General features: G+C 47.8%; 8 protein-coding genes across 12 annotated transcripts in view; 4 read left to right on the forward strand and 4 right to left on the reverse strand.

Annotated features, from left to right (window-relative positions):
* The first annotated feature begins 789 nt into the window (after positions 1-789).
* Positions 790-14,246, forward strand: plekho1b (pleckstrin homology domain containing, family O member 1b). The gene is made up of 6 exons (XM_063485226.1): positions 790-1,133; positions 1,842-1,988; positions 7,474-7,614; positions 10,102-10,206; positions 11,331-11,429; positions 11,952-14,246. Exons 1-6 carry the CDS (start codon positions 1,107-1,109, stop codon positions 12,609-12,611), a joined length of 1,179 nt encoding a protein of 392 aa, XP_063341296.1. The 5' UTR covers positions 790-1,106; the 3' UTR covers positions 12,612-14,246.
* Positions 14,247-16,916: 2,670 nt separating this feature from the next.
* anp32e (acidic (leucine-rich) nuclear phosphoprotein 32 family, member E) lies at positions 16,917-22,606 on the reverse strand. Its single transcript, XM_063487586.1, has 7 exons — positions 22,398-22,606; positions 20,483-20,632; positions 19,900-20,022; positions 19,595-19,754; positions 19,249-19,373; positions 19,077-19,143; positions 16,917-18,646 (listed from the first exon to the last, which is right to left on the reverse strand). The coding sequence occupies exons 1-7, from the start codon at positions 22,449-22,451 to the stop codon at positions 18,567-18,569; spliced, it is 759 nt and encodes a 252-aa protein (XP_063343656.1). The 5' UTR covers positions 22,452-22,606; the 3' UTR covers positions 16,917-18,566.
* Positions 22,607-25,781: 3,175 nt separating this feature from the next.
* Positions 25,782-64,754, reverse strand: LOC134637217 (mothers against decapentaplegic homolog 4-like). 3 transcript variants are annotated; one of them, XM_063487583.1, is made up of 12 exons: positions 64,631-64,754; positions 46,959-47,154; positions 46,002-46,250; positions 42,291-42,465; positions 29,765-29,893; positions 29,475-29,690; positions 29,256-29,393; positions 29,114-29,167; positions 28,616-28,799; positions 28,366-28,534; positions 27,501-27,639; positions 25,782-26,502 (listed from the first exon to the last, which is right to left on the reverse strand). In XM_063487583.1, the coding sequence occupies exons 2-12, from the start codon at positions 47,052-47,054 to the stop codon at positions 26,297-26,299; spliced, it is 1,755 nt and encodes a 584-aa protein (XP_063343653.1). In that variant the 5' UTR covers positions 47,055-47,154; positions 64,631-64,754; the 3' UTR covers positions 25,782-26,296. The 3 variants fall into 3 exon arrangements, with proteins under 3 accessions (XP_063343653.1, XP_063343655.1, XP_063343654.1); XM_063487584.1 differs by lacking the exons at positions 27,501-27,639; positions 64,631-64,754 and having other exon boundaries at positions 26,338-26,502; positions 46,959-47,327; XM_063487585.1 differs by lacking the exons at positions 29,475-29,690; positions 29,765-29,893; positions 64,631-64,754 and having other exon boundaries at positions 46,959-47,321.
* On the forward strand, positions 51,640-56,515 carry LOC134637219 (chromatin target of PRMT1 protein-like). Its single transcript, XM_063487587.1, has 3 exons — positions 51,640-51,723; positions 51,844-51,903; positions 55,097-56,515. Exons 1-3 carry the CDS (start codon positions 51,678-51,680, stop codon positions 55,342-55,344), a joined length of 354 nt encoding a protein of 117 aa, XP_063343657.1. The 5' UTR covers positions 51,640-51,677; the 3' UTR covers positions 55,345-56,515.
* Positions 64,755-68,650: 3,896 nt separating the features above from the next.
* Positions 68,651-69,782, forward strand: gbp (glycogen synthase kinase binding protein). The gene has a single exon (XM_063485638.1). The coding sequence runs from the start codon at positions 68,858-68,860 to the stop codon at positions 69,308-69,310; it is 453 nt and encodes a 150-aa protein (XP_063341708.1). The 5' UTR covers positions 68,651-68,857; the 3' UTR covers positions 69,311-69,782.
* A 14,070-nt stretch (positions 69,783-83,852) lies between these two features.
* kcnv1 (potassium voltage-gated channel modifier subfamily V member 1) lies at positions 83,853-96,264 on the reverse strand. Its single transcript, XM_063485634.1, has 4 exons — positions 96,134-96,264; positions 92,277-92,603; positions 90,279-90,946; positions 83,853-85,297 (listed from the first exon to the last, which is right to left on the reverse strand). Exons 2-4 carry the CDS (start codon positions 92,588-92,590, stop codon positions 84,786-84,788), a joined length of 1,494 nt encoding a protein of 497 aa, XP_063341704.1. The 5' UTR covers positions 92,591-92,603; positions 96,134-96,264; the 3' UTR covers positions 83,853-84,785.
* A 6,538-nt stretch (positions 96,265-102,802) lies between these two features.
* dek (DEK proto-oncogene) lies at positions 102,803-110,147 on the forward strand. 2 transcript variants are annotated; one of them, XM_063485636.1, is made up of 12 exons: positions 102,803-102,900; positions 103,748-103,901; positions 103,988-104,086; positions 104,176-104,285; positions 104,744-104,838; positions 105,571-105,700; positions 105,786-106,076; positions 106,196-106,324; positions 107,107-107,197; positions 107,631-107,773; positions 108,134-108,202; positions 109,805-110,147. In XM_063485636.1, exons 2-12 carry the CDS (start codon positions 103,778-103,780, stop codon positions 109,814-109,816), a joined length of 1,293 nt encoding a protein of 430 aa, XP_063341706.1. In that variant the 5' UTR covers positions 102,803-102,900; positions 103,748-103,777; the 3' UTR covers positions 109,817-110,147. The 2 variants fall into 2 exon arrangements, with proteins under 2 accessions (XP_063341706.1, XP_063341707.1); XM_063485637.1 differs by having other exon boundaries at positions 105,786-106,073.
* A 7,517-nt stretch (positions 110,148-117,664) lies between these two features.
* The window catches only part of LOC134636037 (atrial natriuretic peptide receptor 1-like), a 63,749-nt gene continuing 61,095 nt past the window's right edge, over positions 117,665-120,318 (reverse strand). The window contains exons 21-22 of one of the 2 annotated variants that reach the window (XM_063485788.1): positions 119,450-119,548; positions 117,665-118,979 (exon numbers count right to left, since the gene is read on the reverse strand). In XM_063485788.1, the coding sequence (XP_063341858.1) occupies positions 118,834-118,979; positions 119,450-119,548 (245 nt within the window). In that variant the 3' untranslated portion in view covers positions 117,665-118,833. The remainder of the gene's footprint in view (positions 118,980-119,449; positions 119,549-120,318) is intronic. The other variant, XM_063485789.1, reaches the window with a different exon arrangement.

The following is a 120,318-nucleotide window of genomic DNA, read 5'->3' on the forward strand; positions in this document are numbered from 1 at the left end:
CTGCAGTTCGTGGCATGATTTCAGAATTGATGAGGATGTTGGGGCAGTCTGATGCACGTTTCATCACAGTTTTGGTCGATACTAACAGTGCAAGCACGAGCTGCAGTTCATGCGACGGCCACAGGAGGGCACCAATTAAAGATCCTGTAATGGAGCACAGTAAAGACGGTCGGTCGTGTTGGTTCGGTGAGAAGGGTCGGAGAAAGAGTCTGCGTTTCATCGTCATTCTGATTAAAGTTTGTTTCTCTGCATTTGAGTCGTTTGGTTTCTCGGTCGATGACATGCTCGCTGTGAGCTGATGGTGCTCACCTCCATCCATAAATCACCAGCAGTTATTTCATTTTTTGGAGTTTGAGGCTTTCAGATATTTGTCAGTACTTTAGAGATCACCTTCCTCCTCCTCTCTCCCCCGCTTGTGTCCACAGGCTGAGGTCAGTTTCCTTCGCCAGGCAGCGTCTGTGTGACACGTTTCACCCTCGTGGATTATCTCTGTGAACACGCCGTAATCTACATCATGCTGTGGATTAGCACAGATGTCTGTGGGATTACAGAGAGCGCCGTGTGTTTCCTGAAGCTGAGCCTGGTTCCAGGAACCAGGCTCAGCTTCAGGTCTCGGGTCTGTTCAGCCCAAAAGGAGGAGACTGTCCTCCCGGGTCGGAGGCAGCGGAGCCTCTGCTGGACACCAGAGGAACTGCAGGTTCGAGCGTCACTGCCTACCCTGTGACGTCAGCACTTTCAGCAGCTCTCATTCGCGGCCACTCCCGCTGTCCGCCGGAGGGGGGCGCTTCAGGGCTGCCGATGAGCCGCTGAGCCAGCGGGGAGACCGAGGGGGGGGCTAAAGAGGAGGAGTAACCGGACACCCAAGCACGGAGCGGCTGCTGGCCGGTCAGAGTACAGCGGAGCCCGGCGGCAGCCACAGCAGCGGGTCGCTCAGCGCACTGAGACCGAGCAGCAGAGCCGAGGAGCGGCGGAGCTGAGGCGGAGGCTCCGGTCCCCCCTGCCGGAGTTTGGCTGCTTTAACGGCGCTCCGAGTCTCCATCGAGCGGATAACGGAGTTCCCGTGAAAGTGGGAGAAGTGTCGCGATCAGCCGCCGGACACCGGCAGCATGAAGAGGAGCAGCTCCGGGAAACGGGTGAGTGATACCGGGACAGAGGGCGACCCCCGGGGCTCTCTCCGTTAAAGCGGAGCTCGAAGAACAAAAGCCCGAGGATTAGTTTTATTCTGAAGGCTGAGAGCCGCAGGCTTCCCAAGAACCCACGTCCGATTTTCACAATAAAGGCCTCACTCTGCTGATGCTTAAAAAGTGCCAAAAGGCCAACAAACAGACGGAGAAGTGATGTTTTTAACAGTGACCCGGTCTGTGAGGGTCTGCGAGGGTCTGCGAGGTCCAGGCCGGTCCTGGAGGCTTTCAAGTGACCTGAATGTGGTGTGATGGTTAATCTGCTCAGCAGCTCCAGTTTCAGTTACAGCCTTTAATGGACTTGCATAACAACCATCTGACCCCAAACCGGCTGAACTCAGAATGAAAGCAGTTAGAGGCGGGCTCTGTCGGTGCTACACACACCTGTCTGTTCACACAGGTGAGGATGAAGAAACAGAGAAACAGACGACATAAAGGACAAAAAGTAATATAAATCAGCGTCTCCCAGTCTGTACACAACAGAAAACAGAGTAGAGACAGTAATAGAAGCATGAATAGAAACACAAGTAGAGTATTATAAATAAAGACTAAAAATACAAACTGAGGAGATGAGGTTGATTTAGGCTGAGCTTCTGAAGCCGTACTGACAGGTTTCCCTGCTCCTCACCTGCTCTGACAGCTTCCTGTTTCTTGTCTCAGGGCGCGTCCGAGTCGGCGCCGCAGAACGCGCCGCCTGATAAAGTGGGCTGGATCAGGAAGTTCTGTGGCAAAGGGATCTTCAGAGAGATCTGGAAGAACCGCTTTGTGGTTCTGAGAGGAGACCAGCTGTTCATCTGTGAGAAGGAGGTGAGTCAGAGAGGGCGGGGCCTACAGGTGACCGACACCTGACACTCACTCAATCAGTCAATCAATCAATCGATCAGTGGACATGATCAGAGGTAGAAGGTCTCTGATCCTCACAGCGTGATCACCTGTAACCGGCAGCCAGGTGACACCTTACCTGTGATGTCATTAAGAAGGTTAACGAGGAACAGATTTAAAGGGACTGTGCAGCTTTTTCATGAAACTGTTACAGAACCTTATAGGAGAACTCTTGCAGAGAACATCTGACATGTTAAACCTGGTAACCACTGAAGTACCTCAGAGTACTCCAAAGTACCTCTATGTACATGCATTGAGAATATATTGTGTGTAGTATTTTTAGCCTTCCTCCAAATTCTGCAGTTCAGTTTGCAAACAGAAAGATTCTCCTCGAGTTTCATCAGCCGACGTTCTGCAGGAGTCGAGTTTCAGTCCGAGCTACAGATACGCAGAGCGCTCCGGTTTCACTGCTGCAGCACAGGAAAAGCGTCCTTACAGAACCCTTATCACACAGGGAACGCCGTCGTAGAACCCTTATCACACAGGGAACGCCGTCATAGAACCCTTATCACACAGGGAACGCCGTCATAGAACCCTTATCACACAGGGAACGTCGTCATAGAACCCTTATCACACAGGGAACGTCGTCATAGAACCCTTTTTACACAGGGAACGTCGTCATAGAACCCTTACCACACACAGAGCGCCGTCATAGAACCCTTATCACACAGGGAACGCCGTCATAGAACCCTTATCACACAGGGAACGTCGTCATAGAACCCTTATCACACAGGGAACGTCGTCATAGAACCCTTTTTACACAGGGAACGTCGTCATAGAACCCTTATCACACACAGAACGTCGTCATAGAACCCTTACCACACACAGAACGCCGTCATAGAACCCTTATCACACACAGAACGTCGTCATAGAACCCTTATCACACAGGGAACGTCGTCATAGAACCCTTTTTACACAGGGAACGTCGTCATAGAACCCTTATCACACACAGAACATGGTCATAGAACCCTTATCACACACAGAACGTCGTCATAGAACCCTTATCACACAGGGAACGTCGTCATAGAACCCTTTTTACACAGGGAACGTCGTCATAGAACCCTTATCACACAGGGAACGCCGTCATAGAACCCTTATCACACAGGGAACGCCGTCATAGAACCCTTATCACACAGGGAACGTCGTCATAGAACCCTTATCACACAGGGAACGTCGTCATAGAACCCTTTTTACACAGGGAACGTCGTCATAGAACCCTTACCACACACAGAACGCCGTCATAGAACCCTTATCACACACAGAACGTCGTCATAGAACCCTTATCACACAGGGAACGTCGTCATAGAACCCTTTTTACACAGGGAACGTCGTCATAGAACCCTTAACACACACAGAACGTCGTCATAGAACCCTTATCACACAGGGAACGTCGTCATAGAACCCTTATCACACAGGGAACGTCGTCATAGAACCCTTATCACACAGGGAACGTCGTCATAGAACCCTTTTTACACAGGGAACGTCGTCATAGAACCCTTACCACACACAGAACGCCGTCATAGAACCCTTATCACACACAGAACGTCGTCATAGAACCCTTATCACACAGGGAACGTCGTCATAGAACCCTTTTTACACAGGGAACGCCGTCATAGAACCCTTATCACACAGGGAACGTCGTCATAGAACCCTTATTACACACAGAACGTCGTCATAGAACCCTTATCACACAGGGAACATCTTCATAGAACCCTTATCGCACACAGAACATGGTCATAGAACCCTTATCACACAGGGAACGTCATCATAGAACCCTTATCACACACGGAACATGGTCATAGAACCCTTATCACACACAGAACATGGTCATAGAACCCTTATCACACACAGAACATGGTCATAGAACCCTTATCACACACAGAACATCTTCATAGAACCCTTATCACACAGGGAACGTCATCATAGAACCCTTATCACACACAGAACATGGTCATAGAACCCTTATCACACACAGAACGTCGTCATAGAACCCTTATCACACACAGAACATGGTCATAGAACCCTTATCACACACAGAACGTCGTCATAGAACCCTTATCACACACGGAACATGGTCATAGAACCCTTATCACACACAGAACGTCGTCATAGAACCCTTATCACACACAGAGCCTAGTTTCCCTCCTAACACAACCTCTGTGTGAAAAAGTTTCTAACATGTTCTCTCGGGTTCTGGGGGTGGTACCTGTGTGCAGCGGTGCAGTAATGGACTCTGTGGTTAGCTCGTTAGGTGGCCACTGAGTTAATAGCTTTGTTCCAACACATGAAGCGACGCTGTTTTGCAGCATGTTCACAGAATTACACTTCCTGACCCCGTCAGCTCATCTTTCCCTTTTTCAGATTCAAAGATTTGAAATGGTTGTAAAATCTGTTTTGTGTTGCTCAGTGTTCCACCTCTCTGTGTGAGACGGGGCTGGAAATATGTTTTTGCTCCGTTTGCTAATGTGTGCGTGTGTGTGTGTGTGTGTGTGTGTGTGTGTGTGTGTGTGTGTGTGAGGGACATTGTGAAATGAGGCGGCCTCTGGTTTGTGTTTGTGCATTCACATCAGTCTCCGTGGTGCATTCAGGTTCCTCTTTTCACCCGTCGTTTGGCAGCGTCAGTGTGAAGTAACACATCGAAGCTTCCTGAAAACTGTCTCACCACCAAATTAGGATGTGTCTGTGTGCGTGGCGTCTTTGCTGTTGGTCGACAGACTCTCTTCTGCTTCTGTGGCTCTAAGTTCAGCATGTGTGAAGCTTCAACATGTCAGCAGCTTGACTTCCTGTCCTACCAGGAATAGAAACCCAGTGTGACACCAGGGAAACCACACACACTGAAATACACTCTGAAACCACACACACACACACACACCGGTTTGTAGTCCTGTCTCTGTGGGGACTGAACCACGTGTGGGCACATCGCTCTGCTGCTCGTCGGTTTCGTCTCTCAGCGTAGTTTAGGACAATAAAGTTTTAGTGAAAGCGTCTTTCCCGCTCTTTTATGGGTTTATTTGTTTTCTAATTGGTTATTTGTTGTCAGTTTATTGGTATTTTTGACCCTCAGCAGAAATAAACAGAGTTGTGTAATCAATCATCAATATTCAGAGTTCAGTGCCAGAGGGGGAGGAGTTACATAACAAGTGTCACATCCATCATAATCAATCACTTCCTGTCTGCTGTTACAGCATAAAACCATCAAACGCACAAGAATCACCTGCAGCCTCTGCCTCAACGTTCCTTTGAAAACTGACTGAAATATAACTGGCAGGTGCAGCAGCCAATCAGAATGAAGTAGGCTTTCTATTGTCTGTAAACAGAATCACACTTTAATTTCCATCTGTGTGTGTGTGTGTGTGTGTGTGTGTGTGTGTGTGTGTGTGTGTGTGTGTGTGTGTGTGTGTGTGTGTTAAGCTGCTGTAATCCTCAGGCAGCATCTGTGTTACACACATCTGTCTGCATGTGTGCGATCAGGTAAACAGCTGATCAGCCGTCCTGAGTCTCAAGTTTCTGGTCTCGTGGTCAGACAGACTCCTCCTCCTCATCCTCCATGTTGGACTGCAGCTGGCGGTCTTGTCTCGGTTCTGGAGGTTCGCTCAGACTGGACCCTCCTGCAGGTGTAGGACAGCGGTCATGTGCTCTGACAGAGCGTGCCTGGTTTTGGAAACATCAGACCTGATTCACGAGCGCAATCCCGATGACCCCGTGACCTCAGAGCACCGCCAGGGGTGGGGCTACAAAGTGAATGATAAGTCAGTTCTGTATAACTGACTAGTTTGGTTTCAAAGCCAAGTGAGCTCAGAACCATGGCGCCTGAGCTGGTGGCCTCGTGCTTCACGGTCAAATGCAGCGTTCCAGGTTCGATTTCCACCCGAGACCCTCTGCTGCTCCCTCGCCCTGCTTCCTGTCTTCTCCTCACTCTACTACATCTCCCATAATCCCTCAGTGCACCACCCCCATCCCCCGATCTAGCAGACACCCTCCACCCTCATCACCATGAGAAGAGGTCGGAGGAGCAGACCTCTTCTCATGGTGATGAGGAAGGGCTGCTTAGGAGGATTTCTGTTGGGTTCTACCCCCCCCCCCCCCCCCCGAACTCCCCCGAACTCCCCCACTCTGCAGTCCCCCCACCCCCACCACTACCCCCGCAATAACATTGCAAAGAGGAAGAGGAAGTTTGATGTGAGTTATAAATAAGTGTGTGTGTGTGTGTGTGTGTGTGTGTGTCTGTGTGTGCGTGTGTGTGTGTGTGTGTGTGTGTGTGGGGGGGGGGGGGTCCTGCCTCCCAGGAAGTCTCACTTTAATGCTGGTTAATAATGGATGCTGTTTCCATGGAGATTGATGAGCTGATGTGACAAGAGAAGCACGTGTGTGTAAACCTAAACACAGAGCAGATCAGCTGATAGCGGAGGGTCAGTGCTGCTCACATCCAAACACCTGCTGGAAAACACGAGGCAACGACCAATCAGCTTTCACGCTTCAGAGCACCTCACAGTGGCGTTAGCATCAACATCTGTCCCTCAGACTGAAAGATGAGGTCCAGATGTTCAGCTGATGTCAGACTACAACTCCCATCAGGCTCAGTGAGTGTGAGTGTGCAGGTGATGCAGCAGATACAGGAGAAGGCTTTCACTGAGTACCATTAAGGGTATCCACCTGGATGTGGGTGTGGCCTAACAGCCTCTCACTGGAGAATAAAGACCTGTTGTTTTGGTCATGTGACAGAAACACATTGGCCCTCGTCTACTGTGTGTGTGGAATGTGCATACAGCCACACCCCCTTTCTCTGTGTAAGGAAACACCTTCACCTGGCGAAGGTGACAGAGTGGTGATGATGTAAGAGAGAAGCCGCCAAGGCCAGAGAGACGCAGGACGTCCGTCTGGAGTGTCTGAGGTCAGACAAACCACGAGACCGTGTTTAACATTAGTACATCAGTAAAAAGTGACGCTCGGGCTGAGGTCATGTGAGCGATGACGTCCACCAATCACAGAAGTAATTATGATGACGGATAAGGTTACCTCAGGTGAAACAGACAGCAGTTTCATTAAAAGGTTAAAGGTTAAAGGTCAAAGCATGTCCGTTCAGAGTTTAGTAGTAATAATGACAGTAGTGACCTTCGTCAGGAGTTCGTACACATAATAAATAAAAAAAATAATGAGGTGATGCTGATTAATCAGGAAGATGAAGGTTCGCTCTCATGCACAGATTTACACTGTTAGCAGGTGAGGCCAGGTGAGGTCAGGACACCTGACTCACCTGTCCAATGACCTTTGTTACCTGCTGTAATGACCTGTGCCTTAGCTGTTCCTTAGGCAACAGCCTCAACCAATCAGCAACCCTGAAAAAGGATTCCAGATGTCTGTCTGTATGACCTGCCTATGTTAGTTACCTGTAATACCTGTGTGTCTGCAGGTGAAGGAGCTGGGTCGAGCTGACGAGGTGTTGGACCTGTCGGACTACGAGCGCTGCGAGGAACTCAGGAAGAACAAGAGCCGCAGCAAGAAGAACCACAGCAAGTTCAGACTGCAGCGCTGCAGCTCGCCAGGAAACACGGTACACCTGACACACCTGCACACACCTGCGCACACCATGCTGTTGCCAGCTCACTGTCAGGTCGGCCTCACCTGTCTGCTCTCAGCCTGCTGTCCCAAACTATCAAAAGCCACCACACCTGATCCCTCGTTATTATCATCCACCCTTTTTCCTCCTCCAGCTTATCCGAGGGAACACCGAGGCGTTCCCAGGCCAGCTGAGAGATGTCACGTCTCCAGCATCCCGCTCTGCCCCGGGGCCTCCATCTGTATTATTATGATGATGATGATGATTAGCATTATTCACAAACAGCCAATGGGATGAGGAGGACTCTTTCTAAAACTTGGAATTAGGTCACAGAAACATATTTTCAGAACATCAAGGCTCTCCTTTTTCCTGGTGATAAGTGTCAGTAAGCTCCTCCCACATGTTGGTGGTGTCACGAGAATCCCGCCTGAGGGCGGCCTGAGATTCATCTGTATTTGAGTCAGCTGTCGTGTCCACGTCCACAGACACTTCCCGTGGTGTTTGGAGCGACCGCCATAAAAAGTTGCAGCAGGCGAGTGTGAAACTAATGAAAGCTGCGTCCATGTTGGACGTGCTGGTCCCATCAGAGTCCAGAAGGAGCGCCAGCAGGGGAGGACTCGCTGTGATTAACACCATCCACGCCTCACTTGTCCCATAAAGAGCAGCAGCAGCGGTGCTCAGCACAGAGGCAGAGCTCTGATTCATCAAACCTCCTGTAACCTGAGGTCATTGATTATTCATGTTCCCAGGCAGCTCGCGTGTTGCCCGGTCTGCACATGTGCAGAAGCTCAGAGTGAATCTGAATGAAACCTCCGTCTGAACTGTGCAGGAAAGCAGGTGGAGCTGTTATTGACCCGACTCAGCAGCGGCTGTCAGCGAGCACAGGTGGAGCTCCAAGAGGCTTTCCTCAACAGCAGCACACACACACACACCAGATGTTCACAGATACCCAGAATGCCCTTGGGGAAAGGGGGAGGGGCGGATCAAGTGTCCTGCAGACTGGGTGGCAGATTCTATTACACACACATACTTGTCTTTGGGTACTTGTGAGGACCATCACTGACGTGTGTTACCTGAACGGGACCACGTCTTGAACCCTGAAAACCCTCCGAAGTTGAAATATGCCAGAATCTGTGCTGCAGGTTTCCTGGTGATGTCATATACAGGACAAATTCTCGGAAGGGTGGAGACCTGATATCAAGGTCCGCCTCCTGCACCGCCTAAGTCTCTGTGTGGTCAAACCACGGCCTCTTATTCCTCTTATGGAGGGTTATTTTATTTATACATTTTATTACTAACTAAACTTTTTCTTAAACTTCACACAGATATTTTATTTTTAGGCATTTTAAGTTTACTTTTCTATTGATACAATTATAGGAAATCTCTTTCTTTTTCATTTATATGGATTTTTCCATCTATATGTATGTATTTTATGTGTTTTTTGTAATTTTTGTTAAGATATGCAGGCAATCTTTATCTTCAAGCTCGGGTCCTCTACCAGAGGTCTGGGAGCTTGAGGGTCCTGCGCTCTTCTCTGAGGTCTTACAATAAAGTTTAAACTCCAGGCGTGGGTGAAAAAAAAGTTTTATGAGCGCTAGCAGAGTTAAACGTTAGCAGGAAATTAGCTAACTGGTTTCCAACTAAAGAGGGTGTTTCATGTTCTGAGTGAAAGATCTCTAAATATACCGCTCTGCCATGACTGTGGGTGTTATCAAAATTAATTTCAGAGATGTTTGGAGGGTCGTGAAGTTGGCCTAGATGACATATGATGATGTGCTAGCTGGTGGCTAGCTACAGAGCTATAATTAGGCTAAAATGAACACATTAGCACAGGAAGATGGAGTCAAGACTTTTATTGTGAAAGGAAGAATCTGTCCGTGTGCCATAACAAAGAGCTTCTGTGTGTAGTTTGGGTAATGACAGGATAAACAAAAAGGGTTTTTTTTGACAGAACAGTTGAAACGATAGCTCCATTTTACTTATTTTACTGCTTTCTAGTGCAGTAGAATCCCTTTCTGTGGTTACTGGTGACATCGCAGCACCGCTTCACATGATATCCTCCACGTTGGTTTGAAGTGTGACAGTGAGGACCCTACAGGTCTTTGCACTGATAGTGGTCCCCACATCAACAGACAAACATGTATACACACACCCACCGAGGCTTCGTAAACCAGCTGGAGGGGGACGGGGGCGGGGTCCTTATGTGTGATGTCTGCAGTTCTATCCAATTGGTGTTCACAGTAAAGCAGCTGGCTCTTCTGTTATAACGTACAGACGTCTGTGTGAGACCTGCTCTGAATAATAAACACAGATACTTTCAGCTCGTGGTAAAATCATTTCTGCGTCTGTGCCGTCTCCATTAAAAGCTCTAAAAGCCTGAAAAACTGTCCTGAACCAAATATTAAAACATTAAAAATACAAACCGGCGTGTCCGATGGCAAGAGCGTGGACTAACTCTGTTGTGTCTTTGCTCTGTTGCAGGTTCCCAACCTCGTCTTCCTCGCTGTCAGTCCAGAGGAGAAAGAATCCTGGATCAACGTCCTGAATGCCGCCATCACCAGAGCCAAGAACAGCGTTCTGGACGAGGTGTGATCTTTGATTATGTAAACAGGAAGTAAACAGGAAGCCCCGCTGTGTTTAGTCAGTAAGATTGGGCCCGCCTTTGTTTGTCACCAGCCTGAAAGGCGCAGACTTGGTCGTTAGCAGTTTGTCGCCTGGACAGATTCTGTAGTTTTTCTCAGGTTTAAAGATGGAAGCTGTTCGGATCAGGTGAGGACGTCTGGGACAGTCGACGACCTTTCACCCTTGAGCTGTAAATTAAACTGAATCGAGGTTTTTGTTTCCGAGTGTGTCTTTGGCACAAACTGGGTCATTTTTCACAGGAGGTTTGATGGACGTGCAGAACTGTCCGTGGCCATCGTACGTCGAACACGTCAGTGACGCTAAAATCAGACAGATTCTCAGGCAGCTTCTGAATGTGTTTCTGTGGTTTGATTCTTTTATAAAGGAAGTAGACATGATGAAAGCAGAAGTTACTGAACCTGAACATGCGTGTTTCATGTGACTGGGCTGCTTCCCCCACTCACTTCCTGTTACACGCCTGAGCGGCGTCTGATTTTAATGCAGGTCTGACTCTCGATGTTGGCGTTTCCTGCGACTTTTCTATTTTAATGTGTTTATTCTGTAGCAGCGCATGTGCCAGAGCAGCTGTCTGCCTTTTCCACCGCTCGATACTCACATCGATACCCCGATCAATAGTCTTTCACAGCGTGTTCCAGGCTGAACTAGTGGCACATGCATGTCCTATTGATGATGTGCTGTTTGCCATCCAAACTCTTGAGATCACGATATGCGGTGGCCGCGCCTTAGATTGGGTGTCAAAGTAGTAAAAATAAGTGAGGAATCCATCCAATCACCAGGTAGAAACAAGCCTCAGAAGCATAAACAGTCTGACTGTCAACAGGAAGTACGGCCAGCGTCAGCAGGACGTCCAATCCTGAGCTCGTGTTGGCTAATGCTAAGTTACCTACATGGAAGCGTTCGCGGCTCTGTCCATCGGTCTGTCTGTGAGAGCACCATGATGACGATGATGATGACTGCAGGTCGTTTAACTGCTTAAGGTGTCTTTATGTGATTGTGTCAGTTTGTCCTGGAGGAGCTCCCACAGTGATTGGTGGCCACGTGCCTTCTTCTTCCTCGTTTGTTTTTAGGTGACGGTCGAAGACTCGCAGCTGTCTCATCTGACTCGAGATCGAGTGAAGATCCCTCACAACCGCCGACTGCCAACCAGAGGTCACCTGCTGGCTGTGGTCAGTATCCTCCTCTTCCTCTGGGACTTTATTCTTCATCAAACCTCGAAATTCTGATGTGAATGATGAGGCAGGTTACAGGTTAGCAGCTGGCACGTCCTATCTGGACACTTTTTACGGTGGGCTGTTTGCCTTATTTTGGGATGTGTTGGTGGGATTTTCAGTTTTATTCAGATTTGGGGCAGTTATGAGCCGTTTTGAATAGTTGGTAAGTTTTTCCACAGTTTTTCATGTTTTTTCAGGAGATTGTTTTCTGGATATTTCCAACAGTTTATAGATGCCGTTCGGTGCCACAGTTTTTCTTTGTTTTAATAGAAGCATTGAACAGTTTTTATTTTGGGGTTTTCTTTGGCGCAAATCGTTTTGCCTCTGCTTTGCACCTAAATGTTTGTTCCGACCTGTCAGGTATGTGCAGGCTGACTGTGGGACTCTTCGTTCTGGTGGTCAGAGCGGCCTCAAAAAGCTTTTTTCCGTCAGACTCTTTGTGTCTTTGTTGATTGTCCTCCTCTCTCTGTCTGTTAGGCCTCCACCTCCTCCTCGGATGGGATGCTGACTCTGGACCTGATCCAGGAAGAGGATGCTGCAAACGCTCAAGGAGCCGGCTTGGAAAATTCTGCATCCCACCTCAGTCCGGACTGCGCCAGGTCCAACACAGATGGCGCGCTCTCAGCTCGGACTGCCGAGGCTGCTGGGAAATCTCACAGCCTTCCCCGTGAGGTGACGGTGGTGTCAGAGCAGACCCCCCAGCCAGAAAAACGCCTCACGACGGCAGAGAAAAACCGCTGCGCCTCCATGGATGAGATCCTGAGCCACTCTGAGACTAGAGGCGATAAGAGTAAAACGGCGGCGGGAAGTCGTTCGTCTGCCTCCACACCGACCGCCGCGATGGCGCCCGTCAGTCAGCTGCAGGAGCTCATCAGCCAGAAGTTGGAGAAGACGGAGCGGCTGCTGAAGGAAGTGCGGGGCGACACCGAGGGTGAGCGGGGAATGGTGAGGTGGGGGAAGGAGTCGACCGAGGCAGAAAGACTCCTGAAGGAGGCGAAGGCGGCCTGGAGTCAGGCGCAGGAGGTGCTGGAGGAGGTGAAGGAGCTCAGGGCGTTGTACCAACAACTGGACTCCACCTCCCCTATCACCTCTTCTAAAAGTTCCAGACTAAACCCGGACCGCAAGAGCCTGATGTGAGCCGGCCGGTACGACTCAGCCCAGCCCGGGTGAACGGTTCTGTCCGATGGACTTCAGATGAAGATGGACGAACCACTTTGAAACTCTTTAAATTCAGGTTTTAGCTGCTTCCAGGACTCGATACCCGAGGCATAGATCCCACAGAGACTAATCTACAGGTCCCCTCAAACCCCCAAAACTTAACAGGAAGTGTTCCTCAGAAGGTTCCTGATTCTGGTTGGTCGGCTCGTCGCTGCCTTTGATTAACCTGAGTAGTTTTTCAGTTTAGGTTCCTTTAAAGGAAACTTACCTGACGTCAGTGTCAGAGAGACCGGAAATGTGCCAAGACAAGAGTTTGGAGACGAGGAAACTGTGGACCCCGATCTCATTCTGGTCCACGGCCTTACCTGTGGATCCTTTATGCTTCCTGGGACAAACCTTCAGTTTGAGGCTTAAAAACTGAAGAGTAATCAGTCGACGGTATGAATGCAGGGTGTTTACTGTGGAGGTCAGAGTTGGAGGAGGACTCTGAAAGTGACGGTACGAACTGGTCTTCCTGCTGATGATTGATTTCCCCCCACAGAAGCCGCTCAGCTTCACGTACCAGCTTTTTCTGGAGCTCTGGACTTCCATAAGAACCAGTTAATGCGACTGGTTTTGTTCTTTGCTGACTGCAGAGGAAGTCGGAGCGATGTGGTGGAAAAAAGCAGTTTGTGCAGTAGTTATTAAGGAATTTAAAGTCGGTACAAGTTTTGTTTTTGGGGTCCGCTTCAGCCGTCAAACAACTGAGACCAGAACCAGAACCAGGTTCATCAGAACAAACAGCTTACTTTCACACGTTGTTAGAAAAGTTCACACAGAATAATCCGACCGGTCATCGTCTCAGCCGCCGTCACAGAAGCCGGCGAGGATGAACCGATCTACGCTGCGACCGGCTTCTGCTTCCCGAGTCGTCCTCCTCGGACTCTTCTTCTCTGAATGTGGCCGCCTTCAGTCTTAGCTGGAAACTCAGGTGTAAAAGTTCATCAGGAACTGGACCAACTGTCCAATCAGAGCTCCTGAGGTCTGCACTATGAAGCAGGTTCAACACTCCAGGGTATCTTTAACAGCCATAGCATGACCTCGAATGACGCGTGTGTCCATGGAAACAACCCGTCACACTCACGGAGAGTTTGTTTGCGGTGCACACCTATGAGCGTGCTCAGACGGTTTACCAGAAACTGTTTTTATTTGGGATTTTCCGATTCCACGATAACAATTAGCGAGTTTCCTCGGAGCAAAAGTTTATTTTTTTATCAGATTTGTATTGAGCTGGAAGATGATCGAGGTTCAGTGGGAGCAATAAATAACAAACAGGTAGTTTCATTTCTTTGTCTCACATTCAGCACATCCGTCAGAGGTGGGTGTGAGAACCGGTTGATTGTGATTGATTTTATTGATCTGTATTTGTCCCTGCACGTGCTGTATTTGTTCCTGTTTCCTCTGATCTTCCTGTGTTTTTTTGATCATTTTATACTCGCGCTTCTCCTCGCCAGCTGCTGTAGCCTTAAACCCAGAGGGGATGATGGGAGATGTAGTCCTGAAGGGATGTGAAGCAGGTGGTGATGCTGTGAGTCCTGATCAGTTCATGTGCTAAAATAAAACCTGCAAACTCAACCTGAATCTGTGCCGTCTGTTTAATCTGCTAATGAGGAGTGAGTGTGTGTGTGTGTGTGTGTTCCTGTTTTGAGTTAATATGGGGCCTCACAAATTGGTTTGTAATAATTTTACCACACTGGGGGGGCTCGGGTTAAGTTTATTCTGTGGAACGTTGGATTCAGATTAGATTTAAGGTTTAGATGAATTACATTGTCAGTTTACCTCCACAGACACATCTAATCAGGAACATCCAATCAAAATCCTCAAATTTCACTCTGCTAAACTGAAGCTCCGCCTTCTTGGATGATCTGTTAGTACAGTGACCTCACAGCACACATATTATTGGACAGGTGATGTCATTAAAAATGGTCCAAAAGGCTCTGACAGCACAAACACGGTCCAGAGGTCCAGTTCAGGTGATGCTAGCAGATGGCTAGCAGCTACAGATACCTGTTGGTCAAAGAGGCCACGCCCCTATTAAGTTCGAGTATCATCCTGTAAACACGTTTATTTCTGCTGTAACGTTTTAACATGGGGGTCTCTGAGACAAACTCACTGCTGCCTCTGCTGGACGTCAGAGGATCTGCAGGAAACGAATGTGAGTTAATGTAAAGTCCTCAGAAGTGATGAAAACTGAACTTGAAGTGTGTGAGCTCTTGTTGCTAAGAGACCTGCTGCCTCCAACTGACTCTCAGCTGAGATGAGAAACACCTTCAGGTCACACCTGCAGACTCACCTGTCTGTACTAATAAACGCTCAGCGTGCCGGTTTTCAGGGCGCTCTCCTCACCTCAGCTAAAAAAACGCCTCACAGGCGCTCGGATCAGCTCAGACTAAAGGCAGGAAGCATCATCGTGACTTCTGCTGGTTAAAGGTTGCTCCTGCGGAGGAGCCGGCTGCTGTGTGCAGAGGCTGAGCTGGGACGCAGGTGTGATACCTGCAGGGGGTTCAGTTACAGTGAGATTCAGCACACAGCATGCACCACATTTATTATTCTAAACCTTTAAGGACGAAAGCGGGACACTGAAGGCGTCGTGACCAGCCTGTGAAAGCAACAGAGTCATGAAAAGGAGAACAAAGCTGAGGAAGAGCAGGCCCACTCATCAGTGACGTCTGAGAGCTTCAAAGTCCCTCGCTGGTCACCGCCCTGCGGTGGACACGCCTACCATCTGGCTACGCCCCTGCTGCAGTGTAAAGCAGGTGTTTTCCAGCATCAGCAAGTGTGCAGGTCGCTCTGAGACGTCTCATTCAAACTGGATGCAAACTGCAGATCATTTGTTTATCAGGTGGAGTCTGATGATCGAAACAAATCAAAGACATTTACATACACACACACACACACCTGCAGGTCAGCGTTAGCCGCCTCCCTGTGGGAACAACACCAAGTCCCATAAACAAAGTCTGTAAGTAAATGTCAGGTGAACATCAGATCGGCGTCCTCGTGCAGCACAAACACAAGCTCAGATTTACTGATCAGAGTGTGTGTGTGTGTTCAGAGTTAAATGGCGTGACCTCATCAGTGTCAGCTGACTGCAGGTTTCATCATAAACACGACTTCTGCTTCATGACTGACCAACGATGGACTGCGAGGTCAGTTTCATGATCACAGACAGAGAGCTGGGGAACACCTGCTATCACAGACGGAGCCCGCGGCCCACTGAGTCCGTGCTTCTGTACGGTGACCTTTGACCTCTGAGACGGATTATAATGATAAAAGATCAAAGAGCAGGTTTAAGATGAGGAACCAGGTCAATGATTTGGTACCTGAAGCTTATCAAATCAGTTTTATGACTTTACGAGTCTCACGATGAACTTTGACCGCCTGATCGTCACAACGACGCTGTAAGACGCCCGAACAATCGTCTGTGAAAAACAGAGACTGCTTCAGATTCTGTTTAATTTCCTCCTTCAAACAGTTTCTATAAAAAGTGAAGTAAAACATTTTTATCACAGAAATCAGAGCTGCGTGTGCTTGGCTCCGCCCCTCACTGTGCTGTACATCCATATAAGGACAAAATAAATCTTCAGAGGACCGTGTGCTCATGACAGGAGTATATCGAGTCAAAACACACACACACACACAGCAGGAAGTGTGACTGAAATGATGTGAAATCATTTGATGGGCTGTCAGCAGAAAGAACCAATCATCGATCAGTAAATGAGTCATGTGCTTATTACAAAATATTCAAAATAAAACATCTGAAAAATGGGCGTGGCTCACCAGGGAACTTATTTTGACTTAGACAAACATCTGGCCTGTTCTCAGGTGTGACACATCATGACCCTCACAGAGGGACAACTCTGCCCTCTGCAGGCAGAGAGCTGCAACTACAGCTGGAAACCAACAGGTTGGAAACCTGCAGCAGATTTCCACAAAAAGAAAGAGATTCATCATCACTGGATACTGATCATGGCAGCACAGGAACACAGTCCAGGAGCCGGGCGCCGCCACAGCAGCCAAACCCGAGACATTCCTGTTGGACTTCCAGATGGATAAACTGGTGATGGTGGACACGCACGCCGCAGTGACAGATGTAGCTACGCCAAGTGACGGCAACATCAGGAAGAAGAACACGAGGAGCCTTTCCATTTCTGATTGTTCTTTATTCTAAAGTGAAAAATAAAATTGTTTTCATAATTTAGGGCGTGAATTATTGTCAGGAGATGTGACGAGAAAGGAGAAGACGTGGAGATTTCAGTCATTTTATTCAAAAACACTCTGGTTACAGCAACACGATCAGAACACAGGAATAAAAAAATAAAATTACGGAGGAGGAGGAGCATCGCTCCAGCTTCACGCTTCCAAACTTAACACGACAGATCAGGCCAAACGGACGACAGCACAAACCTACAGAGACCAGTTCACTTCTATTTACACAGGGACCCGTGATGGTGGGAAGGGAGGCCACAGACCCACAGGTGACAGGGGCGGGGTTAAAACAGTAACAGTCAATTTAAAAGAATGAAGAAAAAAAGCTTAGGGGAGGAGCCAACTACAATTTCCAGAGTGCACTGCTTTGGATTCATCCAATCAGAGAGCAGAGAGGAGGGCAACTCTGGATCCATGTTTGGCGCAATCAGCTGCTGAGAATCATGGGTAGTGTAGTGTCTGGAGTCACAGGCTCAGGAGAACTGGGTTGACTGGGAGGAGCTCCGCCTTCCAGCTGATCAATAATCAATAAAGGAGAGACAGGAACACACCGCGTTCTCTAGGCAGACAGTCTGACAGCGCTGTAGTGTGATTCCAGATACCAGCCCACCAATCAGCTGACAGCCCGCCGCTGCAGGTCACTTCCTGTTTATTTTTCCTTTTTTTTGCAGATAAAAACTGAATGAAAACAAAGGAAACAGCTGACTCGTTTCAGATCAATAAAGCCAAATAAAAACACTCGATTGACCGACCGATAGTTTAAAACAGATCAATGACAGAACATCATGACCACGCCCCCAACGAGGGTTTTAGAGACTTTAAGACCATCAACGGGTCCAAGACGCGAGCGTGTGTTAAGTGACATCAGCGCAGACGCTCCACAGATTACAGACGGAGACGCCGCCACCCATCACACCCCGAGATGTGGTGATTTAAAACCCTCCCCCAAAATCCAAAAACGCGTTAATGGGTGTGGCTTTGTGATGACATCACCAGTAGCGCGTGGGGCTCTTATAGCGAGCTGACGGGAAAATGAAATGTTTTCAGACCCTAATTGATTTCCCGTCACCACCGCTGATGACATCATCACTGTGATGTCTAAGGAGCTTGGAAAGAAAAGCGTCTGGACTTTAAGCGGCTTGAAGATGTTTCACCTCTCATCTGAGAAGCTTCTTCAGTTCTGCCCTCTGCAGTCCAGACGCTTTTCTTTCCAAGCTCCTTAGACTACGATGACATCATTTAGATAAACACCAATCACGTAGGGCGTTCCTGGGATTGTTAAATATTCGTATCACAGGGGTGAGGAATGGCGTGTGGCCGCCCTCTGCTGTCTGTGTGATGAGCAGTCGGCGGGTGCTGAGGATGAGGAGGTGATGAATCTGGAGCAGACTGAGGAGCTGCTGAGGTGTTCCTATTTTTTTTGTCCTTCATGATTTTCCTGAATTCCATATCTGTGCGTGACATGTCTGAGGGAACGCGGTGCATTTCTGAGCTCTGTTATCGACTTCCTGCTGACCAGCTGACCGGCGGAGGAGTGACATCACCGCAGTGAAGGACAGCGATGAGCCTGATCTCAGCTTCCCGTTTGTCTGGAGCTCCAAAACCACGTCCTGCCAGGGTCAGGTGGAGGTGGGGAGGGGCGGGGGGAGGCGGGGGTGTCAGACGATATAGCGTACGAAGGTGGTTGGACTACTCGTCGTCGTCATCTTCACCTTCATCATCGGCGTCTCTCTTCCTCTTCTCGCCCTGAACAGCGGCGCCGTCCTCATCTGAGGAAATCAGAGCAGCCATCAATCACCTGATCAATAATCATTGATCAATAACACGGTGACACTGAGGAGGAAGCAATCCTGACAGAAGGAACTATGATTCCTTCACTTCTCAGCCGAGAGAAGAGCAGAAAGCATTTTTACCACCAGGTGGCGCTGCACTGAACGGGTTTCATTGAACACATCAATCACATGACAGCGAAACTTGCAATGACTCATCATCGGGTAACTAGGCACATGTAAAAGCCGTCACCAGGGAAACATGACCTAAGCGTGCAGTTTAAACGCCATGATGTGATCGTTACTGTAACACAGACATCGACGGTGAAGTCACCGTGACGACCGCCACAGCCACAGGGGCTGTGTGGCTGTAAAAAACCAACACCCCCCCCCCCCAAAAAAAATCCAATCACGTTTCAGCGACACAAACCTCCATCCTCTTCTTCCTCCTCGTCCTCTTCGTCCTCCTCGACGTAGTCTCCATCGTCCTCTTCATCCTTAAAACATGTTAAAAACACATTAAACTAAACTGTGAGCACGCCGTGAGGCAGGCTCCTCCTCCTCTGCTCTCTGTTTACCTTCATTGTAAATGAACCTCTCACCTGGATTCCCTCCTTCATCAGGTACGACAGACCGACCTCGTCCTCGTCTCCCTCAGAGCCTTCCTCATCCTCATCGTCATCTTCATCATCGTCATCTCCCGGCGGGCCAGCTTCATCATCCTCATCTGGAACAAAACATCCTAACATCAGAAACAGGAAACAGGACGTTCGTCCTCCCCGTGGACCACTTCCTGTCCTTAATCCGAATCAGTCGGCTGAAGGCGACCAGCAGATCTGCACGCGCTCACTGGACGGAAACATTTACGGCTTAACGAAGTGTGCACACGAAAAACAAATAGACCCCGCCCCTCGGACGGGTCAGAGAGACTCCGCGTTAGCGGCTCACCGTTCTCGGCCTCGGAGTCGGGCACCTCATTGTCTTCCTCGTCAAACCCGTCCAGGTAAGTGAGCTGAGGGAGCAGCTCGAAGACGCCCTCTCTGTAGTCGTCCAGCGCCGAGACCTCACAGCTGTACAGGTCCAGGCTCTTCAGGTTCTTCAGGTTTTGCTGCAGTACAAGAACAAAGCAGAGGAACCCTCAAAAACATGGACAGCAACGCCAGACTCCCCGACTTTACGTTTCAGGGTGTCTCATCGACAGGCTCAGGTGTTTCGTTAGCGATCGGCCTAACGAGCTTAATGAGTGGACGTACCAGAGGCTCGATGGTGCTCAGATCCTTGATCTTGTTCCCACTCAGGTTCAGGTAGGTCAGGCTGGGACATTTCTCCGCCAGCGCGTCCAGACCCCCCGAGATGGTGTTATCGCTCACCTCCAACTGAAACACAGGAAACGCATCATCAGGCGCGCTGAGAGGAGGAAGCAGCACACAGACAGCAACAACCACTCAGCTCATTCCCGCCAGATCTTTCCTCATCTATCGACTCTGTAGAAGTACTACAGCACTACAGTAGTACAGAGTGCAGCAGTACTTCAAATATTTTCATTCATCTCCAAAAGTATGAAACTTTGTTTCCACCACTGAAAAACAAATAAAGTCAAACATAACTCCAAATTCTGAGTTGAAATTTCAAGTTAGTACTGCTAATCAGGATCTAGCTCCGTGGATGACATCATTTCCTTATTATGCTGGGGTCAAAGGTCATAAGACACATTCAGAAGGTACATCCAATCAGAGGTCACATGTGATGTTCAATACGTGTCCTTTAACACATCACTGCACACATGCCGATCCTGACTGCGCTGTGTTCAGGTGTCACACCTGCGGGTGAACTGACCTTGCGTAGTTTGGGCAGTGAGGGCAGTTTGGAGAGCGAGCTGAGGCCGACGTTCACCATGCTGAGGATCTCCAACCCCGTGTAATCGTCCGTGAGTCCTTCCACCTCACCGTCGCTGGAGCGACAGTTATCCACCACCAGCTCGGCCACCTGAGCGCCACCGCATCACGTGACAAAAAGAGTAAAATTTACACCACATTATACATCACAGGTTTATTCAAACTTTCAGCTTGCATGCCTCACACTCACCTGTTGCCACCTGGTGGCGTACACACAGACTGCAGTCTGTGACCGTAAAATAAGGCGTCAGCATTTAAAAATTACTGTTGCCTGCGGGGGGGGGAGGGGGGGGGGCAGTTTGCTCGGCTATTACACACTCACACATCTCCCTGCCCACAGTTACAGGTGTGTACCCAACTTCATACACACCTGTAACTCTGGGCCTCGCTTGAAAACGAGACCTCACATAGAATAGAATTCAACTTTACTGTCATTGCACATGTCACAGGTACAAGGCAACGAAACGCAGTTTGCAACCATCCAGAAGTGCTTTAGCCATGATATAGATATCTCAATGAGATTTACCTGTACAAAGGTGAAATAAAAATATCAAAGAACACACGTAAAGCTTCACCAGCCCTGGGTTTGAGCATGCGCGGGTCATCATGATTTATATGTTTTGATGACGACGACAACAACACAGATCCAGCAGGGTGCTTGCACTGTCAGTGTTTGGAGGGGGGAAACATGCATGTGTAGAGCAGGTATGGCAGTTCTCAGGTACATGAATAACCACGTGGTTTAACGCTGTATATGCCCAGCAATTCGTGAAGAGGAGGCATCTAGTAAACCCGGGTTTCAGACGTTTCTGAAAACTAAACGAGGGTCACTTTCCTTCCGTTTCGGTCAGAGCTCTTCGCCCGGGCCAGCACTCCCCCTCTCCCGCTGGATCTCATCAATATAGCGGTTAGTACGTGACCGGAAAACCGGCGCTCAGCTTCACCGTTACGATCACCGGCAGGAGAGCACACCTCAGCCACCAAAGCTGTGCGTGCGACAGTGTGAGAAACTTTTTAAAAACCCTCTCCGTCGTTTAAATCCGCCTCCCACCGAACCTCGTGCAATTTTTGTGAGATTTAAGCGCGCGGCACTCGTGCGCCTGAAAACACAGCGAGGAGGGCGGGAACAGCAGACTGAACAACAACTCTTAAAACTCCGATTTAACGTGAACAAAGTACCGATTTTAGACAGCGCCTGGGTTGAGCTGACCCGTGCCGACAAAGAAACTGTGGAGACCCTTTAATGATGTTATGGTAGAAAAAATGACTTGACCTAGAACTATGTGCACTTAAACGCTGAAATGAGAATGGAGTCCGGCTGCAAACGCCATCACAGCACGACCATCGCGGATCAGTAACTCTCTAACGGTGAAGGTTAAAATGGGAGCCGGCTCGGCCGAGCGGTCGCCCCGGGGCGTTCAAACAAATGCAGCGGAGCCCAGCCACACTCCGCGACTGCATTTTCTCGGTACCGCCGAGCACCCGCGGCGGCTCTCGGCGCGCTCACCCGGCCGCGGTTCTGTTATGCGGGCTGGGCACTCGGCAGGTTAGCCTGTTAGCCCGTGTGCTAGCTGTGGGAGGCTCACGCGAGGCTGCCCCGCGAGAAGTGAGCGCGGGAGAGGGAGCGAGCCTGCACGCGGCGGATTCCTCCAGGACCAAGCGGAGTTTCCTCCATGTTGGAGCCACAAACATGTCGCGTCTAATCGTTCAAAAACACCGACAGAAGATCAGTCCGCGGGTTGGGAAAAGTCGACGGCCGCCCACGCCGAATGTTATCAGCATCGTCATGGCTTCACACGGCATCCTTCACCAGTTTCTTCAGGAAATAAATAAATTAAAGTGTTGTAGTTACTTGCCTCGGCTGGATTTCTGTTCCTCAGCTCCAGACTAATCCTCTTCTTCATCTCCATGTCGAAGCCCGAACAGAAGGCGAAAAAACAAAGTATAACAAAGGAAAAGTGAAAATAAAATGCGCGTCAGTGAGACCCTCCTTCTCCAACGGACACAAGGCGACAACTAAACCTCCATGTTCGCTGTTGCCGGTCCTCCACTGTTAGACCACGCCCCAATCTAATGAATATCCATATTTTTAAGAAGCTTAACCTGCTATTGGTCCAAACACGATCAACTCACTAAGCCCCGCCCTAGCATCTTAGTATGCAGAGACCTCGTCTGCGAGTGGCTGTAAATGCAAATACGTCACTTTAGTGTTACCAATGAGAGGGTGAACATGAAACGTTTAAACTTTACAGGCGCCCTCTCTTTGTCCTTGTTGGCGCCATATTTTAATGATCACCGTGATCATTTTTCATTGATTACCGCAAAATAACCACAGTGTTTACGTCAGTAAATCACTTATACACACATTATTACATCCAGCTTCGTGCCTTTGATCTGACCACAGAGGCTGTTTGTTGTTTCAAGTATTTATTGCAACAATAAACATGATCCATATCATGGTTAATCAAAGTATTTTCTATATCTTTTCATATTTATTAAAGGTTCTATTCTCCTTCTTCTTTTTCTTGTTATTAAGAGCCATGGGAGGTGACGTGGTAGAAAAATATGAAACAAATACATCAGATAATTTACTTGAACATTTTTTCTGTAAGGAAGCAAAGTGACCGAAACACAGATTTTAAGTTTAGACTTTGCTTTCATCAGATAATCAGAGTCCATGATTTTCCTGACCTTTAACCTTCCACCTGTCTGATTGCTGAGGTAAACATTAGATACCACCAAAGTCTTTCCAGACACAAATCTAAAGGCAGCCAGAAACCCTCGGAGCACCTGTGTGGGAGTTATTTGGAAGAGTCAAAATTTGAGAGTCTATAGAGTAACAGGTGTGTCTGCAAAGAACAACAGTTGCCTTAAGGTGCTTTATGTTGTAAGGTAAAGACCCTTCAATGATACAGAGAAAACCCCCTATGAGCAAGCACATGGTGACAGGGGGAAGGAAAAACTCCCTTTTAACAGGAAGACTCCTCCAGCAGAACCAGGCTCAGGGAGGGGCGGCCAACAAGCTGCGGTCATTCACGCGTGACTCTCTGTAACAGTTGGAAACTTTTTCTCCATCAGCATTTTCAGCACTGCTGCCATTTGGTTCCACCAACCCTGTGTGCTGGTCAGATTTGACTCTTTCAGCTCCTCCAGTCACATTTAGACTGGGACTCATGCATGCCTGCAGGGGGCAGTGTTCGACCTCTGTGTGCTGCTGTTCTTTACCATCTGACTTCCATTTCCTCACCGGGTGCTGCATGCATATAAGTACAGGCATGTACAGGCGGCCATGTTTTCATTTTGGTTGGTTTTCTTCAACACAGATGCTCTGGATCTCATTGTGCATGTGTGTAGTGACAATAGAAGCTATTCTATTCATTTTGAAGTTTTAGGTCACTGTGAGCAGTATTCTGAGAACAGAGAGCAGATCTCTCTGTTGAATGCTCTGAGATGAGATTATGATGCAAATATGGTTAACTTCACTGCACTGTGTTGACCCGGTGTGCATGAGCAAACACAGATATGCATAAAACAGGACCATGGAGACCTGATGGGCTGAGAACACGCGTGTGAGAGTGGCCGAGTATGACTGAGGGTGTGCTGTGAGCTGAAGTCCTGCTGGCAGCATGAAGCACCTAAAACACTCAAAACCAGACAAAATGTCAGTGCAGTGTCTGAAAGAACCTCAGGGAACTCTGCATCTTTGAGGTACTCAGTTTGGACTTCTTTTAGAAAGCACATTTGGGGGGGGGGGGGGGGGGGGGCTATGACTGAGTATCAGGGCCACATTAAGAAAACAAGTATCACTGATCTGTGCAGATAACAGATGTTGTTTCAGGACAAACTGTGAGGTCGTACCTCACAATCGTTAAAGGAAGGACGTGATTTGTGCTTCAGCTCACAGATGCAGGGTGGTGATCAGCGTGAGGACGCTGCAGAAGCTGCTCAGACGGGAAACTGTGGAAGAGCGGATTTGTACAGCTGTGAGGTCATCGACGGCCTGGAGCAGTAAGAGGACGGGTGTTGTATCACAGGCTGATTGACACGTTTCACTGATTCGTCTACTCGAGCCATTTGTAGAGGGGACAGCAGCCGAGCCGACTACTGTAAGTGTAATCCACTTTATTGTCCAAAGGATCATTAACAGGTTCTTAACGTGGCCCTGATACTCCTTCGAATCTATGGCCTTATTTTTGTGCCTCTATTCTGAGCGCACAGAAATCATTGTTGCAAGTACAAATGTTGCATTTTGAGGAGAAAATTACTTTGAGCGAAGAAAACTCTGTGTTTCAGTGTTTGCTAATATCCATAAACACACAGTAACAGCCGCTCTCGCTCAGATCTCTGCTCTGTGTGCTTACAGACATCTGCAGACCTGCTCTCAACATCTCTGCTCCCTGCACGCTCAACTCTCTGTACAACGTCATAAATTTGCCACAAAACCAACCAATCACAGACTTGGATGCAAAAATTCTGATTGGCTGTTTTGGTCTCCAATCAGCTCGCTAGCTACTAGCTAAATCCAGCGGAGCGGTTTGGTTTAAACTAGATTAAAACCAACAATGGTCTTGAAAAACTAAATATTTAAGAATAAAATAATTAAACATACTAACTGAAAATGGGTTTAGCTACACCCTGGACTGTGTTTCTGGATTGCAGTAGCTAGCGAGCTGAGATGTCTCCACAGCTGCGGAGAAACTCCAGCGTTCTGAACGTGGACTACAGACAGGTTATTACTCAGCAGGTCCATGAAGGTACTACAACACGGCCCGTCTTCCTAAGCTCCTCGGCTCTGATGAAAAACGGTGGGCGTAGAAGAAGCGTGGTGCTCGTGTTTCCTCTTCATAACCTGGCCTTTATTCATAAACTCTAAAAATACTCTATAACTCTAATAAGAATCTGATTATTTGTGTGTGTGTGCGCGTCAGTACATTGAAGGGGGTGTGGCCTTTTTTATGGACCAGGTGTGGCCTGTTTCTGTTTCAGCTCCCTGCTGCACTAAGTGGAGCAGCTCTCGTGCATGAAGTTCCTCGTTTGATCGTTTCCAGCGCAGATCTTTAATCATCCGGTCAGCTGAGACCGCAGAGGTCACCTGGATCAGTGATGAAACGTCCTGACGACTGGATGGACTTCCTGGGAGTGCCCTACCTGATCACTGCGTGTGGACGGAGAGGAGAGTGTTCCTCTGAAGTGTCTGAATGCAGAGTGAAAGACGAACAAAGACGAAGATCTTTATCCACCAGAGACTTTTAATTTGAAGAGACAGCTGATGATTCAGAGCTTTACACCCTTTCAGTATAAAAGCCTTTAAATGAGTTAAACGTGAGAAAAAAAGCAGACGACAGAATAAATAATGTGACCGTCAGAGGGAGCAGAAACGCAACGTAAACAGGATATGATGTCATCAAAGGAACAGGAATGGCTCTTTGGTCGACAATTAGCTAAAGGAACTAAAAACCGACAGAAGGAGGAAGATGACGATGACGAGGATTTTTTGGTAATCAGCTGATTTCTGACATCAGGCTTAAAGGGTCAGTTCACCTGTTGAGGGGGCGGAGCTAATAAACTGCAGGCCAGCGTGGATGCTCGAGCAGACGCCAAGCTCGCGTGAACTGACCCTTTAACGAGTCACGCTGGTTTCCACAGAAACGAACTTAAATGACAGCAGAGACAAGACACTGCGATTGGCTGATTGTCTGAAACCCGTGTGAACCGACCCCTGCTGCGGTGCGTTTGTGGGCAGAGCGTGGAGGTCCTAGAGTGCGTGCTCTCGCGGCGGCAGCATGTGCAGCACCTGGTCGAGCAGCTGCAGCGCTCGGTGCAGGTGCACCTCCAGCCAGCAGGGGGTGTCCTTGATGCTCTGCCGTGGGTAGTCACACCCCCACCCTTTGACGAAGCTCAGCCGCACGATGCACAGCCTGCGGAGGTCGTCCACGCCCAGACCGGCCGCTGAGCACACACCTGCGGGAGGAAGCACAGGTGAGACACACAGAAACTAAAACATGTGAAATTAAAACCATGAGGCTTACACGGAGGGCCGAGGCCGCCCACCATAAAAAGGAAGTGAAATAACATTAAATGCATGAAAAAGCAGGAAGTCGCACTGAGGCCCAAAATGTCCAACATGAATCTGACTCGATTCACTCTGCAGGTTAGTCCTTTAAGCCCTGCGTCTGGTTCATGTTTTAATTTATTGATTCATCGATTCGCTTTTGTCACCCTGTTTATTTTTTGATTTCTCCTTTTCCCGTTTTATGGATTTGAACTTCTTTATTCCGGGAGAGACGCCTGTCAATCACAGTAAGGTGACCAGCTGACTGACCCACAGGCGTCTTATCGTTACCTCCTAATTAATGGCTACAGTTAAGTTTTAATGATCGTTTTGCACTTACAGATATGAATCCATTTACTGAGTTATTGATTTATTTCCTATGGATGTTTGATTGTTGGTCCTCCGTGCTGGAGAATCAGGCAATCAGATTACATCTGTGTCTCAGCTCTGATTGTATTTGGACCTTTTCCTGTGAAACATTCGAGCTGCAGATCTTAAAATCAGAGATCAGTGAGAACTCGTTGAAGGCCTTGCTTCACCTTCCACACACTTCCTGCTTCAGCCTAACCCCGCCCATCAGCTCACAATTTAAATATCAGGCCAATAACTCTCCGTCTGCTCAAACAAGATTTCATTCACGCTTTTAGTCCCTCACAGTCACAGTGTGTCCAGCAGGAGGCGCTCCACACACATGCGCACAAACATGCACGCACACACAGCTGACAGTTTCATTTTTCAGAATTATTAATCTTTTGTTTAAATACTTTATGAAACGACACAATACTTAAATGTTGGTGCACACGGTCTTGTCACTGATTTAAGAGTCACCGTCTGCGCTCCGGACCAAACAGTAAAAATTACACCTGTGCCTGTCTGTCATTGGCTGTGTGGGGCAGGTGATACTCACTGACAGCAGGCGCGATTCCTCCCACACTGTTCGGACCGGGAATTGCACCGACCACCGCGGCTGCCTGAGTCTCCACAGCTGCCTGAGCCGCTGCCGCCTGCTGCTGCATCTGCCGGTGACACTGCCGCAGGTCGAACACCTGAACACAGACGGGTGAGGCAGGCAGACGGGTGAGACACGCAGACGGGTGAGACACCGGGGGTGGCTGTAGCTCAGGTGGTAGAGGTGGTCATTCGATGCCAGTCTGCATGCCAAATATCCTTGGGGAAGAACCTAACCCCACGTTTCTCGGTGATGGATCCATCGGGGTGTAAATGTGCGTGAACGTGGTGGGCAAAAACAGCCACGTACTGAACACACCATAATGAGCTAGGGTTAACAAAGAGCAAAACTGCCAGCAGAGCCAAAACCACCTGATAGAAACAGGAGCTGATTCACACTTTTATGTCCAATCATGCATAAATCTGTCCTATAAAACTGTCCACAAGCTGCTGAAGAAGTTACAACAAAGCTGTCCAAGTATCGAGAAACACGGCCCAAACAAACCTCTCAGAGAAACTCGGATCTCTTCACAAACCAGAAAGATCAAATCTGTAAAAGGAAGATGGACTCGCTGCTTTACTTCCTGTGATCGCCAAACACGTCTTTGTCCGTCTGTTTTACGTCCAGAAAACCGTAAAACAGACGGACCAGAAAACTGAAATGGTGGACAAAGGTAAACGTGTAACAGTAGTGATGTAGCCCGAATCTGATTGGTTACTGGAACCCTCGCAGAGGTTCTGACGATATCTGATGGACCTGAGTGAAAACGAGCCCATCTGGGCTCAGATGGTCATTCGCGGCGTCTACGGCTCCACGCGCTCACCTTGATGTATGCTCCGGGATAGATCTTATGAACGCCATCGCCTGGTGCTCTGCCCGCCTCCCGGTCCAGATAGAAACTCTGGACGAACACAGAGTGGTCGCTAAGGCAACGCATCCAGACGTCACCCTCCCCCCGACACTCCAGCTGAACCCCCCGGCCGATGTGGAGCCTGCAGGGCGACAACAGCAGCAACATTAAATACTAACACCACAATAACTCTCACGGTGCCACCCACTAAGCGACCGCTCACCTGGCGCGGTGGCTGGCGGCCGTACGGTGGACATTGCTCAACTGTCCCAAACAGAATCGATCTCCTCCCGAAGGATCCACGTACCCGTCCACGGTCACCAGGGGACAGCTGGACTGGACCTTAAACATCTCACCAACCTGAACGTCCAGCTCGAAGTAGGAGATGGAGCACCAGAACTCTGGACCTGAGGATCGAGACACAGATTAGGACATGGTGGACCTGCTCCCCAAACATCCTGACAAACTGGAGACAAAAGTGCTTCTCAACCTTTTATTACCTGAGCTTCTACTTCTGTAAGTGAGGACATCTTTGTTTCAGGGAACTCAGACAGATAGGTGTGAGTATCAGGGCACTTCATTTTTACATTAACATTTTTTGGACCTGCTTCACTAAGAAGGGACATTTTGTATTTTGGGGACGTCGGCCACAGTGTTTTGAAACTTTATTAATAAAGTGAGGTCAGAGTGAGAGGGTGGGGTTTGTGGACAGGTGTGGTACCTGGGTGGTTGGATACTGGCTGTGGATATGGAGCGGTGCTGTGATGCTGTGACCCTGCAGAAACAAACACAGACCCAGTACTCAGCAATACTGCAGTACTACGGTACTGAATAGAGCAGTAACATTTAACATGCTGTCTTACAGAAGTGAGTGTTGGGGGCGTGGTGTTGTTGATGATGATGAGGATGATGATGCAATGGCGGATGTGGCTGGTTGCCCCGCCCACTGTGTTGCGGTCCTGCAGAGGTGTAGGGGGCAGGGCTGTTACCTGCCCAGTTGGCTGTGGAGACACACATGACACTCATTATACTACAGAAGTAGTACTAAGTACAGGTAGTACAGAGTACTTAGGGTACAGTACCAGGTTTGTGGGGGCCACTGTACTCTGGGCTCTGCTGATGTGGGGAGGCTGGGGTGGGGGGATGGGGGGGCTGGGGAGTGTGAGGTGGATTTGAGTGAGGCGGTGAAGCCTGCCCCCCGTGGTTAGGAGGCGGAGCGATCTGAAGGAGGCCGGGTCCGTCCAAACCGCTGCCGACCCCCCCGGCGGTCAGAGCTGCGGGCACCATGGAGCTGCTGCCTGCAGGAAACACGACTATGTTACAACAGCGTCACGGCGTCTCGCACGCTGACAGCAAGGAGCAGCACACTGACCTGGGGGAGACAAAGGCATGCTGGGATACATGCCGACAGGCCGTGGGTGGCCATAGGGGTCGGTGTGGGGGGGCAGGTCGATCTGCAGACACTCCTGCATGAACTCCTCCTTTATGAGAGACTGAGGACCTGTCAAAGCAGACATTACAAACATTTAGACTGTACCCCAGGTTTGACGTTTGTACCCCAGTCACTCAACTGTAGCAATCCGAGTCCTGTTGATGACTGTTAGCCCCTGTTGATGACTGTTAGCCCCTGTTGATGACTGTTAGCTCCCGTTGATGACTGTTAGCTCCCGTTAATGACTGTTAGCTCCCGTTGATGACTGTTAGCCCCTGTTGATGACTGTTAGCCCCTGTTGATGACTGTTAGCTCCTGTTGATGACTGTTAGCCCCGTTGATGACTGTTAGCTCCTGTTGATGACTGTTAGCTCCCGTTGATGACTGTTAGCTCCCGTTGATGACTGTTAGCCCCTGTTAATGACTGTTAGCTCCTGTTGATGACTGTTAGCCCCTGTTGATGACTGTTAGCTCCCGTTAATGACTGTTAGCTCCCGTTAATGACTGTTAGCTCCTGTTGATGACTGTTAGCCCCTGTTGATGACTGTTAGCTCCCGTTAATGACTGTTAGCTCCCGTTAATGACTGTTAGCTCCTGTTGATGACTGTTAGCCCCTGTTAATGACTGTTAGCTCCTGTTAATGACTGTTAGCCCCTGTTCAGTAGTAGTTTAGTAATACTTTCTTTGAAGTGGCTGTAAGTCGCAGGACATGGACGCTTGGTGAATAAACTCTCATGCAGTCTGAGAATGTAGTTAAACTGTTTATCAGAGGGAAAGTATGATTTTAGGACACTGGAGCCTGACATTAGTTTGCCATGATGTTAGCTTACAACCAGCTGTTGTTGTTTAGCTATCCGGAGACGGCAGGTCTAAACTGCTAAAAATAATTATCTGTGACAATATCGGGAATAAATAAGCATGTTTATGCACATTTTCAAGAGTTAGAGCCCTGACTTCAGTTCAGGAGATGAAGCTGGAGGTCAGGAGGAAGAAGATGAGCGTTTGTTAAGATGGCGGTGGCATTGTCTCTTTCTTTATCTTTGGTGAAGAGGCCCTGTTTACTGAAGAGAAAACACCAGTATCAGCCTTCATATTTTGAGTCTGAACACATGAGAAGCCCTATGACTTCTTCCCTCGTCTGCTTACATATGCAGCAGTCTGTAGCCACATGTTTAACACACCGTTAGTCGGACGCATGCTCCTCTGTTGTTTTGATACTTTAATTATACGTTTATAAGAATGCTTCGGGTGGTTGGAAGACATAATTACCCACTAATGTACATGTATTTCTGAGTACAGTATCCTTTTCACCTGTTTGCAATATTAGGGGCGTGGCCTCTTTGACTGACAGGTGGATGGTGACACAGGCAGCTGTAGCTTCCAACTGTCTGTTAGCTTCACCTGATCTGGACCCAATGACTGTAGAAAACATGGACAACGTGACAGTGCCTCCTCCCATTCTACAAAAATGAAGCCAAAATATCCCGCCTCTGGGGGCTGCCATCTTGCCAGAGTCTGCGCAGTAGGGACTTAAGGTGGAGCGACTGTGTAACGCTCCCGCCCACACACCCGCTGGACGTGACTGCAAACACGCCCCCCTACACTTTTTACGTAGCCCGGCTGCTCCAGTTTTTTGCTGGTTTACCGCGACTGACGACTCGTTTAATTAAGGTAAATACAACCATGTCACTGTTATAAAAAAAGACACACAGCTTATCATCTTATAGTTCTAAAATCACTCTGCTGTTAATTCGTTTGCTAGATTAGCCGCTAGCATACGCACTGTGTTGGAGGCTTGTTGCTAGCTAGTTAGCGATGCTACACACCTAATAGTCTTAATAGTCTGTGTTATTGAAGGATTCAGCACTCCTTAGGTTTTGTTATCCATTTTTAGACAGCGATGAGATCATCTGCACACTCCACAGAAGCCCAGAGTTACTGTTAATATCAGAAATATAATGCTGTCCTTTGAGATTTTAACATAAGACTGTGAGTGTAATGGATCTAAAACTGTTTAAATCTTCAGAGCCCTCTACAGCCTGGTAACATGGAAACTTTAAAAACAGCAGCAGAAGGTTTCAGTAGTGTAGTCTAATTTGTTCTTTTCATTTAATAATAGAGTCCATATCATATCAACAGCTACATTCACCCTGGAGAGAAACTAGTGAGGGAGACCATCAGGACTAAGCTGGGTTTCTGGGTCCAGAGGTTTGGAGAAACTTCTTCCTTTTCTTTCATCACAGCTGTCCTGTGCCAGAAGTTCTGTTGACCCACTGAGAGAGGCTTCATTTAAGAAACACCAGGAAGACCGAAGCTCATCGCATTGATCAAGCAGGACTCATGATCTTCACCAGCAGCTCCCTCACAGGGAAATCTTCAGAGCTCCTCTGTAGGCCCGATCCAGGAGATGGATAAACCCAGCATTTCATGAACACTGTGATGGAGACCTTTGGTTTGTGTAATGTTATAAATACTCAGATACTCCCCAGAGGCTCCGGACTTTTACATAAAGATATTATATTCAGTCCTGTATAAAGTTATATATTTAAAAATATATTATCCTCTCTGGTTACTTGGGTATGAATAACTATGTTATTTACCATAAAGTGATTCACACTATCTGCAAAAAACTGTGAAAGAACTCCAGATCACCAGTTTGTAGTTTAACATACAAGTGACGACCTTTGACCTTCATCAGGTTTTATTTAATTGTGTTAGAGAAACTCAAACGTGCTCTTCATGCAGCTGAGTACATCAAGTGTTTAAAACGGAAGGGTAGAGGTGGAGAGGTAAGGGGCAGAGGTGGAGAGGTAAGTGACGGAAGTGACGGACAAGGTAAGCGACTCATGTTGTAACTGACGTCAGACGCCGGAGATTTTGGCGGAAAATTAAAGCAAATGGTAGTTTAGATTTGAATAAATTCCTTTAAGCTTCAGTATAACCAAATACACTTATCAATTGTCTTATAACTAACGACATTTGTCTAAATCATCTCCAACACCCTGGAGAACAACGGGGAGAGTTTAGAGGCTCTCCAAGATTACATTGATCAGTACTTCCAGGATCTCGTGATGAAGAAGGCTCAGAGTGCAGCTTCCCCGGCCAAACCTGAGACGCCGTCGTCGAAAAGACTTCGCCCGGCACAACATCGCCAGCCGGCAAAGATATTGTCGACATACTGGAGTCAATCGACCAACGACTGTCCAGTTTCGATGCAAGGCTGTCCTTGGTGGAGATTCTTCACCGGGAATTTAAATCCTTGCGAGAGTCCCTGGAGTTCAGCCAGCAGCAGGTGGAAACGCTCGCTGCTGAAAATGCCACGCTAAGGGAGTCGGTGAAATGTCTCACAGACAATGTTACTCAGCTAAATAGAGAAAATAAAAAAATAAAAGAAACAGTTATAGATCTACAAGCTCGTAGCATGCGTGATAATCTGGTATTTTCTGGTATTCCAGAAGCCGCTGGAGAGGACGCGGAGACCACGGTAAAAAGCTTCATCAAAACCCACCTGAAGCTGCCCGAGGACACGGTGAAGAACATCGTCTTTGATAGGGTGCATCGCCTCGGCCCCATTCGGGCTGCGGCCGGGAGACCACGTCCTATCGTGGCCAAGTTCGGCCACTACAAACAAAAGGAACAGGTGAAAAGCCGCGGCAGGGAATTAAAAGGAACGGACTTCAGCGTGAACGACCAGTTCCCCAAAGAGATCCTGGAACGACGCAGGGTCCTCTTCCCAATCCGACGCAGCTTTATCCAGAAGGGCTCCCGCGCTGTCATCGCTGTGGACCGGCTGTACGTGGACGGACAGCTCCACCGCGACCCCGACATCACTCCGTGGCTGTATTAACTTCACACCAGATAAGAATCCGCTACACCCTTTCCCCACCCACTCACACTAACTTGCATTAACATCTGTTTAACTTACTAGTATCAAATCACATCTTAGGTGTGATTTCATAGCAGAATTAACACCGTCACTCTCCGTCAATGGTTTGATCGGAATGTTTCCAGATTTTTTTTTTCTTCTCGTTTTTTGTTCTCTTTTTTCCCCCTCTTGTTTTTATGCTGCTCACCCTTGTCCTTGGTTTCTTTCTTTCTTTTTTCTTTCTTTCACTGCTTCGATCACCTGCTTCCACACTCATCCACAAACAACATCCTTTATTTGGACACATACGCACAGCACGATCACGCACAGCCATGCGCTCAACGGCAGCACATTTACATCAGACAGCGCACACAGTCGTATAGGATACACACACTTAAACCAAGCGTACTCATATTAGTAAATATGCACACACATAGTCAGACTCAGGGAGCATCTCACCACACATTTTTTCTCTCTCCCCCTCTTTTTATTTACGAACAAGTGATGTATTCTCTCCACCTGCCTAAGCGACACACACAGCGCACACCCCTAGTTATACACAGACATCTATGGGTGCACTAAGATTCCTCACATGGAATGTAAATGGAGCTGGCTCCAGAGAAAAGAGGTTAAAAATATTTAACCAACTCAAAAAACTACAGGCAGATGTTGTCCTTTTACAAGAGACCCACAGACCTCTTAGAGGTTCGAATGAACTTAAAACACCTGAGTTTCCTAATGTGTTCTCAGCTTGTTATAATTCTAGACAAAGGGGAGTAGCAATTTTAATCCATAAAAAAATTAATTTCACAGTACTCGATACAGTTATAGATCCAGAGGGCAGATTCTTAATCATTAAACTATCTATACTTGATAAAAAGCTATGTATTGTAAGTGTATATGGTCCAAATGTTGATGATCCCTCATTCTTTCACGGTTTTTTCAGTGCACTCTCTGAACACTTAGATGGCACACTTGTTCTTGGAGGCGACCTCAACCTTGGACTAAATGAAGAAATGGATAGGCTCAATACAGCAGGAACTCAGCGTAATTGGCAGTCCATAAATATAATCAAACAGTATATGAGCGACTTTGGTCTTTGCGATGCATGGCGCTCCCTTCACCCCACCAGTAAGGAATATACTTTTTTCTCACATGTCCATCACTCCTACTCTCGTCTGGATTATTTTTTGGTCAGCAGCTCACTGCTGAGGGACATTTCAGACACTGAGATTCACCCTATAGCTGTCAGCGATCATGCTCCTGTATCTTTAACACTAATGCACAAGAATAATACTACGCCTAGTAAAAACTGGAGATTTAATACATCACTGCTTAAAGATGAAGACTTTATTAAATATTTTAAAAAAGAGTGGACTTCATATTTAGACTTTAATGACACTCCCGGAACATCAGCTTCTGTTCTATGGGAAGCAGGGAAAGCTGTGATGAGAGGTAAAATAATTTCTTTCTCATCACATAAAAAGAAAAAAGAAAACAAAAATATTCAGGAATTAGAAAAAACCATCAAATCACTAGAAGAAGCCTATGCGTCCGACCAAGATCAGGAAACATTGAACAAAATACGCAAAACAAAACTAGAATTAAATGAGATAATTGATAAAAAAACAAAATTCTTAGTACAAAGACTACGCTTACAAAATTATGAACATGGTAATAAATCCGGTCAATTTCTAGCAAACCAGCTAAAAATAAATAAAGAAAAAACAACTCTATGTGCTGTTCAAGACTCATCTGGGAATACAGTATATGACCCGAAACAAATAAACAACATCTTCAGGGATTTCTATAAAACGTTGTATTCACCACAAATAAACCCATCTAAAAAGGAAATTGATCAGTTTTTAGACAACATAACTCTCCCAAAATTATTAGACTCTCAAGCAATGGCATTGGATTCGCCACTGACACCAGGTGAACTCCAGGAAGCCCTGATAAGTATGCCCAATAATAAGGCTCCAGGTCCAGACGGCTTTCCTGCAGAATTCTACAAAGAATTCTGGGCGATTTTAGCCCCAATTTTTTACAGAACGCTGTTGGAAATCAAAGAAAATGGCAGACTCCCATCAAATATGAATTCTGCAAACATTAATCTCCTGCTAAAACCAGGCAAAGACCCTGTATATCCCTCAAGCTATCGTCCAATATCCCTTATAAATGTAGACCTTAAAATAATCTGCAAAGCTCTCTCGAAGAGACTAGAGAAAATAACCCCCCTCTTAATTCATCCTGACCAAACTGGTTTCATAAAAGGTAGGCACTCATCAACAAATACACGTAGATTACTTAATTTGATAGACTACTCATACAGTAAAAACCTTGAAACTACAATATTTTCTTTAGATGCAGAAAAAGCGTTTGACAGAGTTAACTGGAAATTTCTATTTACAACTTTACACAAATTTGGTTTTGGATCTTCTTTCATCAGCTGGTTAAAAATATTATATAATTCCCCAACAGCTTGTGTCAGAACAAATGACCAGACATCCTCCAGCTTCTGTCTCCTGAGGGGCACCAGGCAGGGATGCCCACTCTCCCCTTCCCTGTTTGCAATTTTTATTGAACCACTAGCAGCAGCAATTAGACAGAATTCAGTAATTAAGGGCATAAAATGCAAGAACGTGGAACATAAAATCAGCCTTTATGCGGATGATGTGCTACTCTTTCTCCAAAATTCACAAACCAATATCTCTGGGGTGATTGAATTGATAAACTCTTTTGCAAGAATATCAGATTACTCAATTAACTGGTCAAAATCTACAGTCCTTCCGATTAATTGCTCCTTCCATAATTCCTCTTCTACTCCACTGCAATCGGGAAATATAAAATATTTAGGTATTAATGTTTCTCCCAAGCTTGCAGATCTAACTAAATTAAACTATATCCCACTTTTAAAGAAAGTAGAAGGCGATCTGGCTAGGTGGAAATGTCTACCCATATCACTCATGGGAAGGGTTGCCGCTATAAAAATGATGGTCTTACCAAAAATAAATTATTTATTCTCAATGATCCCAACTAAACCGCCACAAGATTGGTTCAGATCTCTAGATTCATATATGTCCAAATTCCTTTGGAAAAATAAGCCCCCACGTATAAGCTTAAAAACACTACAAAAGACCAAGGATAAAGGAGGATTAGAACTACCTAACTTTCAGCACTACTTCTTAGCCAACAGGCTCCAATTTATCTCAGGATGGCTAAAACATACCCTCTTAGATGAACCTTGGCTAGATGTAGAACAAGCACTTTGCAATAATCTAGAGATTTCAGATCTACCATTTATCAGTTCAAACATTCAACGACATGAATGCTTCAAAAGCGTCAACATTAGCTCCTCTCTGACAGCATGGTGGGAGTTTCTGAAGTTGACAGAGTCTTCATTACAAAACAATAATATGATAAACTTTTCAGATTGGAGTGGTAAAGGAATCAAATATTTAGAACATATACTAGAAGGAACAGAATTTATTTCATTTGACAGCCTAGTTACACAATATGGGATCAACAAGAAAAGATTTTTAGAATATCAACAAATTAAATCCATACTAAAAAAGAAATTTAAACCGGGTCAAGTTGAACTACAAACACCACCAAGTGTGGTTCAATTTCTTACTCTTAAAACCCCCAAATTACTATCCAAAATATACAGAATGCTTTCTAAAATAGATGAATCAATATCACTTCCTATTACAAAATGGGAAGCGGATTTATCAGTTAACTTAGACCAAATCTTCTGGTCTCAGATTTGCTTAAAAACCTTTCATCTAATTAGAAATCCCAGTCTTCAATTAATTCAATACAAAATACTACATAGAGTGCACTATACAGGTCATCGGATGTTCAAGATGGGCTTTACGTCTACCAACAACTGCTCACACTGCCAAACCAATTCACCGGACAATTATATCCACGCTCTTTGGTTCTGTCCACCAGTTCAGAAGTTTTGGCGTGAGATATGTGAAGACTTATCGAAGTGTCTGAAATGTAACATTCCAACTTCTCCTTTAGTATGTTTGTTGGGCAGCTTAGATAATGTCACTTCAGAAAAGAATATAGCCCACATGGTTTTCACTGCCCTAAGCATAGCCAAGAAAACAGTCCTCATGAACTGGAAAAATAAAAATAATCTTAATTCTAACCAGTATAGAAATTATCTATTAAATTACATTAGTCTTGATACAGCCTCTGCCACCACATCAGATCAATTGCTCTGGGCTCCTTTGATCAGCTCCATCACCTAGCGGGGGTGGGGGGTCATAGTTTGGTCCCACCTTCACTGTTGTGATTGGTGTGGGGGTAGGGACAGGCTTAGGGCGTCGGGGGGTTCCCCAGGAGCATCTTCCTTGGGGGGCTCAACCCGGGGTAGCGGTCATGGCCAATTAAGGGCTCTGTTGGCTCTTAGGTGACGGTTTCCTCATGGCTGCGTGCAGCGGGGCTAGGGGAGGGTCTGTGCTGACGGACGTGGGTTACTGACCTGGTAGCCTGGCTGCCCCTGGGTGGGTCCAGGACGGGCGTGAGGTTCTGGGGGCGCTCCGTCTCTGGGCTGGGGCCCTGGCCGGGCCTCGGGGGCTCGGGTCCTGGTTGGTGTGTTGCTGGGGTTGTGGGCGGGTGGGTATATGGGGGCCCAGTCCTGGCGCAGGGCGCTGCCAGTGCATCGAGCCACCTGGGGGACTCTTCAACTGGTGGGGGAGGTTGTCACATCTTGCAGGAGCTTTCCTCTCCTCAGGAATTCTCTCTGCAGGAGGGGGAGATATAGGAGAGGTGGAGGAAGATCTCAGCCTGGGCGTCTATTGTCTTGTGTAGTCTGGAAGATGAGTGGATGATGGGGTGGGTGCAGTTTTCTCTGTAGTGGGGTCGGGTGGGCTGTCCTGGGCTCTGTGGGGCCGGGCGGCGCTGCTGCACTGGGCCCTGGTCCGGATGGGCCTGGGCCCCCTTTCCCTGGCGGGTTGCGGAGCATGGGGGTGCCTACTGGGGTCAGCGGGGGAGCTGGCCCCAGGGAGGGGTCACTTGCCCCTCCCTTTCTTCCCTCCCCATCTCCAGCTGCCTCCCTCTTCCCGCTCCACCACAATCACCCACACATGCAGGGCCTTGGGGTAGGGGTGTGTCACCAGGGTGCAGAGGAGGCATCCCCCCCCTCTGTCCCCTTCTGGCTGCCTCTGCATCAATTTTATCTCACAACTTAGACATTCACATTACTCACACTCTCATAACACATACATATAGGATCTTGGGGGTGGGCTCACAACACGGACTCCAAATTACCATCAGGGTGTACACCTCACCCCTGGCGTCGTTGCCCACCTTTCAATTTTAAATACACGTAGACATTGAGGGCTATCAGGAGGGGCTATGCGCTTACCTGCTGCTCTCTGGCAGGTAGCTCCATGCCCTCCTGGGTTTTAATTGCACCTTAGAACACATATACATCAACACTACATATGAGCGGGTAGAGGGAGGTTTGGAGTCTTCTCACACCCCCGGTCTCTGCGGCCTGCTGGAGCGGGGGGGCTAGGAGGAGGAGTTGGTCGTCCGACTGGGGTCTGGTGTGTGGGGCCTCCCTGCTGCTGCGGAGTCGGGGCAGTCTGCTTCTCCCCACTGCAGGGAAAAGGGTAACACCACCTGGGTCTGGGTGCAGTTTCCCCCTCCAGGGGCAAGGGTACCTAGACCCGGTTCTTAGAGTACGCTTGGGGAGTGTGATTGTGTGTACAGCGTCTCTTTATGTCTGTCTCCACGTTGGTTGAGTGTGGAGTAATTGCCTATGAGAGCATGAGGGTGGGAATGGATGTTTGTATTTGAGTGTGCCTGTATGTCTGTGTCTATATGTCAGGTTGGGTATCAGACGCCACCTCTCTGGGGACATCTCAGGCCCTCCAAGGTTTGGAGGCCTATCTCCCCCCACCACTTCCCCTGCCGGTGGCAGACGCCCTCAGACATCGATGCGTTGGTGGTTCTTTGTGTCCGGGGATGGGCGTCCGGGTACACACCGGCTCACTCCTTGGTGGCTGCTTATCGGGGCCTGGAACCTGGGGCTCGCTCGGGCCACTTCGGGGGTGGGGTGCCCTCGGCCTCTCGGCCTGGGGCTCGGTCACTCAGGCACAGCTGGCTGCCGGCGGAGCTCACGGGCACGTCACTGCAACCCCCCCTGGCTTCTGCTCCGCGGCTGCTGAGTGACCCCTCATCTGGGACTCTCCTCAGCTCTTTCTGGGACAGTGGCGCGGCTGCCCCTCTGTTGGTCTTCCTTGGTCTCTTGTGTTCTGGGGGCCTCTGGATGTCTGGAGTTTTGATCTCCTCCATACCTGCTTCATGCCCTGGAGGATGGGACTGTGGCCCCCCCACACCCTCTAGCAGATCATTACATTAAGGAACCTTTTAAATACAAGCGCGCTCATGCTCACAGGTGTACACACAGGTGATCACACACACAAACTACACCCTTTTTGGCTCCTACCTCAAAGCACACTGTGCGCTGTCGATCTTACGTGCTGCACAATAATGTTTAATATTAAGTATTTAGCGTTATATTCCCATATATCATTGTGATGTTGTTTATTCTATTACTCTCATTTTCTTCTGCTTGTTTTCTTTTTTCTTTCTCAACAGGTGATCCAGGTGATCGATATATGTATTTTTTGTCTGCTTATTTTGTTGGTTTTTGTTTTTTGCCCTTTATCCCCGTCCCTCTTCTTCGCTGTTTTTTTTCTTTTTCTTCCCCCTCTTTCTTTCTCCCTTTTCTTTTCCCCTGTCCCGTATCTAGCAAGTAAAAAAAAAAAATAAATAAATAAAATAAAATAAACAATAAAAGGTAAATCAAATGGACCATTACGGCAAGGCTGGGATGGTCCATTTGGTAAAGTAAATCCGTTGGGCATCTTTCTTCGCCTTTAGACAATAATTCTGATGGCAAAAGAACCAAACGGGACAGGTTTAAAAAATAAATAAATAAATAAAAAAAATAAAATAAAACTGAAGCTGTGCAGGTCTGAGATCAGCAGCTTTGTGAAACACCAAACTGAGGTCCTGTTAATGCTGATATATAGTGACATAGTGATTAATCCTTTTGTTTTTTTGTCTTTAACTTTATCAATAAAACAGCTGCAGCTTTCACTACAGCACATGTGGTACTTTAACCTTTGCACTGTTTTCATCAGTTCATTTTGCAGTTAACATGTGAACATGTTGGATGATCTGTCTGCTGTCACTGGGTGGTGCTGAGGTCTGAATCTGAGGGCAGCTCCTGTAATCACAAAGAGAACAGAACCATCACAAACTCAAATATAAATTTTATCCCTCAAAATTGAAATAAAGCTGATTCTTCTGTCCTCACACTGATTAATGAGGAGTTACTGAAGTACAAGCTTTTAAAAAAGATGTTACTGTCTTTATAGATGTGGCAAGAGACTGAAAACATGCTGTTGTTTGCACATCTTTAATACTCAGCTCTGCACAGGAGCTGCAGCAGCGTGCAGCCTGTTGCTTTTACAGTATAATACTTGTAATAAAAGTACAGTAACAGTAATTAGTGACTGAGCAGCCCGGGGCGTTTCTCTTGATTTCTTTAGTAAATTCATTCACCTGCACAGATTAGCTAAACGAACCCTGACAGCCGAGTGCTCATTTTAGCTAGCTAAGGTCTCAGGACCTAGCTAAGGACGGTAGTTACGGATTAGCTTACAAACACGTTTAACTTACCTAAAAAGTGCAGCGGGCCCTCGGGTCCTTCTGTCGGGTAGTCCAGTTTACTGAAGAACACCTCAGGCTGTCAGGTTAAAACACTCGGTCGTGTTTTCGTAGCGTAAACGCTGGTCCTCCTCTCAGAGCCTACGCTTTATCTGCTTCACCCCAATTTAACATCACCGCGGTAGGAATTAGAATCAAACTTATGGGAAAGGAGACGCCTTGGATATCAATCAGCATGATGAGAACTATTTAAAACAAAAGAAAGAACCTTTGGAAAAAAAATTATCTATGACCTATACTGCAGCCAGACACCAGGGGGCGATAGAGACGTTTTGGCTTCATTTTTGGAGAGCTGTCGCATCGTCCATCTTTTATACAGTCATTGTCTGGACCTTTCAACTGTGTTTGTGCTGTTGGAGCATTTTAATGACATCATCTGACCAATAACATGGCTGCTGTGAAGTTACCATAGTAACAGACCGAGAAGAAGGTGGAGCGAGTTTGATGAGAGAAATTGGATGGTTTTGATTGGATGTTCGTTAATTAACTGGCACTTCTGTGTGTGTGTGTGTGTGTGTGTGTGTGCTGTCGCTCTTGTTGGGCTCTGAAGGTTTTGGAGCGTCTCTGTTATCTGCCCTCGTGTCTGAGCAGAAGTCAGACTAAACACCGCGGTGACTGTTTCTATTTCCGAAGACACTCTGGAACCCACACACACACACACACACACACACACACACACACAGACACACACACACACACACACACACACACACAGTGTTTAAAGCTGTGACTGTGTTTCCATCAAAGCAGCAGGAAAGAAACCTAAAACCAAACGCTGCTCCAGCCCGATGACTCACAGCCCAATCAGACCAATCACAGAGGGCAGCAGGTGTGCAGGGTTACCTGTGGCGGGGGACGCCACCCTCTCGTAGTGGTAGGGGTTCACACACACGCTGTCGTACTTCAGGTCGAAGGCAAACTGACAGAACTTGACGTGCTTCAGCTCGTTCTTGTGGAGGTCTGGCCACCGCCACAGGCGGGCGTAGATCACATGAGGGAAGCCTTTTCTACCCGCTACCTGCACAGGTGAGACAGGCAGTCAGCGAGGAAACACGTAAGCTTAAATAAACTCTGTGACAGCAGACTGAGTCATGCTGAGCACAAACACTGTGCGTGTGTGTGTGTCAGGTGATTATGCCAAACCACAAGCATGACATCACGTCTGACCTCAGCCTCAGAACGCTGCAAAAAGTTCAGGTCAGATGTCAGTGAAATCCCAACACAGAGCCAACATAGCTCCAGCCTGCAGGGGGCGCTTCTCTGTATTCTGTTCCCAGCTGAGTGTGGGCACACCTGAATGTCCTATTTCAGACAAACATTAGCTGCAGTTCACCTAGGGGGCGCTGTGAGATCAAAGTGAGCGGAGCTAAACAGAGACTTCCAAAAACATTGGATTTTAGCGTCCATGAATCCAGCCTGGATAAAAGCACTCTTCCTCCTTCAGTTCCTCTCAGTGAAGCTAATTTTGACCATAAAACACTAGCATGCTGCTAACGCGTGCTGATTGTACTGTTAAGGTTTTAGGACAGGTGCCCGTTTCCACAGCTAAAGCCCAGCAGGAGCTGCAGGTGTGCAGGAGGAGCAGCGGGGTGAAGGCGAGGCTGTCAGGAGGCTGCTCGCTTCACGCCCCAAACCAAAATGGAGGACGCTGTAAAGCACCTCACAGTGCTGTGACGTCTCTAACAAAAAGCGTTTACTGCAGGAGAAAACCTGTGAAACATCTAAAGGCGGAACCATTTCTGCTGAGCTCGACAGCGCCCCCTATGGAGCAGGAAGTCCACAGAGAGGCGGGTCCCGAGTATTTAGAAGTTGTTCGATAAAACGTTTGATGATGAATGTTGCCGTGTGTTAACCAGGTCCCTTAATTGTGGGAAAACCCTAATGAGGATGTTTATTCTCACCGATGCGTTCACTAAACAAACTTTAAACTCAGAAAATCCCCGCAGGCTGTAAACTTCTCAAAGCCACAGGTTTCTGAATGTGCTGCTTTAAATCTGATGGACGAGGTCTGTTCTGTGTGCACAGGTGAAGGGCAGGGATAAGACTCTGCAGACAAAACAATCTCACACACACACGCTGCAAAAAATGTCCTCATGAACCTGCTCAAAGACCCAGGTCCCCACACTGACTGTAAACTGAAACAGCACTTTCTTTTAAATCACCTTTTATCCACATTTTGAACGACCGCCTGCTCGTTCAGACTCTCCTTGTGTCTTTACTCTGTTTCTTAAACTTTACGTGTTAAGTTCAAACTAACACTTGTGTTTGTTCCTGTTTTCTGGGTTTTTTCCAAAGGTGTCGCCGTGTTCACGTCTCTGAGCTATGAGAAGCAGGCATGCTGCAAAAACAACATCCAAACCCCAAAACAAGCAAACAGCAACACAGAAAGATTTTAGCAAAACTTTCCAAAGATACCAAATATTCCAGGGTTTGTTTGTTTGATCTGGAGAACTTTCACAGGATGACGCATTCAGAAGGAACGTCTCCGGTTTGTTCCTGACCACGAAAAGTGAAAACACAAACTGCTCATCAGAGAAGAAACACACATCGCACTTTTCCTTCAAATACGAACACGTTAAAGACCGAGTTGGACATCATTTAGAAACATAACTGACGAGGTGAAGGAGAATCAGTGGTTTACACGGAGGCCCAGGTAGAAAAATCACAAAACAAAAAGCACAAGAAAATTATAAAAGGACGTCTTATTCTTATTCATGCAAATCTACGACTGAAAGGGAGAAATTCAAGAAAAAAATCAGATAAAGTCAAATATCTGAGAAAAAGATTGTGATATAAAAATGTGAGATATTACACTAACACTGCTTATAATTCAAAACTGAGACAAAAAATAGATTAAAAAATTCAGACGCAAAATGTTTGATTTCAAAATCCAAAACTAAATCAATCAAATAACAAAACTATAAGATGACGAAAACGTCGACTTACTGAACTAAAACTATGAGACAAGAAATAAAAGTTTCATATTTAAGACAACAGTGAGAGAACTAAACTCTGAAAGGTCTGTGAAACGTTTACAGTCTGACACATGAAGCTGAGATTTTAACCTCTAAAAGGTAAAAACACCTGTTAGAGCAAAACTATGAAACGAGGAGAAAAGAACTCAAAGAGCCGACAGAAACCAAACAGAAATATTTGATTTAAAAGTCAAGATAAAGCTCTGCTTTTGACCACAGTCTGAACTTCTTGATTTTTTTAATGGGAGACAAAATCATCTCGTCCTCTCTGGGTCAACGTCTGCAGCAGCACGTCATTTCTTACAGTGTGGAAACTCTGCGGTATGAAATCCATCAGAGTCCCAGACGAGTCCACATTCCCGTCCTCTGCACGCTTACACACACACACACACACACACACACACACACACACATAAACACACACACACGACCCTGAACCCAAACCTGAGCCCTGAAACCGGCTCTGAACCCTCAAACAGCCTCTGAAGCGAGGGCCACAAACGGGTCCTGAGTCTAACAAGGTGCTCACAAAGATAGCTGTACACACACGCTCACACACACACACACACACACACACACACACACACACACACACACCAGACTGTCTGGCTTAAGTTAACCCGGCCCCTTTCCTGTGTTTCAGACAAAACAAGCCAGCCTGCCCTTCCTCCTCCTCCTCCTCCTGCTGCTGTTTGGATGTGAGACCTGCGACATTCTGCAGGATCCTGCAGTCACACAGACGCTGTAACGCTGTTCTAACCGCTTCAGTTTTATTGGTCATGCATTTGAAGTTTGATCTCTCGGGTCTTCCTCGCTCACATGCGGACCCTCAGACTGAAACGGTGTCAGCTCGGGCCCACAACCCTTGCACAGGCACACGCTCCAGAGCTCGCTCATCAGGCGACGCTGCGGCGAACGGAGGCTGAGGTTTAACAAAGCAGCGCTCCGTGACAGGAGCCTACTACAGGTGTGCGGCTCACCTGTGTGCCCCGCCCAGCCCTGCATCCTTAAAGCATATTCCCACCAACCTGAACTTATCACAGAAATGTTTTAACAGGAGCATACAGAGGATGACGGAGCAGGGATGGAGACAATGTCCTCAGGTGAACCACGTCTCCTTTTACGGCTCGTGGGGTGGGGACGTTTTGGTTTAAAGGGTCTGTGAATGTTTCAGAAGTTCCTGGGAAGGTGTCTCATGTTTTATTGGGACTGTGGGTGGAGGGGGGTGCGCTGTGGGCTGGATCAGCTGGTCCTGATCAGAGGTGTGCTCTGTCCTCTGGTCTCATAATTACTGAGAGACTGGGACACACCCAGCCTGCTGCTCACAGCTCCATCATCATCATCATTATTATTATGATTATTATATCAGCGGTGAGGAGCTCCTGCAGCCCCGACAGAGGACACAGGAAGGACATGATCAGGTGCAGACCAGGTGAGGGGCAGAGCCTGAAGACTTTTAAGACTTTTGCTTTGAAGTCCTGTTATCTTTCTAACTCTTTCAGAATAAAACAAAGTGACTACTTCCTCTCTGAGCCTCGATCTTTCCTGTGGGCCCTCTGTCGGGTTTTCACTGCCGTACCTGCAGCCGTCCGTCCAGCGTCCTCTGGATGGTGACACACTTGCTGGGGTGCACGCCGTTGGTGGTGACGGCGGTGATGAGCGAGTCCAGTTCGTCCTTCTTCTCCTTCAGCTTTTTCACCAGACTCTCGATGGCGCGCTTGGCAAAGCCCTCGTTCTCGCCGCCCTGCCGGTGGCACATCAGACTGTGGACGATGCTGAGGCAGGCGTCTGCGCTGCTGGGGGTGGGGCCGAGCACCGACATGGTCACCTGATAAAGTAAAACAGAATCTGCTTAGACGGCTCAACAATCAGATCGATAAAAAGACTTCCCGGACAGATCTATGTGGGTGGGGCTTGTGTGCCCTCGGTGACATCACACAGACCCGTGATAAACGCTGAGGTCGTTGTCATGTTTCACGTGAACCCACCAGCGAGAGGAACAGGAAATACATGACAGGAAGGGAAAGGAGGAAGCCCACTCAGTCACCAAACTCAAACTCTGAGGTTTCTGTCCAATCACAGAACAGCAGATGCTGTGCATCTTTTATATACAGTCTGTGTTTCAGACACAGACAGGTGGGGCGCCCAGGTGTGCCCGTGGGCCAGGAACAGATCCTATAGCTGATCCATAGGTGAACTCATACAGTCCCTGAGCACAGATACAGAGCAGGGGCTGATATTGATCGTATTGGTCAGTGATCAGAAATACTCCTGATCCCCCCCACGTCACTTCCCTCTGAGACAGACAGAGAGGTGAGAAGGAGACAGGATCACCACACATGCACATCCTCGTCTCACTACTGATTCCTTTCATTTTTTCATTAAACTGTAAGCAACGTGACGTCGTGACCGTGGCTCTATGACGTCATCAGATGCTGACGATGCGTGACGCTCACTGGCTGACCTGACTGCTGCATCAACAGTTGTTCACAGAAGAATTACAAAAGCTCTCAGCGGGCTCCTGTGGCGCACTCACCGGGCTCGGCGCTCTCCGCTCGGCTGTGATCCGCTGCCGGGTCCGTGAGGCCGGAGGTTCGTCCGTCGGCGCGTCCGCGTGCGACTCCGTCTGCATCCAGACTGTCTGCACGCTCACCGGGGGGAGGAGGAGGTGGGGGCTATGTCATGCTCCCCCGACGGCCAGACATAACAGGAAGTCTGGCGACCTCTGGAGCCTTCCAAAATAAGAGCACAGAGACAAAACTTTGAGCGTTGTTACGATGTGGAGCGTTTACCTGCAGTTTACCTGTTTGTGATTCCTGCCTGCACACCTGCCATCTGTTATCAATGTCACTGTAATGTTGCCTGTGTGCGTTGTCTGAGTTCACTGCACAGTCAATTTAAGTTTTATACAATGATAATTACAGTTTGCCTTAAAGTTCATTTATTTTCCTGCGTGGTTTGATTTTTGTTCTTTTTAATATTTATGTTATTGAAGAGTGGCTATTCGGTTATTCACCTGCAATCGTGCTTTCTCTGTCTAGTTTCAGTTATTTGTCCCGTTCTAAAGTTTTCCTTTCTTTTAGTTCACCTAGTTTTACTTCATTGTGAACCTAAATTCACTCTCACGTCACAAAGAAAAGCATCAAATCCCGTTAGGGCAAGCTTACTCATTAAGGCTTAAAAATGATTAACGGAAATATATTAACACTTATTAGAGATGCTTCCTGGGTTAAAGAAACGTTTTAAAACTCAACTCAACTAAAATATTTCCAAAGAGCAGCTTCAAAAACTCTCCTTTCACTCATTTTCCCGCATTTCCGCACCAGTTACTGCAGCTTTTATTTTGTGATGCTGCCGGAAACGTGTGAGAAAGTTTGTGCGCGTGACTTCAGCCGTGAGCGAGCCAATCACAGCCATCCTGTGTGTGTGTGTGTGTGTGTGTGTGTGTGTGTGTGTGTGTGTGTGTGTGTGTGTTTGGCGCCATCTGGTGGCGAAAGTCGAGGAAACACATTTCTCGTGTTTGACACAGAAACATTGAAGCTGCAAAATAAAAGCAGCTGACCTTTATGATGAAAGAAAAAGGGACAGAGTGACATTTGTCTGCACTCAGGCTCTGTAAACACACAACTGTTTTTATTGGTCAACTCATTTCATGCCCTTGGTTTAGTTTTCAGTCATTTTTTTCAGTCCTCCATAATAAACACCTACAATAAATAAAGACACAAATAAGAGTGTGTTCCTCTCGTTAATCTGAAACTCTGCAGCTGCTGCTCTGCACACACTCTTTCACAATAAAACGTCCTCTTCCTCTTTCAGGCCAACTCTTGGCTTTCTGACCGTCTGCCATGGAAACCATTGCGGTTTCAGTCCCAGACTTTGACTGGTCCTGCACCGAGGACGGCAGCTCTGTCGAGCTCCCACAGGGAGAACGCCCTCACCGAGCAGGCCGAGGCCTCCAGTCTGTGGATGTCTTTGGGGACCAGCATTATTTATATAGTATTTTATTTATATTTATATTTATATAGAATACAACAAATATTCTGATTGTAAATTTGTTGTTTGGTTTGAGTTAGGACTGGAGATAAATGTTAATGTTAGTTTGTTCCTTGATTTTTGGTGCCCACTTGTAATATAAGTTGGATTGTAGATAGGGGGCAGGGTTTAATAAGAATATATTCTTCTTCCTGCTCCTTTTCACACATGGTTGCAGTGCTTTACTGATAGAAAGTGTAGTTGGTTTGTCTGAAAGAACTAACTGTGGAAACTGTTGTACCAAGTGTGAAATAAATAAATAAATGAAATGAAAGTATAGTAAAAAAGAAAAAGAAAAAAAAGAATTTGAAGGCAGTTTTGAAAAACCCACCCCACCCACCAAGCCTGATGTTTTACTTATGACCACGTTTATCACTAGTCTTTAATTTAATTTGGATGTTTGTTTGTTTGTTACATTTTGAACGATTGAAACAGCCAAATGTTGTTGTTTTTATCCCATTTTAGTCATTTTAACCTTTGATTTGTAGATTTTCCTTTAACTGTGTTTTCTCCTTTAAACCACGACTCGATGTTTTGGTTCACACGTAGAAATATCTGGATGACTCACTCACCTTCAAACCACATGTAGAGAATCTCGTGAAATCACTGAAGTTAATAGTGAGATTTCATTTTCCAAATGAGTCGTGTTTTTCTTTAATACAAAGAAGCAGTTTTTGCTGCGACATTTTTATCTGTGCTGGAGACATTCTATATATGAATGCTTCGTGTTGATTGTGCTTCTCTGAGGTTCATCACTGTGAGTTCTGCTCTCAGGTACGACGGCCTGCTTTGGCCAGTCGGAGGAACTCTCATTCATACAGTTTTACATATAAGGCAATAATCAGATTGCTGCCTTCATGTATATGTTCCCTGCTTGCAGTGAAACATGCTGGTCGTATCCTCTTCGTCCACCCGAACTGAACTTGGCAAAGAGCTTTTGTCCATTTAGCCCCCTCGGCTTGGAACGAACTGCAGAACGACTGGAAAACGACTTTCATTTCATTAAGTGGTTTGAAATCTAAACTAAGAATCCTTGAGGCCAAGTCCACAACATGCAACTGTTTCAATTAGATTGTTTGTCATTTTAACTGAATTTTATTGAATTATATCCTTTTTTTTTTTTTTTTTTTAATTTTTCATTTATTTTTGCAGGTGTGTTTTTGCTGCCTGTGTTTAACTGAGTAATTTTTGTAAACGTGAGACACTTGCTGCTGCCTGTCTTGGCCAGGTCTCCCTTGAAAAATAGGTTTTTAATCTCAATGGGATCTTCCTGGTTAAATAAAATAATAATAATTATTGGCAGAAATAGCCTTCCGTACTGCTGGAGCCTTAAAGTTCTGCCTGCGGATCAAACATGTTTCTAAAGGATAAATCAGCAGCAGGAGAACACACACATTCACCTGTGTGGGCTTCTGTGTTTGTGAGTCTGACACAGGTGTGTGTGCTGCTGACTTATAGATGTGATGTGAACTTGACCCCACAGCGGGCCGTTAGCTGCGGTTAACCCGGACAGAGCGTGACTTTAACGGCGGTTTGGCCTCTACGTTTAGCGGCTGAGCTGTGAGAGAAACACCAGGTGCTGCTGCTCACCTCACCTGAGCTCACCTAAAACCTAAGTGTGGGGAGGAATTAGCTGATCTGTAAAAACTAAAGTTTGTAAAACTAATGCTAACAGCAGCTAGCGGGTTAGCATTGCGCTTAATTAGCACGAGTTAGCGTTAGCAAGCGGAAGTGACCTTACAGTTAGTAACAGGTGTGTCTGTTTTAGGCCGTGAGCTTCTCCCGGTAGTACGTTCAGATACAGGTAAGCGTGAGTGACGTATTATAACTGAACAGGTGAACTGTGGAAGCTAACGTTAGCTGTGAGTGCTGGGTTGTTGTTGTTTTTTTGCGCGGACACAAAATGGCGGGCCAGCGCCGCTTTAGCACAGAGCGAAATTAAAATTTTCCGTGTTACATGCAGAAACTGAGAGCGCTCACAGACTGTGTTGAACAGCACGAGGCCGCTGAGGCCTCCTCTTAAATTCGGTTGACCTTTGAACCACGAAGCGAGATTAATTTAATTTTTATCTGCGTTTCCGGCTCAAAGACGGGAGTTATCTGTGTGAGTTAAACAGCTGTGTAAATGAACAGGGTCGTGTGTGGGCTCTTTGAAGAATGCCGATATGAAGGCAGACATCAGGAAGTGGCAGTTTTACCGGAGCTGCTGCTTTTTCCGGTTTCCGTGCTGAATGAAGCTTTTATCCTTTTGAATCAGGCGGCAGGTGAACAGGGTCCGGCATCCAGAGGCGGATGGAGTCATCAGAGCCAGGCTCGTTTCGCCCCAGAGGAACATCCACGGTGTCCCTGCACGAGCGGTGAGTTACCATGACCTCCTGCGTCCTGCAGAGTTAAAGGTCAGGGACACTGTGCTGAGGTTCCCTCCTCTCTCTGCCGGCAGCTTCTCCAGAGTCCTGCTGGAACAGCAGACCTGCTCCAGGTTGCATCAGAGGGCATCTGCTCCCATGCCCGTGGTCCTGCTGATGAAGTCGGCTCCGTTATCGCTGCTTCTTCCACAGGTGAGTCCCAGAGGGGTCACAGGTCACCTGTGAAGAAGGGCGGTCCAGGTGTTCATTGGAGGACCGCCGGCCTGCTCGTCTGACACGCTGCAGCCTCCACGTGGAGTTGAAAACAGTGAAACCAGCCCAGGCACGATGGGGTCGTGAGGTGTTTGTGGGACCAAACCAGTGTGAGGTTTTGTTCGACATCCTCGTGAAATCAAACGACAGCGAGTCTGAAACTCTGTTGCAATCTTCTTCCCTCTCTGGTATAAACATGCACGCTCAGCGCAGGTAGAACAGTGTCTGGTTGGGGGGCGGGGTTAATGATGTATTTTGTGCAGAATTCCATGGCAACCTGTACTGGATAGTTACGATAAAGTCATTTTAGCCATCGTACGTGGAAAACTCGCGGTGCATCGAGTGCATTCGTTATATCGCCCACATGGGTCACCGCTGAGTGATCATAAGGGTTCCCAGCACGTGCACACTCGTCCGTTTGGTGGATGGCGAGCTACTGCACCGTAAAAGCGAGCTGCTGTGTCTCTGTGTTGCAGGCTGCCGGGAGCTCTGAGAGGGCGGAGCATCGTCACCTGAGGAGGAAGAGGAGCGTCTGGACTCGACTCGGCTGGCAGCGGGTAACTCGCCACCCGTCGGCCTCTGCGCATCAAGGCTTCTGGAGCTTCATGAACAAATACAGGTGGAGAGCGCGGGTCACCTCCACCTGCAGGCGTGAGTATCTGAAACACAGGGCGCAGTGGGCGGGGCAGCAATGTGTGGCCTTCTTCGCTAGACTGAAGCTGCAGTAGAATTCTCACCTGTGCTCCACCTGTGTGTGCGTTTCCTCTGCAGGAGCAGGAGGTCTGCGCGGTCGACTCGGGAGGCGGAGCCAGCTGAGACCGTTGACCTCAGGTGAGTTTCTCTGCACAGCTTCACGCCGAGCTTTCAAAGCACGGACAGCTACATGCATGTTTGCTCGAGTGTTCTGTTGACCTTCATGGTGTCGGCCTGGTAGCTTTGTTTATGTCGTAACAGTAAAATTATTCCTACGGTTTCAGTAAGCCGCGCTGACAGCTGGGGGCGCTGTGGAGAAACCGGTTGGTGCGATTTGGCCTGTTAGGCGGGGTTAGGAGAGCTGCGCTCTGATTTGTGCATCTGGTGGCGCAGCTACTGTCTGCCAGTTAAATTCAAAGACGTTTAAATACGGCTGGAGGGCTGAGGACCGCGGTACTGTTACGCCCGCCGGGGGGGCGTGTCCCAGTAGCTCTACCAAGCTGACCCCTACTGAGTCAAATCTTTGAAATCTCCCCTCCTCAGAGGTCAAAGGTTAAAAGCTTAGAGGTCAAAGGCCCTTTGCCAGAGTCTAAAGGTTGCTCTGGCTCACTGGCTGTGTCACAAATCAGGGTCTGCAGCCTTAACGGTCCACAAGGCCGCGTGCTCAAAGACCGCTAAGAAGTGCGAGGCCTGTGAAATGGGCCTGGCCTGGTTGCCTAGCAACCATGACACCAACCGCTGGAAACGTTTCATACAGCTTTATTTGAAAGAAATGAAGGAGAAAATCTTTTGTTCGTTTGTTTGTTTTTATATGAGCTTTGTGTGATTTAATAAGTATCTGAGGCTGAGACCACAGGACTGTAAAACATGATAGTTGGGCTTCACTTCTGTACTGAACAGTCATTTAAGATTAGCTAGTAAATAACAATTAGTTAATGTTGTTCATGAGACTAAAGTCATCTCACTGTGGTAATGTAAATATAATATGGACAATATTATAGTTATTGTCAGATTATTATGGTATATATTGAACTCTGTCATTCACTGAGCTTCAGTAAAGATTCAGGTTGCAGTTATTTATATTTCTTATCGCCTTAAATCTTCACTCAAAGACAAATATCTTTGACAGTGTGTATATATAGATGTATTATATATAAGAGACAAATATTGTTCGTTTAATATGTTGGCATTATTACATTTGGCTCAATGCTTACATATATGTATAAAAACAAAATGTACGATCTGTGATAACTGTTGCTGACAGAATGAAGAGTAGACTGATATGTTAAATATTCCTTTATTGGGTGAGAAAATCAGACCATGTCATAACTGCTTTAAGTCATACAGAATAGATATCAGAGCCTTAAACAGGCTGACTTCTGCTAAATGGGTCAAACTGGGCAGAAAGTAAACAAACACATAACATCCTTATAGAATATGATGTAACACTATAGATCAACTTAGCTCAGAATATATAAAGCATATAAACAATTACAGCAATATGATGCAACAAACACAGCAGTACTACTAATCCAAAATACTCAAAGCTTCATAGAACTGAAACAAACATTTATTTTTAGCTCCATTCTGCTGCTGATACATACTTTAGGTTTCTGAATATTAAACTTGTTGCTGCCTTTCATAGTGTGTAACTTGAAGGCCCTGAGTACTTTCTCCCACACTGAAAACACTGGAATGATAACATTATTTGAACATTACCTAATAAGACTGATTCAGGACAGACATTAGTTATGTTAAACTTTCCTAGCAGTCCTTCACAAACAGGGAACAGTCTGTCTATTCTCTCCATCTGTCAGCTGCTGCTGGCTCTTCCTCCTCCTCTTCCTCACACACTGCTGAGTTTGTCCTGGTGGATCATCAGGGGTGCAAAGCCTCACAGATGATGTGCAGCAGTGGGTCCCTCAGTCTGTCCTCACTCTGGACACTTGCAGTCGTCACACATGGAAATCAAATGTGTGATAAGCTGCAGGATTCAAACACAAGTGTAACTTATAAATACATGTTCATACTTTTATTCCACAATCAGAGAGAAAGAAACAGAGAGAGAGTGCAGGACAGACAGACAGGTGACAGTCTCAGGTGTATACACTGCTACAAAACAGCACAAGAGAAGGAGGATTTAGTGTTTGTGTTATTACGAGTGCTAAACAAGAAGAGTTCCCAGATGGTACAGTGGACACATGTGTGACTCCTGTGATTAAAGCATCTTTCTTTCAGCTTAACGAGTGAACCGTCAGCTCGTTCAAACACACGTTAAAGTCCGTTTGGCTCGACACCACCGAACAGAGGCAGCAATATATCATAGCTAACATTAACAGTGCAGTGAATCCTGCTTGTGCCGTCATATTCAGGACTGCAAACCGAGCAGCATCACTGACTTTCAGCTTGTTGTGTTTGTGGATATATGACTGACTTTAATTATCCATAAAATCATCACATTCTCTGTAAGATTAAGGTCGACTATTGAACGGCGTATATTTGAAAGTAAAGGCTTTAAAACCAGGTTAGTACAAACATCACTAATGTCACATAACTTTGCCGACATGTGGCCAACAGTAATGTTTTAATGTTCTTCATTATTAAACATTTGCACATAAATAAGTGACATCATATTCAGTACTTACTTTTGAAAGTTTACTTTTCGGCCGCTCTGCTTCCACCGTTTTTTTCGGCAAAATTATCCACACCACCGCCGCGCTATGAAGTCTGGGACATGTTGGGCCATGGAGGCTACACCGACCCATCCTTAAAATTCAGGGAAATGAAGGACGCATTTGAGGGCCACATGTCGAGCAGCCTTTGAATTGGGACAGCCTTCGTCGCGTCGCTGTGACGTAATCGGCCTTAAAATGCAGCCTTTAAGGCTGCAGACCCTGAATCGGGATGCAGCCTCTGTGGCTGGAGCTCGGGGTTACCTGTACCTGTGAGCGTTACAGAGGGGGAGGGACTTCCACAGAACATTGCAGGGTTATTTTTACAGGCTCATGACTTTGTCCTGGCTTGGCCTGGACACCCAACAGGAAATGAACATGCGGGCCTTTAAGCCGCCCAGGAGGGAGGGGCCGAATGAGGGAGGGGCCTAAAGGGTCAGATAATAAAGAGATGAAGAAACTTCACGGTGTCTCTCAGGACACAAACGCACAAGAACCGACAGCAGGAAAACGTAAAAAAACGCTGAAAGTTTAGACGAGAATATGATTGGTGAATCCTGTCTCCATGGAAACAAACCAAAGAGGGAGTGGCATTACATCGCTGACCTTTGACCTGCCGACTCCTGTTTGTGTAAATCTATCAATTTTGTTTCTGGCAGGACAAAGACGGCGCGGGGTAAAGCTGCGGATAGGCGGGGCCACCGCTTCAAAGGGGCGTGGTGGCAGCAGAAAAGCGGTGCCAACGAGGAAGCAGCTGGACGCTGAGCTGGACGACTACATGTCCATGTCCCGGAGCCGACTGGACAAACAGCTAGACGACTACATGTCCACGTCCCGGAGCCGATTGGACGCCGAGCTGGACGAGTACATGTCGATGGCGGGACAGCCGCAGCCGCTGTGGGACTGAAACTGTGAGGGGCGGGACCAAAGGTTTGTTCTTACTTTGGAACTGCCTCTCCAAGTGTACACGAGTTTTATTTGGTGACTGAAGGCCGCAGCTCTCAGGCTGCTGATTGGCTCCTCCTCTCAGGTGCATTAAGCATTTCTTTGTTTGTTTTCAAACCAGAGCGTTCAGTTTTCTGTTGGTTTTCTATGTGTCCCTGAAGTGGTCGTGTGTCCTTCACTGACCCTCTGTGTGTTGGAATTTTTTAATGGGTCGTTTGTAATTCTGAAGGTTTTGTTCCCAACATTTAAAAGAATAAAAGACGTTCGCCGCTGACTCGCTCTTGTCTGTACGCCATTGCCGAGTCCTCAGGAGCAGTTCATTGATGTGTCTGTCCTCTCGGCCAATCATTGCCCCTGCTGGCAGGTTTGAAGTGCTTCGCATTTAAACGGCCTGAAGGAGGCGAAGTCGCTACAGATGCGTCACCGACTTCCAGGCTACGTCCACACTAATGCGTTTTCGTTTGAAAACATAGTTTTCTCTCCGTTTTGGCGTCCCGTCAAATTCTTTAACTCTCACTCGCTTTTGCAACTTTGTACTTTTGTGTTACTCGCAGCAACAACTCCACCTCAATGTTAGTCCATTTAAAAAAAACTCCTCGACATTTTGCTGCGCCGTTTCAAAGAGCCGGAAAGTAAATAAGCGGCAGACAGAAATGAGGCAGGTCGAATCTTCTTGCGTTTCGCGCATGCGCAGGACTGGAACGTAGGCGTTTTCAGCCGTTTCAGTGTGGACGCACAACTCTGTGAAAACGACTGAAAACGATAGTGTGGACGCCGTTTTCAAATCTATCCGGCCTAGTGTGGACGTAGCCTCAGGAGACTGAACCCTCGTGACCGTTTTACCCTCCCTGTCATGTGACTCCTGTCATGTGACTCCTCTGGTGCTGGACATTCGTGTTAAACAGGGTTTCTGATGATAAGCTCAGGCTTCTCCTGCATCTGCATGATGTCAGACAGGACGTTTCCAAATGCGGTCTTCACCTTCCTGCTGGTTAGTGGGAGGAGCTAAACTGTCTTGTTTGACACAGAGGATGACCCCTGACTGTCAGAGAGAGGACGTGTGGAAACGAGGTGGACGCGATCATGTTTGTGTGAAGTTTTCTTGTCATGTACAGATACACAGCGTAGCTGAAACTGTTCAGCTTTACATGAGCAGATAGAAAGTGTGCAGTTATATTTAAGAAGAAAATAAAAATAATAAAAGAAAAACAAACGAAATACTAAAGTATTTAATATTTAGGGAATTTAAGACAATTGTTGGTATTTAGTGTGTCACTTCAACAACTGAAACTTAAATGCTCAAGTTTTTTGCACAGTCGAGTCCTGTAGTTGTAGTGAGCGTGTGCAGGTGTGCGCAGAACGTCAGCAGGTCAAAGGCCTGATGGCTTCAAAACAAAAACAGGTTTTCATACAGGAAAATGTATTTATACAGCACTTTTTATAGATGGAAATCACAAAGTGCTTCACAATAGAACCTGAAATATAAATAAAAACTAATATTAATGAAAGCTTGTTTGTATAGAAATGTCAGTGGGGTCTACACGGAGGATTCCAGTGCCTGAAAAGCCCGAAGCTCAAGGTGTCAGCAGGGGGAGCTTCACCACGCACAGCTCTAAACGTTCACACTAACATTTTAAAATGAAACCATAAATTTACAGGCAAGAAGCCAAAACTGGAGTAACATGACCTCCTGTTAGTGCCGCTGATTGGTTGAACAAGAAGAAGAACAAGACAACAAGAAGAAATGAAAGCATGAAGAATCACCTGAGGCTCAGCCTTCGAGTCCAGCAGAGGTTACAGATGTTTCTTACATGATAGAAGCAGCTTGAACGAGCCGAGATTCTCAGACTGAACTGTCAGATGTGACGCACACATTTCTGACACTCGATTGAACAGAAGAGCCCTAAAAACTGAGATCATGTGATCACCTGTCTTATCTGTATTTAGCTGGAGGAAGCTGTGGTTCAACCAGTGTTTTATTTCTGACAATTATTTAAACAAGACAATTTATAAAACTCAGAAGCTTTGAAAGAACAGAACAACTGAATGTCATCAGCACAGAGTTGATAGGAGATGCTGTTGTCTGATCATTTGGCCTTGAGGCAGTGTGTAAAGCAGCAAGAGAACTGGACGTCACACAGATCGTTGAGGTGGCAGAGCTGATGACAACACTTGATTCATGCAGACGGTAAAAGATGTCTCCGATAACTACGATATTTAAAACAACACCAGTAATCCTGAACAAGCCTTTGATCCAGTATAACCAGTACGGTGTACTCTCCAGAGTCTGCTGCCATCAACATGTCACCACACACTTTAAGTAAAGCTGTTTCAGTGCAGTTTGTGGGAACCAGACTGGAAAATGTCCAGAACATGTTTTTCTCCAAAACGTTGGTTCAACTACAGAAGCTGGGAGCTGAGCCAGTATAAAGAGACCTGTTAGTTATTTCCAGTTGAGACCAGTAGACTCAAACACACTGATGAAAAGTAATGAAGTGCATCAAAGTCAGTTTCATATGTCCAAGCAGAGCACTGGTGTCCTGTAAGGAGCGATGTGTAGGGCAAGTAATGTAAATGATACTACAGTAGTACTTGCAGTGTGTGCAGTACTACAGTAGTACTTGCAGTGTGTGCAGTACTACTGTAGTACTTGCAGTGTGTGCAGTACTACAGTAGTACTTGCAGTGTGTGCAGTACTACTGTAGTACTTGCAGTGTGTGCAGTACTACAGTAGTACTTGCAGTGTGTGCAGTACTACAGTAGTACTTGCAGTGTGTGCAGTACTACAGTAGTACTTGCAGTGTGTGCAGTACTACAGTAGTACTTGCAGTGTGTGCAGTACTACAGTAGTACTTGCAGTGTGTGCAGTACTACTGTAGTACTTGCAGTGTGTGCAGTACTACTGTGGGCAGGCAGTGCTGTCGTCTCTCCAGGGTCCATAACTTCCTGCTTCAAAGCAGGACCGTCAGCTGACGTGCACGCACAGTTTAGAGCAGCGGTCCCCGACCCCCGGGCCTCGGACCGGTACCGGTCCGTGAGTCGTTTGGTACCGGGCCGCGAGAGTTGAGGCTCAGATGTGAAATGTATGGTTTTCAGGATTTTTATCGGTTTTCAGGGTTATTTTGTTATCGTTTTTATCGTTAACTCGGTTTTCCTGGGTCTTTTCACGTGTGTTATGAATAAATCTTCTTTTTTTCGGTACCGGTACTAGTTTTATTTTGTTGTATTTATCCGCGACATCTTAAAGGCCGGTCCATGAAAATATTGTCGGGCACAAACCGGTCTGTGGCGCAAAAAAGGTTGGGGACCGCTGGTTTAGAGGATGTGTGTGCGCCCTCTGGTGGTACAGACTGTCCCTCTATCCTTTTCAGGGTCGCGGGGGGCGGGAGCCTATCCCAGCTGTCTTAGGGCGAGAGGCCGGGTACACCGTGGACAGGTCACCAGTCTGTTGCAGGGCTAACACAGACACAGACAACCAATCACATTCACTCCCGCATTCACACCTATGGGCAATTGTAGTGTTTCCAGTTAACCTAACTTCACTAACTGCATGTCTTTGGACTGTGGAGGAAGCCAGAGTACCCGAGGAGGACACGGGGAGTCCCTGGTCCCCTGGACCTTGGGGGTCCTCTGCAGGCCTGGCGTACTGCACAGCGCAGCGCAGCGAGGGTGACGTTAAACTGAAACCACACACCTGAGCAGGTAAACGCTGCGGCGATGTGGGACTCCGGTCAGCAGGAAGCAGAGCTGCCGCTGTCACCTGATGCTCAGGTACCGGCCTCGCTCTGACCACGAAGGACCGCCGAACTGAAACCGTGAGTGCTGCTCTGACCTCTGACCCTGCAGTGACAGATGTTCTACATCTGTTGTGAGGCGTTCACGGCTCTCTGTAAACAAGAGCACTGACCAGCTCTCCATCCTCCTCCCGCCCTCACCTCGTCCTGCAAGACAGCGGAGGAGGAGCTTCAGACGGACGCTGATCTGAGGGAGATGCAGGGACTGGAGCTGAGTGCAGATCAGGTGTGACGCTCAGTTCACCTACTTAAGTAACCGAGCATCGAGGAGGAAGCACGGCGGCTTTAATCGGATTGGACAGATTTCCTCAGACCCTCGCGTTCATTCTTCACGCCACGCCCACACAGCCAGGACTTTACATGTGACATCATCTTAAACGCCACACCAGGGGGAGGGTCTATGGACATTCTTTGCTGCGTCTTCACCTCAGCGCAACTGGAGACCACAGACTGTATATAAAAGATGGAGGTGGCCACCTTGACTTGCCAGTTTGTGGACATCGGAGGAAGTGAAGGTGTGTGTCTGTGGGCGGGCTCTGATCTTACCTGCTAGATCCTGACACTCTGAACCTTCACGTGATTCTCACTGAATTTTTCAGGTGAGGCCACCTGTTGGTGTTTCAGGTGTGACTCTCTGTCACTAAACGGTTAATCTTCCTCCTGAAACACACTTAATCTTTTCCTCATTTAGAGGAATTACAGAAGCATCACTGATGACTCACCTGAAGAGGCGGTACCTCTTCAGTTATTACAGTATTTGTGTAGCATGTCTGAGCTGACGGGCAGGAGAATATCACCTGTTTCCAGAACTCACCTGTCGCTGGATGGAGACAGTTTTGTTTTGCTGTTGTTTTTTTGCACAGAGGCATCGTCACAGCTCGTACCTTCAAAACGAAGCAACCATAATCAGGGTAAACGTCACCTCCTCGCTGAAGAGGGCGCCGTTTATCAACGATAAAGCTCAGAGAGCCGTGTGCATGATGGCGTCTGTTCAGCTGCAGTCGCTCCACAGCGGACGTGAAATATAAATGTTTATATTTAACAAATGGTATCAATAAAATGGAATTATTTATCAGAATTATCTGAACATCAGCAGAAAATGATCAGTCTGGATTTTAAACACGGTTCATCATCATCATCATCATCATCATCATCATCATCATCATCATCGCCACCATGACTGATTTCTTGTTTCTTTGTTTCCGGCCTCGAGCTAAAAACAAATGTGACATTTAAATGGATTAAAATAGAACCGTGGGCTCCGTGTGAGGAGGGGATCACGTGTCCTGGGCTGACCCCCATCACAGCGGCGAACCCGCTCAACTCTGACACCTGACCCAGTCTCCGGGTGCCAGCTGGCCTCAGACCGCCCCCCCCGCCACTGCCGCCTCACACGGGATCTGACAGCACCGAAACTTGAGCAGCGACGACGTGCTCTGCGTGTCATCCGCTTACGGCCACTTTTATTCTTCACGGATTCAAAAAACGCCTCCATCATCTGCCGCCGGTCACTGACCCCGCTCCCGTCGCCTTCGCAGGAAGCTGGCGCTGCACTAAGCGTGCCGGCCTGTCGGCTCTGAAACCATCCAAGACTCTTTCATAGCTCCAAGAGCGTCTGAACCGAGCGCTGCACACGATGGGCGCAGCGGCGAGGTCACAAGACACTCCCGGCGGGACAGCAGGCTTCCTGTCAGGAGACACGTAGAGTCTGTTCTGCCCTGAAGGAAACATCTGGAAGCGAAGATGAAGTGACGGATGAAGGTGATGAAATCGATGCGTGTGACGATGGCGGCTCACGTTTGAGTTCACGCTCAGAAGACGACCAAGAGCTGACCTGAGAGCGGCTCCGCCTCCTTGATCCCTGACATCAGGATACTCGGACACGTCTGATCGCTCAAACACAACACGTGTTAAAAACACTCGGCGTGGGTCACATGATGTGAGGAGCCTCAGCAGCAGGTTATTTCTGTCCCGCACGCTGTCTGCAGTCCTTCTAGGAAGCTGGCAGCTGGAGCGTCTGGATTTAGACGCTGAGCACATCCACGGCATGACGCTGCAGATCCCTCTGCTGCTCTGCACCCGCATGGGTGACCAATCAGAGCTGAGGAGGCGGGGTTACAGAGCTTCAACTTCCTGTTCCCGAGCCAGAAACAGGCAGTAACATGAAGAGGAGAAACCTGCAGAGACACAGCGGTTAGATTTAAGATGGCGGCTCTAACGAGACCGCTGCCAAAACGTTCTTCTCGGGACGTTTTGGTGATGCTGAGAGAAAACGTTTAAACACACACGATCGATGAAATGTTGGTCAGAATTGTTTGAACTCGGGACTACAGCTGCTGCAGATGTTTCAGTGGGCGGTGCTGTGGGCTGGACTCGGGGAAACGACGCCCACTCGTGTAGCTGCTCGTCGTGTGCTGCTCCGAGCCTTCATCATCATCGTGACCACGACACTGATGATGATGATGATTCTGTGACTGTTGTTCTTGCAGTCTCAGATGCTGGACCTGCACTGTGTCCCTGTGGCCAGCAGGTGGCACTTCTGTCTTTAGCCTGTTGGTTGGTGGGAACTGGAGCTGCAGGTGCTGCTGGTTTCTGCTGGTTTCTGCTGGTTTCTGGATAACTTAAAATGAATTAGATGCTCCTGCAGTTGTTTGATCAACACGACTGTAAAAACCTGATTACACAGTTTGAGTTCTTCTTGTTTTTATGATGAGATGACTTTTTGCCCGTCATCTCTCTGGTTTGTTGGTGTTCTTGCCCTCTGACCTTTGAAAGCAGGGCTTCACCTGTCTGTATAAATAAAGTTGTGATTCCTTATTTGGCAGTGAGCAGACGATTAGTCCTGCAGCGCTCTCTCTGGCCCATGTGCTCCGCCTCAGACTCAACAACAACAAAAACAACTTCAACCGTTTTGGCTGCAAGAGAGGGAGGCGGGGGTAGTGGCGTGTTCTCAGAAACTGAGACTGAAGCGAGCCGGCGTCCAGAGGAGCAGGCCGGCGGATAACAGCTGGCCTCGGCCTTCACTTTGTGTGCAGCGCGACGCTTTAACACAGCTGCTCGCGGCGTGCTCATCAGTGTATTTGTTTTGTGGGTTTTGTGTTTCTTTGGGTCTTCAGTTCACTTCCTGTTTTATTTTGAAGACCAGATTATGTGTTTTTACTTACTTTTTTACTTACTTTACTTACTGTTCTCAGGTGGAAATGCACTGAGCAAGCGTCCAATCACAGTCATCGTCAGCTCAACCTGCGGGTACGTTTCTGTGAGACATCGCTGTAGTTTTACAGAAGTTGCCGTGCTGTGGGTTTAAAATGTTAGCCCCTCCCACCACACAGGAGAGAACCCGATGAGGGCGGAGTCACTGCGGCAGGGTTCATTTAAAGATTTGTCATTGGTCAGAATCTGGAGGTGTTTGAGTCAGTGAGGTCAGAGGTCGCTGAGCATAGAGATGCAGCAGAGCTTCTCCTCCCAGCAGCTGATTCAAGCAGCAGATCTGGCCCATCTCCTCTTCCTGTGACAGGTGATCACACCTGTGAGGCAGGAGACCACGCCCACGTCTGCATGGTGTTTACTTTTCTGTATTATTGTCTTCAGAATAGAAAGCACTGTGAGGCGACTGTTGTTGTGATTTGGTGATATATAAATCAAACAGAATTGGATAGCGACTCAGTTTTATTTCTCTCCGTGTCCTCTGGTCAGATGGCTTCTTTAACCCTTTAAGACCTACCACAGAACCAAGTCCGCCAGAGCTTATCTTTATATTTTTACATGCTGTGGAGCCATTTTTGGGCGCATTTCAAGTTGCTATACATCAATACAACCGTTATAGCCCAAATGTTAGTAATATGTATGCATTAAGTCCATACATTTCAAAAAAGTGCAATAAACTACAAAAAAATTGAAAATTGTTTTTGATTTTTTTTAACATATTTCTAGTTAGAGAAATTTAAGAGGTTTATTCCTCAAAACTGTAAATACAAAAAAGTTGCACAAAATAGTTTCCAACCACAGGAAAATTATTTTGAGTGTCTTCATAGTTTCATTTTTGAGATACACCAATTTTTATATACTGCAGAAAAAAGAAAAAGAAATATTATAATGCAAATTTGCAAAAACATCAGCATATGCATCAAAATAAACTATTTCCAGCAGTGCAGTTTGAGTTCTAAGCATCCCAGAAACTATTCAGAAAAGCATAAAGCCAAACATGACTTTTAAAAACACCAGTATAGGCTTATAAGGCCCTGGAGGTAAAAAAAAAAAACCCTACATTTTCTTCTACGAAAATGACATCACTTCCGGTCTCGGCCAGGTAATGGCGAACATGCGATAGTTCGCACTGACGTCTATTCCAACGTAGGGACGTTTTGCGAACAGCTGATCAGATCAGCAAAGCGTGTTTCTGGAATATTATGTTTTTGTTGCTGCAAGTGCTTTTTATGCAGTTTTTGCAAAGCTTTATGTGGAAGGAAACCGTGACCTGGGACAAGCTGATGGCATAAGATGTAAGTACAACTCCTCCGGTTTCATATGCAAAAAAAATTATTGCGGTAGCTTACGTGGTTCCGGTTCTACAGAGATTTAAAAATAGTTACGCAAAACGGAGCGTGCCCGCTCCGACCGGTTTTAAAGGGTTAAACAGAGGCTAGCTAAAGTACTGGTTTCAGACAGAGCAGGAACTGAGGGGCTGGATAGAGCAGGAGTGTCAAATAAAGAAGCATTATTGTGAACTGTGAGTCATACAAAGCTGCTCTGATAGGTTCTGACAACAAAATGAGCAGTCCACCTTAAAGTCCACCTTAAAAACCTTTCAGAGCAGGTGAGGAACACCCTCTCAGACCCTCCATCTGACACCGTGTGTGTCACTGGGAAAGCTCAACGTGAAGGGTGTGTTCACACACGTATGCATACATACCCGGGGCGTGTTATATAACTTAGAGTCAGAGTGGCGTGAAGTGTCGCCCCATCAGTCATATCAGCTCTGTTTATCAATCCCACAATGCCCCGGGGCTGCTGAGGAGAACCCCTCACTGCTCACTTACATCCACGCTCACACACAAAGCACGTGGTGTGTGTGGCGGCTTCATGTACAGTTATGTAATCCATGTTTTTACTTGTGGCAGAGCACAGGGTTCAGCTTCAGCCAGATGGAAACGCTGACTTCAGTACAAACATGGCGGCACCAGCAGGAGGGCGGGGCCGACGGCGATTTAATGATAGTCATTAAACGTCCACCGTACACAATGACAGAGTTTACTCAGAGGCTTCACCTCAGCGTGACCGCTTCAGTCAGGATCTGTGGGAATGGCAGCTCACTGCAGTTCCTCTGGTGTCCAGCAGAGGCAGCAGTGAGTCAGGCCCCACAGACATCCATGTTCAAATAAACATGTTTACAGTCTGAAGCAGACGCTGCTCCTTCATAACACCTGTGCGGGGGAAGAGGTTTCTACAACTCACCTGTGTGCATTATTAGAGGCGTGGCCTCTTTGACTGACAGGCAGCTGTAGCTGTTAGCCGTCTGGACCCTGTTTGTGCTGCTGGAGCCTCCTCTGACCAATGACACGGCTGCTGTGAGGGTACTGTATTAACAGAGCGCCTGAGAAAGCTGAGCTCCGGTTTTAATGAGTGAAATTCGAGGGTTTTGATTGGATGGTGCTGATTAGCAGGTATCTGTGTGTATGGTGCGATGTCTGTCGCTCAGAGCAAGGAGCGGGCGAGCCGCTAATCTGCTGTAATGAGAGGATTTAATGGGAGTCATGTGACGTGTTTGTTTTCGGTCTGACTGACAGGAAGCAGATATCAGCTGCCGTCTCCATCTGGGCTCTGACCTCACCGCCCCAGAGTGCGAGTGGGGTGGAGGTGGAGTCGGCTGATCTGGGGGCTCAGTGCACGTTGAAACAGAGAGGGGTGTCTATAGACTTTTGGCCGGCCGAGTAAAGCTGAAGTTTGTTTGCTTTCTGCTCGCCTCGCCTTCTCTGTGTTTACAACTGCAGGGGCTCATAAATCCTGTGATATCACTTCCTGCCATGTGCAGCCTCCTCACATTCCTCGTGGAGCGGGGGGGCATCCCCCTCTCTCTGAATGAGGAAACAAACTCGGTGAACCCGAGCTGCTGGCGGCACTCCCACTGCTATCAAAGTTGATCCTCTGGCTCAAAGGCCTGTTTTCTTTTCTGCGGCCTCGCCATTTAGCAACGCCTGTAGTGGGGGCAGGGACAGGGGGGCCGGGGGGGAGGGGGAGCCAATGACCACAGCCAGCAGGAGGGAACCAAACACAACCCACACTGTGAACCAGGAGCTGACTGAGTCCAAACCTGGGATTCAAAAACAAATTCATTGAAATGAATCCTCCAATCAGCACCAAGAAACCACCGCGTTTAACACCGCAGCGCTTCCTGTCAGTAACTTTGCAGTTCACCTAGGGGGCGCTCTGGCATGTTTCTCAAGCTCAACGGCTAAAACAAAGATTATTTTAGCTTGCAGGAAACCAGCCTGGAATAAATCACCAGCCCTGCAGTTCCTCTGGTGCCCAGCAGAGGCAGCAGTGAGTCAGTCCCCACAGACTCCCGTGTTACCGTTAGCATGTTCACGATGTGAAGCAGCCGCTGCTTTGGTCTCTGGGTGTTTTAATGATGTCAGCCGGCTCTGAGGTGGCCCTGCTGATCCTGCACAAACACAGGAGGAGTGCACAGCCAAACCCTCGCTGGCTGCAGCAGAGGAGGGGACCTCTGAAACGGCCTCGCTCAGGTGTTCACGTGCAGACAGGAAGCACTCGGCGCGCCGCTTTATTGCACGGTTCCCATTAACAGTGTGAGGTTCTGCTGTCGGCATGTACACGCCTCCATGTGAAACTTTCACCTGCGAGGACGTGCTTTCATCACAGCTAGCTCTCATTTTCAGTCTGACCTGGTTTTTATAAACATGTTATAAACACGTAATAAACATGTAATACCTGACAGCAGGCTGGGCTACCTGATTCACTCTGAAGGTCCGACCTTTACTCTGAAAATCCAGCGTTACACACAAATCTGACTTCAGCCTGTCTGACCTGACATGTTACAAACAACGCTTGTAACGTGTAACGTGTAACGTGTCTGTGTTTTGAAATCGGACGCGATAAGCGAGGGGCGGAGCTGGCTGTGAAACCTCACTGGTGAGGCCTTGTGATTGACAGGTCTCTCATATGAATGAAGACTTCAGGTGTTTCTGCACTGCCTTCAGTTTCCAGAGCGTCCATGTTTCATCCTGCCAGTCTGTCGTTTGGTGATGTCGTTGTTTGGGCACGTCAGAGTTTGGGGACGTCGTCGTGGTGATGTAGCGGACACGTGACAGTCCCCAGGTGACTGTGACGCACAGGAAGGAGGTGCTTGGATATCTGTGGGAGAACTATGATTGGTCAGCAGTAACCATGGCAGCAGTAAGTATGTAAACATGAAGGCATGTTTACATGGCTAACCATGTAAAGCGCAGTGGTGCTAGCAGGGCCCAACCACTCCAACGTCTAAACCTAACCCTGACCAATCGGATCATCTGACGGGACACAGGTGGCAGAGTGTGCTGCGTCAAAGGGGGTGTCCAAATTCATGGGCTGCATCCTCCTGAGGCCGCATTTGTAGGCCGATTACATCACAGCGACGCGACGAAGGCTGTCCAAATTCGTAGACTCCTCTGAATGCAGCCTCCTTTTCCCCAGATTTAAAGGATGGGTCGGGTGTGTCCTTCGTGGCCCACCATATCCCAGAATTCATAGCGCGGCCCAGCCAATTCCAGTTTCCAACAATGGCGGCCGCTACTAAGTTTTAATATTACTCTTATTAATCTTTCTGGGTCACAAAATAAAGTTTTAACATATTTTCAGGCGAGAAAGTAGCTGTGTAAACTTCAAATATCTGCTCGGTTTATCAAGACATCACATATTTTCAAAAGCGCTCTGACGTTTTCGGAGAAGTCTGTTACCCACCAGCTCGATAGCTAGCTGGGAGCTCGAGGGTCACTGGAGCCGCCGACAACGGCACAACTCCCGGCACATCATTTTCAGATCACCGCGGACTTTCGCTACTCTGGTTAAACATAATATATAAGTCACTTAGACAACCTAAAAATGTTATTGTTTGGCTTTTTTCAGTGTTTTATTTGTTCCTGAGTAAATCGGTTTGGCTGAGATTAAGTTATAGTTTTCACACAGCTGAATAAACGTCAAACAGAAAACCGATTAAACAGAAGTGTGAGACGGTCGAGAGTTTACTCCAGTGTCCTGTTATATTTTAGATAGCAAGGAGCAGACGGCCGAGTTTATTCAACTCCACCAAGACAGCGGTGACGCAGATCTGAAGGCTAGACCGTCCCATTTCACAGCCGTTTACTTCCGGCCTACCCGACCTTCTGAGGACCCGGCCCACGTAGACCGCGAAGCCCGGGTCCTCAGGAGGATGCAGCCCATGAATTTGGACACGACTAAAGTCTTCAAACATCGTTCACGACGCCTCACTGTGAGGTCATCGCTGCTTGGGCTGAACGAAACCTTGAGAGTGTTCTAGAGCATGTATGTTAGAACGTGTATATTACAAGATGGACGCCCGCCGCCGAGCTCAGGTTTGAGTGAGGACAGCGGGATCGTGATAAGTTGAGCGCGTTCATCAGAGGATGGCAGACAGGTGAAGGTGAAGGTGTGTTTCACCTGCTCACCTGAACTGAGAGTGACTTCATCACTGCTCTGCTGATTACACGTTTCAAATAAACTTTATTGGCTCACAGCCTGAAACGGCTCCTTTACAGCTCGCGCTTTATTTAAACACGGTCCAAAGACACGCTCAGAGCCAAAGAATGTGCTGCTGTTTCAGGAAGTGGTGACTGTTTTTACACACACAGGAGGAAACCTCAGCTGAGCGCTCTGATTGGCTGCTGCACCACGTGTCTGCAGTGATAGTAGCTCCTTTTACGGTGGTGAGGCTTGTTGGTGACGGAGCATCAGGTTCAGACCGGCTGCTACTTCTTAGAAACAAACGTACACAGTGTTCCCACACGCGCGCGCACACACAAACACACACACACATTTTTGGGACCTCCACCCTAACAACAGTGATCTGAGTTTCCTGCCATGTTAATAAAGTTTATTGAATGGGGGACAGGAAGACAAATCGGAAACACTCCGGTTGATTTTATACAGGTGCAGAAGCGCGTGCCACCTTCACCTGAAGGGTCCCACACTTCGGTGGACTCGTGAACGCGCACGGGCTAGCAGACAGCGGGGGGGGGGGGGGGTAGCGTGTGCGCGTGCTCCTCTGTGAGTCTCACACGGACTCAGGCCTTTGTTTGTTTTGCCTGCACACGCGCCGTTATGTAACGTCCGCGACGGCGGAGCGGCCCAATGCGCGCGGGGCCGGGGGGGCGGGACGGGAAGACCCCGTTTCGCGGGGCTCCGATGCTCTCGTCCAGAGCTCCGGCACCGGAGCAGCAGGAGCGCGCCTGAGTGGATAAAGAGTGAACCGGAGCCTCGGCGCCGCGCTGTCGGGACCGGCTCTGTGTTTGGGTTCGCCCCGCCCCCCGCCTCTGCGGGCACTTGGTACAGTCCGCAGCGCGTCAGCCATTGTTTACAAATGAACTGAGAGAGCAGCGAGGACACCGAGCACCCACACAGCACCGACCCGCACCAACACAACGAAGGACCGGACGGAGGACAGCCGCCATGCCGTGCCGGAAGCAGGACTACCTGCTGCTGGAGCAGTCGGTGACCGTGGACTCAGCGGAGGTGGACGCACTGGTGACGCGGATCGGAGAGGCGCTGCAGCTGCACGGCTCCGCCCAAACGTCGGTGTCGGTGAGCCGTCTGCACGGCCTCGCCGGCGGCCCCGCGACCAAACCGGCGGCCGGCGGTGCAGGGGCTCCAGCGCAGGCGCGGACCGGCTGCTGCATGCGGCTCCGGAGCCGCCGGGGGCCGCGGGCCGGCGGCAGGCCGAGCCCGTACGGCGTGCCCGGCTCCGGAGACTCGGACTGGGACCGGATCCGCCCCTGGAACCGAAAGCGGCTCGGCGGGCCGGAGGACGACCCGCACCGGCTGCTACAGGAGCTGCTGCTCTCCGGGAACCTGATCAAGGAGGCCGTGAGGCGGTTGCAGCTGTCCGCGGACTGCGGGGACTGAGCCCGGGCACCGGGCACGGACTCACACCTGAGCCGCTCACCGGAAACTCCGCTCGGACTTTTTCCAATTTTTCCGTTTGGTCGCGAGGCCGGCAGCTAGCTCAGCTATGCTAATGATGTTTATGTTTGACTAGGGGAGGGAGGGGGGGTGCTCACCTTGAGGCCAGGTAAAGGTGAGGTTGCGGTGAGGCACACATGTGGCTGCTCTCTGCTTCACGTGGACTCAGAGACAGGAAGTGAGCAGCTGGGTTTGTTTACAGTCTCATGGTGGGGTTTTACCTGCACAGGTAGGGGGCCGGGGCTGCCCCTTGGGCCTGTGTGGGCTCAGGTGCTCTCACCTGTGGGAACTCCTAGCAGGACTTATGTTGTTGTACTTTTTGTTGTGTGAAGAATGCCTCTGCTCCGTACCGGAGTACCTGCCGTTCCTGAGTATTCAGGCTTTTATTGTCTTAATAAACTCACCTGTTTTTTCACACCTGTGCAGAGTGTCTTTGTCAGAGCGCCGGCAGTGCCGCTACTGAATCACACCTGGACGAATACACTGATTGGACAGATCCATCAGACCGATCAGCTGATTGGCACAGGTAGCTTCAGACAGGTGTTACTGATGTGAAATCAGCTGATCTCTCATCAGTAAATAAACCTGGAAACACGTTGACTTTTTTTCTAGGAGGTCTGAAAGCCTTCAGCCCTCGTCTGAGGACCTCCTGCAGGAGGAGACTCCAGCAGGGACACTCTGACCACACCTGCTGGTTTAACCTGCCACATGGGCCAGATGAGTCAATAGACATGTTTGATTCTAACTGCATAAGTCTGATGGTTTAAAGCTCAGTAATGAGCCCACACACACACACACGTCCCCCCTCCTCTTCCTGTGGTCGACGTGGTCTTAGAGGCCACACGCTCATTATCAGCCTTTAAATACACCCCCACCCCCACCCCTGTGTCACAGCAGGGTGACTCCTGCAGAAAAACATGTTTACCTGTGGTGGGCTGTGGGTCCTGCGGGCTGTGGCGCCCCCTGCTGTTCCTGCTCTGTTACTTCATGGAGTCCTCACAGCAGCAGGTCCAACAGACTCATGGAGAAGAAATTCAAGAACGTTACTTTATTTATCACAAATTTTTTGTTTTACAGAAGCCAGGAGGAGAAATCCAACTTTAAATAATAAAAGTAGGATATCAAACAATCTGACAGAAGAAAATGACTCAAAAAGAAAAAAAAAAGGCCAATTAACTGGAATAAAAGATAAAATAAAGATCAGTAATACACAGTAAAATGTTAAAGGCTGAAAAGAATAAATATTAGAAAAAAACAAAACATTATAATAAAATAAAAACTTAATAAAGAATCTTTAAATAAAAAAGCAGAGTGAGAAGTTAATGATCCTCTGAGTAAACTGGGAATGAAAAAGTTGATTCTGGTCATGTGACATAGCGTGTTCATCCTCCTCAGGTGAGTTCTTCAGTCTCAGCTGACTGCAGGTTTCCAACCTTATAAACAGGACATCTGCACAATGACTGAAACCAGCAGACTGACTAACAATGCTGTGTATGGTTTACCGAAGTTAAATAAACAGGGTGCACCTCTAAGACCGATCGTCTGCATGATCAACTCGGTCACCAGTAACAGCTGTAAGTTTCTGGCTTCGAACCTCAACCCGCTGGTGGACAGCTCAGAACACCACATCCAGATCACGTTGGATTGTGCTGAGAAGGTCAGAGACGTCATCATGGAGGCAGATGAAACCATGGTCTCGTACGACGTTACATCTCTCTTCACTTGCATGATGACCCTAACCTCAGCAACAGGTCCACTCTCAGCATCGACCAAGTGTGTTTGAACTGTGTCTTCATTCCACCTACTTCACATACAAGGGTCAGTTCTACAGGCAGAAACATGGGTGTGCCATGGGCTCCCCAGTTTCACCCATCATTGCCAATTTGTACATGGAAGAAGTGGAAAAGAGGGCTTTGCTATCCTACCCTGGAACACCACCAAGCCATTGGTTCAGGTATGTGGATGACACCTGGGTGAAAATCAAATCTCAGGACGTACTACAATTCACTGATCACATTAACTCAGTGGTGATGATGGTGATGATGGCCGCACAGCTCTCCTCCCAGAACACATGACTGTGGAGGGTGCAGGAGGCGTCCTGCTCGATGCTCTGACCCTCTGGCTGTGACTCCCACCGTACCAAACCCGTGGACTCAGATCGTGTAGACATGGAGGATGTTAATGTGGTGAGTGTGGACATGAGGAGCTGACGGGCTGTGGGACCGGTGGTCCGGAGGCTTTGCAGTGATACACAGCTGTCTCCTGATGATGATGGTTCATCAGACAAAGACTTCATCACCTGAGGTCCGAGTTTTTATCCTAATGGAGTTCAGACTGAATCCAACCAATGAAATGTAATGTAGAGGCTCTGCAGTGCAATCACTGCATGCACACACCAGAGGGCAGCACGACACCACGAAGCTTCTGTCCTAACCTCTGAACACCTGATCTACTACAGGTGAGCTGGCACAGGTCACATGACTAAACTGTGCTAAAGGTCACTGCAGGGTCAGAAGTAGAGCTGACGGCTGATGGTGGTGAGTTGTCAGCTGACTGACATCAAGAATCAAGTCATGAACACACGAGATAGAACATCAAGATGTAGTTTATTATAGAAACAGTTAAATGATGAGAAAGTAGAGCCGGGCCTGAGCACACACTGCTCTAGTCACTGACTGTGAAGAGCGCTGAACCAACGCTGTGCCCTGCTGCCGCCAGCACACTGAGGGAACACGCTGCTCTCTGTTGGAGGGTTGACAGAGAAAAGAGGGCTCTTCCTGTGATGATGTCACAGCGCACCCACGCTGAGGCTTCGGGTTCGTCCCTGACAAATAAGACAGGCTGTCTCGTGGCGACTCGGTGGTGCAGGTTCAACCGCACGTTACCTGAACGTCAGCGAGGACAGTGATGTAGCAGCGTCGCTGCTGCGTGTTCTCAGTGGTGATAGGTCAGTCTGAACGTGCTGCCCTCACACAGCAGTGACAGGCTACAGATGTCTTGAACTGTATTACTGGACCTTCGGCACCTCAGGGGGCCGTTTCAGGGCCCGTGTTCTGCACAGCACACTGAGGATTTGTAGGAGTCAGAAACCTTTAATGCTCTCCGTGCTTCTCTGCTTGGTTCTTCGCTTACTTTGTAAACTCGTGGTCGGCGTGACTGATCCTCTGCCTCAGGTTTGATCAAGCGTCCATCATTAAAAACAAATCAGTTATGTTGAAAATTATTGACTGACTCATTTTTAGCAGCGGGTCGTCCAACCAGCTGATTTAGGTTTTGCAAAGGTGAACATGGCTGGAAGCAGCATTAATGCCAGGCACTGAAAACATGTTGATACGACTGGAGGCTGAACCCTCACTTTTTATTGGTTGTTGATTTTCTTCTTCTGTTTCGTGGTGTTGAAGCAGCCGGTGCTCGTCAGGATGCAGCGAATGATGAAACGAAGTTCTGCCTGTGAGCGACGGCGCGTATCGCAGCAGATATTTTAGCACTGAAGCAGAGAGAGCTGCGCAGGACGAGCAGCACTAATTTCACTTTGATGTGCGGCGTGAGTCACTCAGAGTTTGGCTGCCGGCTGCGCTCGTGTTTACTTTAATGTTTGGGACACGAAGCGCTGTTTACTCTGTGACGAGAGACATGACATCAGAGAACCCTGAACAGACAGGATGTAAGCAGACAGACCTTCAGAGTAAAAGCTGCACCTGTTCAAGCCTGCTGGCTTTAAAGAGTTAAAAGAATCAGCAGCATGTTTGAAATAATGAAAACAGAGAGTCTGCAAGACGTCAGTACACTATATTAATGTATGTAGTTGTATACACAAGTACACTAGCAGGGAACTCTAACAATGTAAGCATGAAGCAGACGATGAGCGTCTGATAAAGCAAAGCCTCCCCCGATGGAAACATCATGCAAAGGATGCTGGGAGTTTGAAACGGTGCTTTGTGCCTCTGATGTGGCGTCAGCGTCTCTGACACGTGCCGATCCTCTGAAAAATATCAAAGCACAGATAATGAGAGCCAGCGTCTTACCCAGACATGCTTTAGCTCAGGCAGAGGCCGAGAATCAAACTGCCAACCCTGCTGCCTGGGCCCTTTAATGTTCAGTGGAAATCTGGACTTTAAATCAAGGACATTTAACAACTTTCCGGGATGAAGGTTTTGAGCCGCTCTGCTGAGGAGAAGCTGTGATGGAGGAAGGTGAGGAGTCAGTTTCCTCTCTGAGACGAGCGCCATCAAATATTTACAGCTTTCTTCTTCTGCGCCTCGCTAAGCCTCCGTCAGCGTCCGATGAAGCTGTGACGATGCTCCGCCGCTCTGACCCGATCGCAGTGGGGATGATTCAGACCTCAGACCCAGCCCGCCCCTCATGTTTAAATATAAAACGTGCTGTGTCTCAACCACAGCCTGTATATCAAAGATGGAGGGGCCACCTTGCCATCGCCCGACGGCTCGGCTCTGAAACGTCGGCTTCTTTGTGGGCGCTGCTGCACAAACAGAAGCTCTGTGCTGGACTTTAATTGCATCGCTGTCAACAGAGAAGCGATTGGTTCCACTTCGATGCCGTCTGCGTGTCGGCCAAGAGGCGGAGCTCCAGATGATGCTGAGGACATCCAGCATGACCCTCTGCCTTTACCTGCTGCCTCAGGTGTGGCTCAGTGCTGATTGGATGCCCACAGTGAAGCCGGCAGCTGCTGACAGGCGGCGTTTACTAGAGATGACAGGAAGTGATGTAAGCAGCAGCATCAGAGGGATGTTCAGGTCACGGCCTGCAGGAGCGCCTCACTGCCTCTAGTGTTTTTCGCTCTCTGGATTTGTGTCCAGGTATAAATCTTTGAGTCCTTCAGCGTCCTGCACTAGGAGGGCGGAGCCGGGGGTGGAGCATGGCGCCTCCTGCTTGCCGTGCAGCGTCCAGGACCAGTTCAGGTATCCTGTATCCTGTGTCGCGTCGACCCGTGAGCGTGTGCAGACCAGCGTCTGTCGGGCTGACGGTGAACAGATTCTGTTGCTGTTGCCTCTCCATCAGCTCCAGCTGCAAGGCGGAGGCGGAGCTCGCTGCTCCCCGCGCTCACTCTGTGATGATGCACTCCAGGATGTTTATTCCTGCCACAGGCTGACATTAAACACCGCAGGACTTCCTGCTGCAGCGGCTCAGACGCTGGCGTCTGTCATCAGTCAGAGTTCCGGAGTGTCGTCAGGGCGCAGAAACAAAGAGCTGATGTTCTCGGAGCGCGTGGTCACGGTCACCTCCTGAAAACGCCACGCAGACAGGAAACAGAATGTTTCCGTCCAGTCTGAGACACTTCTGCTTCAGCTGTCTCACAGCTCCACAGAACGCTTTACGCCTTTCACAGAACTGGGCTAATGAGGCGTCCCACTCTGGGAATTCCAGGAGTGACATTCCCTGAGAGCAGATCTGCTTTCAGCCCTGAAATATTAACGCTGTTCCATCCTTTAGTTTAATAATTGCTGTTTTTCCTCCCAACGTGCTCATCAGAGCGTCAAACAGCAGGATGACCCACAAAGTGCCGAGCCTTCGTCCTCGTCTCCATCCTCTGCTTGTCTCACCGGTGAAGCCTCCTACCTCAGAGAGGGTTGCTGCTCGCCTCTCTGAACAAGCCAATCACGACTCTCTCTCTCTGTGACCTTCCTGACCTCGTTCTGCCTCCAAGTTTTTGTTTCTGTTTGCTGCTTCAGGACACCTCTGGCCCGACCTCCATCATCAGGCTGACAGCTTGAAACACCACCAGCATGTCCTTATTTCTTTATACAGCGCCAAATCACAACAACAGTCGCCTCAAGGCGCTTTATATTGTAAGGTAGCTCCTACAATAATACATACAGAGAAAAACCCAACAATCATATGACCCCCTATGAGCAAGCACTTTGGCGACAGTGGGAAGGAAAAACTCCCTTTTAACAGGAAGAAACCTCCGGCAGAACCAGGCTCAGGGAGGGGCGGGGCCATCTGCTGTGATTGGTTGGGGTGAAAGAAGGAAGACAGGATAAAGACATGCTGTGGAAGAGAGACAGAGATTAATAACAGGTATGATTCAGTGCAGAGAGGTCTATTAACACATAGTGAGTGAAGAAGAAACACCCAGTGCATCATGGGAATCCCCCAGCAGCCTACGTCTATCCAGTCTTTAAATCTGACGTCATTACACGTGTCTGGGCCCAAACTCTGCTTCAGGTCCCAAAGTCAAACGAACACTGCAGCATCACTGAGAGTTGAAAAACTGTCTAAATTCTTTCATCTGTAATAAAATGATCAGCGTTGCTGCTTTACCAGGTGTAACAATTAAGTTTAACATCCAGGCATCCAAGAAAACAGAATTTATGAAGTTGAACAGAGTTAGAAGTTAGCAGGAAGTTAGCTCGCTAGCTTCCATCTAAACATGATATAGCATGTTCTGACTGAGAGATTTCTGAAACATTCAAACGTACAGCTCTGCTATCACTTCCAACATAAATGAAGACAGAAAACTAAACAGCAGTGACGTTTGGAGGGTTACTGAAGTTGGGCTAGCTGGTATATAATGATGTGCTACGTGATCGCTAGCGACACAGCTATGTTAGCATAAACACAGTGAAGCTGGAGGATGAACGCTAACTTTTTTCCACTCGATAAAAGTTAACATGAGGGTTCCTGATGGTTAGAGACAAATGCAGTCGCATGGCAGGATGCTGTAAACGGACCAAACTTCAGTCAGGAGAACAACTGAGATAATCCATCCACAATACGAGGTTAGTCATTAATATACTGCTGCATGGGCTGGGCTGCAGTTACATTGTAAGGGTTAAAAACTGAGCTTTAAACCGAATAGCGGTAATAAAAACCGAGAAAGGCCGACAGTGATCACTGACTGTTTTTAGGGGCTTGTTCAGATTAAATAGATACAAAACATTCAAACATGTTAAAAACACAACAGCCTTATTAAACACAGGGTAGTTTGGGCCGGAAGCAGGACTCATCACGTCATCACTTAAAGACCGGATAGCAGCATAACTAAGGGAGGATCATAAATATATTTATGATGTATATATATATATATACATACATATATATATATATATATATATATATATATATATATATATACAGGTATACTGAACTGATAAACATACAGACAAAGGTCAATTTCAGTCCTTGCTGCCGCCATGTTGGATTTGGTTCAGGAAGTGACCGTAGGGTGGAAGGATGTTATCAGAGGACAGCGAGTCAGTGATGGTTTTCATTTTATGTTGGTGAGAATAAAAAGCACGCCTCAGTAAAGTTCAGATATGAGCGAATGCTTCCTTTGCTGTTCGATAAACACCTCTGACAGGATGTGACATCATCCTGATACACACACACACTTTAAAACTTTATTGTAAGGTAGACCCTACAACAATACATACAGAGAAAAACCCAACAATCATATGACCCCCTATGAGCAAGCACTTTGGCGACAGTGGGAAGGATGTCCGTGTGAGGGCTGTTCACTCGTTGCTCCGGGACTAATTCAGGAGGCAGAGAGAGAGCAGACAGATGAGGAGTGTCCGACCAACGGCCCGGATCACCCGTCAGGACACACCTGAACCCAGCTCACACCACCTGAAACACTGCAGAGTGGTCCCGCATCCTCGTTGGGACCAACACAAACCCATTACTGAGGGAAGGAACAGAACTACAGCAGGTCAGATACGGAAGAAGCTTCCAGCAGTCACAGCGTGTACATGTGAACGTGCTGATGGTGAGACGGAACAAACACAGGTCTAAGAAACATGAAATCAGCGGAGATGTCTGCTGCATCGCTCCAGCCTGCTCTGGGTCAGCTCAGGTGTTTCCTCACCTGCAGAGGGTCAGGACGTACTCCTGAAGACTCCAGGATGTTGCCTGCATGGTGTTTTTCTCTGATGACTCTGTGGTTTTTGGATGCATTAGTGAGGGTGATGAGTCAGAGTAGCGGGCTGTGGTCGACTCCTTTGTCACGCGGTGCGAGCAGAATCATCTGCAGCTCAACATGGCAAAGACCAAGGAATTGACTGTGGATTTTAGGAAGACCAGGAAAACCTGTGACCCCTGTTTCAATCCATGGGGTCAACATGGACGTTGTGGAGGACTATAAATACCTCAGAGTACATACAGACTATAAACTGGACTGGGTTAGAAACACCACTGCGCTTTACAGGAAGGGCCAGAGTCGTCTCTGAGGTCCTTCAACATCTGTCGGACAATGCTCAGGATTTTCTTTGAGTCTGTTGTGGTCAGTGCTATCCTCTGTGCTGTTGCATGCTGGGACAGCAGGTTGAGGGTCACAGATGCCAACAGACTCAATAAACTGATCACAAGCCTGTAGGGATGGAGCTGGACCCTATTAGGGTGGTGTCTGAGAGGTGGATGTTGTCCAAGATAAAGACGATGCTGGATAATACCTCCCACCCACTCCATGGCATGCTGGGCAGTCACAGGAGCACGCTCAGTGAGAGACTGAGATTACCCATAATGCACCACTGAACGACACAGGAAGTGATTCCTGTCTGTGGCCATCTCCCTGTACAACTCCTCCATTTAACACACTAAGCGCTGCAATAGTTACAGCCTGTTTGCACTCTTTTCTACTCAGTAATGTTGCCGTCAGTCTTTGATATTTATTACTGAGTGATTTGTATATATTGTGCTATTAAATCTGTAAATCTGTAACATACTGTACTGTTAAATAGTTTAGTCTGTTTCTGTTTCTGTACTGGAGCAACTGTAACCCAGCATTAGGGATTAATAAGTATGCTGATGCTGATTCTGATTCTGTTCGGCTCTTTGAAGGGAAGCTTGTCCGTCACCATCTACGTCCTGGAGTCTGTGCGTTTAATTAGGCTGCACCTGAGCAGAGGAAGAGCAAACGCAGCATCAGATTCACCCTCAGCTCTCAGCTTCTGGAGTTTGGTTGTGGTTTTTAGGCGGATACACTTCCTGTTCCTCTAAACGGGCCTCCGTGACTTCACTGCAGCAAGACTGTCTGTGCTTCATTACAGTGGGACATAAAACAGCTCAAAGGTAGACCGCTGTGAAACTCCGATCATCAGGAGAGCCGAAGAAACACTCGGAGCGCCTCTGACAACAGAGCCTGCGACTTCCTGAAAGTGTTTCCAGATGTGAGGACCTTCATCCTGTTGGCTGAAATGATTTAACTGCTCCTGTTTTTCATCCAGCGGCCTCGGTGTTTGGAGTGGAGCTGCACAGCGTCAGCGTTCCTCTGGCTCCGAGGTTCAGCAGCTTTGCTGTGCTTCACTTCAGGCTCCTCCCCCAACCGTCAGCAGGAGAGTTTCTGAAGAACAGCCATGATCTGAAGCTGAACTCAGAGACAACACTGAGATTTTATCCATGCTCATGATTTTAATCACACCAGATTAAACCGACTCCGACACGTTATTCACAGTTTACTTGTATTTCTGTCGTTGTGTGTGAGAAGGCGAGCTGAATGCATGAATGAACAAAAATGAGCCTTTCGGTAACCAGTAACAATACCATCATAGCCATCACCATCATCATCACCACCATCATCATCACCACCATCATCAGTGTGGATTGTTTTAAGATTAGACTTCAAACTTTCCTTTTTGCTAAAGCATATAGTTAGGGCTGGACCAGCTGACCCTGAATCCTCCCTTAGTTATGCTGCAATAGACGTAGACTGCCGGGGATTCCCATGATGCACTGGGTGTTTCTTCTTCACTCACTATGTGTTAATAGACCTCTCTGCATTGAATCATACTTGTTATTAATCTCTGTCTCTCTTCCACAGCATGTCTTTATCCTGTCTTCCTTCTCTCACCCCAACCAATCACAGCAGATGGCCCCGCCCCTCCCTGAGCCTGGTTCTGCTGGAGGTTTCTTCCTGTTAAAAGGGAGTTTTTCCTTCCCACTGTCGCCAAAGTGCTTGCTCACAGGGGGTCATATGATTGTTGGGTTTTTCTCTGTATGTATTATTGTAGGGTGAGGAACCATCAGACATTTCCAGGCAGAGTACCCGGGGTGCTGTGATGGCACGGAGGAGGTGTTCAGGTGCTTCATGGAGTCAGATCACATCAGCAGAGATTCCTTTGCGAGCTGTAGGTGAGGCGTCTTGTCTGCTTTTAGCCTCATTACCACTCGTTCGTTTCCCACGTGACTTCAGCGACTGATGAACTTTTAAGTCACAGCGAGATCAGGGCGGGGTGGATCTTTTCTTCTCTGAATTCTGAATTCTCAGACTTTCAGATGAACCCCAACGCTGTGACCTCTGCCCTCCTGGACCCTGCGTCTCTCTGCTCTCCCTTTGCAGTCTCTCCCGCTCTCTGTGGATGGCTGCGATCTTCCTCCTTAAATGCCTGAAATGCAAATGTGATGTTCCAGTTTCTGTGTCACTGCACTGCTGCTGGCATCAAACCGAGAATCCAGGTCAGCCATGAAAGCAGCCAGCAGGAGGTCATGTGATCTGTACCTGTGCTGCAGAAACAACCCTCCGTCAGCATCAGCGTGTCCTCAACAACGCAGCAGCTTCGCATGTCCTCTGAGACACCTGCACACGGACGTGTTCACGTGTTCAGACTGTCATGTTGACCTTACACGTGGCGAGCTTTCTGAACGCTCATGCTGCGGTGTTCTCGGCCTCCAGCATGCATTTAACCGGTCACAGCAGGCTTCCTGCAGCTTCAGGCGAGTTGGAATGAAATTAGATCAAATTAGAGACACTGGGAGCGAAGCGTGCATCTGTGGCACAGACTTGGGTCACACTGAGAGACTGTTTGGAGGTTTTTGGGTGGGAAAATAAAGTCAAGTAAGAAAAATGTAGAGACTTACCCTGATCTAACAGACAGTGAGGCCGGGCTGATGGCGGTGAAGGAAATGATGATGGTGGGTCATACTGACAGAGGATGCTGACCATCTGCAGAGATCAGAGAAATGAGAGCTGCTTTAAACACCCAGCGGTTGGATTCACGGCTTCAGGCGTCACCATGGTATTTGAGGCGACCTCTGTGACCTCAGCAGAGCGGTGGCCTGGAAACAGGAAGCAGCAGGATACCAGAAACACCGTGGGGGTCCTCCTGCTGCAGCCGCTGAGGCGTGCGTCCACTGTGAGACGATGCCACAGGAAGGTCAGAGGCATCACGGTGGTGCGTGAACATCTCATGTCTCACTCAGACCTTCACCGTGCTGACCTCACAGCCTCCACCAATCATCTCAGTTCACTTCAATTTTATTTATACAGCACCAAATCACAACAACAGTCGCCTCAAGGTGCTTTAAATCGTAAGGTAAAGATCCTACAATAACAGAGGGAAACCCCGACAATCTGACAACCCTCTATGAGCAGCACCTTGGTGACAGTGGGAAGGAAAAACTTCCTTTTAACAGGAAGAAACATCCGACAGAACCAGGCTCAGTCAGTGAGTCCCACCTGTGAACAGGAAAGTTTTTATTCTTCAGCAGAAAACTGCTGAGAGCTCGTTAATTCAAACAAACAATAAATCTGTCCAATGAGAGCTGAGCTCACGTGACTCTGTCCAATGAGAGCTGAGCTCATGTGTTCCTGGACGTTCCCTCACCTGCAGACCATCCCAGGAAACATTTCCATGATGGGCATGCTCAGATCATGTGTCCAAATTAACAGCATCACCCGAGTGCTCCTGTTAGGCTTCCTGTCAACAATCATGAAACACGTTCTCAGCTGCAGGAAGCTCACGAGGAGAAAGTCCACCCTCACCTCTGACTTCCAGCAGACCATAGTCCAGACATGTTAAGTTTATCCTGAGTGTGAGAACGACACTATCTCTACTTTTAAGATTAGGCTCCCTGAGCCTGGTTCTGTTGGAGGTTTCTTCCTGTTAAAATGGAGTTTTTCCTTCCTGCTGTCACCAAAGTGCTGGCTCATAGGGGGTCATGTGATTGTTGGGGTTTACCTTACAATACAAAGTGCCCCGAGGTGACTGTTGTGGGGATTTGGTGTAGAAATAAAATTGAATTGAACTGTGCACATTGAGCCTTTCAGAATAAAAGACTGTATTTTCTGTCTTCAGCAGTTAGCTTGGTGTCCACGCCAGAGATGGGCAGTAACGCGTTACAAGTAATGCATTACTGTAATCCGATTACTTTTTTCGAGTAACGAGTAAAGTAAGGGATTACTATTGCAAAAAAGGTAATTAGATTACTGTTACTTTCCTGTAAGCACGCTGCGTTACGATTCTTTTGCGAGAGTGTCTCATGACAGTGACGTAAGCGAGTGCGATGTTCGTGTCAACAGCTGTGTGCAGATCAACAATGGATAATATAACGAGTGCGGGAGAGAGTATGAGCGTGCAGCGTTTAAAGCGTGGAAGTACTGACCTTACTTTGAGTTTGATTCTGTAAAAAGTGACAAAAACATTAGTGTCCGTTGCTCACTGCGTGGGAAGAAAACTTCTTTTTACAGCGAAAAAAACCCCTAAACGTCCGAGCAAGACCCGAGTACGCTGCCAGGGAAATTCACAGAGAAACTCGCGGATCCTTCCACTGATGGCTGCGGCACACCTGCACCAGGGCAAACCTCCGCCTGCCCCACTCCTGCTTTACAGGTGAAAATAGAGCAACAGGACCGCTGAGTCTTTGATTTTATTTATTTTCTGCTGTGTTTTACTTGCATCTATTTGAAAGAGTGAGTTTAAACACAAAAAAATATTTTATTTTATGTGCTGGAATGTGCAGAAAATAGGTTTAAATGTTAAACAAATTTCTTCCAGTCAGAGAATGTTGCATATAATTAAATGTTTGCTTGATGCATAAAGTTAAAAGATTAAAACTAATAAAACAAGTTTTAAAAAGAGACTTTTCCATTTGATTACATTTTATATGATAGATTATGCAGTAACTAATTACTCTTGAAAATAAGTAATCAGTAAAGTAATGGGATTACGTTTTTGGGAAGTAATCAGTAATTAGTTACTGATGACTTTTTTCAAGTAACTTGACCAACACCGGTCCACGCACAGTGTTGGTAAGGTTACTTTTAAAATGTATTCCACTACAGATTACAGATTACATGCCCCAAAATGTATTTTGTAACGTATTCTGTTACTTTACTCAATGAGAGTAACGTATTCTGAATACTTTGGATTACTTAATATATTATCATGCTTTTTACAACTACATGAATTTTCTATTGCTGTGATTTATTACTATTACTGGAGGTAAAGGGACCTCTGGCTAATATGTCGGGTTCGTGTCGGGCTCGTAGCTGAAAACTAGCTTTACTTTGTTGTCTGGGTCAACTTTGCTAGCAGAGACAGAGAGAGGCGTTGAAAGGCTGCTCCAACGGAACTTATTGTTTCAGAGGAAAACACGAACACAGCGTACAGTCGAGTCTTAATAGCTTACTTACAGCTGGGCTCGTCAGGCACTCTTCTTGGCTGCAGTGGTTATTATTATATTTACATGCTTCCAGCTCCCGTTTCTGCTCCGTGACAGCTCGGACTTTTCCTTTCTCTCCCTCCCTCGCTCACAGACACATAACGGGTATGGCAGTCCATTCTCCCTGCAGCACGGACTACACTGCCCATGAGGCTACATTCTTTAGGGCGATGCCTGTAACGCTCTGCTATTGCCTTCATATTAAATAGTTTTTTTGAACAATCATTTTAAAAAATATTTCTTCCCGTCATTATGCGGCGGCATGTAGAGGTGACATGGGCCGTTAGATTGAGACACAGACATTAGAGCCTCTTAATGCGTGTTTGGTTTGGGGCGTGGAAACTAAAAATAGAGAGGGCATAGCCGAACATATGAAACAGGAAAAGATCGCCGTGTAATCCATTTATTTCAACAATGTAACTGTATTCTGAATACCACCGTTTTAAACAGTAACTGTAACGGAATACAGTTACTCATATTTTGTATTTTAAATACGTAACAGCGGTGCATGTATTCCGTTACTCCCCAGCACTGTCCACGCAGGACTAATAAAGCCTTCACTGGATGCCAGCTTGGTCTGCAGCACACTTTTTCCCACACCAGTGACGTGTTTGAGGGCTCCTCATGTCTCTGCTGCTTCGTTGGGCTCTGCCTCAGATATTTGCACTCTTCAGTTCTGCAGCTCCCTGAAGTCTCCGAGTCTGCATCAGTGACAAGTTTTAAACGGAGGAACCGTTGTGGTCCTGGGCCGTTTTCAGTTATGGTTTTTTCTGCTTGTTAGTTCTTTGTTTTTGTCGTTCAGTTTTGCATCCCAGCTTTACTTCCTGTTTTGTTTTCCATGATGTTGTTCTGTTTTTTCCAGTGTTTGTATAATCTAGTTATTATAGATATTTAACTGTCTTTCTTGCTCTATGTCTTAATAGACCTCTCTGCACTGAATCACACTTGTTATTAATCTCTGTCTCTCTTCCACAGCATGTCTTGTCGCAGATAAATACAACAAAATAAAACCAGTACCGGTACCAGAAAAAAGAATATTTATTCATAACATACAGGATAAGACCCAGGGAAACCGAGTTAACAATAAAAACGATAAAAAAAAAACCCATAAATTTCCCACCCGAGCCTCAACTCTCAGGGCCCGGTACCAAACGACTCACGGACCGGTACCGGGGTAGGGGGTCATATGATTGTTGGGTTTTTCTCGTATCTATTATTATAGGGTCTACCTTACAATATAAAGCACCTTGAGGCGACTGTTGTTGTGATTTGGCGCTGTGTAGATAAAACTGAATTGAATTGAATGACATAATAATATTAGTGTAATAACATTATAATATCAGCTGATGACATAATAATAATGATGATGATGATGATATACTAATGTTCGTTAGTAATGAGTAATTTTATAATGATGGCTAGCTTTCACTTTATCTCCTCCCCCGAGTCTGTATTTTATTTACCTTCCACATCGACACCATGACAGAAATGAATCACAAACCATCTTTGAATAAAGCTTTATTGATCGTGACGATGATGATTGAACACGAGTTTCATTGCCTCTGAGGGAAACGTGTGAATGTAGCTTAAGATCAAAGCACAGATTTAATGTTAGACATCTGAGACGTGTAAGACAAACCCAACAGCCAATCAGAACGAGCCTGAGTGCGCTCATCTGAGGATTTTTAATGTTCAGACTTGCAGAGTTACACCGACCGCCCATGAGCAAGACATCTGCGCCGCCTGTTTTATTTTGGGGGCAGGGCTAATGTTCAGAGAGAAAACGTGTTTTGTAAATAAAGTCATGAGTTAAACGGGAACACGCTGCTGCTGGGCTGCTGGACACATACGTGACACACAGAACGTACAGCGGGACGGTCTGAGCATGCTCACACTCGTCTTCCTGGGTCTACCTTCCTGCTGTCGTCCTCCTGTCCAATCACGGGCTCTGCTGCTGCTGGGGTCATCGTGTGTGCGTTTCTCAGAGGGGTCAGAGGTCATAGGGGCGGGGCTGTTCTTGCTACCACCACAGCTCGTCGCCCCCGCTGCTTCTTGTGCTCGCCCTCTCCCGCCCGTGCAGCCTCATCATCTCCAGCACACTCCGGGCATAGGCGTCCCTCAGGTTCACGCCCGGCCCCGCCTCCCCCACCGAGCCACGGGCCAGCCGCTTCAGCATCTCGCCGTGTCGTATCGCCGCCTCCTTCATCTTCAGGGTGAAGTAGCAGGCAGAGAAGCGGTCGTTGATGATGGCGATGGGGAGCGCCAGGATTAGGATCCCAGACAGGATGCAGAGGAAGGCGAGCACCTTACCCACCGCCGTGTCGGGCCGCACGTCCCCGTAGCCCACCGTGGTCATAGACGTGGTCGCCCACCACCAGGCGGTGGGAACGCTGGTGAAGGTGGTGGCAGGAAGGTCGTGCTCCAGGGCGAAGACTGCGGTCGCGAAGATGGAGATGCCCACACCGAGGAAGAGGAGCAGAAGGCCGACCTCCTCGTAGCACTGCGCGATGGTCATACCGAGAGACTTCAAACCTGGAAGGAAGAGAGACGGAGGTCACAGACGGCGTTTATACACCTCTTACTATTATTAATCCTGTCTTTCTCACGACTTCCTCCCCCTAACCCAACAGCTCCCTCCCTGAGCTTGGTTCTGCTGCACGTTTCTTCCTGTTCCAAGCGAGTTTTTCTTTCACGCTGTTGCCAAAGTCTGATTCTCTGGATTATTGCAGGGCCTACCTCACAATATAAAGCACCTCAAGGCAAGTTGTTATGATTCTTTGTCACATTACATATATATTCAATTCATCCATCCATTCGCTCCCGCTTATCCTTTTCAGGGTCACGGGGGGTGCTGGAGCCTATCCCAGCTGTCATAGGGCGAAAGGCGGGGTCCACCCTGGACAGGTCGCCAGTCTGTCACAGTGACAGACAACCATTCACTCCCGCATTCACACCTTTGGGCAATTTAGATTTTTCAGTTAACCTATCCCCACAAAGAGCATGTCTTTGGACTGTGGGACCAAGCTGGAGAACCCGGGGAGAACCCACGCAAACACGGGGAGAACATGCAAACTCCACACAGAAAGACCCCGCCCTGATGGTGGAATTGAACTCAGGACCTTCTTGCTGTGCGGCAACAGTGCTAACCACCGTGCTGCCTATATATTCAATTCAATTCAATTTTATTTAAACAGCGCCAAATCACAACAACAGTCGCCTCAAGGTGCTTTATATTGTAAGGTAGACCCTACAATAATACATACAGAGAAAATATATATATATATATATATATATATATATATATATATATATATATATATATATATATATATACAGTGTTGGGGAGTAACAGAATACATGTACCACCGTTACGTATTTAAAATACAAATATGAGTCACTGTATTCCGTTACAGTTACCGTTTTAAAGGGTGGTATTCAGAATACAGTTACTTTGTTGAAATAAATGGATTACACGGCGGTCTTTTCCTGTTTCATATGTTCGGCTACAGTCTCCCGATTTTTTGTAATTCCACGCCGGTGGAAACCCAAATCAAACACGCATTAAGAGGCTCTAATGTCTGTGTCTCAATCTCACTGCTCATGTCACCTCTACATTCGGCCGCATAATGACGGGAAGAAATATTTTTTAAAAAATATTCACAAAAATGATTTAATATGAAGGCAATAGGCAGAGTGTTACAGGCATGGCCCTAAATCAGGGGTCTCAAACTCAAATGAGCCGCGGGCCACTTCTGGTACTGTCAGCTCATTGGAGGGCCACTTTAGTGTCCAAGTAGTACAAAAAAACAAAAACACCCTCTAATATTTCCTAAAATGTAGTGTTTTGTTTGTTTTATTTAATTCTAAATATTGTGTAACAAGACAAAATTGCAAACATGAACGCATTTTTTTCCTGACTCTTAACTATCTGAAGCCTTTCAGTTTCATTTGTCATATGCAAGTTAGCGCAGGGTCAGCATTGCAATGAAATGTATTTGACGAGCAGCAGACGGTCACTCAGCAGTATAGTACAGTAGTTTCATTGAACTACCAAATAAACAGCTCTTTCTGGCCCGACACGTGGCAGCACTTTTGCTACAATTTTGTTTGTATTTAACAAAAAAAAATGCAGGCATAAGCATACACATTAGTTTTTGACTGCAAGTGAAAATTGTTTTCTTTCCAAATAAACCTCTCACTGAACTAACACAGCCCTCAACATGTTTGCACTCTCTTGTTACCTCGGCCAGGTCCACGGCTCCGAACCGTGGTAAGGAGACCTCTGGCTAATACGTCGGGTTCCGTGTCGGGATCGTAGCCGGGAACTAGCTTTACTGTCTGGGTCAACTTTGCTACTTTGACTTTCAGGAGCTCGTCTGGAGCTTTCTGAGGGTTTGGATCCTCTGCTGAGAGGAAGGTTTGAGGAGCCAATAAAAAGCTTTCTGGAACGTTCATTTCACAGCGTCAGGGTTTGGAGATCCTGATGATATTGTTGGATTTTCAGTCCTGATCCTTAGTTCCCTCGGTGGCTCCCTATCGTTTTTAGGTCACGGGAGATGAAGCCTCTTCAGGACTCCATCTGGCGGTGTGATGCGCTCAGTGAGTGTGTTTGTGCAGCAGACCGTTAATCACCCTCAGCTGTTATACCTGCAGATTACACTTGTAACCTATTTTTCTCTCAGTTTTACAGCCTGACTTCAGTCTTTGCCTTTTCTCCGTATTATTTATTTCAATAGTTTAAGATGATTAAAGTTTCTGCCTCTGCCTCCGTTTCCTTTTATTATTCATGAGCTGAGTCCAGGGATGATCATCCTTCCCCAAATCACTCAGATCAAAGCGCTCGTACGTCAGCCTGACACACTCGGGCTCACGTAATCACACTTCCTCCCTCATTCGCCAGGATGAGAATCTATATATATTTTGGTCTTTGTTGTCCTCGGAGAACCTCCCGGCTGTAATCTCACAGCAGCGGCTTCGCTCTGACAGGATTTCCATTTCTTCTTCTCTCCCCGGATCTTTGCATCATGTCTTAAATCCGTCACATGCAGCGCTCTCATAAAACTGCCATTTCAGGCGCCATGAGTCTGATCTCACACCTACTTTTACAGGAACTGATTTCACACTCCAACCCTCTGCACATCCTCCTTCACTACATCCATGAACCTCCACCTGCCTGCAGCTCCATCTTCATCCTCCACCCTCCCTCCTCTGCACATGCTCAGACCATCTCAGCCTCTCTGACTCTGAGCCGTCCCTCATGTCCAGCCTGCTCACTGAACACCTTCAGCTCGGCTCCACCCATCACAGCAGGTCTCACCTCCATCCTTTGACCTTCCCTTTTCACGGTGTCCTTCTGTCACACTTGCCTCCACCCACTCCACCTACCTGCACTCTTTTCGTCACGGTTGAGCCCAGGTATTTAAACTCATCCTCTGCTCCAGCATGTTCACCTGTCCACCTGCCTCTCTCTCATTCGCACACATGGATTGTTTCATCTTCTACGACTTTCATTCCTCTTCTCTCCAGGCTCACCTCCACCTCTGCAGAGCAGACCTCCACCTGCTCTAAGCTCTCACTGGAGATCACAGAGACCTCCTGCCTGACATCATCTGCAAACAGGAAGGGCCTCAGAGCAGATCCCTGATGTACTCCCACCTCCACCTTTATCCCAGCTGTCACTCATACGCACCCTCACCACTGTCTCATAAACAGTGCAAATGAAGGCTTTCAGGTGCTGATGTGGTATTTTGTGCTAAAACCTAAAGATAACTAGTGCTGCTGCGATGCACATGCAGAGCAGGAAAGCCTTTAAAGTAACTCATTAACAATTATCATTGACCGGCTGGAATACATCCAACACGTTTCATTTCTCCTTTGTTAAGATATTTGAGTTTAAAGAAAAGGCAGAGCAGCTGAAAATGTGATAAGAGTCAGTGAGACTGATCCTTTCTTAGAGTATTTGAATCTGATTGGAAAGGTGTCTGCTCGTTTACTCTCAGAAGATGATGACGATGCTGAAGATGTTGCCTATATCTCAATTTCTTGTACAGGAGGAAGAACAGAGTTCCTGCTGTGAGCAACTCAATTCAATTCAGTTTTATTTAAACAGCGCCAAATCACAACAACAGTCGCCTCAAGGAGCTTTATACTGTAAGGTGGACCCTACAATAACACATACAGAGAAAAACCCAACAATCATATGACCCCCTATGAGCAGTGTTAGGAAGGTTACTTTTAAAATGTATTCCACTACAGATTACAGATTACATGCCCCAAAATGTATTTTGTAACGTATTCCGTTACGTTACTCAATGACAGTAATGTATTCTGAATACTTTGGATTACTTAATATATTATCATGCTTTTACAACTACATGAATGTACTATTGCTGTGTGATTTATTACTATTACTGAAGGTTACTCTCCATACCAATACCAACTAGATGTTTAAATCTTAATATAAATGAGTAACAGTAGGTGGACATTAGGTAAGGCTGCACTTTTTGCAGCGATCTCGTATAGAAAACTATTGCGCGCGTATATAAAACAGGTCCGCAGCTCCGAACCGTAGTAAAGGGATCTCTGGCTAATACGTCGGGTTCGTGTCGGGCTCGTAGCTGAAAACTAGCTTTACTTTGTTGTCTGGATCAACTTTGCTAGCGAGAGACAGAGAGAGGCGTTGAAAGGCTGCTCCAACAGAACTTATTGTTTCAGAGGAAAACACGAACACAGTGTACAGTTGAGTCTTAATAGCTTAGTTACAGCTGGGCTCGTCAGGCACTCTTCTTGGCTGCAGTGGTTATTATTATATTTACATGCTTCCAGCTCCCGTTTTTGCTCCGTGACAGCTCGTACTTTTCCTTTTTCTCCCTCCCTCGCTCACAGACACATAACGGGTATGGTAGTCTATTCTCGCTGCAGCACGGACTACACTGCCCATGAGGCTACATGCTTTAGGGCCATGCCTGTAACACTCTGCCTATTAGCTTAGCACAACAACAACAACAAAAAGGCGCTCTCTCACCCAGGAAACACGCAGTCGCAGAGAGAACGCGCGTCACCCTGTAACCATGGCAACCGTAACGCTGCCTCCTGGAACAACAGAACAACAGAGCGTAGCTGTCAAACAAACCCAAACAATCCTGACCCGCCACAATATGAAACAGGAAAGTACCGCAGTGTAATCCATTTATTTCAACAAAGTAACTGTATTCTAAATACCACCTTTTTAAACAGTAACTGTAACAGAATACAGTTACTCATATTTTGTATTTTAAATACGTAACAGCGGTACATGTATTCCGTTACTCCCCAACACTGCCTATGAGCAAGCACTTTGGCGACAGTGGGAAGGAAAAACTCCCTTTTAACAGGAAGAAACCTCCAGCAGAACCAGGCTCAGGGAGGGGCGGGGCCATCTGCTGTGATTGGTTGGGGTGAGAGAAGGAAGACAGGATAAAGACATGCTGTGGAAGAGAGACAGAGATTAATAACAGGTATGAGGAGTTTTTACCTGTCGAGTGCCGACCCAGCTTCAGCATGCGGAGCGACCTCAGGAGGCGGAGCACCTGCACCACACGGCCCATGTTCTCCAGCTCAGTGGATCCTCCGTGGAGGTTCTCCACCGCCAGTGTCACGTAGAACGGGAGGATGGCGAGCAGATCAATCACGTTGGGAATGCTCCGACTGAATCGGCACTTGTCCCTGACGCAGAGGAACCGAAGCGCCAGCTCGATCGTGAACCACACGACACACACGTATTCCAGGGCGTCGAAGAGCAGCGGAGCGCCGATGCCGAGGCCGCCCGCTCCAAAGTCCTCACCTAAGTCCAGTGAGATGAGCACCATGTTGATGACCGACAACACCACGAAGAACATCGAGAGCGAGCCAAAGGTCCGAGCAGCGCGCGATGACTCGGGTTTCTCAAGGACGTCCCAGAGGCGGCGGCGAGTGCCTGGGCAGGCGGCGCCCGCAAAGTCCTCATCCCCGTCATCGGCATCAAGCTCCCGCTGTACCTCTAGGCTTTCCTTCTGCTCCTTGCGGCGGTAGTAGCGCTCACGGCAGCAGGGGTTGATGCGGAGCTCGTCGATGCCCCAGTACTCAATCTCCTGCAGGAAGGAGATCTCACACAGCTCCTCCATGACGTGCAGGTGACCCGTCCGGTAGTAGTTCATCACGTACCTGTGGACAAACACAAAGACACAGGTAAGCTCAGTCTGCACGACTCTGACTGAAGAAACAGTCCAAACAAACATCCAGAGTCTGGATCAGAGCAGTTTAGGGTGACGGTCCAAAGCAGAGACCTGCCAGGCTTCAGTGCTGTTCTCCTGCATCCTTCTAAAGTCCAGCAGGGGGCGACTCCTCTGAAGCCTGATTGGACAGAAGTCTACGAGGAGGTGATCCCCCTGCTTGGCCGATCTCTGGGCTCAGTGACGTCCGTCCTTATGGCTTGAAAGAGCCTTGGTGTCCTTCATCTGAGATAAACCAAAGTCCTCTAATCATCACCTGTTCATGGTGCCAAAATAAAATTTATAAGGTGAACACGACCGCCGAAATGTCTCTTATGTCAGTGAAATCTCACTATATTGGCGTGATGAACAAAAGGTGGATTAGACTAAAAACCAGGGCAGAGTCATGTGGTAGCGACCGCTGCCTGCCGTGACTCTAAAGGGACTTCCTGTCTACTTCAGTCAGACTGAGACCAGAAACCCATCAGGATGGAGGGACTGAGCTCAGAGATCAGCTGAGCAGGAGGAGCACCTCGTCAGAGACTTCTGTCCAATCAGAGGAGTCGCCCCCTGCTGGATATCACAGTATATGTTCATAAACCTTCAAATTTATTTGGTTTAAATCAGACGTCATGAAACAAGAAGAAGAAAAGACAGAAGGAAACTTTATTTTCACGTGTTCAGAGCCCGTCACCGTCTGAGCGCGCCCCATCAAGTCATGATGCTCGCTGTCAGCGGGCCGGACGTGACCCTGCTATTTTACTGCAGAAAACTGACCTGACTGAGCATGCTCACTCTTCACTTCTTCACCCTTACTAATCTGAACCGAGGTCACCTAAACATAGACCGCCAGGTGTGAAGTGAAGCTTCCTCTGAGCAATGGCAAAGATAAAAGGGAAGAAATGCGATCAAATTTTAAATCAGATGTCATAAAAATATAAAAACAGACAACAACACCTAAAAATCTGTCTGTGTGTTGATTGGTGTTGTTAGGGTAATCTGAAATCCCGGCCACATGATGAAAACAAAAACACTGAACTCAAACCGACTCTGGAAGCTAAAAAAAACAAACAAATAATTGATTTAAATAAAAACTAATAAAAAATAGAAACCTATAACTCTGCAGCTCTGAATGCTCTTACAACATTTAGTTTTTAATTTTACGTGTCATCAGCGCCGTGTCTACAGCAGCTACAGGCAGGCCAGCACAAGCACGTTAACTTTAAACTTTAACTTTAAACTTTAAATTCGTTGCCTCTGCCAGGAGAAAAAGCGCCACCTACTGGAAGGCCTGGGAGTTCCTGTCAAAGAAGAATTCGTTCTCCAGGAAGTCGGCATCGTCGCAGAGCTCCAGCGCTGAGTCTCGGCTGCAGCAGGCCAGTTTCCCCAGCCGGGTCTCTGGGTAGGACGCCAGCAGATCCTGCGACAGCACGTAGCGACTCCCGCCAACGTTGATGATGAAGAAGTTGAGCGTGTCGCTGACGCAGGACGCCGTCCGCTCACTGAGGAAAACGCTCGACTCCAAAGAGACCAGGGAGGCGGTGTCGCCGCACACCTCCGACCCCAGACCCGCCATCGAACTGGAGAAGATGCTCATGGTGGAGGAGGAGCTGGAGGAGCACAGGGGTGAGAAGACAGAGTACAGCGTTTGGCCAACAGGGGGCACACTGACATGCATACAGCGGCCTGGTTGTTGTTTACGTTTAAATCCTCAACAACACGTGCTGACTGGTGGAATCGGCTCCTGTCAGGAAGCATTAACATGTTTATGAGTAGAAACTGCTAAATAAACATGAGCGACTTTAATCCTGCTGCTAGAGCATCGAGAGAGTATGTGATTGTTAAAGAAAGCAGCGAGTCAGTCCCCAAAAACCTTTCTCTGTACTTCCCCCTGAACACCCGATTACTCTTTTGTTACTAAGAACGGAGAGCAGGAGCTGGAAGAAAGGAACGAGACGTGTCGCTATTTGCAGATGAGACTCTGTTATGTGTTGAGTGGAGGATGCTTAGCTGTGCGTCAACATAAACATAACTCACCTGTTTAAAGTTTGCACTCACATTTTAAACAGTGCGAAACAGTAAAGATGCTAAAAATGAGCTCAACACTGCATGACTCTGTAGATTTGCTCTAACGTGCAGACTGAAAGCACAACATCAGTGCGTGCGCCTGCAGCACGGACGAATCAAAGAGAAGAGAATCAGGCTGAAAGGATGCAGCAGATCTGCGCTGTATGGAAATATCGCAGCGAGCAGTCCTAATTAAGCTGATCAATCTCTTCCTGTCACCATTCATTCCTTTTTCTGTGGTGTCTCTGTCCAAATTTGTCATTCTTACTCTGGATTTTCCAAGAGGAGAGAGCGAGGTGCTGTCCACCACCTGAAAGCGCTGCTGGGTGTGGTTGGCTCAGACGTGTGAATCACTAATGAAGCTTCCCAGCGGACTCTCGCTCTGATGTGTGGACATAAACTCACTTCCTGTTTGACAGTATTGGCTGTGAAGCCTGAGAACAGCAGGGGGTCGAGTGTCGACACATGTTGGACATGCGAAGCACGAAGCTCAACATGAGGCTGCGACGGCAGAAACGCCTCGCTGACAGTCAAAAAGTCATCCCATGAAACACTGCTGATGATGCAGCATGGCCGTCTCACACAGCAACAGCTGTCTCAGGTGATGTGGTGGGAGCTGTTTTTAGAAGCAGGTGAGAAACAGGCACAGGTGCAGCTTTACCTGCAGTCTGACAAACTGAGGCTGTGCAGCTTTTACGCTCTCTGCACTGAGCGAATTGTTTTCATAACCGTGCGCTCAGACACCAGTTCACACCTCCAGAACAGTTAGAGCAGGCACCTCTGAGCCTCATAAAGCTCCGAACAACCAAACCTGCAGGACTTCAGGTGAATTTACAATCTTCTGCTCCAGGATATGACCCCTCCCCGGGCGCCCCGGCGAGCACGCATGTGGCAGGAGATGCTGATGCCAATGAAAAATGAGTAAATATCACAGAAAAGCGGGGCTGTCGAGCCTGCTGTTAACGGAGTGTCTTCCTCTAACTGTGCGGGGCACCTGTACATCCTGTTCAACGTGGGGTCAATAGTAGGGGTGGGTTTTTATAATCGATTTATCGATTAAAATCGATTCTGGCTTGGATAACGTGAAATCGATTCATTAAAATCCTGAATCGATTTTTTTAATATAAATTTATTTTGCCCGAAACGCCAGAATCTCAGGTGAAACCTCACAAAATTTCAACAACCACCAAACAGCTAAGACAGTAAATGAGAGCAGGAACAGGGATTCTGCACAAGGACGTAAACACAAAGCGCGGCGCCCGCGGATCAGAATCAGTGAGATGTCGCCTTTCTCACCTGACGGCACGGACACGGTCGGGGCTGAAAGCCGACAGCTCGCTGATTCTGATCTGTCGGCGGGTCCGCGCTTTGTGTTCACGCCTGTTTTGCGCTGATTCTAAAGCTGTTAGTTTTATCTCTGTCCAAACAATATTGACCGAACCAGCAGCAAAAGAAGATCCAAACTACGCTTCACATAAACAACAACAACTCTGACTTTTGCTGCTTTGCTTCCACCATGATAAAATCACACTTCATGCACAGCTCTCTCTCTCTCTCTCTCTCTCTCTCTAACAGTTTCCCGTCTAAAAATCTGTTTTCTGCATTATTCGCTTGCTTGTTACGCACAAGTCTACTGTTGTTTACAGCGCTGTCGGCCGCTGTTTTTTTCCTTTTACATACTTCCTAAAAGAAAACCTAATTTCTGCCGTTCAATACTGAACAAATTTAAACTTTTTAAAATTATGCAAAATGCAAAACGCTTAGCCGTGTGTCTAATAAAACCGCTGTAACGTCAGAGGTAACGTTCATATGTTGATTAATGGTTTTCTTTCGTTTTTGATGTACTGCAGAATATTTTTATAAAACCCAGGCCAGGAAAACCACCTTCATGTTTTTCTGTTTAATCATCAGCTACTTTGACACAAAGGCATCTGCTGTGACACTTACACCTTTGATAAAGTCTTGCGTGTGTCAGCTTCCTTATTATAGATCAGAATCAGAATCAGAATCAGAATACTTTATTGATCCCTGGGGGAAATTATTTAAGATACAAATAGATACAAAAATATGTAAATGTACTGATCTGAATTATAATATTTCTGACTGTCAAAATTTCCCAGATTCAAATCGAATTGAATCGAATCAAATCGAATCGAATCGTGGATCGAATCGATTCTAGAAATCAGTGACGATACCCAGCCCTAGTCAATAGACAGATGTTCCTATGTTTGGTCTTTGTATGGGGCACAGATGTGCTGTTCTCCAAACGTTACAGAGCAGAGACGGTTCTACAAGGTCCCACACTGAATTTCATTTAAATCAGAGGTGTGTACTTTGTGTACTGCAGTATTACAGCAGTGGGACCTGTCCCCCTTACAGACTGCACACTCAGACCAGTCAGACCAGTGTGACTCTGAGCAGACAACTAGTCTGCGCATGTATGTTTAGGTGAAACCGACTGATCAAATTTGAGGAAAGTCAAACTGATGCTTCATGAAGAGGATAAAACCAACAGTAAAATAAAGACTTGCTGTTTCTGAGCAGAATCACAGGTTTCTTTCACCTTTAACTTGTCGATTTTATCACATTTTAAAGTTTTTTAAAATATATTTTTAGAGTTCGGGAAGAACTCGAAGCTCAGCGTGAAGCGAGGATTTAAAATGCAAAAAACATTGTGTTGCAGGAAAAGGTCACAGCTGGAGGAAACGATGTGACATGACGTCTTTATGTCGCTCTGACAGCTGAACGGCTGCAGGACAGTTTTCATGTTCTGTATCTTTAACCTGTTTACAGGAAGACGATGACGGTGATGATCATGATGATCAAACCAGCAGCAGAATATGAAACATTTCCCTCCGGGACTTGAGGAGAACACAAACACACCTCAGTTCCCCCCCCCCAGGTTAAAGTGACAGCATTTAAGCAAAGACTCGATGACTCCGTTTGGGGAGAGTCTCTGCATCAGCTGCAGATTACAGACGTGTCCTAAAACACATGCACAGAAATGACAGGTCACAGTTTTCAGACCACCTGAGAGCTGCTTCAGTGAAAACGCCTCAGCTGACGGACTCACCTGCTCCAAATGAAGAGGCGATAGCGCCACGTCCTCACATGCTGACAGCAGAGAGAAAGTCCAGCTGGTGTCAGAGACGAGCAGAGACGAGGAGGTGTTCAGAGAGGAGGTCTGTAGCAGGAGGACCTGGCGCTCCCTCCAGCTCTCTGCTCTCTCTGATTCGCGGTGTGCTTTTAAAACTGAGGCTGTAGGTATGGAGGCCACTTAGTGACACACTGCAGTATGAGGTGTCAAACAGGCAGCACCCTGAGAGCAGCGGTGCAGACGTGTGAGCGTGCATGAAGATGAATTAAGCAAGTACTGATGTTCCAGTCATGACTGATGTCATATCTTCAGCATCAGTGTTAAAGTGATGTTGGTCATCACAGCTGTGAGTATCATGGCTGAGTATCAAGACTAAGTATCATGGCTGAGTATCATGGAAACATGAAGAAAACAAATGATCTGTGCAGATTACAGCTGTTGTTTCAGGACAAACTGTGAGGTCGTACTCCAGGATGGTTAAAGGAAGGACGTGATTTGTGTTTCAGCTCAAAGACGCAGGATGGTGATCAGCATGAGGACGCTGCAGAGACACTGCAGAAGCTGCTCACACAGGAAATTGTGGAACAGTGGATTTGAACAGCTGTGAGGTCATCGACGGCCTGGAGCAGTAAGAGGACAGGTGTTGTATCGCAGGATGGCTAATCGGTTTGTTTCACTGACTCATTACTATGTTTTTCTTTATTTGGCCCTAAAACTCTTTGTTGTTTATAGACTAGATTCACGCATTCAGCTCATATATTCAGTGTTAAAATAATTATTATAGGTAAAAACAGTCTACCTCGAACACGAAGCATAAAGAATGTGGACTCACCGTTTCAGGTGTAAAACACAGCTGGGCTCACACGCGTTTGCTGGCTTTATAAGTCAAAGTGTCGGTGACGCTGGCGGTGACGCTGTCTGTGACGCTGTCTGTGACGCTGTCTGTGACGCTGGCGGTGACGCTGTCTGTGACGCTGTCTGTGACGCTGTCTGTGACGCTGTCTGTGACGCTGGCGGTGACGCTGTCTGTGACGCTGTCTGTGACGCTGTCTGTGACGCTGGCGGTGAAGCTGTCTGTGACGCTGGCGGTGACGCTGTCTGTGACGCTGTCTGTGACGCTGTCTGTGACGCTGGCGGTGACGCTGTCTGTGACGCTGGCGGTGACGCTGTCTGTGACGCTGGCGGTGAAGCTGGCGGTGAAGCTGGCGGTGACGCTGGCGGTGACGCTGTCTGTGACGCTGGCGGTGACGCTGTCTGTGACGCTGGCGGTGACGCTGTCTGTGACGCTGTCTGTGACGCTGGCGGTGACGCTGTCTGTGACGCTGGCGGTGACGCTGTCTGTGACGCTGTCTGTGACGCTGTCTGTGACGCTGGCGGTGACGCTGTCTGTGACGCTGGCGGTGACGCTGTCTGTGACGCTGGCGGTGAAGCTGGCGGTGAAGCTGGCGGTGACGCTGGCGGTGACGCTGTCTGTGACGCTGTCTGTGACGCTGTCTGTGACGCTGGCGGTGACGCTGTCTGTGACGCTGGCGGTGACGCTGTCTGTGACGCTGGCGGTGAAGCTGGCGGTGAAGCTGGCGGTGACGCTGGCGGTGACGCTGTCTGTGACGCTGGCGGTGACGCTGTCTGTGACGCTGGCGGTGACGCTGTCTGTGACGCTGTCTGTGACGCTGGCGGTGACGCTGTCTGTGACGCTGGCGGTGACGCTGTCTGTGACGCTGTCTGTGACGCTGTCTGTGACGCTGGCGGTGACGCTGTCTGTGACGCTGGCGGTGACGCTGTCTGTGACGCTGGCGGTGAAGCTGGCGGTGAAGCTGGCGGTGACGCTGGCGGTGACGCTGTCTGTGACGCTGTCTGTGACGCTGTCTGTGACGCTGGCGGTGACGCTGTCTGTGACGCTGGCGGTGAAGCTGGCGGTGAAGCTGGCGGTGACGCTGGCGGTGACGCTGTCTGTGACGCTGTCTGTGACGCTGGCGGTGAAGCTGGCGGTGAAGCTGGCGGTGACGCTGGCGGTGACGCTGTCTGTGACGCTGTCTGTGACGCTGGCGGTGACGCTGTCTGTGACGCTGGCGGTGAAGCTGGCGGTGACGCTGGCGGTGACGCTGGCGGTGACGCTGGCGGTGAGGCTGTCTGTGACGCTGGCGGTGAAGCTGTCTGTGACGCTGTCTGTGACGCTGGCAGTAACGCTGTCTGTGACGCTGGCGGTGAAGCTGGCGGTGACGCTGGCGGTGACGCTGGCGGTGACGCTGTCTGTGACGCTGTCTGTGACGCTGGCGGTAACGCTGTCTGTGACGCTGGCGGTGAAGCTGGCGGTGACGCTGGCGGTGACGCTGTCTGTGACGCTGGCAGTAACGCTGTCTGTGACGCTGGCGGTGAAGCTGGCGGTGACGCTGGCGGTGACGCTGTCTGTGACGCTGGCGGTGAAGCTGGCGGTGACGCTGGCGGTGACGCTGTCTGTGACGCTGTCTGTGACGCTGGCGGTAACGCTGTCTGTGACGCTGGCGGTGAAGCTGGCGGTGACGCTGGCGGTGACGCTGGCGGTGACGCTGTCTGTGACGCTGGCAGTAACGCTGTCTGTGACGCTGGCGGTGAAGCTGGCGGTGACGCTGGTGGTGACGCTGGTGGTGACGCTGTCTGTGACGCTGTCTGTGACGCTGGCGGTGACGCTGGCGGTGACGCTGGCGGTGACGCTGGCGGTGAAGCTGTCTGTGACGCTGTCTGTGACGCTGGCGGTGACGCTGGCGGTAACGCTGTCTGTGACGCTGTCTGTGACGCTGGCGGTGACGCTGGCGGTGAAGCTGGCGGTGACGCTGGCGGTGACGCTGGCGGTGACGCTGGCGGTAACGCTGTCTGTGACGCTGTCTGTGACGCTGGCGGTGACGCTGGCGGTAACGCTGTCTGTGACGCTGTCTGTGACGCTGGCGGTGACGCTGGCGGTAACGCTGGCGGTGACGCTGGCGGTGACGCTGGCGGTGAAGCTGTCTGTGATGCTGTCTGTGACGCTGGCGGTGACGCTGGCGGTAACGCTGTCTGTGACGCTGTCTGTGACGCTGGCGGTGACGCTGGCGGTAACGCTGTCTGTGACGCTGTCTGTGACGCTGGCGGTGACGCTGGCGGTAACGCTGGCGGTGACGCTGGCGGTGACGCTGGCGGTGAAGCTGTCTGTGATGCTGTCTGTGACGCTGGCGGTGACGCTGGCGGTAACGCTGTCTGTGACGCTGTCTGTGACGCTGGCGGTGACGCTGGCGGTAACGCTGTCTGTGACGCTGTCTGTGACGCTGGCGGTGACGCTGGCGGTGACGCTGGCGTTGAAGCTGGCCCTGCAGCATCGATACAAAATCAGTGTTTGTAGCCGACATTTACATAAAGTTGTATTTCTTAATCATTCTCGGCGTGCTTCACTCTGACACCACGAGGCTTCCGTCAGTAACAAATCTGCCTGCAGTGTAATCTGATTACTTCAGAGAAGAATTCCTGTTTTTGACAGTTTAGCTTTGAATTCTGATTGGACAGTTGACTCTGCCCACTGTGTGGGGTGAAGAGGAGAAGGCGGAGCAGCAACCACCCTGTTCCCGTCCACAGAGATGAAGACAAACATCCAAAGTGTGAAACTTGATAATAACGAGAGCGAGCTGGTGCGCAGCCATGCGCGGCATTAATCACCCTCCATACAGGACGCCCCTCTCTCTGAGATGCTGCTGCTGTTGCTAGGCAACAGTGCGACTGAGCCCGAGAATAAAAATGTGCTCCAGTTTTGTGAGCCTCACAGACGCTGCTGCCACAGCGCCGCCATGTGTCCGGCCTGGAAATTACCTGCATAGCAAATTCAGAAGTGTTAAATGTGTTGGTGTTAGTACTTTAATATGACTCACAGTCACAGTCTTTAGATGTAAGTCTGAGGTGTAAAATATTACTGTTAAAATCGAGTGTTTCTATATCAAATCTGGAGGCGTTGCAATGGAAGCGTGAACTCTTGACCTCTGAACTGTTAAAGGGGCTATGACACTAATATAGTAAATTCACAGAGTCCGGCCTCAGCACCAAAGTGAAGCCGTTTCAGAACATTTCGCTCTACAGATTTCTGAGTTGTCTGCCATGCTTGGTAAGTAATTTTTTTCTGAGATTGTTTTAATTATTATTACTATCTTTTACTTGTGTGACTTTTTTGTTGAGACAAAGCGGTGTGAAAGGCGTTAGCCTCGCTGATCGGTGAAATCTGTTGTTTGGTGGGATATGGGGGGAAGTTAGAGTTCCACAAAGTGATGAAGGGAGGACGTTCATATTGTAATGAAGAAAAGAGTAATGAGCGTGCTGTTTGCACTGAGCAGCTCACCTATGTCAGACCCTTTGATAAACAATATTCTAATGAAAGTCAGAACATGCACAGTTCAAAACAAAGGTTTTTCAGAAAAACATCGCCTCTTTTTAATAAACGTTTATTTCCAAAGGAATTTGTAAAATTTCAGAACAGTTTCACAATGAATTAGAAGATAACTCCAATGTAGTTAAAATAAAACACTCTGTGAGAGTTAATACATAAACTCTTAACACCTAGTTAGCATTAACAAGTGTTAAATTATCAGCTCCAGACAGATTTGGGATTTAACATGTTACGATTTAATGTTGTCAGTGTTTTGTTTTATGTCATGTTTAAGGATTTTGTTCTCAGTTGTATCTCACGTTTAGTTTAGTTCAGGGTCCATGTGTCATTCTGTCTCTCAGTGTCAGGTCTGCGTCTTGGTGTAGTGTTCTCATTTCCTGTTTTATTGTGAAGGTCTGCGTCTCATGTGAGTGTGTTCAGTTTTACCTCTGTCTCGTCTTGTTGATTATTCCCAGCTGTGTTCCCCACCTGTGTGTAATCTCCCTGTGTTTCCCTGTGTGTATTTAAGTCGCGTCCTCTGTCTTTGTAGTTTGGCCGGTCTGTCTGTGTATCCACCATGTCTCGTCCGTGTGTTTCCCTGCTGCCCAACCGTCATCTGTTTTTCTGCTCGCTGTCATTCGTGTTCAGGTTTGTGTTTCTGTTCAGGGTCAGTAGTTTAGTTTTCCCAGTGTAGTTTAGTTCTCCGTTTACCATTTTGTCCATCTCTTTTGTTGTGTTTGCCTTAGCGGCACCAGCCATTTTTAGCCAACCTGGTTGTCCATTTTATGATAAAGCCTCTTCTCATCCCACAAACTGGTATTCATCTTCTTTTATGTTGCGGCCTTGAGCCGGGTCGTAACAAACACTAAATCAGAGTTAACAACTCTCCAAAAAGAGTTCAATTAACGCTCATGGTGTAGACCCATATAGACACTTTAATGTTGAAATCAAATCTGTCAGTGTTAATTTGGGCATGCTGGGTTTGCTGCGTGCTGATGGTTTCATGCCATGAAGCTGCAGACTGAGCGTGCTCACAGTCACGGTTTTAATTTGAAACTCTTCGCATACATTTCCTGTCAGGACTGATAGACGGTGGCGCTGCAGAGGAACGGCCACGCCCTCTTTCGTCTTTCTGGGCCATAAAAAGTTCCAGTTCATAATTTGTGCTGCTGTGAGGAAAATCAGGAATCATGAGGGGAAATGATTAAAGGCACTTTTTATTTTCAGACGTGTTGTTGTTGTTGTTTTTAAATGATTCAGATTCATTCTTGGACTCGTTTACAGCAGCTTTGTGTCGGCCTGAGAGGTTCCTGTTTTGGGGTCCTGATCTCTGTTTTTGGGTTCTGGTTCTTTTTACTCTTACAGCCTGTCAAGTCTTTCCCTCCTTTGTAAGGTGGCCCCGCCCTATCTGTCCTCACCTGCTGTGATAGTGCTCACCTGTGCTCTGTCGTTCCTGTGTTTAAATCGTATTAAATTAATCCAGTTTGATTAATTTTTATTGCTTAAAATGATCAGACTGTGTGAAGTCAGCAGTGTCAAAGCTGCTGCGATGGTTCACATCATGTGATGTAACTCACGGCGTCCTGCAGTCAACGGTTCGACCCTCCAACCTGCCGGGGATCGAACAGTAACAGTACAGGGAAGCGGGGCAGCTGTGACAGATGTGGAGCTACCAGCTGAAACTATCCTCCATTATTCCGATCGGCGCTGCATTTTCATTAAAGCGAATTCCTTTTGATTCGGTTAAGCCAGACTTTGTCCTCCTGGTTTCGTTTGGTCTGCATGAGTTACTTTCATGAAGACGTTTGAATGCTTCTGTCACTTTTATTATTCATTTTTGATGCTGGACAGCGACAGCAATAAACGACCCGAGACAGACTTTTATCTTTATTAAATATAATAAATGTGAGATAAACGCAGTTTCTCTCTCATGAGGTGAAATCTTTGTCTCCTTTGAGGCAGTAATCCATCATTTCATTACCAGCAGGACGAACATTAACAGCGGTATATTTGTGTTTGTTGATTTACTCTTTGAGGTGTTCAGCACTTGTAGTTTTTATAAATAAGGAGTCTTGCTTTGTTCTTTTTATTTCATTTCTTCGATTGAAATGTTTTTCTCCTTTTTATTGCAGTTTTAGTTGATCGTTGTCTTAATCGGTTTTTTTTCCCGCCTGCAGTACTGCAGTGTGAACACAGGGGGCGGCAACGCGACGTCACCCGGGTTCTCTTCCCTTTAAGGACGCAACGGGTTTTACGTCATCGGAGAGAGATCCAATCGGTGGTCGCCTCCGCATGAGTCCCCGCCCCGTAGAGAAACCGCCATTACAAAATCAAAAACAGAGCTGACAGGCGATCGGCGGCTCGCGCGCAGTTTCGGGAGCAGGTGAGTGTTTCTCAGCTGTTGATCCACTGTTTCTCCGCGGGACTCCGGAGGCTCGTGTGCGGCTGCGCCAGGCCGGTTTATCGGCGGGTTATCGCTCGGTGACTGCTGCGCGACTAACGGCGGCGTTAGCACGCGGTGCTAGCTGCAGCCGTCCGCCGATAAACGGTAACGGCAGGTTCACGTTTTTCATTCACTTGCGGACCGTCTGCGCACAGGTGACCGCCAGGTCAGCGGGCTCGGCGGCGAGGAGGGAGGAAGCTGCCGGGTAGCGCTCAGCCTGTTAGCGGCTAACTGCGCGCCAAGAATCCGCAAAGAGCGAAGAAACAAACAAAAGCCCGCAAAAATCCCCCAGAGTCAAACCTGAGTGTTCCACACGAGCGCCTGCGCACACGGGGACAGGTGTTCACCCCCCACACACCTGCCCGCGTTTCGTTTAGCGAACATTCACAGTAAAGTTAAACTGGGCTCCAGGCGTTGATGGCTAGCACCCGCGCTGCCAGACTCCGTTCAGAATTCAGCAGATTTTACAAACAGACGGACCTGCCAGGTAAAACAGGAGTGACAGAGTGCAAGTGTCAGCGTGATGGAGTCAGCGGACCGTTCGGCTCATGTCTCCACTCACTGTGTGGTAGTTTCTTCTCTCTGGGTGTGATTTTGATGCCGATGCTCTCACTGCTCAAAGAAAACTTTGGCATGTCTTCAGTTACACACATGGCAGCACACACCCCTCACAACCTCATGTATGTGATGGCAGTGTACTGCTTCTGATTAGTCCATGAGGAAGAATCCTGACCACATGCCCGCTGGTGTGTGTGTGTGTGTGTGTGTGTTTGTTTCTTGCCCCTAGGATTCGTGGAGAGTCGGCAGAAGGTCAGACATGAGTGACGCAGCGGAGGAGGCAATGGACAGCTCCGCGGTGTCTGAGGAGGAGGTGGAGGACCAGCAGGAACCGTCACAGGAGGACCAGACGAGTCCCAATAAAAGAGGCTCCAAAATCTCAGGTAACGGGGATCAGACGGCGTGAGGGGGTCGGGCCTGTGGGCTGGCTCAAACCAGTGATTTATGTTTGAGTTTGTTTTGGTCGCAGCTGTGGGAGAAATCATCGAAGGGAAACGGGCAAAGAAGACGGTGGAGAGGCTCGACTTCCAGGCGCCGAAGCAAAGAGAGAAGCTCAAGATCGGAGACGGTAAGCGACGACGGGCCGTGGCCTCCACTGGTCTCAGCGTGACGTGGACGTGTCTGAACACTGCTGCTGTTCGTTTCTGTCGTTTTCAGGCAGCGGCGATAAATTGGGAGACATTCCTCGCACCAGCTACCAAATCACCAAGATGAAGCCGGCTGACCTGAAACCTCTGCACGCCATCCTGTTCGACAGACCCGGGAAGGTGAGAACGTTTAAACACACCAAACAGAAATCGGTTTTAAAAGCCGGATTACTCAGAGTAAATCCCACTGATGGGTTTCTGCTTCCTGTCACCTGCTGCTGTATCTGAGAGGACCTCTGCTCACGAGTTGGCAGCAAACACGTTCGCGCTGTGTTTCAGTCAGTGTGGTCCAAACTGAAACTGCCGACTGTGAGCGAAACTTTAGTTCTGAAACAAAAATAAAGATGTCGGAGTGTCTCAGAAGTCCAGCGGGAATGTCCGTGTGGGTCAGATCCTCTAAATGCAGGACAAAGGAGAGGTGAACAAAACCGTAATGACGATCTCTGCATCGGTGAAACGTCCAGTCTGCTGCCGAGCGGCGTGCGCCCTGAGGGGACGTGGCTCCACGGCGCTCTGACCTGTGTGCTGACTGTGTCAGGTGGTCGGGCTGACTCTGAGCGCTGTTCCTTCTTTTTCAGATGGCGACGATAAAGAAGAACCTGCGGCTGTTCAACGGCTTCGCCTTTGATGCCGACAGCGAGCAGTTTGCCAAAAAACGGGAAAAGCTTCTCAAGTAAGTGTGCGCTCAGTATTTCCATGACGGTAACCTACAGAAGATCAGAGGTCACGCAGTGGCTCGGTGCGTTTACGGGAGGTGGGGATTTGTTGTGGCGAGCTGTAGATCCGTGTGCTTGGGCAGGACGCCCCACGGATAATGCCGTTTAAACATTCAGCGACCTGCTGACCTTCATTCAAACAAAGGGTTGCTGGTTCGATTCCAGCTGGAGACGTGATTTATGAGTTTAAAACTACCAAATCAAACATGGAGTCTCAGACACGTGACCTGTGACTTATCACCTGATCCGTGTGTCCACAAAGCTCCATCCATCCTCTGGGGGGCGGAGCCTATCCCCAGTAACCATTGGGTGAGAGGTAGAGTACACCTGGACAGGTCGCCAGTCTCACAGGGCGTTTTTATTACCACGTCATGTCAAACATGAATATGTGATGTATTACTGCAGTACTACCACTGTACCCCCCAGTGATGACTACAGAGGAGTCCACAGAGCAGACCTCCTGCTCTGCGTCACACCATCCTCAGCAAACACCCACTCAGACGTCTTCAGCTGCGTGTCTGAGCGCGCTCAGAGCCGGGGAGCCGTCGCATGGAGCAGTGACCTCTGAGAGTCGGACTTTCATGCAGCGGGCAGCGAGATCGATAAAAACCTTTTGCTGTGTTCACGAAACCTTCATCTGTCCACGATGAAGCTCGTTCTCTGGCTAACCGCTGACTCTCTCCGTGCAGGAACTCAAACTTCACAAACAGCAAGCTGAAGGTGGTCTGCAGCGTGCTGGATCTGGAGAAGAAAGGAACCCACTCGGACCTGGTGGATCGAATCCTGACCTTCCTCACCGCACCGAAGAACAGTGGCAAGGTGAGCTGAGCTACCTGTGGCGCCGAGACTCGCCTGGACCTGAACTTTTCAGTTTTTATAAAACATGTCCTCTGACCTTCGGCAGCGGCTGCCAGTGAAGAAGAAGAGGAAATCGAAGAAGAAGCTGTCAGGCGACGACTCGATGGCGAAGAAGAAGAACAAAACCAAAACCGCCAGCTCGTCGTCCAGCCCCAAGAAGTCCAAAACAGGAAGCAAGTCCAAAGCCATCGTCATGGACTCGAGCAGCGACGAAGACGACGATGAGGAAGACGAGAAGGCGGGAGCTTCGGCGGAGGCAGAAGGATCGGACGCCGAGGAAAAACCGTCAGAGAAAGAGGAGGAGGAGCAGTCTGAGGAGTCTGCGGAGGAGGAGGTGGTGAGCACAGAGTGAAGCAGGTGGAGCGGAAGGTGATCAGCTGACGGGAAACCGTCTGACCTGTGTGTGTGTGTGTGTGTGTGTGTGTGTGTGTGTGTGTGTGTGTGTGTGTGTGCCAGTCCAAGTCCAGCAGAGGGAGTAAGCGAGCACGGACACCAGCGAAGAAGACAGGTCCTCCCAAAAAGCGATCAAAGAAGGAAGTTTCAGATGAGTCGGAGTCGGACGCCGACAGCGACGTAGATGAGAAGGTAAACACGCTAGTGTGCCTAATAAACTGGCACACGTCAGGGCTGCTGAGGTTACTGAAGTTCTTCTTCGGTGGTGTTCCATCTGATCCGTTTCTTCCCTCGTTTCCTTCGGCATGCTTTAACAGAGATCTAGGGGTCAAAGGTCACACAGTCAAGGTGACGCCCTGACGCTCAGAGAACACCGCGGCGCCCTCAGCTGGTTTAAATGATACAGCGCTGTGGTGACATCACCACAGTGCTGCAGGGATACGGGGGCAGAGCAGGAAGTATGGAATATTCAGCTTCCTGCCATCATCAGTTTACAGTCCCGTAGCTCCTTCAGGTGAGCTCGGGCTGATGATGATGGAGGCTGTGACACAGGTTTGATCCACCGCCTGGACCGCATCCTCCTCCAGCAGCTCTCTGTGACCATCCTCGATGATGGCGGCTGTAACAGCCACAGTAGTGTGGTGTCTCCTTAAGACAGCCTAAGTTGATGTTTAGTGATGTCACGAGTGCCCTCTGTAGAGTGTGGGAGAAGCGTGCTCGCACACCTCATGTGTTTACCTCATTAACTCAAAGTAACGTTACGGGTTGTATGAACTCTGCTCGCTTCATGTATGATGAGACCGCAGCCGTTCAGTCGGGCTTGTAAGGTTGGTGTTTATTAAAGTACAAACACTGTGGAATTCCCACTGCCACTATGCTCGCAAGCTTTTGACTGTCCTGCTGAGTGTGTTGGCTGCCTCGTCCTCTAACCACTGAATACAGCCCACGTTACATGATGATGATTTCTTTTCCAGCCCAGGAAGAAGAAAGCCGCTGCAGCCAAACCTGCGGCCAAGACGAAGAAGGCGGACAGCAGCAGCCACCGCAGGAACAACACCAACACAGGTGAGCTCGTCTCATCGATCAGTGTGATCTGTGATCAGAGGTCTGCGGCGTCACGCTCGTGTTGATCCCAGGTGTGCAGGTAGCTCAAAGTTTAACGCCCACAGTTTGCAGGTAAAAACCATAAATTTATGTTTCACAGTGAAGCGCTCACTGAGACTTTAGGTGACAACCGTTGACCTTGTTACCAAAATAAGAGCCCTCAGAAACAAGGCAGTTGAAGGTGTGACGAAGACTTCCTGTTCTGATGTTTACCCAGGCTTGTCCAAAACGTCCTGATTGGTCACAATAACTGAGTCAGAGTTTAGTTCCTAATGAATTGGCCACTGCGTGTTTCGGAGCGACCTCCACAGTGAGGACGATGATGTCAGAGACCTGGCTGTAAATCTCCCGTTCTTCTTCTTCGTGTGTTTTTCCGTGGCTCGTCATCGTGCAGCGGAGGACAGCTCGGACGACGACGAGCCGCTGATCAAGATGGTGAAGAAGGGGCCGAGCGACGAGCAGCTGAAGGAGACGGTGCAGAGTCTGCTGAAGGAGGCCAACCTGGAGGAGATGACCATGAAGCAGATCTGCCAGAGGGTCAGTCTCCCTGCTTGTTGTGTTACCATGGTTACAGATGCTGAGCAGTGTGGACAGGTGGGGGCGTCACCTTCAGGCTGCAGCAGCTGTCCAAACATGTGGCTCGAGGGCCCAGAAAAGGCCTGCCACCCCCACCCCACACACACACACAGTGTCGGGTACTCTAACTCTGACATAATGCTCCCTCTCAGACAGGCCTTCAGACTTGTGGGGACGGACATGTTGGTCCCCACAAGTAAACCAGCTGACTGAGGGGGTCAGGGGGGTTAGATTGTGTTCAGCTCGTGTGTGTGTGTGTGTGTGTGTGTGTTGTCACAGCTCAGTTTGTCTGACGGTGAAGCGTGACGCTCTCTGTTCCAGGTGTTTGACACGTACCCCGAGCACGACCTGAGCACCAAGAAGGACTTCATCAAACAGACCGTCAAATCTGTGAGTACACACACACGCACACATGCGCTGTTCTTCCTGATGGTGTGGGGACATTAGCGCAGTGCTTTACTGTCCAGTGTTAAAGGGCAGCAGCAGGTCAGAGGTGCGTCTGCCACAGGCTTCATCTCTGAGCAGTCGCTGCATGCTGTGGGTCACATGTTTGTCATTCCTCAAAATAAGTACTCTATTACACAGAATACTCGTTACATACTCTGTAATTATCGTCCAACAATATAAACTGAGCTACAGTCGCACACGCTGACACAGAGCCCACGACGACACGCACACAGACTTTAAAGCGGTCGTCACGGTGATTGTGAAACATGAGCAGGTGCAGGCGGGGCTGCAGCCTGACTGCTCACCTGTGTGTTACCTGCTGAAGCTCCAGCCCCGCTCATCAGCCAACAGGAGATCAGCTGATTTATTCCCAGGTTACCGTCCTCCTCAATGTCAGGTTAATATTTACAGGTGAATAGAAATGTGTCAGTTTTGTTTTCTGTTGAGGTGAAATGCTTCTCACATACAGGAAGTTGTAGATTAAATCCATGCTTTGTTGATAATTGGACCAAATCTTTCTTGATAAACCACAATTAATGAGTCTTTTACAAATGACTATAAATACTTGAACATCACAGACATTACGTACAGTATTTAATGACAGCAGGAAGTGTCTGTTGTGGGCTTTTATTGTGAAGGGTAAGGAGGAAAACGGTTTGCTGATGTCCAGCGGGGTCATCTCAGAGCAGCTTCATCTTGCCATTTCTTTAAAAACCAAAACAGGAAGCGAGTCGGCGCGTCACCGTGTTTATCAAAAACACACGTGATATGTCAGAAACGATTTGATTGGCTGCTGTGTGTGGACGCGTTTCTCATCCTGCAGCCACCTGAGCCTCCACCAAAACCCCGCCCACCTCGTTCGCTGTCACCGTTCAGTCTGCAAACAGGAAGTCCACAAACTGCCGTCATGTGTTGTTTTTCACTTCGATTCTTTACGTTCATGTACAGAACTGTGCAAAAGTCTTGAGTCTTATATTATAAAAGTCTTATATTTGACTTCCAGGCAGTCAGACTGAAGTGCTAATAATTCTCCAGCCTGTACGCGACCTCTGAACCGTCCGAGGATGAACCAGTGTTGTGTCTGCACACGCTGTTAGCCGTGAGAAATGCCACAGATAACAGTCTGATATAAAACTAAGTTTGCACCAACGAGGCAAAGAGCTGAAACTGCACAAGTGTGAGGCCTGAAAACCTTTCAGCAGATCGGAGAGACCTTCAGCCTCACAGGAGGCTGATGAAGGTCTGAGGAACAGGACCTCAGCATTACTGAAGCAGCGTAGCGTCACCCTGCACGTCCTCACGCTGAGCTGAAGGATCAAACATATTTACACCTGTGAAATCACGCAGCTGTTCTAACACACGGGGTGGCTCAAGACTTTTGCACACTACTGCAGCCATTTAACCATCAGAGCACAGACCCTGCCAGTTGGTGACCCCGCCTCTGCCCCGCAGCGGTGCATCATGGGAACGGCGAGGGTTTGGGGTGCTCTGGTCTCACAGGTGAACCCTGCAGGTGTTCCTCAGCTGTGTTTTCTCTCCTCACAGCTCATCACATGAAGACGTGAAGGGAACGACCTCGGCGAGCAGCTCCTCCCCCCACGTCTGCTTTCTCTTTTATATACGACGTTTTTTTTATTCCTGCGTGGAGCTCTCACGTGAACTCATCACCGTTGTGTCGCCCGCTGTCGAGTCCAGAGCAGAAGCTGTTTGTCTGATGCGTGAGGAACAGGAAGTAAAGAGAGCGTGACTCCGGGAGAGCCGAGCTCTGGACTCTGTTTGTCGTAGTCTAAGCTTTTCTCAAGTTTTCTTCTGTCGTTTTGTTCTCGTTTGAATCTTCTGAGATGTGCTAAAAAACTTTCTGATTAAAATTCTACCTTTTTTCAACAAACTCGTCTCCGAGCGCTTTCTAAGCCACCAACTCCACCAAACAGGAAACGGCGACCTCAAACTCGGGCGGTTCAAAGGTGTGACCGGGAAACAGGAAGTCTCCACCTGACCATCAGCGCTGCGTGGTGTTAAGTTCAGGGACTTCCTTAAAGCCTGGACATGTTTCAGGGCCGAAGTAATTCCATAGTCACTAAGAATGAGGAAACACCGAGTGTAGACAGGAGCAGCTGAGGAGACCAGTTCATTAACAAACACAAACAGAACTGATGCTCAACATTATAATAAGGCTGTGCAAAGTTACTTATGTTGGTAACATCAACAAAGACGAGCGGAGACACGACAGCGATTGTTGTACAAGTAGAAATGTGAGGACACGGCCAGCAGTAGGTAAGGGATCATTCAAACCGTGCTTACATCTCCTGAAACTAACGGATAACGGGAGTGGGACCTTCGGTCTCCTTCCAGTGTTTGACTCTGAAGCTTACTGTGCAGCGCACCGACCGTCCGCCGATGTTGTATTGAGATGTTGATGAAATGTGAGCAGCGACAAACAGGATCTGGGCTTGGACCGAACTGCTGAGTGAATCCTGCATTTGTAATGTCAGAATCACTTGATGCTGGTCGCTGCCGTTCAGCTCTGCATCTCCAGGTGCAGGAAATGTTCCCGCCTCTCCTCAGTGTTGGAAATGTACTGCTCGTGTGTCCCTGCAACTCGGGGGACACAGGTTTTAGACGTGTCCTTGACCCAACACAGCTGATTTAAATGGCTAAACAACCTCCTTGATGTGTCATGAAGGTCTCCAGAGGCCTGGTGATGAACTAATCATGTGATTCAGGTGTGCTGACCCAGGGTGAGACACCAGTAGGCGGTGTCTACATATTGTTATCGTTTTATCGCCCAGCTCTACGTCACAGCCAGGTGACGAAGGCCGTCCTAATTCATCGACTCCTTCAAATGCGTCCTTCATTTCCCCGAATTTGAAGGATGGGTCGGGTGTGTCCTTCGTGGCCTACCATATCCCAGAATTCATAGCGCGGCCCAGCCAGCTCCAGTTTCCAACAATGGCAGCCGCTCCTAAGTTTTAAAATTAGTCTTATTAAACTCCCGGCTTCATTTTCAGACCCCCGCTGTCTTTCGCTACTCAGGTTATAAGTCACTCGGATAACTTAAAAATGTAATTGTTTGGTTTTTTCCGTGTTTTATTTGTTCCGGAGTAAATCGGTTTGGCTGAGATTAAAGTTATTAGATTAAATAAAACTTTATTAGTCCATCGGTTGGGTTCCTCCGGGATTTTCACACAGCTGAATAAACGTCAAAGTGTGAGACAGTTGAGAATTTACTCCAGTGTCCTGTTATATTTTAGATAGGAAGGAGCAGACGGCCGAGTTTATTAAACTCCACCGAGACAGCGGTGACACAAATCTGAAGGTTAGACCGTCCCATTTCACAGCCTCTTACTTCCGGTCTTCGAAGGACCCGGCCCACGTAGACCGCGAAGGCCGGGTCCTCCGAAGGATGCAGCCGACGTTTTGGGACACAGCTCCAATTCTAAGAGTCCTCCAAATGTGGCCGACAAATGCATCCTTCATTTCCCCAAATTTGAAGTGTGGTCTGGTGTACACTTCGTGGTCCCATATAGCCCACATTTCATAGCGCGGCGGTGGGTGTGGATAATTTGCCGGAAAAAAAAACAACAGCGGATGCCTGAAGCGGAGCAGCCGAAGAGTAAACTTTCAAAAGTAAGTACTGAATATGATGTCACCTATTTATGTGCAAATGTTTAATAATGAAGAACATTAAAACATTACTGTTGGCCACATGTCGGCAAAGTTATGTGACATTAGTGATGTTTGTACTAACTTGGTTTTAAAGCCTTTACTTTCAAATATACGCCGTTCAATAGTCGACCTTAATCTTACAGAGAATGTGATGATTTTGTGGATAATTAAAGTCAGTCATATATCCACAAACACAACAAGCTGAAAGTCAGTGATGCTGCTCGGTTTGCAGTCCTGAATATCACGGCACAAGCAGGATTCACTGCACTGTTAATGTCAGCTATGTTATATTGCTGCCTCTGTTCGGTGGTGTCGAGCCAAATGGACTTTAACGTGTGTTTGAACGAGCTGACGGTTCACTCGTTAAGCTGAAAGAAAGATGCTTTAATCACAGGAGTCACACATGTGTCCACTGTACCATCTGGGACTCTTCTTGTTTAGCACTCGTAATAACACAAACACTAAATCCTCCTTCTCTTGTGCTGTTTTGTAGCAGTGTATACACCTGAGACTGTCACCTGTCTGTCTGTCCTGCACTCTCTCTCTGTTTCTTTCTCTCTGATTGTGGAATAAAAGTATGAACATGTGTTTATAAGTTACACTTGTGTTTGAATCCTGCAGCTTATCACACATTTGATTTCCATGTGTGACAACTGCAAGTGTCCAGAGTGAGGACAGACTGAGGGACCCACTGCTGCACATCATCTGTGAGGCTTTGCACCCCTGATGATCCACCAGGACAAACTCAGCAGTGTGTGAGGAAGAGGAGGAGGAAGAGCCAGCAGCAGCTGACAGATGGAGAGAATAGACAGACTGTTCCCTGTTTGTGAAGGACTGCTAGGAAAGTTTAAAATAACTAATGTCTGTCCTGAATCAGTCTTATTAGGTAATGTTCAAATAATGTTATCATTCCAGTGTTTTCAGTGTGGGAGAAAGTACTCAGGGCCTTCAGGTTACACACTATGAAAGGCAGCAACAAGTTTAATATTCAGAAACCTAAAGTATGTATCAGCAGCAGAATGGAGCTAAAAATAAATGTTTGTTTCAGTTCTATGAAGCTTTGAGTATTTTGGATTAGTAGCACTGCTGTGTTTGTTGCATCATATTGCTGTAATTGTTTATATGCTTTATATATTCTGAGGTAAGTTGATCTATAGTGTTACATCATATTCTATAAGGATGTTATGTGTTTGTTTACTTTCTGCCCAGTTTGACCCATTTAGCAGAAGTCAGCCTGTTTAAGGCTCTGATATCTATTCTGTATGACTTAAAGCAGTTATGACATGGTCTGATTTTCTCACCCACTAAATATCCAATAAAGGGATATTTATTAAATATTAAAGGGATATTTAATATATCCCTGATATATTTAATATATCAGTCTGTTTTTGTTTATCAGAAACAGTTATCACAGATCGTACATTTTGTTTTTATACATATATGTAAGCATTGAGCCAAATGTAATAATGCCAACATATTAAACGAACAATATGTCTCTTATATATAATACATCTATATATACACACTGTCAAAGATATTTGTCTTTGAGTGAAGATTTAAGGTGATAAGAAATATAAATAACTGCAACCTGAATCTTTACTGAAGCTCAGTGAATGACAGAGTTCAATATATACCATAATAATCTGACAATAACTATAATATTGTCCATATTATATTTACATTACCACAGTGAGATGACGTTAGTCTCATGAACAACATTAGCTGATTGTTATTTACTAGCTAATCTTAAATGACTGTTCAGTACAGAAATGAAGCCCAACTATCATGTTTTACAGTCCTGTGGTCTCAGCCTCAGATACTCAACTAATCAAAGTGATGTCATAAAAAAATAAACGAATGAACGAACAAAAAAAACCATTTTTTCTCCTTCATTTCTGTCAAACAAAGCTGTATGAAACGTTTCTCGTGGTTAGTATCATGGGGGCTAGACCGTCCCATTTCACAAGCCTCTCACTTCTCGTACTTTGTAGTACGCGCAGTTCGCGGACTACATACGGCGGTACTAGGAAGTACGAGAAGGGTGCGAGAAGCCTGTGTGTGTGAGAGGAATTTGCATCATAGCTCAGTGGCGCCACCTGGTGACAACATGACATTAGTGTTCAGAATGAAGCCTGGATGGGAGTATCGGGGTCACACATGTTGTGACAAACGCAAATCACTCCATCTGTTTATGAAACTCCATCAGCAGCAGCCAATCAGTGAGGGACAGACTCGATGAAGCGTGTGCTCTGCGCAGGGGCAGGAGAAGCAGAAACATCTGCAACATCTGTTCACTCATCATCATCATCAGTCCTGTTAGTACGCGGGCAGCTGCTGGCATTTATGTTTATGTGTAAGGCTAACAGCTCATATTTACTGCACACAGTGTTACCGTGGAGACGCTTTGGAAGTACATGTTACTCTGATACAGACACAGGAACGGGCCTCGCTCATAATGCATCCTCGGGGCTGAGGAGTGTTGCCATGGTGATGGGGGAAGTGGTCAGAAAGCTGCAGAAGAAGAAACCTGAGCCGACATCAGACCTAAGGACACCTTAAACTGTTTGACCAATCGCGGCTGGGCGGGCAGCCTTCTTCTCTGAGAGGTCGTCAAATTCTAACGTTTTAATCATGAAAAACTGAGACTGTTCTTGTTCGGTCGATTGTTAAAAAAAGACAGAACAAAAGCTGAAGGACAACATAAAATAAGTCCTGTACAATGTTTCTCACAACTGAACACAAACAAAGCAAAACATGGGGACGTTTCCTTCTATTTAGTGTCTTTTTGAATATTTTGTTGAGAATAAAAGCGACCGTGGTTCACGGGGTTGGGAAACTCATCTTGTAACCAGCTCTGTCTGTCTTGGTCGTTGTGTCCTACCGCCTACTGGTGTTGGCCAGAGGGGCCGATGGCGCAACGTGGCAGCCTCGCTTCTGTCAGTCTGCCCCAGGGCAGCTGTGGCTACAACTGTAGCTTACCTCCACCAGTGTGTGAGAGTGAATGAATAGTGGAATTATAAAGTGCTTTGAGGGTCTTGAAAAGCGCTATATAAATGCAATCCATTATTATTATTAATAAAAGACGAAGTCCTGACTGCTTTATGATTCGGAGACAGTTTGATGGCGTCGGGCTTTTCTGTTCAGAACCATTAGTGAATAAGAAATTTGGCCCAAAAAATTAAATTAATTAAAGATACAGAAGAGTTTATGCCGTAGTCCTGAAGACATCTTTCCACAATAACTGAGAATCACTTTTGTGTGTGAGGTCGTTGTACCAGGGTCGCACCTGTGCAGAAGTTTAAAGCACACTTCGTTCACCTTGCTGGGTAGCAGAAGGACACTGTGCAGAAGCCCCGCCTCCTCCCACTTCGTGCCAGAGACGACGCGATCCCAACAGAAGACTGCATGTGGCAGAGGAACTCTGTTTCTAAGCTCTGAAGTCTGAGTTATTACTGAAGACTTGTTTATAAAATGAATGTCGCCTTTGTTTCCAGCTCTGAAGCCAAAACGGCGCAGCTTCACCTGGAGACGTCCGCTGCCTCTAACAACCACCGATGTGGAGACACGATCACCGTAGCAGAGTTTAAAAGGTCATCAGCAGAGGTTTGACAAAAATTGGAGCTTTATATATTTTCATAAAAGGTGCTGGGAAATAAAACAATAATTATCAGTAAGTAAGTCATCAATACTTAACAGTTGTATTTCTCAGGGCATTAAGTCTTCTTTGGTAAATGGACTGATTCTTATACAGCGCTTCATACAACACGCCACATTCACCCACGCGCTGTGTTCTATGGTTTTAGGTGCTCACTAACTGTAATGATAGTTGCTATTGAGGGAGCTACCCACAGGGGGCGCTCTGGAATCAATAAGACCTATAGAAGGAGAAAGCCAGCGCAAGTAAAAAATAAACAGCTAGCTGAAGCTAGCACAAGGAGCAGTTCTTGATGTTTTATTCATAGAGGAATAAGAACATGACACTAACCAGCCCTCACAGTCTGATGGATGCATCACAGCGCAGGGGGGTCAGGGATCGAACCGCTGACCAGTCGGTGACCTGCTCGACCGCTTGAGCTGCAGCCGCCCACATGTTGAACTAAAGCAGTTTGTGACCGCTGTTCTCTGGATCTGATTAAAGAACCTTTAAGATCATCCAGTTTCATTTGCAGCCAGTTCGTGTTGTTCAAGAGCAGTTTAGGATCATTCGAGCAAAGACGACAAGACTTGAAATTGTTTTGATCTCTTCACCCAAATTTTCTTTAAAAAAATACCAGATTCAAGTTTTTAAAGTTCCTTTTTTAGCTTTGCTCCAGTATTTTTAATCATCTTTGAGATTTCTATTTGAAATTTTTCATATTATTAACAATAAACTTTGAAACTACCAGTGAGATGATTTGCCGATGCAGCCTGGTTGAAGACACGAGTCTGCTGTTCCAGCACAGGTGCTGAAGGCCTACAGCAGCGGGACATGTGGGAACATTTGGAAAACTGTAGAATTTGTGGAAAAAAGTCTTTCTTCCAGTTTTGGCTTCCTCTTTCTAAATCTTATGTGGCGAGATTGAATACTGAGAATACTGCAGCAGCTTCCTGCGCCTTACCGGAGCGGCCACCCTTATGGTTCAACCATCACGTCCGTGCTTGTCCCTTCAGGCTGAAGCGATGTGGTCTCCCTCAGGGATGCTTTAGTGATCTGAGGGACAACGCCATTGAAGGACTTGGAAATGTGAACTTGAGATTGTCAGGTACCAAAGAACGCTGCCGAGAGTGAAGAACATCAAAAATAGATGAGCTCAGTGTTCCCACGCTGTCATTCTGCAACATCACAGAGAAAGGCTGTGGCTTTTTGTCCTCCGGACTGAAGTCTGACCCTGGACGTGAGCTCCGATCGTCTGAGTCTGGAGTGAAGCTTCAGCAAAGCTGAACGCTCACCACAGTGCAGAACATTGGCTTAAATCAGGCCTGAGGATGATGAACACGAGTGTCTTTACATCACTTTCCATGAAGCTTTGTCAGGTTACCATCTTTAAACGTGTTTTTAAGATGTAACTTAAGACTGATCGGTCTCAGTGGGTCTGACTCTCTGATCAATAATACCTGTTAACAAAAGGTTTAATGTACACAGTTTGAAAATATTTACAATGAGAAAATTCTGCTCAAACAGATAAATGTGATGCAATGGTGTCCCACCAGGACACTGTAAAAATAGACATATATTCAAACACTGACGTTTCTACCCGCTGTTAAAGCGCAGGAAGCCTGAGCGAGAGCAGAAGAAGTCGAAACCAGAAGCTAAGATTTTTTCCACAAACTCAAGTTTTCCCTCCGTGTGTCGGGAGCCAGGCCGTACACTCACGTCTTCAACCCGGCTGCAACGGCCACGCCAAAACCGCCATGACGGGCGAAAGACTGTGACACAGCGTGTGATGTGAAAGTCGTCACGTGACGCTCACCACACAAGCAACGCGGCGAGCACAAAGACGGCGCCGTCACTCCGGCCTTCACATTACCGCCATCCTGTGCCTGCAGTCGGCTGCTGTCATCGAGAGCTGTGCTTATCTCTGTGGCTGCGTCCACTGTATGGACGGGTCCATCCCAGCTGAGAGGCGGGACCTAAACTGGATAAACTGGAGGTGTTTGACTGTAAACTGGTGAAAGTGTGCGAGTGTCCTCTGACATCAGCTACAATCTGCACTTCCTGTGGAAACACAGCTAGCATTAGCATTAGCGAGGAAGCAAAGTTTAATTTAAGATGATTTAATTTTTTCACTTGAATGTCTCAGATATCAAAGTTAACCACATCACACGCTGCTCGAGGCTTTTATTCAGACGATCGTGGGATTAAAATACGTTGATCTAGTTTCAATAGACAGAATATAAATGATCTGAAACATATGCAGATGTAATAATGATCCATTCAACACTGATTCGTGAAAGTCTCTGATGTTCTCCAGCTGTTTGTGACGGCGCCTCACAGATGTGCGTTTGCTGTAGAGCAGCTGCAGCTCGGACACGTTGCAGCTCTGCAGTCTTTTGTTCCTCTCGGGCTCTGAAACGGCAGCGCGGTTTTCATGTTGATTCTTTGATCGTTGCGAGGTGACGTAGGCTGATTTGGTTGCTTATTGAAGAACACCATTCAGGTTACACAGAGTCCCCAAACTCAGCGCTTTGTTTTTAGCTTCAGTGTTTTTCTGATGCACAGCGTCCTCTGTGGTATACGAGCCTGAGTCAGGAGCTCCTGGCTGCAGGGATGCAGCTGAGGAGCCGCGCTCACTCCTCACTTCACCGTGTGATAAAAACACTGATGCTTCTGAAACTTTGACCGTTTTTTCCTCACTGATGACATTTGGAGAACGCTGTAGTTCACAGATCGGATCGACTCCTTTGTCCCTCTGGCCGATCCGATGTGTTCGTCCTTAGCCTCACCATCTTAGCAGGGCGGCGCCCTATCCAGGTGCCCCTCCTCCAGTGACAGCAGGGACAGGAAATGAAGATGATGAATGCAGGGCCACATAAAAGTGAAGAAGAGGCAGCATGGTGAACGTCAGCGTGGAGAGACAAACTGCTCGGAGTATCAGTGGGACGACGGTGAAAAACTCTTTTTCCAGGACCGGAAAACAGGACACTTTTGATCCGAGTGTGAGGAGAGTCCGGGTCCTCGTGTGCCTCCGTTCCCGTGTCACTTCCTCCCGTCCAACAGTCCCAATCCATCCAAAGTCCTTCTGCTCAGAGATGAGAAGCAGCAAGGAGGTGGCGAGCGCCCGAGTGAGTCCTCCTTTCCTTCAAGCTCTGCTCCCTTCTGCCCTTTTCTCATCCCCTCATCTGTAGCGGTGTTACCCCTTATTCACTCCCCAGTTCCTTTCCTCGTTTCTTCCGTCCTCTCCTGTCGTCCTCCTGTTGACGGTGCTTTGTCATTGGCTGTCGCTCTCTCCCAGCAGCCAATAGGTGGTCATCTTCCCTTTGCCCTTGATGTCGATTTCCCCTCGGAGCTCCAGCTGAAAGCAGTTGAACTCTAGCAGAACGTCTCGAGTCGCCGCCGACACGTGGATCTTCAGCGCTGCACACACACACACACACAGACACACACACACACACACAGGTCATGTTTGGCAACAGCAGCAGGAATAAAAATGCTGCTTTAGGTTTTTCAGTCCAACCTGCAAAAATCTAATCTGCTGTTTATTTAAAGAACGTCCCTTTATTCTGAAGGGTCTTTAATAAATCTGCTTCCTGTTAATGAAGCTCAGCTGTTACACGTGTAACAGAGAAACTGTTCATGGAGCACAAACTGCAGTATCAGCTGACTCAGACGGAGTCACTAAACTGAAGCCCGTCAACAGGGAAGCAACAGCCTGCAGAGGGCGCTGCTGCGTCAGCATTTACAGAGCGACGTCTTCGTTCACGTCTATCGCGCCAAGTCATGTGACCTGGTCATCGTATGTTTATTCAGTTCAGAGGTTTCAGGCTGAAACTGCAGTGTCAGGTCACATGTGCATCAGGTCACGTGACCTGTTTTTGTGCACGTACCTTCACCAGTGGACTCCATACGTGATGACGTGTTGACGGTGTCGCCAAACAGGCAGTACCGAGGCATCTTCAGACCAACCACGCCCGCACACACGGGACCTGCAGAGGACACGGGGACGGTCACCACGTGGAGCAAAGACCGGGAGTGTGTGTGTGTGTGTGAGTCTGTGTGTGTGAGTGTGTGAGTCTGTGTGTGTGAGTCTGTGTGTGTGTGTGAGTGAGTCTGTGTGTGTGTGTGTGTCTGTGTGTGTGAGTCTGTGTGTGTGTGTGTGAGTCTGCGCGTGTGTGTGAGTCTGCGTGAGTGTGTGTGTGTGTGAGTCTGCGTGAGTGTGTGTGTGTGTGAGTCTGTGTGTATGTGTGTGTGTGAGTCTGTGTGTGTGTGTGTGTGTGTGAGTCTGTGTGTGTGTGTGTGAGTCTGTGTGTGTGTCTGTGAGTCTGTGTGTGCGTGTGTGAGTCTGTGTGTGCGTGAGTCTGTGTGTGTGAGTGTGTGTGTGAGTCTGTGTGTGTGTGTGAGTCTGTGTGTGAGCCTGCGTGAGTGTGTGTGTGTGTGTGAGTGTCTGTGAGTCTGTGTGTGTGTGAGTCTGTGTGTGTGAGTGTGTGTGTGAGTCTGTGTGTGTGTGTGAGTCTGTGTGTGAGCCTGCGTGAGTGTGTGTGTGTGTGTGTGTGTGTGTGTGTGTGAGTCTGTGTGTGTGTCTGTGAGTCTGTGTGTGCGTGTGTGAGTCTGTGTGTGCGTGTGTGAGTCTGCGTGTGAGTCTGCGTGAGTGTGTGTGTGTGTGTGTGTGAGTCTGTGTGTGTGTGTGTGTGTCTGTGAGTCTGTGTGTCTGTGAGTCTGTGTGTGTGTGAGTCTGTGTGTGTGAGTGTGTGAGTCT

Source organism: Pelmatolapia mariae, linkage group LG10_11 (assembly GCF_036321145.2).
Source record: "Pelmatolapia mariae isolate MD_Pm_ZW linkage group LG10_11, Pm_UMD_F_2, whole genome shotgun sequence".
In the NCBI taxonomy this organism is placed as follows: domain Eukaryota; kingdom Metazoa; phylum Chordata; class Actinopteri; order Cichliformes; family Cichlidae; genus Pelmatolapia; species Pelmatolapia mariae.

What these genes read in the sequence shown, in the direction of transcription:
- plekho1b (XM_063485226.1), top strand. Translation starts at nt 1,107, where the DNA reads ATGAAGAGGAGCAGCTCCGGGAAACGG. An exon ending in TGTTCATCTGTGAGAAGGAG is followed by an intron (nt 1,989 to 7,473) that starts GTGAGTCAGAGA and finishes GTGTGTCTGCAG; the next exon opens with GTGAAGGAGCTGGGTCGAGC. An exon ending in GAGGTCACCTGCTGGCTGTG is followed by an intron (nt 11,430 to 11,951) that starts GTCAGTATCCTC and finishes TCTGTCTGTTAG; the next exon opens with GCCTCCACCTCCTCCTCGGA.
- anp32e (XM_063487586.1), bottom strand. Translation starts at nt 22,451, where the DNA reads ATGGAGATGAAGAAGAGGATTAGTCTGGAGCTGAGGAACAGAAATCCA. An exon ending in CACTGCCCAAACTACGCAAG is followed by an intron (nt 20,023 to 20,482) that starts GTCAGTTCACCC and finishes CCTGTGTTTCAG; the next exon opens with TTGGAGGTGAGCGATAACAC. An exon ending in TGAGCACCATCGAGCCTCTG is followed by an intron (nt 19,755 to 19,899) that starts GTACGTCCACTC and finishes CTTGTACTGCAG; the next exon opens with CAAAACCTGAAGAACCTGAA.
- LOC134637217 (XM_063487583.1), bottom strand. Translation starts at nt 47,054, where the DNA reads ATGCAGACGGAGTCGCACGCGGACGCGCCGACGGACGAACCTCCGGCC. An exon ending in AGCGGAGAGCGCCGAGCCCG is followed by an intron (nt 46,251 to 46,958) that starts GTGAGTGCGCCA and finishes TTACTTTATCAG; the next exon opens with GTGACCATGTCGGTGCTCGG. An exon ending in CGCCCCCAACACTCACTTCT is followed by an intron (nt 29,168 to 29,255) that starts GTAAGACAGCAT and finishes TTGTTTCTGCAG; the next exon opens with GGTCACAGCATCACAGCACC.
- LOC134637219 (XM_063487587.1), top strand. Translation starts at nt 51,678, where the DNA reads ATGAACAAATACAGGTGGAGAGCGCGGGTCACCTCCACCTGCAGGC. An exon ending in GGTCACCTCCACCTGCAGGC is followed by an intron (nt 51,724 to 51,843) that starts GTGAGTATCTGA and finishes TTTCCTCTGCAG; the next exon opens with GAGCAGGAGGTCTGCGCGGT. An exon ending in GCTGAGACCGTTGACCTCAG is followed by an intron (nt 51,904 to 55,096) that starts GTGAGTTTCTCT and finishes TGTTTCTGGCAG; the next exon opens with GACAAAGACGGCGCGGGGTA.
- gbp (XM_063485638.1), top strand. Translation starts at nt 68,858, where the DNA reads ATGCCGTGCCGGAAGCAGGACTACCTGCTGCTGGAGCAGTCGGTGACC.
- kcnv1 (XM_063485634.1), bottom strand. Translation starts at nt 92,590, where the DNA reads ATGAGCATCTTCTCCAGTTCGATGGCGGGTCTGGGGTCGGAGGTGTGC. An exon ending in AGGAACTCCCAGGCCTTCCA is followed by an intron (nt 90,947 to 92,276) that starts GTAGGTGGCGCT and finishes GTTTGTCCACAG; the next exon opens with GTACGTGATGAACTACTACC. An exon ending in GCTGGGTCGGCACTCGACAG is followed by an intron (nt 85,298 to 90,278) that starts GTAAAAACTCCT and finishes TCTTCCTTCCAG; the next exon opens with GTTTGAAGTCTCTCGGTATG.
- dek (XM_063485636.1), top strand. Translation starts at nt 103,778, where the DNA reads ATGAGTGACGCAGCGGAGGAGGCAATGGACAGCTCCGCGGTGTCTGAG. An exon ending in AAGAGGCTCCAAAATCTCAG is followed by an intron (nt 103,902 to 103,987) that starts GTAACGGGGATC and finishes TTTTGGTCGCAG; the next exon opens with CTGTGGGAGAAATCATCGAA. An exon ending in AGTCTGCGGAGGAGGAGGTG is followed by an intron (nt 106,077 to 106,195) that starts GTGAGCACAGAG and finishes TGTGTGTGCCAG; the next exon opens with TCCAAGTCCAGCAGAGGGAG.